Source organism: Adiantum capillus-veneris, chromosome 24 (genome assembly GCF_014529385.1).
Source record: "Adiantum capillus-veneris isolate H3 chromosome 24, ASM1452938v2, whole genome shotgun sequence".
NCBI classification, from domain to species: Eukaryota; Viridiplantae; Streptophyta; class Polypodiopsida; order Polypodiales; family Pteridaceae; genus Adiantum; species Adiantum capillus-veneris.
This window is the reverse complement of record NC_140954.1, coordinates 2,706,412-2,838,911: the sequence shown is the minus strand read 5'-3', so window position 1 is coordinate 2,838,911 and position 132,500 is coordinate 2,706,412. Positions and strand designations below refer to the sequence as shown.

At 43.1% G+C, this 132,500-nt stretch overlaps 1 protein-coding gene, 1 long non-coding RNA gene and 2 pseudogenes across 6 annotated transcripts in view; 3 read left to right on the top strand and 1 right to left on the bottom strand.

The window, feature by feature from the left end:
• Nucleotides 1–26,689: 26,689 nt before the first annotated feature.
• On the bottom strand, nucleotides 26,690–29,432 carry LOC147425841 (uncharacterized; annotated as a pseudogene). Its single transcript, XR_015186314.1, has 3 exons — nucleotides 29,423–29,432; nucleotides 27,165–28,811; nucleotides 26,690–26,946 (listed from the first exon to the last, which is right to left on the bottom strand). The product of XR_015186314.1 is annotated as an uncharacterized LOC147425841 (transcript).
• Nucleotides 29,433–34,835: 5,403 nt separating this feature from the next.
• On the top strand, nucleotides 34,836–36,857 carry LOC147425840 (uncharacterized; annotated as a pseudogene).
• Nucleotides 36,858–42,319: 5,462 nt separating this feature from the next.
• Nucleotides 42,320–108,665, top strand: LOC147425839 (Transducin/WD40 repeat-like superfamily protein). 4 transcript variants are annotated; one of them, XM_086497987.1, is made up of 12 exons: nucleotides 42,320–42,540; nucleotides 42,634–42,746; nucleotides 58,327–58,356; nucleotides 58,444–58,586; nucleotides 58,669–58,851; nucleotides 58,923–58,986; nucleotides 59,082–59,186; nucleotides 105,854–106,007; nucleotides 106,100–106,189; nucleotides 107,829–107,957; nucleotides 108,030–108,227; nucleotides 108,321–108,665. In XM_086497987.1, exons 1-12 carry the CDS (start codon nucleotides 42,459–42,461, stop codon nucleotides 108,452–108,454), a joined length of 1,425 nt encoding a protein of 474 aa, XP_086354113.1. In that variant the 5' UTR covers nucleotides 42,320–42,458; the 3' UTR covers nucleotides 108,455–108,665. The 4 variants fall into 4 exon arrangements, with proteins under 4 accessions (XP_086354113.1, XP_086354111.1, XP_086354112.1 ...); XM_086497985.1 differs by having other exon boundaries at nucleotides 108,303–108,665; XM_086497986.1 differs by having other exon boundaries at nucleotides 58,324–58,356.
• Nucleotides 108,666–131,652: 22,987 nt separating this feature from the next.
• The window catches only part of LOC147425838 (uncharacterized), a 1,070-nt gene continuing 222 nt past the window's right edge, over nucleotides 131,653–132,500 (top strand). The window contains exons 1-3 of the long non-coding RNA XR_015186097.1: nucleotides 131,653–131,785; nucleotides 131,935–132,117; nucleotides 132,231–132,500. The exon at nucleotides 132,231–132,500 is cut by the window's right edge and continues 222 nt beyond it. This is a non-coding gene — a long non-coding RNA (uncharacterized LOC147425838). The remainder of the gene's footprint in view (nucleotides 131,786–131,934; nucleotides 132,118–132,230) is intronic.

The window sequence follows — 132,500 nt, the reverse complement described above, 5'->3', positions numbered from 1 at the left end:
GGCGGGGGGCTTAGCCATGATTTGGTTGCTACAACTAAGAGCATATTCTTCTTTATTTGTGGCACGTATAACACATCACAGAGTTGCTTCTTTTCACCTGTAGGTGCTAAAAAAGTGATGGTTCCATACTTGGATGGACACTTACCATTATTCTCAACATTTATAATGATGGGTTTATATAGAGGCTTCTAGAAATACCAATATTTCTTACTGATCATGTGTTCAGATGCTCCACAACCTAAAATTCAACAAATATCAACAATTGGAGTTTGAACTAATGAGCAACACTCTTCCATGGAAATGAATGTTCAAGATATGCTTCAACATTTTTGGGACTAATTCTTTGTCTTTCTAAGAAGCTTTCAAGATGTTTTTCTTCTCATCCACTTTCATCTTTCTACAATCTTTATTTGCATGGCCTTTCTTGTCGTGGTAGAAATATCTACTAGTGAATTTATTCTTTGTTGTCTTCTTCTGTTCTTCTCAGAACCATCTAAAGAAAACACCCCCTTTCCTTGTTGTCTTCTTCTCAGAACCATCTAAAGAAAACACCCCCTTTCCTTTTGCATTGGCTATGAATGCAACATCACCCCCACCCTTTCCTAGTGTTGAGTCTACATTCCTCAAGCAGCATTGCACTTAGTTCTTCACACAATAACAAGAGGCGTTGGTGAACGTGGGTGTTGTGTTGTAACAATGCCATCATTCTTGGCCAGAAGTATATAAATGAAGCACCGTGCTAAATCCTTGGGAGAGATGGCCACACCAACATCAACCAGTTGATATGGGAGGTCTTGTATCCGCTTGATAAAGGCCTCCACTCTTCAGCATCAAATTGATTTTTCACATTTCGAGTTCAGGTGGGTTACGAGCTTCATATTGGCAAGCCAATATGCAACAAGCTTCATTTGCTTTGGTGGTGTGTGGAATTAAAGTAAGGACGGAATCACTTACACACTTGACAATGGCACAAAGAGCATCCACATTTCTTCTCTTCCGCACTCGTAGAAGGGTTGCATCATAATGAATTCTTTTACTTGAAAATTTTGGATCACTTCTTGGGATGGGCACAAAGTCTGCACTAGTTGGCCCCAACAGTGTATCTTATTAACAATTCATGGGAATTCATAATCGCAAAGATTTTGGATTTCCATGAGATATAGTTGTGCAATCAAGTTTGCCTTTTGTGAAGGCTATGGACGAATACGTAGTGGTGTAGTACTAGTAGGAACAACATTTGAACAAGACATGATTGCTTAACATTCAAAGTAAAAATGCAACCAATATCATGTATTCTTGCACAATCTGAACTATGAGCACGTTCGCTTTGATACCATTGTAGGATTAAATAACAACAAAGTAGGATCTTGTTATAGCAAAAGGAGAGAAATACTGCAAACTAAAAAATGGAGAGAATGAAAAAATTTCATTACCAACTTGATGCAATGTAATGGCATTGTCCACCCATGCACTATCATCATCTATTTACTGGCCACTACACTCACCATCATGACATGTTCTAGGGCATAGTCCCAAGCATGTAGTGTTGCCTCAGTGAGTATAGATTGGGAAGCTGTCATAAAATTTAATATCTAACCAACCCAAAAAAAAAAAATCATATTAAATTTATCATTTAATGTGGGAGAATAAACGTGAACAAGGGTTAGAATATAGACATGTGCTTATGGATCTGTCTCAACATGGGGCCAAAGTTAAAGGGGTCCAAATGAGAGATGGTTTGTCAAAAGAGAAATGTTAACTAATGGAGCTTGAAACACCTTAGGGTTAGCTTCATTAAAGACCTCCGAAGATTAGTGTTAAAAGTCTTTTTAACTTAGGCAAGCTAGGGTTGTGATTGAGGTGGGAACTCGGCCTAAACTTGAAGTGCTTGCCATGCTTGTTGACTAAGGGGCTTGAGGTGCTTGTCATGCTTGATGACTAAGGTGCTTGAGGTGCTTGTCCTGATTGAGGTGCTAGGGTTGAGCTTGAAATGGGAATCTTCTCCAAGAATGAGGGCCCGGGCTTAAGGTGTTCCAAAATTCAACAAGGATCCCTACAAGGAGGAGGAAACCCCTACAAGTAGGGGCAAGAGAGAGAACACACACACCCTCACACAAGGTAAGCCTAGTCCAAGGACACATGTCAAGTTCCTCTCCATGTTGCCCTCATAAGGTGCCTAAAGCCTATTGGTTGGTCTCTAAAGGGGTCCAATGAGATTTTAGTTTCTTAATTAATTTTTACAACCATTATTCAAGCCCTCTCTCTCAAAGGGGTAAGAAGGACACTTGTCCTAATGCTAGCATGGTTGCTTGAAATGACTAAATCATGTGATTGGCTAGGCTTGTAGGGGTCCAATCAAATTCTAGCTTGAGCTACAAGGAGGGGTCGACCAAGTTAAGCTAGGGGTTTGATTGGGGGGTATACTCTCTCTCGCATACACTCACATGCTCATTCTTGCTTGGCAAAGTGCAAGAGCTCCATCTCCTTATCCAAGCTTGTTGAGAAGTTGAGAGCCTACACCAACACTCTTGGCTATAGAATGCAAATCAGACCAAGAGCCATGCTCCAATGCTTAAGCTTGACATCTTCTTCATCATTATTATGCTATGCTATGCAAGAAGAGTGATGATAAGTGAGGAACTATCTCTTTCTCGTATGCTACTTCTTCTTCCTCTTCCCTACCCTCATTCCCCGCTAGCTCTCTCCACCTTCGAAGGTGTTTGAGGCGTTGGGATTGAGGCCGGGGATGGTTAATGCTTTTACAAAGTTTATGTTATGCTCGTGAAGCATGAAGCTTTTCATCTTCATTGCATCACCTAGGTCACAATGAACACAAAGATTGTATTGTACCAAGTATCTCTTTATGGGAGAATCTATAATACAAAAGCCTATTGGAGGGAGACCGGCACCACATAAATCCGGTCCTCAACTATTGTCATGTTCTCTAACTCTCTCTCTCTCTCTCTCTCTCTCTCTCTCTCTCTCTCTCTCTCTCTCTCTCTCGCTCTCGCAAAAGTATTGTTCATGCGAAGTTGATTAAGTATAATGATTATGTTGCTACCGCTAATTAAGTTCACCCTCTATGTTCTCAAAGTAGTCTCATAAACATGCTCACTATAATTTTTTAATTCCGCTATTCTCAATGTTCATAGGCTATTTCCATTACATTGGTATCAGAGCTATTGGTTTCTCTTTTCTTGCTTAAGAAGAGAGGTCCTTAAGTTGTCCATGAAAGGTTGGACTTGTTCATTGCAATAGGGTCAGTGGGACACGGTCTATTATCTTGGTTGAAAAGGACTTGGTTTGAGGTACACCATTGGGAACTATAGTCTTAATAATGGAGTCTCTTGGGGCTTGCCTTTGGCTTAACCATTATTGAGCTACTAGCAAGCTCAACAGGAACCATAATCAATCGAGCAATGTTAGGCCCTCTCCACTAGTCTTTGCAACCAACGGTGTCTAAACCACGAGTGTGAATGCTTGAGAACCAATTTTTAAAAGTTAAGAAGAGTAGCAAGTAAGGTTTTTGAGGGTACCAAAGCACAAAGTAATTTATACATAAGTTTAATTAGCATGGCTGACAATAACAAAGAGTGTAGAATGAATATTGACAAATTTGATTTTGCACATGAAGGTGCTAATGATGATATTGTCAAAGTCAACAATGCGGAAGCATAGAGACTAAGGGGACTAAGCACGGGGAGGGAGAGAGAGAGAGAGAGAGAGAGAGAGAGAGAGAGAGAGAGAGAGAGAGAGAGAGAGAGAGTCTCCTGAATCAATCAACCTTGGTGATGAATAATTGAATGTGTATACAATGGAGGCAAGAGGTTGCTTATATAGCAAACCTAGTAAATTGCCGTACCCAAGACTTTGACAAATAAGTAAAATAAATACCTAAAGGCCAAACTAAATAATGGGATCACATTGGCAGTTCACTTGAGAGCCTAAACTTTAACACCCTCTCTACAACTCATAGTGGACATCAATAGTGAAACCAATCCAAGAAGAAGCTACCATGGACACCCCGATAGAAGGCCTTGGACTACTAGATACACCTCGGTGTTGTTCTCCTCAATTTCGTACCTGAAAGTAATGCCATCTTGAGCATTGGTTGCCTTTGTAGAATCTTTGAACTATAGACCACCAATAATCTCCATTCGTGAACTGTGAACACATCACGTCCAAAATATAAAACTCCAAGATAATGAACTATTGGAACACATCATGTCCATGGCCCGACCAACAACAATGAATTGGCTAGCCCATCTATAGTGTTTTAGACATCTGATTGGTTCCCTATCATATGCATGTTCATTGAAATCCTACCTACGGGTCCAAACACCAATAACTTGAACTCCTACTACACAAGGGTCCAAATCAATCATAGGGAGCATGTGCTTGCCCCTCTCTACCACTCACAAGCCTCTCTCTGGCTGAAGCTAGTGGTGACACCGATCTCTATGTGACTAGAAGAGGCAGGAGTCTGTGCCAGTGTAGTCATCACCACACCAACAGCCTCCTTGTTGTCCTTCCCTGAGTCACTATCACTGCTTTCCTCCGGTTGCTTGCTTTTACCTTTGTCCTTTGTAGAGTCTTTGTCTTTGCCTTTGGATTTGCAATCCTTGGCCAAATGACCTCGCTTTCCACATTTGTAACAACGGTACTTTTTCCTCTTTCTAGAATCCGAAGCAACAAGTGCTTCACCATGTGCTTCCACTGTCTCAAAAATATGAAATTTTCCTTGAGTTACCAACACGAATTCCTCCTCGATGAGAAAAGAGCTGCGATCATCAAATTCCAGCTTTTCCTTCGTGACTTGTAGCCGTAGTGTCCTAGCCACTGTTTCCTACTCTTGAGGCAACTTCGTGAGAACTAAAGTAGCTAATTGGGTACTCGTCAGTGCACTCTTCATAGATCATAGTTGATCATGAATAAAATTTAGTCTTCATAAGAAATGATTGCATGGAACTTCCTCGGGGAAAGTGGATGGCCAACAATTGTCCAGGAAGGGTGATTGCTCGCACCATCGTAAATCCCAATTAAACATACCTACCAGCTTCGACCGCATTTAGTTGGCACTCTTCAAGGTTTGAATAGCTGGAGAAAGGTCCTTTGTAAGAGATTTCGTAATGGCTGACATTGCCTTTGCATTAGCCGCATCCCAATTGACACACGATTTAAGATATTCGTCATCTTGAAGGCGGGTGTACCTATTGTGGGAATCCCGTGTGGGACGAGGCTCTCAGCTGTCGACAACATCCCATAAACCTTTTTGTGAGAACCAGAGTCGCATAATCAAATTCCAATGAGCGTAGTTATTCTCGTTCAATTTGTTGTTGGCGCTTGAGCAAGGCGTGGCCATGGTGAAGTTGCAAGATCTGGAACTCCGGGAACCTTCTTGCACTCCAAAGTGTGGCCTCATGAACCAAGCCGCAAGATCTCCAATTTCCTCGCCTCTGCCAAGCCGCTCCACACCCTTTGCTATCCCTCTCTAGAACTCAAAACCGCTCAAAAATCCTACCAATTGGCCACTCAAACCCTAGCACTGTGCACTCCTCCAAGCCGCGTGATAAGTCTCTCCACCAAACTCCTCTGAAGGCTCACCCTAGAATCCCCTTGGAGACTCCAATTCTCCCCAAGAGATGTTGACTTTGTGCCAACCAAGTTCAAGAAAACCGGCATTTCAAAACGCTCTGTGTAGCTAGGAAGACCGCCAAACTTTGCCGGGCAGCGTTTCAAAACGCAAATTGAGAGGGGACTCGGCATCGGCAGGGTTTCAATATGCTAGGGAGAGGAGGAGCGGAACTGGTTGTCCCATGCAGCATTTTCAAAACATGCAGAGGAGAGGAGGCACTTTTGGGCACCGCGTTTTAAAATGTTGTTGGCAGGTGCAGTGGAAACGGGAAGAAGTGTCAGTGTTTTGAAAACGCACAGTGTGTTCTGGGCTGCGTTTTAAAACGCTACAGAAGAGATGGGAAGAGCAAGGTGGCCAGAAATCAATGGGTTCCTCTCTTCACGGGGCTTCTCCTCGATCAAGGGCTTCAAGCTCGATGCTCTGATACCATGTCAAAGTCGACGATGTGGAAGCATAGAGACCAAGGAGAGAGAGAGAGAGAGAGAGAGAGAGAGAGAGAGAGAGAGAGAGAGAGAGAGAGAGAGAGAGTCTCCTGAACCAATCAACCTTGGCAATGAATAATTGAATGTGTATACAATGGAGGCAAGGGGTTGCTTGTATAGCAAGCCTAGTAAATTGCCCTACCCAAGACTTTGACAAATAAGTAAAATAAATACCTAAACGCCAAACTCAATAATGGGATCACATTGGCCAGTTCACTTGAGATGCCTAAACTTTAACAGATGCCCCCATGTTTCTCAATTATCTTGTTACTAGGTTGCAACAAGCTCTGGGAAACCCTACTTTGCAAGCTGCAAACCATTTATCTCTTTTTATTGGCACACACATCCACACACACGCACACACACAAGAAGAAGAGAGTTATAACATCGTAGGAAACTATCCTAAAAGACGTTAAAGATTAGGTTAGATGTAGACTTACGTTAAATTAGATTTAGGTTTATTCAAGTTAAATTAGATAAGATTTAGGTTTATTTTTAGTTAGATTTATGTTTATTTACGCTAGATTTAGATTTACGTTATATTAGATTAGATTTAGGTCTCCATAGACTGCGATGCCTGCATGAAGCGGGTGAAGAAAGCCCTCAATGGAATATAGGGTATTGCTGCCTTCACTCATGGTGGGCTCCGTCGATCCAAAAGTACTGGTGAAATGTCTTCAGAAGATAGGGAAGAAGGTGGATCTTCTGGGCGGCAAGAGTCACTACATCCCCGACAATGACCATCTAGACAACCTCTAGTCATTCAACAACAACTTCAAAGTTAGTAACAAGAGCAAGAACGGTCCAAAGGGCCAATTGCTGTCATCAGATGTGGATGGAGATGAGGCAGCGTCACCACCGGAAGTTAACTCTCACATCTTTAGTGATGAGAATGCCAACTCTTGCCGAGTTATGTGAAAAATTATCTATTAAATCAGTTTTAAGGTTCTTATAATCCCTGTTAGTTTAGTTCTTTGTTTTTAATATAACATAATTTACGTTAGATTTAGATTTATGTTATATTAGATTAGACTTAGGTTTATTTAGGTTTACCCACACACACACACACAAGAAGAAGAGAGTTTTAACGTCATAGGAAACTATCCCAAAAGACGTTAAAGATTAGGTTAGATGTAGACTTACGTTAAATTAGATTTAGGTTTATTTTTAGTTAGATTTACGTTTATTTAGATTTACGCTTATTTACGTTAGATCGAGTCCACGCAAGAATTACTTACGGTTTAGGGTTTAGAGTTAGACGAACAGTGAAAAGATCTATTGTGAAAAGATGTTAAGATGCTGTGAAGTGCTACATCTAGAGAAGAGGCAAAGGGGTATTGTCCACTACATGCAGTATCATGTAGACGTGGATCTGTAGATTTCTTGTACCCACAAATATAGGTATTGACCAATAAAGACGAGATTATAACCCGGTGGTTCTGATCTCTGTGCACCTCTAGACCGAGGTGTGCGGGGATTGGACATGACTAGAGAGAGAGAGAGAGAGAGAGATAAGACGAAGAATGCCAATAGAATATTAAATTTGTTGTCCAGGTTATAAGATTTTTATCCTCATTATGAGTAGTGACGAGGATGTGGGACCGTCCAACCGAAACACCTATCTCTCAACGAGGGTCTTATGTCCTTGTAATCAATGCAAGCATGCTATGCGACGGACAAGACGTGTTTCTTTGCAGCACGTTCGCAAATTTGGCGAGTTCAATCCATCTATTATAGATTGAGTTGTTGCCAATTATAACTCGTCGGACTCTGACGCTGGCCAACAAGCAGCAATCTTGCAACCCAATAGACGTGTTCGCAGGTGCTTTGGTCAAGCAGCATATGTGAGGCCACAAGATGTAGCCTCTGACAGCTCGGGGGATAATCATGCAGAGCACATTCCCAACGAGGCAATGTTTGAGCCCGAGATTGATGAAATGATCGAGACGATCATGGATTCAGAAAGGCTTATCTATGATGATATGAAAAGTGAAGCCGATACGCCATCGTATAATGGAGCACGTGTGTCTAGATTGAAAGCACTCCTGGTTCTTCTCAACATGCAGGCAAAGTTTGGATGGAGTGACACTAGCGTCACAGCGCTTTTCAGGTGATCTATTACAATTAGTTTACTTTAATAAAACTCTAAATGTATAATGATCGGATAGATTTTTACACGACTGTATCGTATTTTTATGTTGTGTAGATTTCTTAAAGAGCACATACTACCAGCTGACAATGTGATGCCAGATTCCCGAGATGAAGCAAGAAAGATTTTGCGAAACTTGGGGATGGATTACAATTCTATCCACGCTTGTCCTAATGACTGCATTCTTTTCAAAGGGGAATACATAGACATGGAGAAGTGTCCGAAATGTGATTCCGAAAGATATCGAGTAGATCTCCACGGGACAAAAATTCCACAAAAGGTTTTGCGACATTTTCCTCTGCTTCCTCGCATCAAGCATTTCTTCGAATGTAAGTCCATGGCCGCCCTAGCATCATGGCATGAGGAGAATAAATCTTCGGATGGTGTGCTACGAATTCCTGCAGATTGCGCAGCCTAGAAACATATAGATGGAACATGGTCGGATTTTGCCAGGGAAGCTCGAAATTTGCGCTTAGGCCTGGCTATGGATGGCGTAAATCCATTTGGTCAAAGATCAACATCTTACAGTGTATGGCCCGTTGTCATCGTCAACTACAACATTCCCCCGTGGTTGACTACGAAGAAGGGGCACCTATGGCTAAGCTTGATTGTGCCAGGGCGATATAAAGTGGAGAATATGGATGTGTATCTTCGTCCACTATTGGAAGAGCTACAACAATTGTGGATTGGCATAGAGGTGGTGGATATGAGCCGACACACAGGACGACGGAATGCTTTGATCAAAGGCATTCTAATGTGGACCATGCATGACTATCCCGGGCTAACAGAATGCTCAGGTGATCTATTGACACTCCTCACTCAGACACTGTAAATCTTGTTTTTTCCCATAGTTGATCTATTATCATGTGTATACATGCAGGGCTTCAAACAAGCGGATACAGAGAATGTGTCACATGTGGACCTAGACTGAATGCACGTAGGGCGCCCTCACTGAAGAAGCAAATCTACGAAGGTCATCAAGCGTATCTTCCAGAGAATCATGTGTTGCGCGACGGCTTTTTGGGAAGAGAGCCACCAAGGATGTCTGCACAAGCATGGTTAGAGCAGAAGGAGATGTGCGATGACGGATTGCCTCCAGGGATGAAGAGACTATCTCTATGGTACGAGTTACCATACTGGCCCCGACTCATGATCAATCACTTGCTCGATCCAATGCACATATTCAAGAATGTGGGTAATCTACTATGGGACCATCTGACCGGCAAGAAAGATACTTTGGGAGCCAGAGTTGACCTTAGAAATGTGGATCGTATGGAGCAATATTGGCCGCAAACAGCGTCTGATGGATCGATAAAACTCCCTAAAGCACCATGGATTTTCACAGGATCCCAAGAACGCAAAGTAAAAGAGACCATTCGATCTTTGCGGACCCCCACTGGCGTAATGCACTCGCTCCGAAGGTGTTTTACTAAAGAAGGAAAGCTTACCGGTTTGAAGTCACATGATTGGCATAAAATGCGTCAGGTACGTTCATAGTGGACTTTAATATCATTGCATAAAATGTGGACTTTAATATCATTGTTGCACATACTTTACAGTTTATTTTACCGGTTGCCATTGAGGGATGTTTGTCTCTCGACATCCGTAACACAATCTACAAACTTGCAAAGTTGGTGCAATGGATCACACAAAAGGAGATCAACGTAAACTCCATACCATTCGCCAAACTAAATGCTGCGGAGCTTGTGTGCATGTTTGAGAAACATTTTCCTACTACCATGCTAACCATTCAGGTGCATCTTCTTGTTCACATAGTTGATGAGGTGAAAATAGCTGGCACAGTTCATTCCAGATGGATGTTCTTCTTAGAACGTTTCATGAAAACGCTTAAGGGATATGTGCGTCAAAAGGCACGTCCGGAGGGTAGCATGGCAGAAGGTTGGTTGGTATCAGAGTCCCTAGTGTACATTGGAGAGTGGCTAGACGGATTTGATAAAGCCCGGGACACGCTATGGCGAACCATAGATGATGAGCGCATATCTGGGATTGTCATGTGCAATCTCAGTGTTGAGAAGAAGATGACGGAAGATCTAGAGGCTAAAATCAACCGATTTTGCATGCTTCACAATCCAGTGATGCAAAAGTGGATTTCACAATATGAGGATGCAAAGCAAGAGCGACAAAGGGCACGAATCGAGTGGAGACGGGGAAGACGACCACCGATGCACTATCCGACGGGTCTGGAGAGCCTACCAACATTCATGAGCTTAAGATGGTTGCACAACCAATTGAAAAGCGCACAACAATGCGGTGACGAAGTGACTGAGGAAGAGTGGGAGTACTCTCGGGGTTGCGCGACCAAGGTAAGTTTGCAATGTACGACTAGCTAGTAACTTTATTTCTAAATGTTTGAACGGCCACTCATAATCTTTGTTCCTTGTAGTATAAGTCATACACAGCAGCATGGTGTAAAGGTCGACATTTGAGGGTGGAACGGATCGACAAAAAGCGTTTTACTCAAGATTGTGGAATCATGGCAAAATTTGAACAGTCTAGTCGACGACGTTCCTCTGATGCAGATCCTGTGGTGGCGGAACTCACTTACTTCGGCACGCTACAAGAGATTTTGAGGATCGATTACAGAGGATTTTTTGTCGACTTGTTCGACGTGCAATGGTTCAAGATAATCATGGAGGGTCGCAACGCTACTGTGCGTAGAGGAGAGTCTGGTTTTCTTGAGGTGGATTCTACTAAGAAATGGACTGACCTAAGAGACACTTTCGTACTACCCGAGCATTGTGAACAAGTAAGTATGTAAATAGTTAACATCCCCCTTTTACAAGTTATGTGCTTGAAAGCTCTCATGTAAGTTATGTGGCTCTGGCAGGTAATATTTCATCCTACAAAGTTTACATCAAACTGGTGGTACGTCATAGAGGTAGCCCCTCATAGTGCAAGGACGTATGAAGGCTACCATGTGCCAATCACAACGGCATCAATGGAGGAGATCAGAGAAGATGCTCAATCAGAAGCCGCTGCGGTGGTGCCAGACGAGCATCAAGATGCTACTACTCTATATGGGGTGCATGCAGAGGAGCTACAAAATGAAACAGAGGATATGTGTTTAAACGGAGAGCTCTATATAGATATAGGAAGTTATGCTGAGTTATGCGAGGATGAGAGAGAGATCTCTTAAAGCCACAAATATTGTATTTGAATAATTTTGCTCCGTGTTGTAAAAGCTCTGGCTCTCTAAGTACCTTCCATGGTGTATAACGCTCTTTTCTACTCGCGCTCACATCTTTTGATTGAAAATTCTGAGTTTTCGACTTGCCTCTTCTATCACTCAATTCATTGCGTCATTGTATTTATATGCGTCATTACGTCATTGTATTTAATGGTCTTTGCGTCATTGTCTACTCTATTCATTCAATATTAAGTTTAAATATTCGTGTGTTTAATGCAGGTATGGATGATGAGGAGTTTCTTTCTTCTTTGTCACTGTAGCAGAGACTGTGGTGCGTGGAGCGTCATCGCTCTGGCGCATCATCGCGCGTTCCTACTCCATCCGCATCTCCCTCTCTTTCGGAGCATTCGGCGCGCTCCGAAGCTTCGGCGTCGACGAGACGAGCTTCACACTCGTCTAGACACCGGCGCTCTAGTGGTGGTGGTGGCGGTTGTTGTGGGGATTCCGCCGCCGATGCCTCCACACCGCCTCGTGTTCGACGAGGCTCTTTACCCTCCCCTTCTTTGCCCGCCCCCACACCAACCACAGCATCGCCATCTACGCCAGGTTTTGCGCGGCTGACTGTTCCTAGCAGCTACACACCTCTACCTACTCCGCCAGGAGCCACCCCACTCGACACTCCTCGCTTCGGGGCCCAGACGCCGGTGGAGACACTTGACGTCCGTACCCCCATCAATACGCCGCTAGAGACCCCTGCCGGGACACCCATGTTCACGCGTCACCGGCCAGAGGGCTTGCCTTACTCCGTCGACTTCAGCGGCGGCATCATCATGGATGATGACGGCAAGAAGGTGATCTCGCGCATGCGTGGTCTTTGCTCTCAGCTGTTTAGACACTACATACTAAACAAATGGAGTGAAGTACCAAGTGATTTAAAAAACAGATTCATCAGCATACTTCATGATGAGTTTCCTGTTCCAACACGGGATCAGCGCTTCAATGAAGACCTGATGAAGATTCGAATGCGCGAATACTGCAAACACAAGCGTTCCGAAGTGCAAAAAGCAATCAAGCATGGGTGGAACAGGCCAGATTGGCTGGCCAAAGAAGATTGGAAGAATGCGAAGAAAGCAGCGCGCGAGAATCTCGACAAGTGGAAGCAACAAAAGGATGCAGCCAGAGCGCGAGTAGAGGTAGGGAGCTCGCACCACTTGGGGAGCGGTGGATGGGCATCATTTGAGGCCGATTTTGTAAGTGTTTTCGCATTGCTCTTTATGTTCGATAGTTTAGGGTTTATGAGTTTTTTAATTCTAACATAATGAAATCTTTGTATGTTTTGACAGTGGTCGATGACAGGACGTGATCCCACACCGTACGAGCGCGAGTACACAGGCAGGAAGGGCTTAAACGCCCTGATAGACATTCTCAGTTCTCGCGGCGGCATGGTTAGTATTAGGGTTTACTCTTTTCTATTTTTTGTATTGTTTTATAAATGTCGTTATATGTTTATACTTACTGAAAGCTGTCTTATTGTCTTTTTTTGCAGAATCCGACAGATACGCCGCTTGGATGCGATGAGATGTCTGACTAGACGACGTCAGTTTAGCCGTAGCTAGATAGCATTAGTTTAGGGTTTCTCATAGCTTATGTATCATGAGACGGATTTTATACGTCTTTTTGAACCATGTATATTATTACATTTGTCACCGCAGTTCATTTTGCCAATCAATTCTTTATGCCTATGATGTTGTACAATTGTCATTATTACATTTGCCAATCAATTCATTTTGCCTATGATGTGTACAATTGTCAATTTTACGCTTGTCAATTTTGCAAACAATGCGTCTTGTGGGTGACTATTTTGGGATTTTGGGTCTATTATCTACCCTTGCACTTTTTTTAAAAAGTGAATCAAGTACAATATGGTTGATGGGTGGCAGGGCATTCAATGGGTGGCAGGGCATTCAATGCCCTGTCACCAAAAAATATTTCTCTCGGGCGTCGCTATAACCGTCGCTATTTATGGCTCTGGAGCGTCGCTATAGACTTCTGTGTAAACGTCGCTATAACCGTCACTATGACCGTCGCTATGAGCGTCTCTATATAGCGACGCATATAGCAACGCCTATAGCGTCGCATATAGCGATGCTCTCGTAGCGACGCTATTAGCGACGGTTTTAGCGACGCCGGGGGGTCTAAAAACCCAGTGTATTTCCGTCGCTAACAGCGTCACAAGAGCACACAACCTCTTGTAGTGCAAGTCAATTGCCATAAGAATAACCATGATCTTCATCTTCCATACTGTAATGTTGGATCCATCCAACTTCTTTGATGGGTGAAAGATCGACATCCTATTGCCAAGAAAATATAAACACACCAAAAAAACTCAAAATTTTGTGAAGTAGAAGCAAAATAATAAAGTAGATCTAACATTTGTGCATGATAAAGCACAAAAAAACAATGCAAGGAGGTGGAAATGGCCAAAATTGATCAAAAGTCTAGGTAATCACTAAGAGAGCAAGGGTATTCATCCAGTGTCAACAACCATGTCCAAAAGGGTTGGTAGCACAAGCTAAGGCCGATGGTAGAGAAACCCTAGAAATTGAGAGTGATGAGTAGGGAGATCAAATATCCAGCTAAAAGAAATAAACTCAAAGACTTTGAGAAGACATTGGTGGCACGAGAAGAGCCACAAATTGAGGAAACATAGAGAAGCCAAGTGAAGACTTGGAGTCGATAAGGGGTCACAATGATACAATTGTAAGGCAAATAGAAGCAACAAAGTGGAGGAAGTGAAGCACTACACAAGCAGGTAAAAAGGATTGCATTGCTCTATGAAATGCTACAATCATAGGAGGCATTCCAATGAGCAAGCAAGGTTTTTTGAGCAATCCCATAATCGAGCAAGACGAGCCAATCATCATAACCTTACTAGCTCAATTAATATTTTGTAACACTCAAGGAAATATAGGAGTTTAGTGAGAAATCACCTTAAAAAGAGTTATAACTTATTGTGCATAGAGAGGGTCAATGGCCAACCAAGATTTTTTGAGCAAATAAAAAATAGAGCAATCTCACCATGAAAGAGAACTCCTCCACATGTGTTACTCGGTTCCCTTGTGTGTCTCTAGTCGCAGGGATATTGGCTAGGTACTCACATTTCACACCCCATCAAAAGATTTGGCATTTTGAGATGCAACAGCAATTCAATTAGGAGGGGTTTGATTCATGCCTCCACATGCTACAAAGTGATTGAAGGGGTTGATATGGGAGTGATCTAAACCATGATCCTATCAAACAAAGGAGCTAGCCCCATTTGGTGTGACAAGCAAGATAGTCCCTAATCCATGGTCCATGAGGCCTCATCTCAACCCTAGATCCTCAACTCAATCTCCCTCCATAAGAGGAAGCAATGAGAGGGGGTCTTATGAGGGGGTGCTCACATAGTTAGGTTAGCACTTATTGTTAGGATTTCTTTTGTGGTAAAGCCCAAAATACCCATCCAAAAATAGAGAGCATATTTTGCTAGAGTTTCTCTCATCTTTGTCTATTCAATTGCTTCTATTTTCAAATACCACTTCCACAAAGTAATTTCATGTTCTATGGTTTCCATGCACTAGATATAATGATTAACGCTCGCAATATCTATAGGAAATTGCATTCAAGACTGAAGTTTTTGAGATAAATAATAAAAAATAAGAGTTGCATCTTGCTCAACCCGTACGGGGAGTTGAATAAGAAATACAAGTCATGTGCTCTAAGTGTGGTGTGGTCACACCATATTTATAAATCCATGTTTTTTCTCTAGTAAAAGGCTTATTCAATACAACATTATCTTTATTTTTCAATAAAAAATTATGCAATATATTACAAACAAAATTATAGTAATTTTGAAGCTTTAAAACTTTGATAGTAGTAGTGACACTCAACTCTTTGTGGCAATTATGGGCCCACAAGTACTAATCCTCTCACTAAGACCTTGTTTTTACTGCCTTCTCAACGTTGAGCTCTCCAAACCCTTGGTGGGGCCATGCTTTCATAGTTCGTATTTGTAAAATGAAAATCAAATAGGCCTTTATTGTTTTGTTCCACGTGAGATTTTTGATCTCCTTGAGCTCATCTTAGGACACTTGTGTTATCTTTTAGCAGAAGTGTGGCCCCAACCAAACTCCCATCTGACAATGTTTTCCTGGGCTCTAACCTCCCCCAAATTGGAGCAATCACATGATCTTTCTCCACATCCATGCTTTGATTGGTGTAGTCTCTGTACATGGTTTTCAAACCATTGTGTTGTAAAATTTCAGCTAGCACTTTACTTTTGCATTACTTCAGAGCCTATGTGGTGCGCCTAATGTGCTATATAAAAATATGAAGAATTTATTTTTTGTCCTATTGTATTGTTTTAATTAGTATAAGAAAGTGATTTGTTTTGTATTGATACATACACAGCATCATGATCCACCCGATATACAGGATAATTATTTGTTTTGAGTGTTGTTTGTGTTCTTTTAGTCCATATGTGATTAAGCAAACTTACATATGTAGTTGTTCGTAGTTTATTTACAATCTGAAACTTATTCTTGTTCATTATTTGTTGTAAGCCTAGTCGTTGATGAGATGGTCTAATCACCGAGAATAAGTAATTACGCATCATGAGAGAATGTAGTAAAATTGTCTCAAGAATATCAAGAGATGGCTGTATATTTGTATTTCTAAATCGATAAATTGTTATTATTTGTAAGTGTCTTACTTCATTAGCTCTAAATGTTGCTTTGATAATGTCATAAAAAACATATGTGTATATAGTTTTTGAAATGAGTGTGATAGATGAATCATATAATATAATTGTTGTATTGTGCAAAGTTAGAGTTGAGATCAAGTTGAATTTTCTGGTCCAAAATGGTAAAGTAAGATTCATTGTGTTGACTTCTTGAAGATAAATTATATCACCTGATTATAGTAGAGGATGTCATTGTATATCATTATAATATTTAAAGAATGATTTAGTGTTTAACGTTGTTATCATGAAACCATCTTTGTTTGGGGAGTTCAATTTTGGAATTATTGTATTCCATTTCGCTTTTGTAGAAAGTCTATGGGTTTCATTTTTTACGTCCTTGTCTAAAACAAAGTTTCTTTTTTGCAAAGGATCCAGTAAATATAAGTATTCCAGTGTTCGTAAACGCAACAAAGCTGTGTAGGTTAATCCATGTTTGTTACATTTCTTAGGAGAAAATGTCATCCTCTACAATGAGAGTCCTTGGGAACGGTGCACCGTTCGAGCAGAAGCTTGTTGAACTAGAACTTGTGTTTTGTATGTTCGTTTATTGGTGTTTGATCCTAACTAAAATTCTTTTGTTGTTGGAAATATGCATGTACATGTACAATCCATGGTAGAATTATAGAGGAATTTATACTTTGTACGTGTCTCTTGTCCTATTTTTCTATTTAAAATTTGAATCCACATAATTTTTTTTGCGTTGTACATTGTAATAGTTTTAAAATATACATCTGCCTCATTTAGGAGACCATCAAAAATATCATAATTTCTTGCACATAATTCAACTAGCATTGATGGTTTTATTTTTAGTAGTCCTGCACTCTTATTTGCGTTGGTTCAAATTGCAGGATTATTTATAGGAGGCATGTCTACTATGACAAGAGTAAAGGTTGGCCTTATGTCAATTGAAGATCATCATTATTATATTTTTGAGTTTCGTGTTGTGTATAAAATAAGTGAGGTACATGAATCTCATGCTCAAATTTTTTTAAGCACAATATGTTCAAAATTTTGATATCAGTTTCTTGTTTGTTGATTACTTCTGGTTCGATTCAATATTTCTATGAAGGTCATGTCATTTTTCCACATAACTTTTGTTAGTTCATATTTCATAAAGTAATTTTTCTAGATATTTGGTGTAAGTGGATTAGTGTCTAAGAATATCCATTTATCTCTTACAGGACGAAGTTGATATAAATCATCAAAACAAAAGATATGCAGTCCTCCAAATGGTAGATGGTAAATATGTTTGATTGTTTGGAGACGTTTATTTATGTACGAAAACATTCGTGCTCATATTAATGAAATTTCATCAATGATAACAGCTTTCAGTTCGCTATATAATTTAGTCAGATTGTCTAGGTATAAGTCTGGAATCTGTGTGAGAGTTTTTTTATTTATTGGTATACGCAGAGCCAAATGAGCTATAGTTTCATCAATATTATATGCTGCTTTACCCATGTATGCTAGTCTAAGGAACTTTGGCTTCATCAATTCACAATTACTATTGGAATTATAAAACCTAACAAGTTTTTTACCGATTACTCTTAAGAGAGTTGTTTTACCTGTTCTAGCTCCACCTGTTATAAAAGAAAATATTTAGCTTTGAGACTCATAATGTCATTTGTATTGTATATCATCAAAAAAGTGTTGTTGTTGTGCATTAAGATTTTGTATTTGCATATGGTGTTGAGATATTTCAAGAGTTGAACCAAGAATTGTTAGTATTTGGTGTTTCTCTTTTTTTTATATTTTATATCCTATTTTTCCAATTTGAGTGTTGATATCAACAGTTTCTATAATCGTTGTATTCGTAATTTTGATGTAGGGTATTGTCATCATTATCAAAGCCTAAATGATTCTCTTTATTGGGACATGCTTAAAGGAAGACATACCCCAGTGACGAGCATCAAGCCAAGAATAAGGTCCTTAAGCTCTTCATGTGCTAGACGTTCAATCTTTTCTTTAAATATTGGTCATTATTATATTCAGCAGCAATGTCTGCTAATGTGCAATCTTCTAAATGTGGTGTTCGCTGACAGTACTTGTCTATGATTGATCATTTTATTATACTTGTAGATTCGTCTCGTAAGCCTTCTAGTTCTCGTGGATGTTTCAAAACGAAAGCACATTCATCTTTTGGTGTTGTATTTATGAATTGGAATGTACATGTTGCATGGAAGAGAGGTAATGATAGTATTATGTAAATTGCTTGTTGTATTGGTTTTGCTGCGTATTCAGTAATGCTGATCCAAGTTGTTTGAATCGTGCACATGTAAGTGGATCTTCTCTTATATAGTCTTGTAAACTTGGTTGTTGCTTTTGGAGTGGTTTGTCTTTTGAGAGAGTTTGTAGTGCTTTTTGTAATGGCTTCCAATTACGTTCTCCACTTGTAAATGTAACAAAAAAAGTAGGTGGTCCAAGTTGGCGGATCATTGCGAAAACATTTTTCCGTAATTGTTCATAGTAATCTAGAGAAATTCGTAATTGCTGAAGGTCTCTATAGCCAATATTTGAATGCAGTTTATTCTAAAGGTTTATTTTTTTGGACATCTTTGACACATAGTGTTCGATTGTTTATTGTAGCTTTTTTAAGTCTTATCCATGCTGATGAGTGAATATGATGAATCATTTTTTTTTTTGCCTTAAAAAATATGTTTGTTATATGGTTAGCAAATCGCTGATCTTTGTTCGTGATTTCCCACTAGCAAATATCTTGGTGTGTATATTGATAGGGTCCAAGTGGTTTGTAGCATCTTTTTGCAAAAAAAAGGGAAGGAAAATTCAGTTCTTTGTAGTCTTTATCAACAAATATACCTAATGGTTTTTTGTTTTGGCAAGGTGCAATAGTTAAAACATTTGAAGAAGCATCAAAAAAGTCATTTGAATCTAAAAAACTGTGTATTAAAGTATCTGTATGTGGCTCGATTGCTTCTTCATGCAATTCACCATTTTCGATATTGTGATTTTCAAAGTTTGTATTATTCAATGAAGTAAAATCATGTATATTGTTATTAGATTTTGAAGGTCGGCGACTAAGGAGATGCTAAATAAATTCTTCATGAATTTGTACTTCATATTCTTTATATAGTCATAGTATAAATCAAATCAAGTAAAGCTTCAATTACATGTCGTGGTTGAATCTGGTAATAATATATGCAGCTAGTACATAGTTGGTCTTCTGATGCATCATTTTGGTTCAAAATAAACAAAGTTTCATGCTCAACCATTTGTATTTTGTATATATGATTTGAAATTATCTCATTACAAAGGCACAATTGTTTACAACAAACACAAGGATTTATGGGTATGTCTTGTGTAGCTTCATGAAATTATGTCATAGTGTACTGAATTTTGCTCTTGAAATCGTCGGATATTGTATCTTTTGCTGATTCTTCTTCTACAAGGCTGTTATTATTTTTTTAAAGTAGGAAATTCAGAAGTTTTCTTACTTTATTGAGGTTATTTATTGGTATATTGATTTGGTGCAAAAAATTAGTACAAATTTCTTTTTTTGATGCTAGTCTTCGTTCTTCGTAACAATTAAGCAATTTCATATTTGTATACGAGTTCCATTTTAGTGGCCTAGTATGTTCCATATTTTCAAAACTTTTAGGAGATTTTCTTTTCAATAACCTTGTAAGTTTAGTAGTAATTGCATTCAGTGTTCCAGTAAAGTCTTGATTTTGTTCTAAAAATATATTAGATATTTCTTGCTTCTTCAACTGCATATTGTTTCCAAAAATTTCCAATAACTTTTTCTCAAAAATTTTGTTCCTTTTTCTATATTTTTTCCTGTTTTGAAGGGTAAATTTATTCTCTTGGTTATACTTTTTTCTAAATACAAAATTGTTTTTTTGTACACACTACTTTCTTGTTCTGACATTTGATGTACTGAGCTGCTTTTCTCTTATTTGCTCTCTTGTTTATTAGAATAAGAGGTTCATAATGTCCTTCTTTTCCATATTTGTCATGAAAAAGTAGATTCACTATTTTATTATTTCTCATGAAGGTTGTATTAAATAATATTGTATGATAATATGAGCCCCACACATTGATCTTCAATTTGAGAGCTTGTGCAATCCAATATAGTATAACTGCATCTCCCCATAAACCACCTAGAGATGATGGTAATGTCATTCGTTGAATATATTCTTCTATAGTCTCAATACCATGAGTTCCTTGTAGAAAGGATGGTGCTAAGTGGATTTGCATAGTCTCGATAGCTACAGGATCATTCTCATAAGGACTTTCAACTAGTTCAGTGACGCTTCTGTGTCTTAGCTCTTTACTCGTAACAATCAAACGTTCTTGTGTATTTTGATTGTTAAGTAGGAATGCAATAGAATTGAACATATAATCACCAACATTAAAATTAAAATCTTTGACTGTTTGCAAATCACAAAAGCATGATAAAGTGTAGTAGTTTCTTGTATTAGTACATTTTCGTAGTTAGTAGTAGAAGTAGGTTGGTGTGAAACTAAGCGCTCAAAATGTCCAGTATATGCAAGTCAATCATCATATAGTATATGTAAAGTTTCATTAGACTCAGACGAGTATGTAATATGTGTTTTCTTTGAGGTCTTGGACCACAGTGTCACACTCTTATTAAATACGCAAGAAAACCAAAATATGCAAAGGTGGTCTCCCCATAAACCTCTGGTCGATGCTGGCAGTTGCATTTTTTCAAAATATTCATTTAAAGAGTAGGCATTGTGCAAAATCAACAGGATATCAAGAGGCAAAAAAAAATTTAAACATTTTAGGTCTTCATTATCATAATTATGTAAAGAGGATATAAAGCTATTAATGATAGTTTTTTGTAGTATAGCAGAGGAGATTGTGTTCTGCAATAATTAACTAAGAGTATTGAACAAGCAGTCACCAAGTACATATATATAATCTTTCAAACATTCTAATCCTGCTTCAAAATATGTACAATTCTTATACAATTAGCTGTCAACCATTTGTCTTGTAAATTTTTGATAGTTTTATTCTTGGTTTTTACAAGGAAGTAGATATTGTCTATGTGTAAAATGCTCGTGTTTTATACAAAATGACCAAGTTCATATACAAGTATGCATTCTTTTTGCTTTTGTTAGAACGCACAATGCTCAAAACTGTTCGCATCAAGTCTCTGTAAAAGCAAAAAAAAACCTTATTTTGCAATAAAAGTAGTGGATGTGCATGTAGTCATTTCCAGTGAGTATGTTACAAACTCCTGAAGAAGGAAACATAAAAACGTGAGAGGTTTTAAAGGAAAAGTACTTTTTTGTTAAAAATATAACAGTGACAATATATACCTATGATGATTCAACAATTTTAGTATTTTTGAAAGATCCTTCTTCGTAATCTACAACAGCATTTGCATTATTTATCTTGAAATGGCCTTGAATACGTGCAATAATCACTTTTTTGTAGAACTCTTTTGTATTGTTTTGAAAATATGTGTCGGTTGACTCGTTCATATCAAGGAGTTTCATGACCCAATCATTTATTACACAACATTCATACAAATCCTATCACTCTGAATTGTCCCAGTCAAGTATGGGATGGGCTTCACTTGAGTATAATTGGAGCATTGCATACAATATAATTCAATTGTGTTGATGCTAGGCATAGAGCAAGAACTGTCTTGGACTCTGCAGCTACAACATTCACATCTAATATAAAAGGGACGGGTTGGAGGTGCAAAAATCAAACAACCATTCACCTGTACAAATAATAATGCTTCAAGCTTCACATGTATATGTATATATAGAGAAGTGTGCATATATATATACATGCATACATACATAATATATATATATATATATATATATATATATATATATATATATATATGTATGTGTATATATATATATAGTTATTACTATACAAAAAAATCAAAAAATAATATACGTACAATTATTATTTTTTTGCATAGCACATTTTGCGTTGTTGATTATAAAAAGTGTAAGCGGGCCATATTATTTTGTTAAGCACGGTATTGAACATAGTATCTGTGTACTAAAAGTTTTTCTTTTTTCTTGTAAATATACATAATAATTAAGTATAACCGATTTTCAAATAACTTATGTCTTGTATATATTTCTATAAAGAACATATTATACCACTCGTATGTTGAAAGAGTAGTTTTAAAACATAATTTGGAGTTTTTTATATATTTTTAAAAATAAGGTATACGTTTATACTTATTACAATTATAAGTACTATTAGTATAATATTTTAGTTGGATGTTAACTGTGTATCAATCCATGCATGATAATAGAATATAATTATTTCTTTTTTGAATAGTTATTTCATTGCTATATATAGTAGAACCAAGTATGTAGGACAATTAAATATGACTAATTATTGAAGAAATTAATCTTTTTTGGATATTCTTGCAAAAAAAAAAGATATATATTCTAAAATGTATAATGTTTTATTGCTACGGATTAGTCTAGAGTTTAATTCTCATATCTCCTGGATTGTTTCTGTGACGTTAAAAACTTGTTTACTTCTTCTTTTTTCTCCTTCTTCTGCCTCTCTCTCTCTCTCTCTCTCTCTCTCTCTCTCTCTCTCTCTCTCTATTGTGGTCACATTTTGAAGGCATCTAACATTATGCAAACTATACCACTATTACTCAATAAAAAGTAGAGTAATGTAAATAAAAGAATTTGAAAGTTTCACTTCAAACTGTTTATATATATATTTATTTATTTATTTATTTATATATATATGAGAGAGTAACTATACTCGACGTATATATTGTAAAGATTTAATATCATTTAGTATATGGAAAAAATATTTTTTATTATCAGTCTATTATACTTGATAAAGAACTTTCAACAAATCATAGTTTTCTTGGTTTGTGCATAGTTCACCTGCGCATACTTTCATTTTTCTTTTGCTTCTTGAAACTTTTTGTACAACTGCTCTTATTTTTCTACTCTCAATACTGTAGAAGTATCTTCGTAGTCTTTGTTTTCTAATTGCAAAAACGATCTTTAAATTCACCAAGACCTCTATTTATTTCATTAAGAAAAGGTTTTGAAGAAAGAAATTTGTTGCAATGTTCAAAATAAGGCCATGTAGCTTTCAAACTAGTAGCACTTGCTTCTTGCAATATTGCTAATAACTCCGGTAGATCAGTGCGAGTAGGATCAAAGAAATTTTCAAGCTCTTGGTCGACGAAAGCCAAACATCTTGTAACAATTGTAGCCACCACACGCCGACGCTCGTCTTTATCTAAACCCCTCTTTTCTCTTGAAATTTCCATGATCTACATTAAAATAATGACAAATACATTCAGCATTAAAGAAGAGATTGAATATTAGTAATAAGCAATCATAAACAAAGAAACTGATACAAGATCATGACATGTCCTAGCATATTGATTTGCAAGTTTTCGCCCTTATTAATGTTATCTTTTTTTTAATCCTAATTAAATATAATAAACTGTAGATAGTTTAATGGAAGCTGTTAATAGGTATATTTTTATACAAGTAATCCATTGAAAAATATTTTTGTACTTTTAAATAATTGTATGCATATTTCTATATTTTCAAATCAATATAAATAAGTAGTAATCCAAAATATCAAACTATGTAAAACCCGTTCCATTTTTAAAAAAAACTAATCTACCAAAAAAAGTTAAAAATGCAATTAATTATTAGAAAACAAAATTACTTCCAAATACAATAGTTTATACTGCGATACATGACTAACCAATTACTTACAATCAACTAATATGAGAGAAAGAACTATTTTGTGTTTTATTACTCGTCTATAGCTTATCAGTATCAAAGTTTAATCAATAAGGAACTTGTTTTTCATATTCTAGAGCTTATGTCTCTTGAGCATAAACCAAATATATCATAAACTGTTGCAAGACAAAATGATTATACCATTTTAATTAGGCTAATCAGCATAGAAGTCTAATCAATGAAAAACTTGGTTCTTATATGTATGAATATGAAATTTCTTAGAGCAGTTTATTCTTAAAAAGCATGCAACGTAAATGATTGTAGCAATCTTTCAAGCAAGATAAACATATCCTACACAGAAATATAAGCATACATTCAAGTGAAGCAGAACATATTTTCTGCTCATGGAAAAAACACAACTATCCATTAAATTATTAGAGCACAAAATGACTCTTAAACATGACAGTCCAAACCATATTCTCGATCATGATCGATAAACATGAAAGTTTGATCAATTAAAACAATTTTCTGAGCAAAATAAGTAAAGTCTACATAAAGACATGAGCATATATTCAAGCGAGATAGAAATATATTTTCTACCCAAACAAAAAAACATGACTATGAATTATATTGAGTCAATCATTGAATTATTTAAAAAAAATCCTTCAATTTCCAACAGACAAAATAACTCTTAAATATGACAGTTCATACTGCATTACTTGATTGCGACCAATGAGCATAAAAATTTGAAAAAAAAAAACCTCTTATACACAATTATAAAACTTCATGAACTATTTTTTCTAAATTTACAATATAAATCTTCTTGTTAAATAAATTTTCAAATGAGCATAAAAGATACTAAACAAAAATGTCCTCATTATTATAGAAACTTAATTGACATATACAAATCAATACCATAAATTCTATTATTATTTTCAATATGTATAGCATAAAGAAAAGATTCTTTTAAATTTGTATTTCCAAAATTACAATTAATTGATAAGATTGAATACAATACGATATCTACTTTGAAAAAGCACTACCAAGTCTTCAAGAGAAGACACTAGTGTGCATTCACGGAAGAAATTTTGTATTTTCTTTTGTACTACTTTGTCTTTGAAAGACATAAGAGTGTACTTATATGAAGTTTTCTTTTTTAACACAGCCAAGTCTTTAAGAGAAGAGGATGGTGTGTATTTAAACACAAAATTATTTTCTATTTTTCCTGCACAAATACATCCTGAGAGGACAGCAAAGTGCATGTCAAAAAAAAAACTAGAACTAAGCATGTTTAAATCAAAGCTTACTTCATATATGATTTGGAGTTTCATTTTTTTTTAGTATATCTATTTCCTATAATTCAATTTCTATACTATCTCTTTTTTATTTGTGTAGCTATATTCTCAGAATATCATATCAAAACAAATTTGCAAGGATTTTTTTTTTGAAATTAAACATACTATAAAGCAAAATCTAATACTTTCTGAAACAAACATGTACACTAGTTTCACACAATTTGTATAAATATTCTCTTTCTATCTCTCTCTGATCCCAACTCCACATGATTATCGATTAGGCTTTCTACATTGTTATCTCTAGCACACGTCTTGTTTGACGGACTCTGGTTGGTATATACACCAACTATAACACCCTTTCAGAAGGTTGAAAAATTTTGGTTGATCCTTGGCCTGAATATCCTCTTTTAGAATCAGTTGGTTATTAAACATGCTCGCCATGGCTATGATAACATATATTCACACCATTTTCACTAGATACAATTCCCTCGTGCAAACTTAAAACTATCTAGATCAACTCTCTTCCCAAATGTGCTGACCAAGTACCCTCTGAACATCTGGTTGGGATTTTTTTAAAGGAGATGTGTGAAAGATGAGAAAGGGAGAAGGTTGTCTTGATGAGTTTTGTAATGTGGGCTATGAGGCCGTGTGGGCCATCATGGGGGATGTTCTCGTATCATTTTTTGATATCTCCTGAATAAAGGGAGTTAGCTTGATGAGGGAGATTGAGAACACAATCATAAATAGAGTCGACTATCCACCAATCTTGGATGCGTAGGTTATGGCAAAGGAGGGCTTTAAGGTTGAGTTTTTTTGCTCTTTGTTTTAAAAAAGGTGAGCAAGACTTCAGAAAACAAGCCATTAATAGGGAAATTTTTGAATAACAGCAAGTAGCTCCACATGTAAGCCATCTAAATGAGTTTTTTTGGGTTTTGTAAGAGGCCATAATGAAGGGGAGTGAAGGATGAAGCGAGGTGAAGAGGGGAGAAAAGCCATTTTGGATAAGTGATAGAGTGGAAGAGACATCCATATTCCAAGGTTCAAAATCCAGGCTTTTAAGTCGTTTATTAGCCTCCGAGATGATAAGTTGTTTACAAATGATGACCGGGTTATTGGTTGCCTTATCAAGGTAGGTAATAAAGAACTGGTCTTTGAGGGATGCAAGTTCGACTGAAACCTCCAGGTGAGGATTGTGTTGCCTCTTAGTAGGTAAAAAATTGGAGCAAAAGCCATAGAGTGCTTGAAGAATGAAGTCCCTAGAGAGGTTAGGAGGGATGCGAATGCATCCGAGGGAAGCGAGGTGATCCATCAAGTTGGATAATTCCAAGAAAGCTTCAAGAAAATTTGGTGGTTTTGTGGGGATATGTCCTAAACCATGCGAGAGAATTTTATGCAGTGCGTGACTAGTAAAGTGAGATAAGTCGGAAGTTAGGATATGGCCGTATTGTTTGTTGATGCCAAAGGGGTAGTTCTTGCAAAGACAAGTCTTATTAAACGTATTGACCGAAGTAAAGATTGATCTCCCATTGCACAATTCTAATTTGAGAGGGGGGGTGAATACCCATGAAAATGAATTTCTTCCCAAGTAGGGGTGATTTCAATATTTAGGCCATAGAAGAACATGCGGGCGCAGGAAGCAATTCAAATTTGGAATATCCAAAAGAGGATTGGCAAAAAAGAGGGGAACAAAGATGCATAAGGGGGGGGGGGGGGGGGGGGGGGGGGGGTTGGGCTAGAATTAGCCTTCCATGCGCAGCACGAACAACCTGGGGCAACCAAAAAAGGCCAAAAAAGCTTATGAGATCAGAAAGGGCTGGCAAAGAACAAATTAGCATAAGGTCAGAAGACCATCAACAGAGAAAAGGGGGGAACTTTTGGATCTGTAGAAAAGAGGCCTGCGCATAAATAAAACAAGGCCTGCGTATAAATAAAACGAGGCCTACGCAACATACAAAAAAAGGCTTGCGCTGAACTAAAAACTCACAGAGGAAGAAAGAGTATTGTGCTCCAAAACTGGACAGAGGAAGGCGGGTAACACTCAATCATAGAGTAGGGCCTTTCCAGAGGATGCGCAGCTGGGATTAAAAGCTGGCCGTGAGTGGCCAGGAGGAGCAGGGGGTTGAGAAGAGAAGGCCGGGAAGGAAGGGGAGGGTTGGGGGGATAAGATGCTGGCAGAGGATTCCGCAGAAGAAGGAGGGTTCCATCTGGGTTGAGAGGAGGAAGAGGGAGTTCTTTGCGGGGTGAGGGTATAGCGGCCTCTTCCTCTGTTGTGACGGGCTGGTTCCAAGCGAGGTTTCTTCCCTGCGTGGGTTTCCGCTTCTCTAGGAGGAGTAATTGCTTGGTGGATAAATTTGTCTACTTCCAATGAGCGACCAACAGTAGGGGCCTGTTGGTTGAAGAGTACAACAAATTTGATAGCCTCCTTGAGCTTTTGCCTGTAAAAAAGGTGGACAAGCATGGATTTAATGGCTTCTTGGTTTTCTTTTTCAATCCAGCTGAGGAAATCTATAGTGGAGAGTTTTAGGCTCAGGCTAGGGAAGAAAACCGGGAAGTGGTTCATGATCATCCATAGTGCACGGTCAAACCATAAGACATTACCGTCTTTACATTGCTCGTCTTGGCTCACATAGTCACAACCACATTTGAGAAAAGGACGGTGAATGTTCCAAACTTGAGTGGTGTAGTTTGTGTCCCTGCCTATGGTGGAGATTACTCCCTTGACACCCACGATGCAACCAAAAGATTCTTTGCAGCGGTTAGTGTCAAAGCATGACATTGTGAAAGGTGTAGCAATAAGAGAGTTCTCAATGCGATTGGAAGAATTAGAATCTAGTATTTGCTGTAATCCAATCTTCAAAGCTTGCTTATCCTTGCCATTGAGTAAAGTTAGGAGCAAACCTTCAAAGAGTGGGGCCATGAGAGTGAAGTTACCAAGGGCCCACGATTTGCGGTGAGCATCACCCGACAGAAGTTCCAAGAAGCGGCCCGGGATGTAAGGGTCAGTGTAGGTTTACATTGGTTTCTTTGCGACCGAGAATGGAGGGGAGGATTTTATGGTGAAGCTTTGGTTAGCAAGCTGTTGCTCTTCTTCATCAAGATCAATGGGGATGAGAGAGCTAGAGGATTCCATCTGAGGCGACAGAGATCTCATCAAAACCATTGAGAAGGTGTCTTTTCCTTTGGTGGGCTAATGGGTCGTTGCGAAGTTCTCTTCCATGGCTCTTCATAAACCTTCTCATAAGGTTTGAGGAGTGTTCCATCCACTCCTTTTGTTCTCTGTCATCTTCCTCCATGATGATTTTTAGGCTGGCAGCCAATTCTCCGAGCCGTAGGATGGCACTTCCGGGGTTCTCCCGGGCTAGTGAGTAGAGCCTAAACCATGCAGGTAGGTCCAAGAGATTGAGGAAGAGAAGCTCCGTATGGCTGTCCGAAGTTGAGGCATAGCGATCCAATTCTGTTAGGGTGTTGTGGAAGAGGGGATCCTTTATGCATAAGAACAGGCCTTGGATGATGGGGGAAGGTGGAGGCGTAAGTTCGCCATAGCCCAAGGCGCAGAGAGCCGCATCCCAGTTATCCGTAACCTGCACAGGAGAGAGGGGTGAAGGGTAAGTAGAGGTTAATCTGGACAAGTCTTAAGGAGTGAGGAAGAGCAGGGGGCGGCAAAAGACCCATGCCAATGGAGAGAAGTGAGCGAGTAGGGGGGCGCCATGAAAGGGGCGGGACAGAGAAAGGGGCAAGGGGCGGATCTGCAGAAATCCGCGAGCCTGGCTAGGCTTATTTGATTTTCATGCAAGGTAAGTAGGGTATTTTTTGGGGGATCAAAAGTAATGTGACCTTTTCTTCGAGCATCTCTGAGAAAAGCATTTTTTTAATATTAAGAGGGGTCCCTCAGTTATAGCACTAGGACAACAATAATAAATCTAAATTCCTAAAAAAGGAAAGAGAGACCTGGTAGCCACCAACAAAATTACTTACAGGTCATAGTGAGCACTCAAAAAAGCTTTATGAGGGCTTCTAGACCACTAGAGAGAGAGTAGGTGGTAAAAATAACTTTTTGTCTAACTTCTTAACAAACATAAATCAGAACAGAAGTCAATTTGCAAAAACCCATAGTAAATTCATCTCATCCAAAGAGAGCCAAGTTTTAGCTCTTGCAACAAACAAGGTTACACGGAGGTTAAGAAGTGTTGGTGTAGCAGTTTCCAGTATGCATAAAAAGTAGAGAGAGGAGTGTCCTGTTACCTGCCACCATCACCCACAAAAAAACAGTCAAGTTAGTCCATAAGGTGGAAGGCAGGTGTCATAGGATGCTCCTACTTGTTATTGATGTCGCCCTAGCTCTTATATAGAAGGAAACAAAAGAACATATACACACACACATCACACCTGGTTAGAGGGATCCATGGGTCTCCTTGTTTGGAAGTGAGCAGCCTTTGTGTAAAGGTGGTGAATAAAAAAGGTTTGTAGAGTAAGACCTTTATATAGATTCTCTTCAACTTGGGTCTCTCCAAAGAGGTTAGGTTTATTTTGAGTCGTGTAAGGGGGGAGAGAGGGGGGTACTCATTACAAGGTAGGGGGGTTTTGAGTGGTGGGTCAGGTATGCAAGTGGTATCTTAAATTTGAAGGGGTGGGAATCTCTTTAGTCCCAAGAAAATCTCACGTTCAGCCTTTGTGCTTTAAAGTGGGGAGATTGAGTTGGGATAGAGGAGTACCAAAACCAAGTAAAAATTTAGGGGGTGTTTTCCATAAGTGGGTATATGGGGAGAGAGAGAAAAGGGGAGGGACCCTCCTCCACCCACACTAGGAATTTAATTTCCTTTAGTTCTGAGTTAAAGAGAGAGAGAGAGAGAGAGAGAGAGAGAGAGAAAGAGAGAGAGAGATTACGCTTCCTTAGAATACAATTTTTTGCTTGTTGCTTTACTGTAATTTCTCTCTCTCTCTCTCTTGCTATCACTTAGAGCATGACTAGTTTCAACACAAAAAGAGCATGAATACACTTCAAAATTTACACTCCCAAATTCTACCTAGTGGATCCAACAAAAAAAGAAATTCCGTGCTTGTAGCATACTTTCAAAAAACATCCTCGCACGACAAATCTCGATTGGCCAAAGCCCCTATGGGCCATACTAGCCTAGTAATTTTGGATTGTATAATAGTCAAAGAGGCTATGAAACCGGCCCATCGGGCAATAGACTTTGACTTTCACCCGAAACTTCACTTTAGACTTTAGGACACACAAAAAATTTGCAAATAAAATTGTGACTGGAATTCAACACTTCAAGACATTTCACGACTTGGTAGCTAGAGCGCTACGAAGCACACAGTGACACCTTGTAGGCCCCAACGATTGGCGCCCCTTTTGGTATTTCTTTATTCTTATTATAAAACCTGTAAACTTCTACAAAATGTCCCTCTTTTATCGCGCTGAAATTTCTCTACTCTAACCCGATTTCGGCAGCATAACCACAGTAGAAGTCTCCACAGACAAAATCCCAAGTAAACATTGACTTTCCACGCACTTTAGAGCTCTTTGCAAAACCTAGCGAGAAATTGCAACTAGCTGAATTCTCTATTTTGCGCTCTGATCCACGGGCTGATCACTTTTATGGATAGCCCTATAGCTCTCCCACATGTGGGGTCACTTGCCCCTTGAATTAGACGAGATTTCTCACGAGAAATCTCTCTAATTTGTTTTTTACAAGTACCCAATGCTTTCACGAGGCTCCCCTAGCAAATAGACGATCCGAACACTTTCACCTAGCCCTCACTAAAGCGGAGCGAGCATGCCTACCTGTGTCTCAGGTGCTCCCGCACATAATGGGACAGTTCCCATGTAAATCACACAAGTTTTCACGAGAGAAAACTCTCCGTTTTTGCATTCCTTTGTGATGGGATTATGCGTACCTGAAGGGCATTAGCAATTAGCTAATCCGATTCCTGTACAGAAGGCTCCTGCCTTGGCAAACACACATAAAACCCCCCAAAACTATACATGGTCATGGGGAAACCCAACTAGTGGGGCATTACCATATGTGCAAAGGAGAGAGAGAGAGAGAGAGAGAGAGAGAGAGAGAGAGAGAGAGATGCATGAGAGAAAATCGTCGCGCTATATAGAGCAAGGGAGAAGGCAAGCTTTCCATTAAAGCTGTGAGCACCTGCACCCACTACTCACACACACTGTAGCACAATTATCCAGTCAAATCAGCCCTTTCTCTTGAAATGGGCACCCCCTCTTACTGATGCTTTTGGAAGATGCATTTGGAGCGGCCATGTGTCTAGTTTGCCTCTTTTGAGTTAATTCCCTAATACCCACTGACTTATAAGTGTAGCGAGAGGCCTAAATGACTTTGAATTGAGCCTATACACCCTTTTACTGCTTGGATTCCAGCGCCAATTTGCCCAACCAGCTCATGGTGACCTGCCCTTCCCGACTGCAAGTGAAACTCTTGATACCCACTGACTTATAAGTGTAGCGAGAGGCCCAAATGACTTTGAATTGAGCCTATACACCCTTTTACTGCTTGGATTCCAGCGCCAATTGGCCCAACCAACTCATGGTGACCTGCCCTTCTCGACTGCAAGTGAAACTCTTGATCGTCGGCCGTTTCACACTGGGCATACAATGTCCGGCCATTTGCAACTTCAAAAAGAGAGTCCCAAAAATTTAACAAAAATCATAAAAAAGAATCCAACAACTCAAGTTAGCAATTGCCACGTCTTTGTGACAGGCTACATCCAATGAGTATTGAAAGGGAGACAATTTTTCTATAGTGAATTCATGCACTTGAAATCATGATGTCATCTCTCCATACCAGCATGTTGTATCGCCCTACATAGCTAGCTATTGAGGGGACTCGAGCACTAGACAAACATAATTAGCTCTAGGAAGGTACCATGAGTGAGTATTAATTGCACTCCGAGTGTGGCCAGGTACTTGTCAGATACAGTTGAGAAATGGGAAAGATCGGGTCTTTATATTAGGATATACGTGAAAATAATAAGTTTGGTAAGCTTCTTCGACTCCTCGGGAAAAAGCCGCCGGCTTGCACAAATTGTAGGCTAGTCAATTGTGTTATGCACTCTTAAGAGAAGGTCTTAGGTCTTCAATCTTCAATCCACAAATACCTTCCAGTTTTGATAGTAGATTGCATCCAAAATTTGGTCATTTGGAACCATCGGCAACATTGGAACCTTGTTATCAAGTGACGCATGTACTCCTCGCTATATGTAGACTTCTATACATGCTCCATAGAAATAGCATTAAGGAACTCGAAAAACGTTTAACAATGGCAATGGAAGACGTTTCTTGGAGGCAATGACAGAACGTTTGGCATCAAGAAAGTCAAAATATATAGCTCATTATATCCTAAGCTCGCTTAAACCAATGTGGAGCTAATCGCCAACCACATGAGAGCAGCACCCTCGTATGTGCGACAATCATGCAATGCATATACAAAGGTGGATGCAAAATGCACCTGGCTTTTAGAACCGTGTGACATCTTTGAAAAGTCTAGAAAGGCACTTGGAAAAGACAAGAAAATAGTTCAAAAGATGACATCAAAAGAGCCTAAAATCTCTAAGAAATCTGAATTGTCTCAAGAAAAGTGCACTCTCAACGTGACCGTGATGCTTAGAGCAGGATTCTCTGGGTCTGTGCAGCCTGCTAAAATGATATGGTGCAGCTTCCTAGTCTCAAAGTTTTAACAAAACGAGCTAAACAGTTGAAGAACGCCTCTAAGAGAGAGAAGGTTTCCAACTGAGGACAAAAAACAACATTACAAAGAACTTAGATTTAGTGATGTAGGAAATAGCAAACACCCAGAGCACTAAAGGCATCAAAATGAGCTTTTTGTCAAAGAAGAAGCTCCCTCCATGAGTCTATGTGCCCTCGCGAGCTTTGTCCCAATTTCACTACTGCTCTCATGGAAACTCAGCCTCCATAAAGTGGTGAAAGATCGCATAAAGCCAAATCGATTTAAGTTTGGAGAACTCAATTTAGTTAAGCAAGATAGAAGATAAGATCTTCACATTAGAGTAAATGCAAGAACATTAAGCTTGGCAAGCTTTCTCAACTCCTTGGAGAGAAGACTCCAGTCTCGATGAATTGCTGCCTACTCAATTTCTGCATGCGTTCTAAGATACGGTCTCAAGTTTTCAAGCTTCACTTCATAAATAGCTGCCAGTCTTCATAGTATATGGAATCTAGCTTTTGGTCATTTGGAAACATCAGCAACACTCAAACCATCGCATCAAGTAACTCCTACACTCCTTGCTATCAGTCAGCTTTCATAATGCTCCAAAGAAACAACATTACATCTTCACATGTTTCCTCCTTTATGTCATTCACACCATGAGAACTCTATACGACATCCTCCTTCTTCGACAACATCATCAAAATACTTAGATTTAGGACTAAATTGTGCTTCTGATGCGAGATGGACAAAGGGCTGGAAACTGGCTTCAAAAAATGCAAATCCAGCACACGAAATGAAGCATATCTATCGTATGAATCAGGACTGGAAATGCACATCTCAATACGACACATGATGGATATCAATCAGGGTATGGGCAACCTTAGCTCCAGACAGTTTGAGAGCATCTCGCCGTACTCCAGATTGTTTCCTTGTTTGATAGTGATTCAGCAGGTGATAAGAGGGGAGGGGGTGAGAAAACATGCGCTCTTTAAACATTGAGAATTGGCAGTTTTGCGGGTGCCTTGGGTAGTTGAGGGCCAGCTTGAGCCAAGTGGTTCCCTGCCCTTCACGTGTTAGCTTTGCATACCTGCTTTGGTGTGTAACAAGAGCCAAAGGACATCGAAACCTAATGGGCAAAGACTAGAGGGAAAAGCCTACAGGTTTTAAATGTGAGGTTATCTTTTGGCATTGCGTCAACAGCAGTGCTAAGCTTGGCAACAGTACTGTGTTAGTCTGTACATACATAGACCAAACACATAAATAAGTACCAGGACAAGAAGATGCATTGATTCAACATCCAAGTAATGGACATTTTGAGATATAGGTCTCTTTGGTATGGTTTTTGGAAACTGCAATGCATGGATGCATGTTGCAAAATACAGGCTTTCTACTTATTTATTGAATGAAGCCTTAATTAACATGAGAGGATGCGGCTTAAGTACATGCACTCTAGGCCTCTCTTGGACTTCTTGTAGGGCTTCTTGCAGGGTGTCTACAGATTCGATGAGCTACGTGAACGTGGAAACCAGGTTCATGATGAGATTGTTTTTCTAAGGCTGTGGAAATGATAAGAGGTTCTTGGCAACACTTTGGTTGACATGCATGCTATCTGTGGAGTCCTTCTAAGAGCACGACAAGTTCTTGATGAGTGTATGCAAGTTCTTTGGAATTCTTGATTGCAGGAGATGCCCAACATTGCCTGATATGTTTTCAAGGAATGCGGACAAGGTTTTCTCTCTAGATGTGGCCTCTTGGACTATACATATAGGAGGATATGTGCATCAAGGACTCTCCATAATTGAGATTGTGGTGCATTTTTGAACGCACAAAAACGATTTGATGAGCATCTTGTCCGATATGTCGTCAGGACTGTCTGGACCGTTTTTAGGGGGATGCTCTCTACAAGTGTGATCAACTATGGTTGCATGTTAAAGGGGCACGTATTATTATGCAAACCATTGATGAGGGCAAAAAGATTTCTATTGATGTTGGTTTTAGTCAGGGGATGTGGAAAGAATACATGGTTCTTTGCAATGCTTTGATCTTGACCTGTACGCTATAATTTGTGGTGTACTTCTGAAATCACAAAAAGTTCTTGGAGAGAGCTGTCGAGGATCATGGATTTGCTCTCTTGGAATACGTGATCACAGGATATGCCCGTGAGGAAGCTCTGGGGTCTTTTCAAGGAAAGTGGAACTAGGTTTTTTCTCCAAATGTTGCCTCTTAGCACTTAAAGGAGGATATGTTTAGCAAGAGTTGGTCGATACTCAGATTGTGGTGTACTGTAGAATACACAAAGATTCATTGACAAGCTTCTTGTCTGGGATGTCACCTCTTGGCCAACACGCTTTGGGCTATTCTTAGAGGATGGAGAGGGAGGGCTTCTTTACAGATGCGATCAGTTATGCCTCTTGGAGGCATGTTTCATTATGCAAAGCATTGACATGGTCAAAGATGAGACTTTTTATCAATAAGGAGCCGTGGAAAAGAGACAATTCTTTGCAATGGTTTGGTCTCATGAAGCAAGTCGACTCATTATCGGCTCTCTCGTGTGCTAAAGAATGGGTATGCTCAGATGCAAGTTTAGTTATCATGACCAGAAGAATTAGCACAGCTGCCTTAGATCCCTACGACTAATTGGACGTTCAAATGATCAGGCAGTCAATATGTCTCAAAGGTGCGAGCACAATTGTCCAGCGGAACGCCTTGCTCCTTGCAAGCACTCAGCCACGCTACTTCAACAAAGCTTTTCATCTGTGATCACAGCGAGGCCAACTAGACTACCATGGCAAGAAACTTCAATTGCAGATTCACTCTTCAGCCGCCATGCAGGGAGTCTTGGCCTACAATGGAAAGCAGGCGGTGATTTGTGACATCGCTGGCCAAGAGGAATTTCATGCTTTCCACTATTATTTTGTCAAGGGCAGCCAGACCAACCTCTTCTGCAAAGTCATAAGCGATGCATGTCACAACTCCAACATGGAGCATGATGTGAGATACTGGTTAGGATTCATTTCTTCCCACAAGACCTTGGCCTCACAAAGGAAGCCTAAAGTTCTTACCGCCCTCAACTACCATGGTTCAAAATTCATAAAGATGTTTCATGAACAACCTTGCAAGCCCATAGACATGCCTACTTGACATCCATAAGGATGGAGATAGCAACATGTGCTTTCAAGTGGTAGCACCGCAAGTGGTTAGTTTGAAGCAGATCAAGCATGCAGTGGGGGTTGCTTTGGAAGATGTCCTGGCAAATCATCCACTAGTCCCTTCCTTGTACAAAAAGGTTCAGAATTCAATCGGATTAGACAAAACCAAGAGTGGACTATGGAGCTTCCGTGAGCGCAAAACTGAGAAGAAAAGGGTCGTAACCATCGAGGAGCTCATAGAGACCGTGCTATCAGGTGATGATGGCAACAAAGCTGCAAGGATTAGTGCTGTGAAGTTCATAATGGTGTGCATGCACGACATGCAAGAGTCCCTCTACTTTGATGTGGACTACAAGAGTGACCCGATTTTGGTCAACGGTACAACTTTGGACATACAATGGTTTGTGCAAGAGTTGGTAGGTATCTTTATACAGGTTTTTAGAGACTACGATTGGTCGTGGACTACAAGAAAGCATGAGCAACAGCAAATCCAGAGACAACAAGATTACTACAAAGTAAGTATGATCCGCATTGTGCCCATGATTGAGAAGATGTGCTCCTAATCAAGTGGGCTACATGCTAACAGCATTGCACAAGATTGGGGTGTTGCTACCGTTTGGTGACAATTGGAATGGTGCTTAATCAAGAACACAGCCAAAATAAGTCATAGTGACTGCTTTACTACAAAATGAGTCCCCTGGAATAGACTGGGGATCTGACGGATACAATATTTACTAGGGAAGGAGAATGGCATGCAAACATCAAGTGTGCACATTGCTACCATCATGTATGACTTTCATTCTTCTCTCAGTTGAGACCAATGTTGCCAGTTAATATCAAAGCATGTGTCTATAATGGAAGCCACATGGTACTCTCGTGAGGGTAAGAAAGGTAGGGGTGAGGCTAGGAATGAGTCTAGAGAGAGTCTCGAGATGACATGACTAGCCAGATATCACCCGGTGGTGGATATAGGTCACCAGAGCTAGACATGGAGCTAGACAGGATCATACCTTTACCATGCAATAAAAGATCATCAAAATGCAGTGACTAGTGCTCCAGGCTATGTGGAAATAAGGATGCAACGAAATTGAGTATTTGAAACAAAGCCCTATAACAGAGTGGTGATAAGGCAAAGGCTCTTAAATTTCTTCGGCTGGACCCAAGCTTACTGCTTGGCTCTCTTTTGTCATCTTTAAGAGAAGATTTGAAAGACATGGGCAAACCAAGCTCAAAACGAAATGGAAGAGGGCATGCTAGATGTGCCCAGAGCAGATACGGGCTCTACTGCAAATGGTCGAGTCTTCGCTGGGCAAGTTGAGATTGTCCAGCGCATTCACAAGACCAAAGATTATTATCAGATTTAGGAACTCAAGGAATGCACTGCAGAAGAAATTCGAAAGGCCTATAGAAAGACCTCTCTGAAGGTCCACCCGGATAAGAACAATGTGCCAGTGTTGAGAAGGCTTTCAAAAATGTTTCGAAGCTTCTGCTTGTTTAACAGATGAGAATTCATGGGCCATTCCCCCCATACTAATGCACGATAGAATTTGAAATACTGAACCAACGCTCCCCATATATACTAACCTCACCCTTGTGAGTTTCCCTATCTCACTCAAGTCTGGGAAGCATCCCAAACACAACTACATCTATATCATAGTAGCGGACCAAGGCAACAATTATGAGGATCTCAAACCCAATGTACACTCTCTAGCCACGCATTGTATTACTTTAAACAATTTCCTAAACCCTACAATGATATTTCGGAATGTACTTGACAATAAAACTGGAAAAAGCATTTCTACATGCTTACTTGAAACAACAGACACAATTCACACAATCAAGCTAATAAGGAAGATTTACTACAAAATTCATGCACGCAACCCCTAATTTTGAGTCCAACCATCAATGAAAACAATAATCGAGACATTGCAGAGATCATCAATGAAAACAATAATCGAGACATTGCAGAGATGGTCTATGTTACCAACTAACAAGTACCTTTTTAGAAAGGAGAGAGAGCGGATTACACCTTGAGAAAGAACAAACACCTCAATTAACCGAACCTGCAAAGATGTGGAAAAGGCATATGTGAAACATATGCCACTACAAACATCGACTGCTTTTCTGGATGAAAAGCAATCCCAGAAACCCAAACCGTAGAAATACTTGCGATTCCGTGATAGGCTGATTGTGTGACTTGCTAGATATTGACAAGCGTTAAATACGCAGAGAAAACAATATTGTTTATGTGTCGAAGCTGTAAATAACGTGGATGATAAAAGACAAAATAACGTGGATGAAGAGAGAGAGAGAGAGAGAGAGAGAGAGAGAGAGATCTTCAAAATTGCACGATCGCTACCTCCCTCTCGCAACCTTGCTATCACCTGCAACACAGAAAAAGTACACACACACACACACAACCAAATTTCCACGCCCAAAATGACACCCAATCCACCGAACAAAAATAAAAATCCCCCTCCACCCAAAAAACACACCTTTCCTAGGCCACTCCCCATTGACCTAATCTCCCATGACCATGTTAGCAAATTTCCTCCCTATAGACTCTGCCTTAGGGCAGTGCCAACAAAACAAAAGTCACATGAGGTGTGACGCCCCAGCTTCTGGGCGCGTCGGGGAGGGGCCCCGGCGGGGATTCTTACCCGCATGCAGCCGAGGGAACTTCTGTCTTCAAGGGACCCGTCGGGGATTCTTACTCGCACGCGGTCGAGGGGACTGTCTTCAAGGGGCCCGGCGGGGATTCTTACCCGCACGCAGTCGAGGGACCAAGGTGTTGCTTCAAGGGGTCCTGGCACGGACGGCACCGGCTCAGGGGGGCCCGGCTCGGACGGGGCCGGCTCGGGCGTGGTTGCGTTCCATGGGTCGACGGCCGTTTGTGTTTTCGCGGGTCTTCGCGGGTCTCGCGTCTCGGGTCCCTAGCCCCACGTAGCCTCAGGCTCCGCCGCACCGCCGACGGGTCATAGCGTGCCCCGGGGAACCTTGCGTGGAGTCCCCACGGTGCGCGAGTGCGTGGAGTGAGGCTAACGTGCCTAGGTGGGGGGTCCCCTCCCGTGGCCGGTCTTCGGGAGGCTCATACCCCTTATATACACCCCCGTTTGAAGAGAGTTCGACGACCGCGTCGAACGTGGGAAAAGAGTGCTCGGCTATGCATGAGGCCGTGGGGACAAAGGGGTGCATATAAGTGCAAGTGATCAAAAACGGTTCCCAAAATGCAAGTAAGTAGGCATGCTTTGTTTTTGTCATTTTTGAAAATGAGTGTGTGAGTATTTTTGGGGTTTTGGCAGAAGGCTGAAAAGATATGCTTTGAACACCCAAGTAGAATTCCCCGTACTTGAGCGTTCCCCGAATAGGTAACCCGATGTGCGCGGAGCCACCTGCTGCGTTGGTCCGCGCGGAGGCTTCTTGAAAGCCGAATCTGAAAGAGCGTTCCGTCGCAATGCAGCACTTGCGAGTTGGTCCCTGTTTGGACGTCGTTTGGATCTTTAGCTCAGCATGGGCCACAAAACGTGGCCGGGGCGCGACGAACACCGTTGGCTTGGTTCGTCGCGTTTTTGGTCTTTCTCTGTTTTTGTCATAAAGAGCCCTGTCTGGCTCGCATCTGCCTTTTCTTCATGTGAAGAACCCTGTCTGGCTCACATCTTTGCTTTTTGTCATGTGGAGGTGCCCGGCTCGGATCGGGGCCGGCGCGGGTCACGGGTGACGGCCCGTTGTTGGGACGCGTCACGAAGAGCCCTGTCTGGCTCGCATCGTTCCTTTTCTTCATGGAGGTGCCCGGCTCGGATCGGGGCCGGCGCGGGTCACAAGTGACGGCCCGCGTGTTCAGGACGCGTCACGGGGCGGAGGGCGTGTGGTTGCTTTCTGGAGCTCTCTTCACCAGGATTTTGACGACCCGGGCCATTGCGGTTGGAGTCGTCGTGAGTATCGTGCGCGTCGGGCACGTTAGTCTTCGACGACTCCAACCACAATGGCCCGGGTCGTCAAAATCCTGGTGAAGAGAGCTCCAGAAAGCAACCACACGCCCTCCGCCCCGTGACGCGTCCTGAACACGCGGGCCGTCACTTGTGACCCGCGCCGGCCCCGATCCGAGCCGGGCACCTCCATGAAGAAAAGGAACGATGCGAGCCAGACAGGGCTCTTCGTGACGCGTCCCAACAACGGGCCGTCACCCGTGACCCGCGCCGGCCCCGATCCGAGCCGGGCACCTCCACATGACAAAAAGCAAAGATGTGAGCCAGACAGGGCTCTTCACATGAAGAAAAGGCAGATGCGAGCCAGACAGGGCTCTTTATGACAAAAACAGAGAAAGACCAAAAACGCGACGAACCAAGCCAACGGTGTTCGTCGCGCCCCGGCCACGTTTTGTGGCCCATGCTGAGCTAAAGATCCAAACGACGTCCAAACAGGGACCAACTCGCAAGTGCTGCATTGCGACGGAACGCTCTTTCAGATTCGGCTTTCAAGAAGCCTCCGCGCGGACCAACGCAGCAGGTGGCTCCGCGCACATCGGGTTACCTATTCGGGGAACGCTCAAGTACGGGGAATTCTACTTGGGTGTTCAAAGCATATCTTTTCAGCCTTCTGCCAAAACCCCAAAAATACTCACACACTCATTTTCAAAAATGACAAAAACAAAGCATGCCTACTTACTTGCATTTTGGGAACTGTTTTTGATCACTTGCACTTATATGCACCCCTTTGTCCCCACGGCCTCATGCATAGCCGAGCACTCTTTTCCCACGTTCGACGCGGTCGTCAAACTCTCTTCAAACGGGGGTGTATATAAGGGGTATGAGCCTCCCGAAGACCGGCCACGGGAGGGGACCCCCCACCTAGGCACGTTAGCCTCACTCCACGCACTCGCGCACCGTGGGGACTCCACGCAAGGTTCCCCGGGGCACGCTATGACCCGTCGGCGGTGCGGCGGAGCCTGAGGCTACGTGGGGCTAGGGACCCGAGACGCGAGACCCGCGAAGACCCGCGACCTCTGGCGCGAGCTCTTCAAACTACTAGGAACCCAACTCCGCTTCTCCTCCGCCTACCACCCAGAAACCGATGGCCAAACAGAAAGAGTCAACCAAAGCATTGAAGACTACATCCGCAACTACGTCAAAGCAGATCAAAAGGACTGGTCCGAATACATGGACATCATGGAATTCCACTACAACAACTCCATTCATAGCAGCACTGGCTACACCCCCTTCGAGCTCTCCACAGGTAAAGAAGTCATCACCCCTCTTGCACTGGCAACCGGCGACGTGCATGCCCAGGATCTGGAATGTGAAGAGTTTTTGCAGCAATGGCAAACACGCATGCAAAGCGCAAAGAAGAGCCTCGAGCAAAGCAAGGTACGCATAGCCAAATATGCCAACCAAAAGAGAAGACCGGCCGAGCTGTTCCAAGAAGGTGACTTGGTACTGGTAAGCTCCCAAAATATCAACCTACCTCAAGGCCTCTCCCCGAAGTTCAACCACCGATTCTACGGGCCATACAAGGTGCTCAAAAGCTACAACGACGTCACCTACAAGCTGGAGCTACCCCCACAAATCAACATCCACAACGCTTTCCATGTAAGTCTCCTCAAAAGGTTTGCACCGGATAGCACCTATGGTCGGAATGTCCCCGAATATGTAAAGGATGGCCCGCCCAATGAGCCGGAGGCCATCCTAAAGTCGCGCTTTGGGCGCCGGGGACAACTATTCTATGTCAAGTGGCGCAACCGACCCATGACGGAATGCACTTGGGTACCTGAAGAAATCATGCTCCGTCTCGGACGACCCCTAGTGCTCCGATTCTACAACATGCCCATTGAAGAGGAGGACATCGATCAACATGATACCACATAGAATAGTCCTCAACCCCCTTGTAAATAGCAACACCCTAGGTAGCTAGACATTGTGGGAACAACAACAAACTCTCATCTTTGTAAATATCCACCCCTCAACCTCGGCAACAACTTTTGTATCGGCACGCCTCAAAACCCCGGCTTGACGTGGGCGTCAAGCTCTCTCAACCCGGGGGAGTATATAAGGGAAGTATGTGCCACTTCCCCCAACTTTCCAGCCCCGTTTTCAAGTGATTACTTGCGTCCCTTGTATTCGGCACTTTCTTATGAAATTGATCATGCGTTCGTGTCCCTCATTCTCGTGTCCCTTTTGCGTTCAGTTTTCAAATTGAGTTCTTGTACGTGCGTTTGCTTGCCTGCAGGTCCCGTTTGCATCGCAGGTGAGCCGGCGCGGCCCCGTTTCCGCGACGCCCCGAACGAGGGCGTCACATGAGGCCATCGAATAGGCTTTGTTGGGAGTCCTTTACAAATGGATGCCTTTCTCCTTCTCCTCTAGGCGCCTGCCAAAGAATAGACTAATCAAATCCTCCGTAAAATCCTGCGCGAGTTAAACCCTGTGCTATCGCTACCATCTCATGCCTCGTACAGACGCAGTCGCACCCCTCGGGTGCCCCCCTCTTCGAGCACTCTCTTTTGACAGTCTGGGTCTCATCAAAGGTGGGCTTCTTACCATTTGTACATTTCCTGCAGATAGTGGGCACATTCATGTACATCCGCGTGCACAAATACATCCTCTTCTGTTGTATGCAGTAATTGAGAACTCGACGGAAACGGGACATCCCCAAGTTGTAGCCCGGTGGGGTGAGCCAAGCTCCCAAAGAAGTATTGTGTCTGTTTCTCTTTCATCCGATGAGGATTGTGAGGTGAGTCCTATGCCCTTGCTTTCAGCTTATTTTGAGTCCTGGAATCACTTCAATTAAGTAAACTCTTATGTCTAATGCGTTCTCTGACATGTACCTACTCACAAATGTGCCTCCTATGCTCATGAAGAAAATAATGCATTTTTGGGCTACCGTTGTCGCAAGTAGACCAATTGCAGCCTCTGTAGAAATTGACGGCATTGAAAACGAGCTTTTGCAAATTGTAGGTCTGTTTGGAAAGTAGTGTGTGGGTTGATGGAATCTCTATGCATTGCAACCCCGTTCCCATTCTTCTTTGTGGCATGGTTAGAGACACTTTTGTTGTTGTCTTATCTTTGGAGTCAAGTTTATTGTTGTGAAAAGCAACTGCGTATGAGGCTGAAGGACTGTCATGGGCATTATTTCATTTTTGTTCACAAAACTGCTCAAATTCCCAATGGTGATACTCGATGAGCATCTACACATCTTTGCATAGCTTTCATTGTGAACCTTCAGACAGTGGTGAAATGAGGTGCACACGGTTTGTTGCATTTTGAGGGTTTGCTGATATGATTCAAGAAAGAATTGGTAAGGATGTCACGGTGACAGTCTGGCCACTTGATCTCTGGTGGGTTAAGTGTGAGTTGCCAGGCGTTAGACAGCCAACGGATTATGTGAAAAGATTTCTCGACTCTTTCTAGTAAAGTGACCATTGACTTGGCTAAATTGCTAGTTTATGGGGAATCGAAGTACATGACTTGTCATAGGCTGAATTTTAAGCATTATGGTTGACAGGATGTGAAGAGGGTTCCCTTTTTGGCTTTCTAAAAGAAGCCTTCAGAGGAGAGTTGCGTTAGGCATACTTCAATGTTTTTAGTGATGATTGAGACTTACCTAAAGTGTTATTTTGGTTTTAAAATACTAAATGGATCTTTTTATTTCACCTTTTATTTCACATCATGCCATGTCTTGACTTTTCTTGCATTCTATTGTTTCAGAATGCTAAAGTGAAGCTTCACCTTGCGCACGCGCGCGCGCGCACACACACACACACACACACATATATGTATATATTAATGAGTTCTTTAAATTTCACCTTTCATTTCATAGCCTCACATGGCTTGACTTTTCTTGCATTTTATAGCTTAGTTTCAGTCAGTGTTCGGGAAAGTCTCTTTTATTAAGTTGGCGACAATGTTGGGGAAAGCCTTTTCTCCTAAGCGGCCAAGTCTTCTGCATTAAAAGATGCAAACTGGAACTACTAGTAGAAATTTTCAAAATGGCAGGATTTTGAACTATTTTCTCGTATATTTTATCGATTTTTTCCCCTTTACCATTGCTTGTAATTGGCTAATCTCGATTTTCAGCCGGCTCAAGGCTAAGCTAAGGCACACCTTTCCCAAACACTGTCACCGAGTTTCCTCCTCTCAAAGAAGAAAACCGAAAATACTAGCAATTTTTTTGAAATTTGCAGGATTTTTGAACTATTTTCTTATATATCTCACTAATTTTTCTTCCCTTTACCATGGTTTGCAACTGGTCTTGATTTTTCAACCGGCTCAAGGCTAAGCTAAGGCAATCCTTTCCCAAACACTTGATTCCAGTTAAATTCAACCTAATGATTTTATCACTTTGGAAAGCCATCGTGACCATTTCACTTGTTTTAAACAATGATTGGCTTGTACTCTTTGTTTCACATGAAGCCAAAATGGCAAGTATAAAAACACGCCAGAGCCACATATCAAAATACAAATGTAGGTGAAAAAACCCTTAAAGATCTTCAAAGATTAAACCGATGAAGGGTAAAACCGAAGGATCAGTTTGGGATAATAAATACATGTAAATGGGTAAAGGGAAAAGCCGAGAGACAGACCCACAGAAGAGACTTTGAAGAACTGTGGAAGACTAAGAACGGCAACAAACTGGGCAGAACGTGAGCACTGTAATCTGTTGGCCTACTACTAAGGCGGTGATGGACAACTAATTCGGCAAATTCAACTTGCAATCGGGATCAAGAAACTAGAAATTTCTCTTACAAATAATAGAGAATGAAGATAAGGATTAGAAGAGAGAGAGAGAGAGAGAGAGAGAGAGAGAGAGAGAGAGAGAGAGAGAGAGAGAGAGAGAGAGAGAGTTGCAGTTCCAACCCTATGCTGCATTGGCTCCTCAATAGAATATGACAATACAAGACTCTTGGGATATGGCTCCCTGTTTATGGGAGAGCATACAGAGTGTGCAAAAAGACTCCTACAATTGGCTTTTCAACCCTTTGAAAGAGATGTATGTGCATGTGTGTTTAAACATAGCAGGTGTGCCATTTGGATAAACTTTCCTCTTCTATCTGAACTTGGAATAGGCAACTGTGAACATGTGGCCTCCTGCCCGGTTGGTAGTGTGCGTGTGTGTGTGTGGAGTCGCCTTGGTTGAAAATGGCAAGGTATGGCTGAAAACTGGTCACCTAAGCTGAGAGTTCTAGTGTGTGGTCGCTTGGTGCACATGCATTGCATGTGGCCACTTGTCATGCATGAACTGTCGTAGTGTCCACTGCCTTGCATGAGCCACCACTTGCCATGCATTAACTCCACTTGCCTTGCATGAGCGGCCACCTGCCATGCATGAACTTCAGTTGCCTTGCATAGAGTAGTCACTTGCCATGCATGAGCTCCAGTTGCCTTGCATGTGTCAGCACCTCCCATGCATGCATGAAGTGTCGAAGTGTCCACTTGCCTTGCATGAGCCACCACCTGCCATGCATTAATTCCACTTGCCTTGCATGAGCGGCCACCTACCATGCATGAACTTCAGTTGCCTTACATAGAGTAGTCACTTGCCATGCATGAGCTCCAGTTGCCTTGCATGTGTCAGCACCTCCCATGCATGCATAGTGAAACCCGAAACGGAAACAGTAGAAATGTTTACTGTCAAGCATCTCCCAGTGTGGAAAATGAGTCACTTCAGAGGTCTTGACCAAGCACCTATGACCTCCTAGTACTCCAAGAAGAAACTCAGAGTCAAACCATCCTCCCTTGGGCAACCACCCCTCGGGAGTTCCTTGAGGGCCTCCTGTAGCTCTTCAATCTGGAGCAAGCGCTCAAACCCCTGCCTTTTCCGTTTAAATTGACCCTTTAAAAAAATAAGGTTTGAAACGAAGTTTCTTCCGATCGAAAACGGTGAGGAAACTGCGTTTCCGTTTCGGGCCCCAGAAACACCGTTTCTTGCTACTATGCATGCATGAGCTCTAATAGCCTTGCATGTGTCACCAAGTGTCCACATCCCCTACATGCTTTGCTAGATAGAGGGTCGCTGAGCCTCGTGCCATGCATGAAGCACCACTACGTTCCTCTGTTTCTTATTGAGCACTTCAAGCTCCTCTCCCCTAGGCTCCTAGCAAGCACCCCCATCTCTTGAAGCTCCACCAGCTTCAGATACTCATTTAGAAGCTGACAACATTAATACCGAGTTATGACCAGTTGATATTGTGCCAATTCTTTCTATCTTTTGTGGTGCGTATGCCCTATCATCTATTTCGTATTTGTGCTAATTTTTCCGATTTAATGCTTCTTTTAGTGCTAGGGTTCATTATGACTGAGTTTGCCCTTGATCTCCGGAGTCTTGACAAAAACTAAGTACATTGAACTTTGTGTTGATGTATGCTCGTGTGTGCGCGTGTGGTGTGTTGTGTTTTGAATCTTATGTTAGTACATAGTTCTACATCCACTATTGGGCATTGACGACGTTAGTGGGGATGTCGTGGTATTTAGTCAATACTATGCATAATGGAGTTGATGGTTATATTGTCTTGTGGGTGACTACCATGGGTCTATACCTTGCACTTTTATTTAAGGGTGTATCTGAGCTTATCCTGGATGCATCTAGGTATATATTTAGAAGCTCCTCAGGCTGCCCCTAGAAAAATTCAGCCAACACGATAGTGTACATAAACAATTTCAGCCGATCAACCCTATCTATGGCTGTTGGGCAATTCGGTGACAAGTGCCATTGGAAATATGCATAGAGATCCACTATTGTCTGGTCATGTTTGGAATTTGCGTGTCACAACCACCCTCCTAGTGAGGAGGGATGAGGCTATGTGGAAAGAAGTATTTTGAGTATTGTGAATACTTTTCGAAAGTTGATCCAAAATCTAAGGCTTGTTGATTCCATACCTCCTTGTCGCAAGAGGGGGAGAAGGAGCACACATGATTTAGAGTCTTGTGTGGTGCAAGCACCCGTTTTAGGTGATGAGGTTGTGAGGATCCCTAATGTGTAGAGGTCCATAATTCTTGATGTAAAATCAAAGGGCAACTCCGTCCCACTTGTATCGGTTTCGGCCATTTCTAAATTAATGAAATCTAGTTTGTTTGTTTACTCGATCTTCTTAGATAGATGACAAGAAAATGTCAAATTTTTCCAATCTCGAGAAGGAACGACAAGACTTTTTGCAAGCTCAAGCTGATTGTTTCTCTGAAGGCTTACTAGGAGAGTTGCCTCCTCAGCGTCCTGAAGATCACACCTTTGACTTGATTCCCTGTAGTACACCACCAAACCTACAGAGTCAGCAGAGCCCAAAATGAGGAAATTATGAACCAAGGGAAAGAGCTTTTGTGGAAGGGTCTCATTCAACCTAGTACATCACCTTACTGTTTGCCAATGTGCGTGCGCGCATACACACACACACATACAAGAAGAAGAAGAGAATTTTAACGTCGTAGGAAGCTATCCCAAGAGACCTGAGAGAGAGAGAGAGAGAGAGAGAGAGAGAGAGAGAGAGAGAGAGAGAGAGAGAGAGAAATGAAATGAAAATGAAATGTAATATCAATGTCTTCAAAAGGCCAAAATGACCTATGAGACCAAAAGGTTAATGTGGTGAATCTAATACCAAGTCTGGGTACAAAAAGTACAAAGAACTGAAAAGAAAATAGTGGGTAGGGGTGGGGTGAAAGTTGATACAAAGGGAATAGTGTCACGTGACACATCCAACCCTATGTGTCCGTGGACAAGCTACAACATGACCAGGGTTCAATTCAGTCAAGTCAGTTTAGAGTAGGAAGTGATATGGCACTTTTGTGAGTCTGTTCGCGGACCGTGCATGCCCAGGCACTTAGAATAGATGCATATCCTCTGGTTGCACACATCATGATCATCAGCATTACCATCAAAATCCATCAGGGGAATTTTTCCAGTGCATTAAACCTATTTTGAATTTTCCCTATTTTTGACATTTTTCACTTATTTATTAAGTGACTTTTGTTGGAAACTAGGTAGGGCAATTTTGCTAATGAAATATATAAGCAAACCAGAGTTAGCACTTTTTGGCAGAAGGGCAACAGGAGCACACGCTTAACAGGCAACTTCTCAGCAGAACCCCCAAGAGGCCTAACGTTTTTGCATCATAGCAGAAGGCTGGCGTTTTTGGACCAGATCAGCCAGTGTTTTTGCATTGGCAACAACTTGGCGACAGCAAGAAGCAGAAGACTCCTAGGTTTAGCAGATTTGCACAGCAACAGCAGACCAGCCCTAGCGTTAGCAGATTTCCACCGCAAGTCAGATTTTCAGCCCTAGCGTTTTTGCATCTGTCAGGCATTTCAGCGTTTTGCATATCTACCGCGACGGAACCAACACAAGTACCAGCGTTTTCAGTTTTTAGAACTTGGACATCGCAGAACAAGTCTCGAACCTCACAGCTCTCACCTTCCCGCAACAGTTCCTCGCCGCACGGTGGGATCCATCGAAGTTTACAGATTCAGCCTTGAAATCGCAGATTTCAGCATCTGCATTTTCAGCGCGTCGTCGTCGTCTTCATCGTCGTCGACATCGTCGGCAAGTCGAAAGCATTGTAGAGTTTGTGCAATCATAAGTAGACCGCTCTCGCCATAGAGAGTGGGGCCTTCGGAGGAGGGTTTGACAACATTCTGGTGTCGTATTCTTCTCTCTCTATCTCTCAGTCTCATGCACCTTCATTCACAGTGTTCATCACTGTGTTTGTGATCACTTGCACTCTCTCATTAAAGCACGGAAGGCTCTCCCTTCCCTAAGAACAAGGAACCTTGTCCACAGTTCGGAGCACTCATCTTGAGCAAAGTTTAACATTCATTTCTGCTGCACCTCACATTGGTATCAGAGCTTTGGCAGTGTTCTGTATCACTCAAGGAAAGAACCACAAGAACCAAAGAATTTTTTTTGCTTGTTGCGGTCGCACGTAACCCAAGATTCCTTGGGCGTGTCGATTCCTAATCGTGTTTTTGAAGAGTGAAAGGAATCCCAAGAAAGAAGGGCTTGTCCAGCCTCCCCTGTGCCTCTTTTCACTCGTTGAGAGCGGACCGTGCACTTAGTGGCCGGCCAATCGACGTGAGGTGGGAAAAAGCAACCTTGGTGCGAGCGCAAGGCCACCAAGGGGTGCGCCCGCGGAAAAGAGCAAAACTCGGGTGAAGAGAAGATCCTTCTCTAACACAGATTGCAAGCGAAAGAAGAAGCTCAAGAACTCAAGAACTCAAGAACCTCGAGACCCTCAAGACCCTCAAGAACCCCAAGAACCAGGACCCCCAAGAACCCAAGTTTCTTGTGAACTTAAGAACCCAAGACCACAAGAACCCACAAGAACCCAAGACTTCAGTGGATGGTCATCACTCGAAGCGGAATGGATACTTCGCTTGGAGGTGACGAGCATGAGAGAGACGAAGAAGAATTTTCCACATCAGGAGGTTTTTCTGACCCTCCCCCTTCCCCATCTACGACAAGGATTGCACTAACTCCTATGGAGGAGTTTCTGCATTTGTTTATGGACAGGAAGTTAGAACACGAAGAAAGAAGGGCAGCCATAGATCGTGACTACGAAGAAAGAAAAGCAGAAATTGAGCGTAAATACGAAGACAGAATGGCAGCCATAGCGCATGAGCGCGAAGAAAGAGAAGCCAAATTTGATCGCGAGAGCAGAAATGGATCGCGAGAACAATGCAAGAAAAGCAATGAACGACCGACACATGAAAGAGACGTTGCGACTCTTTTTTGATCGCGAGAACAAAGAAAGAAAAGCAGAAATGGATCGCTAGAACAAAGCAAGAAAAGCAATGAACGACCGACACATGAAGGAGATGTTGCGACTCTTTTTTTTTAAAGTGCAGACGCACTTTGCACAGAATCAGGAAAAGGAGACTCTCTCAGTCTCTTCTTCTCCAAAGCAGGATACACAGGATTTGCATGATGATTTGAATGACAAGCGTGATGATTTGCATGATGATCAAGATGTGATTTCTCACGAGCATGATGATTTGCATGAAGATGATGTGATTGTTCACCAGGATGATGTGTTAGTTGATACTTTCTCTAGTGAAGCTAACCTCATTGCAGATTCGATCAATCACGAAGAACCGATCTTGGCTCTCGAGTCGAGGTCCAAAGAACCTACACAGGAAGATTCGACCTCTCAGGAAGAACCGATCTTGGCTCTCGAGCCTAGGTCCAAAGAACCCTCACAGGAAGTACTATGTGTTCGCATGATTAGTCAGCACGCATTGTAGGAATGTTTCATTCGTGATCGTTTCCTGTATTTTAGTCAGCGTCTTTATGTGATCCCTTTTCCTAGGCATGACATATTGTACGTTGAGCACGTTTCACTCATGAATGAGCACGGATGTATGCGGATTATTCATGAAAAGTTGCAAAGTATGCATTCAAGCAAGTCATATTCCATGTCTCTTCCTTGGCACGACTCAGTTGTAGAAAGAGCACAAGAAAGTATGAGCACCAAGCATGGGCATTTCCATTGTGAATTGCCACAGTTGATTGATTTAGTTCAGAAAGACAAGATTTGATCTCAGTGTTTGCGTGTGTGTGGTGAACGGTTTGGCACTCCGTCTATTTGTTCATCTACGGCGCATGCACTGTATTAGATTTTTTCCAATCACTTTACATGGAATAGGTATGTTCATGCTTTTGTGTTGGAAGTGGTTTCAAAAATTTTCAACCATGAAGATTCTTGAAGAAGGAAGAAGCATGAGTCTGGACGAAGTTGAAGCATTGAAGGAGCCACAGAAGACTCTGTCGCTTTCGGCGCGGCCCAAAGAAGCAAGCTTTGCAGACCTTTATGAAGTTCAAGTATCGCACGACCCAGACATCAGAGTGGGCTGGCAAAAAGTCCTTTCGAGGATTCCGGATGTTGTTGGCGATCTCCCTCGACGCCATACAGTTTGGTATCAGTACCTCACTTTGAAAAGGAGGGGATGTCACGTGACACATTCTATGTGTCCGTGGACAAGCTACAGCATGACCAGGGTTTAGTTCAGTCAAGTCAGTCTAGAATAGGAAGTGATTTGGCACTTTTGTGAGTCTGTTCGTAGACCGTGCATGCCCAGACACTTAGAGTAGATGCATATCCTCTGGTTGCACATAGCATGATCATCAACATTACCATCAGAATCCATCAGGGAAAATTTCCAGTGCATTAAACCTATTTTTCCTATTTTCGACATTTTTCACTTATTTATTAAGTGACTTTTGTTGGAAACTAGGTAGGGCAATTTTGCTAATGAAATATATAAGCAAACCAGAGTTAGCACTTTCTGGCAGAAGAGGCAACAGGAGCACACGCTCAACATGCAACTTCTCAGCAGAACCCCAAAGAGGCCTAGCGTTTTTGCATCACAGCAGAAGGCTGGCGTTTTTGGACCAGATCAGCCAGCTTTTTTGCATTGGCAACAACAAGAAGCAGAAGACTTCTAGCGTTAGCAGATTTGCACAGCAACAGCAGATCAGCCCTAGCGTTAGCAGATTTCCACCGCAAGTCAGATTTTCAGCCCTAGTGTTTTTGCATCTGCCAGGCATTTCAGCGTTTTGCAGGTCTACCGCGACGGAACCAACACACTGCATTTTCAGCGCGTCATCGTCGTCCTCATCGTCGTCGACATCGTCGGAAAGTCCAAAGCATTGTAGAGTTTGTGCAATCATAAGTAGACCGCTCTCGCCATAGAGAGTGGGGCCTTCGGAGGAGGGGTTGACAACATTCTGGTGTCGTATTCTTCTCTCTCTATCTCTCAATCTCATGCACCTTCATTCAGAGTGTTTTGTGATCACTTGCACTCTCATTAAAGTGCAGAAGGCTCTCCCTTCCCTATGAACAAGGAACCTTGAGCACAATTGGGAGCACTCATCTTGAGCAAAATTCAACATTCATTCCGCTGCACCTTACAAATAGGAAATACAAAGGGTGAGCTGATACAATGCAATGGAGCTCTCTGACAGTTGAGGCATCATATACATATACATCAGTATCCGAGACGGCTCCTATGTCGCGTCAATATGGTATGGATCCTCTGTCGCAATTTGCGTCGATATCGAGAGGGCCCTCATCTATGGGCGACGGGACCGCCCCAATTCTATCGCCCGATCAAGCAGTATGCCTCTAGTGTTGTTATGGTGTGGAGGTTGCTCTAACTCCTCTGTCTGTGATTGAAAGAAATCTGTAATCTTCTGCTGTCGCTGGATCTCTCTCATTGTGCCCCTCTTCAAGAGGTCCTCTCTGTGTTTGCGAATCTCCAATGAGTATAATCCGAGGCATCTGTGATCCTTGTATCTCATGACTGTAGAAAGTGGCCCAAAACCCTCTCTGAATAGACCGTGAAAGCGGCCTTGTATCTCATAGTATAGTGGGCAGTGACATATGTAATGTAGCTCTGTCTCTGGCTCTATTTGGCACACCTGACAAATCCTCGACTCAGCGGGTACTCCTCTAACTGTATCTGTCTCTAGCTGATGTGAGGATGTGCGTATCCTACCAATAGCACATCGTATCCCGTGGGATAGATGAGTATCCATGTATCTTGGTCTGATCACAAAATCATCCTCCGTGAGTTGGAGAAGATGCACTCTATAGAAAGTCATCTTCGTGCCTAGCTCATGTGTAGGTTGTATCAATGTCCTCTTCGTATCCAACTGAATCAAGTCCTGTCTGATGAGCTTGGTAATCTCTGCCCTAATGAGGGAGATGGAGGTTGCATCCAGAGAGTACTGAAATGGGGGTAGCCGGTCCATACTAAAGCCATGTAACTGAAACCAAGATGCCATCTTTGCATACCAACATGATCTATCTCCGTGCAATGCCAGCTGTCGCGAAGACTCTAGTGCTAATCGAGCATATCTGTCTCTAGGGAGAGCCCAAGTGCTATGCATAAATGAAACTGATCGAGTGAGTGCCTCCACTACCAATGGAGGAGCAGCGAGCTCCGCCCTAACAATGTCATGTGGTACTGAGAGAGTCGGAGATAGGGGAGAACCCTGCTTTACCCCAATGGTGGAGTGAACCATGTTGGACATGCCCTGAGTAGTGCGTACCTGTCCTACCACTGTCCTGTATAAAGCTAAGATCCCCTAGATCAGCTCTGTGGGCACCCTTATGTCTTGCAATCTGCGTATGAGTCTGGCTCGTGGCACTGTATCAAAGGCTTTGCGGAAATCCACAAAGCTACAATATATCCTCCTGCCATGGTGTCTACCCTCCTCAAAAATGGCTCTGAGTGTCAAAATCTGGTCAAGGAGAAACCTCTCCTGAACCCTACCCGTCCTGTTGTCCGTATGTCCTCTCGCTCTGCTGATCCACTCGACTCATGCTCAAGAATTGATGCATATAGCCTAGCCAGAGTGTGACCAACCATGATGGTTCGGTAATCCCAGGGAAGCATAGGATCTCCCGACTTGAAGATAGGCACAATAGTGGACATACTCCAAGTCTCAGGGAAGCCCTCATACATGGCTCTATTAAACATCATAGCAAGAGGCTCTGCAAGCATATCTCTCGCATGGATAAAGTGCTCTTCTACCAGACCATCATAATCCTGTGCTCTTCCTTTCTTCATCTTGTCAATGGCTTTCCTTACCCTCTCAACAGTAAAGAAAGTACATGTTTCTGGGCATGCCTCTGGAGGGTCAGGCAAAGGTGGCTGCCGTGATGCTGTATAGAGAGATGTAGCATATTCCCCCCATGTCTTTGTGGAAGTGATGACTGGCGGTGGAGAGTGCTCATTGAAAAGCCTCCATGCCTCACTAGAGTCCTGACTCATAAACAACTGATATAGGTCACGCTCTAAATGATATAGGTAAGCCCTCTTCTTTCGTCGCACTAGGCGGCGGAAGATAATCCGTGATTGCCTATGTGTAGTAGTACCCATGAGCACCTCTCTTTGTAATCTGATCCTCATCTCTCTACACTCCTTATCATACCAACTGTTCTGAGGCATGCTCCCAGATCATCTACGTGTAGGCTAGCTGTGGGTATATGCCTCTGATACTGCATCATGTAGCGTCTCTGTCAGAATCTAGTGGTCGTCGTGGCTCCTGAGTGCATAGCTGCCTGTATATCTCATCCGTGTACACGTGATCCGTCTCCCTCGTGAAGGTATACCGAGTATGTGTGGAGGCCTCTCCCAATGGAGCTGTGTTGAACTGGAACGATAGAGTGAAAGACAAGATAGCATGATCGATTGCTACCCCAACCGGCCTAGTTCCCACCACGAAATCCTTAAAGGAAGGAATGAGTCCTTGCGGAGCCATTACATAATCCACTGTACTAGCGCCATGCCGATGTGGAAAGCATGTAAAACCACCAGCTGCAGGGAATCTCTCATATCAATCAAGTATCTGCCATACTCAGCGTACTCCTCATCCTGTGATAATCTAGACAGGTCCATTTCTGTAATATCAAGCTCCCGCATCACTTCCTCTGAGGTATCATAGAATACTGTCTGGTGATGGGCAGTCCTAGCATTGAAATCCCCCAAGATAATAATGTCGCCACCTCTGGAAAATTCTCATATATCATCATCTAACATAGAGAGGGGGACTGTCCTCTAGGTGATGCATATACTGACGTACTAGGAGGAAAATAACAAATAGCGATGTAGAGATATCTGCCTGTCTTTGCCTTCAGTCTCACCCACATGTATGTAGCATGCTCATCCCTCCGAGCTATATGTATCAGAGACTGTAGCTCCTCCCTAAGAAGACTGCCACTCCTCATGAACCTCGTCCTCTGCGCTCTGATCGAGTCTCCTGTCTGCAAGTTGTCTCCCATATGCATCCGCTCACATGGGGCATGGACTGCCCTGGGGCCTGATGCGTCTTAGAGTAGAAAATGATGTCTCTCCCTGTGAAACTATCCTCAAAGGCCCTTACATCAAGGCGCAAAGATCCATTACAATTCCATGTAGCCACTCTGAGTGTCGTCCTACAGGTCTCGCACCGTCATGCGGGGCGCTTCTCCAAAATAACCATTCGTCCATCCCTATAGAAGGCCACTTTCCCCTTCTCTCGAGGTGTCATTATCTCGGGCATAACTTCTTTCATATGAGCAAGCTGTGTGAGTGTGAGGTCATCTGCAAGGAATATGCCCGTTTTCTTTAGTGTAGGACGCTTCTTCAAGAAGTCCTTTGTCTCCATGGATGGGAAGCGCATAATTAGAGCTTTTTCTTTTGAAGTCTCCCCATTTCCTTGTGTCTTCTTCCCTACCCTCCATGCCTTTGTATGAGTAGCCTCACTACCCATTATGCGGAGAAGTTCTTTGACTTCCCCTTCCACATCATCTCGGTCTTTCAGACTGGTTATTCGCATGTGCAAAGCTCTAGTTTTCCTTCGCTGCTCTTCTTCTAAAGTCTTGCTGATGATTGTAGGAGTGGGGATAGACGTGGTTTCTTTCCCTTTCCCTTTCTTAGCAACTTCTATCCATTTCTCGGCCTCATTCACCTTCTTCTGTGTCTTCGTGATTACATCCACCCACGAAGACGTCTTTGCCCCATTCTGTTTCTCTTCCTCTTTGATCATTCGTAACTGTTCCTTGATGACCTTGATTTCCTCTATCACCGAGGGCTGGAATTCACCTTCCTCTAGTCCATTGCTAGCTCTATCAGCAAGCTCTCCCTTGAGGGCTGAGACCTCTTCTTTGAGTGCTCGTGAATCTGCCTTAAGTGCTTGTATCACTACGTGCAGGTCCTCTATCTCCTCCTTCCATTGCGTGCCTTCGTTGAGGAACATTTGAAGAAGGTTGGCCTTCTCCTTCCACCATCCTTCCATCTGTGCTTTCCATTTCTTCATCTCCCTTTCCACTTGTGTTATCCGCTTGTTTGTAAGCATGAAGGTCCCCTTCTTACGGGACTTGCAAACTGGTGAAGCGCTCATGACCTCCATCGTATCGGCCCCTATTGCACATGCCCTCGGTTCTGCTCATGTTTAGTAACACTGCTGAGTACTGATGGGGTTCTACTGCTCCAACCCTCACTGGCTAAATGCGATGGCGACCTGCTGTGCACACTGTCCAGGTCTGCTGCAAATATACTCAAGCAATCCTGTCAATAATCCCGAGGGTAAGCTCCTGTTACTTGCTCCTGTAAGTAGTAGCAATAACACGCCCCTGCTGAGGGAAAACTCGCGGCCTATGTAACCGTGATAGCATGCGGCCCCTGTAGGGTTTGCTCATGGCGATGAGAAACCCCTTCAGGGTGCTGAATCACAACCCTCGCAAGGGCGCCAAATGCACTGGCCCGCAGGCGCACTAGCTCCTGCTGAGCGTATTCCAGCCTGCTGAGGTCTTCAAAACGGTAAACCCCCTGTGTGTACCTGATTGCTGCCCCTTTCCATACTCATGAAGAGACCTTGAACCACAGCCCAATGGGGGCCCAATGAATGCAGAAGACAGCCTGTGTTGCCCCTCGGTTCTGCTGCAGACAGTATGTCACGAGGCCCCCTTTGTGGGATAGCACGCGGCCTGCACAGCTCCCAGCTGAGCGTGAAAGCACCCACGCAAGCTTGGCTTTTGACTGAGGGGAAGGCTACCAAGGCCCTGTACGCTACTCATGTTCTGTTGAGAGAGGAACTTACTCACGATGCAGAGGGCCGCCATCCCTTCGCGCTGCAGAGAGCTGCCATTACTTCGCACTCCTTCCAACCAGTAATCACTTCGCGCTGCAAGGGGGGGGGGGGGGATGCCATCACTTTACGAGCAGAGGGCCGCCTTCACTTTGCGTTGCAGAGAAACAAGCCACACACACACACACAGAGAGAGAGAGAGAGAGAGAGAGAGAGAGAGAGAGAGAGAGAGAGAGAGAGAGAGAGAGAGAGAGAGAGAGAGAGAGAGAGAGAGAGAGCCAATATCGGTGGCTCATTGCGTGTCTGTTAGCCTGAGACTCTCAAATGCTACAAGTCGGCCCTCTTGATAGAGAACTCCCACCCATGGCATAATTGCTGGCATCTGTTTCCACCACGAAGGTTTTGTTTGAATGCGTTATCTCTAGTAACATTGATTGAGCTCATCGGTCCACTACGCTTCTTTGTTTTTATTATTTAAGTCCCTTTAGCAAATGTGTAAAGGGTTCAACAATCTTGGCTTAGTCTTGAATAATTTGCTGAACACTTTGGTGAAACGTAGAAAAGATTTCACTTGCCGCGTGGTTCGTAAAATAGGCCATTGTAGGGCCACTTGTACCTTTCTGGGATTAATTCAGATGCCATTTTTCAGATGACATGACCGAGATACAACAGCTCTATGCGAAAAAATTCGCACTTGAATTGCTTTGCATACAACTTCTCCTGGCGTTAAATTCGTAAGATGAGGTGAAGGTGTTAGAGATGCTTCTCGCGTGTTCGACTGTAAATAAGTATGTCGTCGAGGAACAGGACAACTCATTTTCCCAGATACGGATGAAAGAGGTCATTCATCATTTGTTGGAAAGTTGCGGGATAAAACCCTTTTGCAAGATAGGCTTGTAGCTGCCTAGCAATCTCATTTCTTTCCTTGGGGTAAACTTATAAGGTTACTTAGAGATGCGATGGCTACTGGGCAAAAGCTCTATCTTGTAATGAAGGTCGGGCCCATGAGAGGATGGAAGCCCATTGGGTAAATCTGATTGAAACATGTCATCAAACTCTTTCAAAATGGAATCCACATATCTTTGTACGATAGCATCATGATCAGACAAAAGGCACATCACGCTTAAATGAAAACACATAAACATTTGAACTTATTGAGACTACAATTCTATTTATAGGACACACGTCAGAAGTGGCCATATTCACACTTCGCCGGACATAGCTCAGGCGTCCATCGTTATGTCTGGGGACGTAACAACAAGAGTATTACCTTTCAAAACAGCGTTACTACTATGCAAGAGCTTATGTGACAATTGTTGTAAGTTAATGAAAGGTAATCTAGTTTTCAAGCCTGAAAAGACCTACAGATCAAAACCAAAAAAATATATCTATCCCTAGAGATCAAGAGAGTCAAGTCAATGTCACATGAAACATTTGTGAAGTTTCAGCCATTTCAGGGTTCTGAGGTACTGAAACGTTTCGTTTCAGGGCATAGGAATCAGAAACAGGTTTTGTGTTTATTGAACATATTTGGGGATTATATGTATGTGTATGTGTGCGCTCAAAAATAGGTTTATATAAGAGTTGCATTAAAAAGCATTAACATTGTTGATACCATTGCCTCTTACTTGAGTGTCCTTAATTATTTGTCATGTTTTTTTTGGTTTTAGTCACCTCTTGGTGGTTGTTAAGTTTTACAGACCACTTCTGAAAGCAGCAATGTATGATGTCTTAATCGTTTTTACCTGCTTAGCAGGTACTTGCAGTGGCACGACGGAATTTGAATGTAAGCGGAAATGTATCTCCTTTATTAATCCATTATTTGTGCTCGAGAAAGGATGCCTGTGTCCTTATAAATCTTTTGCATTGGTAGGTGGAAATTCTCAATCCGTCTAGTGGAGCTTTGTGCAGTGAAGTGAATGTGAGAAGCCTTAATGGCAACCCCCCCAAAAACTCAGAAGGGATGGAGAGTGCAGCTCTGATTGGTGTTCATCTGTTCCGAAAGGAAGCCTCAGGGTACATACTACATTGATAGAATGTGATGGTCCTTCACTGCATTGTTGCAATCATAACTTGTGAAACTAATTTTCCGAGACAGGTTGAGGTCAGTATTGACATGTACAGATTCAGGAATTGCAAGTCTACAGCGGTGCAGTATCCAAGCTGTAGATTCTGAAGGTTCTAATGATGATTCTTCAGCTGTATCATGGGCAGTTTGCAAAATGGGAAGCATTTCATGCATGAAGGTGGACGGGAGTGAAAAATATGCAGCCTTTGGAGGGTATGTATATGCTGACTGGCATACCGTTCTCCTTAGCTCGTGAATTCTCAACCTGTTTCTTTGCTCTCAAGAGATGGAGCTGAGGTCACCTTGTACGATATTCAAAGTCAAAGCAGTATTTGGGAAGCGAAACCAGTAAGCTTCTTTTTATCAATTCTGGAAAAATAGCAAGCACTTATGTTCTTGTGTGTGGTCTCTCATGGCAATGCTCTTTTTTAAAAGTATTGCAGCCTCGGCGGGACAATAATGGTTTGATGTCACGCCCATATGTCACAGCCTCCACATTCCTCGGGAATGATTATCGAAAATTGGTCATTGGAACAGGCCACCATCAGGTTATTGCTGTCAATCAACAATCTAGCGGAGTTTTGTTTCACTTTTTCGTTGCTTTTCTTCTGTTATTTGTGGGGATCCTTAGTATCCTGCAACACTAGTTTGCTACCAAAACAGGACGCTTGAATGTCCTATTTACTAGGTTTCGCTATGTGCATCTCAAAAATATCTAAACTAACCCTTTTGAACTTTTCTTTAAAATAAATGGAGGTTTTCTTAATAATTGGTTCATTTTACCATGATAAAGAATTGGACTTATAAAGAATACCCTCACAAAAATGAATGATATCTTTTCAAAGAATAGGTACCATAAGCTTACAAAAGAATAATGAGACGAGGGAAAAAATGTGGAATATTTATTCTATTTCCACACACATGTTCGTATAAATTTTACTTATTAGAGAATATATTGTATGGAATGATGCGACGTGGGTCTGATACATGTTACTAAGTAAAACATGTTCTTTATGTAATTTCAAGCTGCATATATGTATACAGATCTTCAGGACTGATTGATACTAGGCTGCTATAGTAGTACTCTAGAGTGCTTCAAGAAGGTGTCTTGCTGGCTGAGACAAAGCTGCACGCAATTCAGCCTGGATACCGCAAGAAAAAACCTAGGGGGTCAAACGCCTGGCTGTTTGGCGAAGTCCAAAATGCATATGGAGGTACTCTGGATTTGGCTTTGAGTGCTGAGATTTGGCTGACTTTTGAGAAAAAACGCAGGTACTTGATTGGCCTCATGGCTGTGTCTTCGTAGTAGAGTTGCTCCAAACAGGGTTGCCTAAGGCTGCCCAATGTGGTTCTGCAAGAGGGAGAAGACCCTGGGCTGCTATGACTGTGAGAGAGACACCCAATGATGGCTATGACCTTGCTCCAAATGGCTAGGAATCTAGTAGGAAGGACGCCTATAGATCGAAGTTCTCGAATAGATGAACTATTAAGTGTGGTCTAGAGTTTCATAAATTCCTAATCCTAAAAAACTCTTATAAAACTGTGCCAAGTCACCGTTAGTTAACTTTTCAGAAAGGTACCTACAAAATGCACGGAGTTAACACATGCATATTGTAACAGGCTTGGACACTCCAAGCTTGAAATTAATAGCAACACACGAAGGACTACTGGCAAAAATGTATCTCAAAACCTCTGGCAATAAGTAACCAAAGTGTCTTCCTTCGTCATCCTCAGATGATTCCAAGTGGTGATGGCGTCTGCTTCATACTTCGTTAACCATGCCGAAGTGAAGATTCTTTTGAACTTTACCCACAACTTAGCTCTTTCTTGTGTAAGAGCAGGGTTGACACCATGTTGTGCATTACCTTTAAGAAAAGACGCCGCCTTTCGTACCTTAGAGGCTTTCGAGAATCGACCCCGTTGTATGAATGCAAGGGCTTGGTGGGTATCCTTGAAGCACGAAAAAGTGTCAAACCCCATGGTCTGACCCCATCCTTGAACTCCTGGGTCTTCTTTTACTTTTTCTCTTGGTAAACATACTAGGTTGGTAGCATCAGGTGGTTCGGCTTCTTTCCATAGATAGTCCGGAAGCGCGGGAATCATTATCTGAACCGTCAGCAGAGGACAAAGTGTCCTCCTTGGAATTTCTAGAATGCTTGCGGTGCTTCCTAGACTTCATCTTGGATCTGCTTTTCTTGTTTTGCTTGGTCTTTCTCTGTTCGTGTCGTTTCTTTTCCTCCTCATTGGAATATGAGGAAGAAAAACTCGATACTGTTTGAAGACGACGACGAAGACGGAGAACTAATGTCATCCTCGAAGAGAACATGCTTCTTGGATTTACTAGCCTCCTCGAAGTTGATTTCCGACCTCCATAGCAGGTATCCCTTTGAATTGCTCTTCTTTCAAGAATGCTTTGTGCTCTTCATCAACTGATTGACTTTCTACTCAAGAGCATTGTCAAACTCTTCTTGTAAGTACATTTTGTGATTTCCTGCACTCGGCTTTGCTTTCTTTTTCATAGCCGACTTGAGAGGTGAGTAGACAGCGTCTCACCATTGTGAGTGAATCTCGTTAGGCGGGTGATTCTTCATATACTTTATGTATTTCGGGTCCTTGAAGTACTTGATCATGTGTTTGGTACATGTGTCAACCTGCAGCGACGTCGTATTTCATCTTGTCGAGATCTTCCGTCGGAAAAGGCCATGGTCCTCTCGATTCCACAAGTTTTTAAACAGGTTCACACTTTTTTAATAAGTGGCTGGCTGCTGGCTTAGTAGAAGAAGCAACATAAAAAGAGGGCGCCCCCAGTTTGGCTAAAAATAGCAGAGCTTTGACGATCTCTCTTCTCTAGAATTTGCCGCCAGCTCTTCCTCTCTCCTCTCTATTTTTGTCGCCTCCCCCATTTGCTATTGTTGGGAGAAAAAGCACCAGCCCTCTCTACTATTCGTGCCACCCCTTGGACCCATAAAAGCAACATGGGCGCCTCCACTCTCAAAAAAGATTGCCAGCGCTAAGAAGAGGAGACCCTGCCACGACGGATCTGCAAGTGCAGGGCGGTAGGCTCTTGAGGTATTCAGTCGTGCGTCGGGAGCATTGATCAACCGGCGGAAGACAGTGGCGTTCTGGGTTTGCGCGATTGTTTGCTTGGAGAGGGCTCTAGGTGGATTCCTTCAGGGACACCGGCACGCTACTTGCTGTTAGGTTGGTTTGATCTGTCTCCAGAGCAGCAGATTGCTCCCATCCTCCTCTCCATCAGGAGGAAACTGCTCCATTGGAGCTCAACACGGCTTTTGTCACAAACTGTGACGTGTCAAAGCCCTGAAGAATGGAGCCAACTTGCAGATCCTGGCCGAGGGGCCTAAACCCTAAGAAGAACAAGTAACAGAATTAGAAGTCCTACCAACTTATGAGGACCCTGTTCGATGGGGCCCCAGTGACATAAAGGAATTAAAATAAAGTAGGACCCACACACACACACACCAAGACTTGCGCAAAAATTGATGACATGGCAGCTGTACTGACGCTCCGGATTTTCCGCTGACTGATGACGTGGCAAACTGTACGGATTTTCGCGTTGTGTGTTGACTGCTGACATGGAAGCTGTACGGATTTCTGTGATTTATGCTGGCAGCTTTTGGGCATTGCCTTTGGACCAGATGCTTTTGAGTTTGAAGGCTTTTTGCTTTTGGGCCTAGGGCCTTTAAATATGAGGCCATGGGCGCATGCTTCCTGGAGAAGGTGCAGAGTCTGGAGTACCGGCTTGTATTGTGCTGATGCAATATAAAGAAATACCGAAAGGGGCGCCAAGGTTTGGGACCAATACTCTCTTGGGTGGAATACCGCCACTCCGTGTCCCGTGTCGTCTCTCTCTCTCAGTTCAGTTGTTATTGAAGTGCTAAAAGTCTGTTTAGTCTGTTCTTTTCTATTGGCACGTGGTGCCTGTCGTGTGACAGCTTCGCTTGTTGGTAGGGTTGTGGTGGCCAACTAGGTGTTGTTGGCTACTATGTGGTACATCTGGTCTTGTTGGATTTGCTCGAGCTCTTGCATCAACCAGCTAAAGAGGTCGATCATAAACTTCTTGTGGTCAGGGTAAGACACATAGTCGGCTTGGCCCAAGGTCTCGTGGTGGCAGGTCATCACTTTACCTTGCTCTCAGGGAGGGTTGGGGATCATCGACCCAACATAGGAGAGTAGAGTCCTCCTTGGGAAGCTTGGGGTTAGAGGACTTCTTCGAGGAGAGGAGCCGTGGAAGGAGTTATTGCTTCATCGGATTCGGGCCAGGGTCGCACAGACGGGAGGCCCATGGAGCCCTTTCACCCAATGGATTTTCACAAAGATGCGCAAAGTAGTCTTGAGCAGGAGATGGGAGGATCGCTTCCCTGCGAGCCTGCTTTGGTCTTCGGAGTAGCTGCGGGGTGGCCTTGAGCAGCACCAACCCACTTGCATTGGAAGCGTTTGAGGCAACCACTTGTCTGGAACCCTATGGTTAGCACACAACGAGGCCACATGGTTGGTAGCAGACCTCATGTCTCTTGGGTCCCATGGCAGAGGGTCCAACCCGCACTTTTGGGGATTGGCTGCAGTTTACAATACTTTTAGAGGAGGTTCAAGACACTCAGTTGCGAGACATGAGAGGGGTGTAGAGCATGTGTCAAGATATTGTAGAGGCTATACCTGCAGAGTGGCACACCGGTAGCTCCTTGCTAGATGGGGGCTTACACACGACTGGAGGTCCTCGTCTTAGCTAGGGCTTGCTCAAACACAGGGTCTTATATGTTCTTCGAGGCTCAACCGCCTCGAGAGAGTCGCAATCGAGGCCCGACCCGACAGATTTTGAGTCAGAACACTGGTGGCTCTAGGCTTGGGAAAGCCGTTCTTTAGTGGGAGTACAGTGGAACCGGGGGGAGTGGTCTTGGCGGGATCTCTTTACTCCAGCTGATCACTTGGGGACCCCTTTCTTCTAGTACATAGCTCCGCTTGGTCGTCACATATACTGACACCATGGAGAGAGGCTTGTCCTCCTGCTGCAACGTCTCATTGGCAGGGGGAGGGTCTCACGTTCTAGTTCTTGGCAGGATTCTGGGAGCGCTTATGGGATAGTAGACAACCGAGGTATTGGAGAGAGGGAAATGGGACACACCTAGAAACGCTCACAAATGCCGCTCTATAGCCCAAGGTATCCAAAACACCCCATCTTCTTAGAAACACCTTTAGAAAACACACTTTTTCACTAGCATACACTCAGTTGCACACAATCCAACACACCACACATTTATAGAGATGAACACTCCACACTCATTCTACACTACAGTTATCCTTTGGACTATTGCCGCACACAACACCTCTCTCTCTCTCTGTCTCTCTCTCTCTGTGTGTCACGAGGACGTGGCAACTGTTAACTGTCACGAGGACGTGGCAACTGCTAACCTTAGTTGTTGGTTTCTTTCCAATGATTTTTGTTTTATTTTTGAGACCCCCTATTTGAAGTTGCAAATGGTAGGACATTGTATGGCCAATGTGAATGGTATTTTCACCCGCAGATGGGAAATTGTTCGGCACTCAAATTCGTATAGTAAGAGGATGTCTAGGCTCAGTGCAAGATCATGTAGGTCCCCCCGTCGCACTTAGCAAGTTGGTGGATACTAGGAAGTGAACTCAATAAAGGCATAAAGTCAAGGTGGGATCACCAACAGAAAGTATCTCGACAGTTGGGCCACATTGCACTTTTGGATGCGGTCCTAATAAGGATAGATGGTCAAATGACCAGTGTGAGCCCAACGGAAGCATCTCCTAAAAATTAAGGAACTGCTATTTTGGGCCGTGAAATGTGTTCGCGTCATTACCTTGGGTATGACGAGGGGAACACTTTACAACTCTGCCGCGAAGTCAACTGGGCAACCAATCAGGAGATTTTTAGGCGGCAACCCCGAAACGGGCAAAAGTTTGTAATCGCGCCAAGTGGCGGAATTCTGTGCACTTTCCTTCTCCATCAAGAAGTGCCGCTGAATTTTATGCTGGGAGAGGGCTCATTTACTTCCTGTCACACAGGTTAAGAGCTATGGAGTGCTTTCTTTCCCTCTCATGTACAGTGTGGTGCTAGGAGTGATGCCCTGCACGCTACACACTGCTCTCTCTCTCTTTCTCCCCTACGTGCAGTTATGTGATGCCCCACAAGAGGGCTCCTCATTTGACTGATGTACAGCTGTGTGGTTTCATGCTTTTGTGTTGAGGCAAGAGCCTCCTTGAGCGGGAACAGGGGTAGCTAGTTGCTACTCCAAAGCAGGCACCGGTGAGGGTCATAACCTCACTGTACAGGTGCGAATTCAGCGCTGTGTATGCGCTGTAAATTGACTGTTTTTCAGCCATACGGACGCCAGAACCATTAGGAATAATGCCCCATTGGCAGAGGACAGTTAGGGGACTGTTTGGGACTGAAAACAGGGCAAAAACCATTAAATACAGCGTGCTGAATTTACTGTTTTGGGCAGGAATCAGAGGGTTTATGCCAGTGGAAATGAGTTCCAGTAGGGGAATTGGTTTCGTGCAAGTTTTGGGGCTGTTATGCTACCGAAATTTGGCCAAAACAAGTGGTATCTAGCGGGATACAGGTAAAGGATTCCAAGGACTCTACTTTGTAATTTACCCTCTCAAAGTATAAAGAAATACCGAAAGGGGCACCAATTTTGGGGCCTACAGGTTGTCGGCGTCTGCTCGGAGCATTCTAGCTTCCGAGCCGTGCGTGTGCTTAAGTGTTAATTCCCGTCGCAAGTTTCCTTTGCACGTTCTCTTTGTGTGTGTCTAAAGTAAAGAATTTCGGGTGAAAGCCAAAGCCTACCGCCCCACAGGCCGGTTTCAAGGTTCCGTTGCCGGGACATCAATCATTTTTTCCTCAAGAAGTGAGCCTCGGTTGTTTTGGGTAAAGACATAGAGTACAAGAACGCGGGATTACACTATGGCCGACAAAGGGAAGGGCATTATGGAAGAGGGTTCCTCTTCAAAGGACAGACAGGAAACTGCTAGGTGTTTGAGATTGGCGAGAGCTCACGACCACGTCAGTCTGTACCTCTTGTTGATGTGAATGTCCCTCTAGTAGTACAGGGCTTTATGATTGAGCACTAGAGGATGAGGCGTTCAGGACTCAGTTAGTTGCCGCGGTGAATGTCTTTTCGCAACTGGTGCAGAATCCAAGGTTTATGGAGTTCTTGCAAGCGCCACCAGTGCAACAACAAAATAGGCAACCTACACCGCATACAGAGCTTGTTGAGGCTTAAGCCCAGGTACTTCATACGACTCAGCAGGACAGGGAACACTTGCATGTTGTGGAGTCTGGGGCTCCAAAACAGGTTCCTCCCGTGCTTGAACAGGTGGCTAGAACGCATGTTCCATAGGTTATGCCAGTTCAGTCCGTCACCTTTCAGAGCCTGCATGCTGTCTTGAATGGACAGGGAACTGGTTACCAGGCAATGCACCCAGTTTTTCCACCACCCACGGTACATCCTGGGTATTTCTGGGGTGGATCAGTGTTCCAAAGTATGGCTGGTTATGCGCCTGGAAGTCAGTCGTACATGCTAGGAACAGTGTTTGGGGGTATGCAAGACATGATGCCAAACCCCATGTATAGTAGTATCAACATCCAACAAGGTTTTCAGTGCAACCAGGGCCAGTTTGGGGTGCCACAGGGTCATTTTGGCATGGCTGGTTTTTCTAGACAGTAGCCTGATATTACACCTCTGACGCAAAATGTTAATGGCCAAGATGTGCCGATCATGCCTACTACAGTGCCCATGTTGCAGACCATTTCTTATGACAACTTGGGGGCACTGTAGAAGCCGAAAGCTTACAAAGAAGGTGGGCAGCTGTAAAGTTCAGTACTTTCAGTGGCTTCGAGGATAAAGCAAAGGCTCTCACTTTCCTCCAGCAATTTGATACAGCTTATGCAGGAGGGAATTTTACAGAGGCCTCTAAGGTCAGGAAAGCTACCACTTTCTCAAAGGACAATGCGCTTACATGGTGGACGACATTGTTAATGCAAGGACAGGCACTCGCCACTTGGGTTTACTTCAAGAAAATGTTTGCATCTGCTTGGCTGTCAAATGAATTTGAAGCCGATGTCATGATAGATTGGCACCACCTTACTTCGGCTACATGCAAGAACTTGCTGGAGTACAATCGGAGGTTTTGTAAAGCGTTACTCTCAGTGACCTCCTACAGATTTGTGCCATTGACAGATCAGATATAGAAGTATTATTGTGGGTTGCCTAAAGGGCTTCGTGATTACTGTACCAAGAACAAAGTGGCTACCCTCACTCAACTTATGGAAGTTGCTAACACTGGTCTTGCCTTGTTGAAAGGAGAGGACAGTGGGTTTCCGAGCAATGAGAAAGGTGGGTAGCAAAAGAAAAATTCAGCGAAGAAGCCCTTTGTGAAAACGGCTCCTGAAGCGTCACAGGGTCAGAAAAGGCCACCAATGATAAGGATTCAGCCGTGACTTCTGGAGCGCAGGCAAAGAAACAGAAAAGGAAGCCTTCTGTGCGCAAGTCGCTCGAGGAAAAGAAAGTCCTAATGGCTGAAAATAAATGCTTTATATGCGAGCAGCCTGGTCACTTTGCTACCAATTGTCCACAAAGGAAAAGACCAGCTGACTTAGATGATAAAGAAGACCAGAAAGGCAAGAAGCCTAAACCCACGGCAGGTTTGGTGCCAGACATGGTGGGTGATAGGCCCAGTACAGATGCCAGTGAGTTATGTAGGGCATGGGGTAAAGTTAGGGATCAGACGACACTCATCTTCTTTGATCCAGGTGCCAAAGCAAACTTTATCTCACCAGAGCTAGCTATGAAGCTGGGCATCAGAGTTGAAGAGATGGGGTACACAGCAGAGGCAGGGTTGGCATGTCCTGGCTACTCAGAGTGTGTTACTCCCATTATTGGAAAGCTGCGTCTGCATATTCAGTCATATGTGGACACAGAAGAGTTTTATATCATCCCATTGGAAGGGTGCGATGCGCTACTTGAAATTCCGTGGATGTTCAGAGTACATGGCGTGCTGGATGTCTTCGGCAAGACGATGACCCTTCAGCATAGGGACAAAACTCATGTTTTGGATGTAAAGCTCAAAGGGGAATCTGTCCCTATTGTATTTGCTTCTGCTATCACTTCTGTAATAAAGAATCATCTTTCTGTGTACTTGATTTTTGCACGTGATGTCTCAGATAATGATCAATCAAATTTATCTGTGTTAGATAAAGAAAGGTCAACATTTTTGCAAAAGTTTAGTGACTGTTTTTCTGATTCATTGCCGTCACAATGGCAGCCAGAGAGACCTGAGGACCATCGGATAGATTTGGTGCCAAGGTGTAGCCCACCAAATAGACCTCCCTACAAGGTTAGCGCGGTGCAGCAGAAAGTGATTATGGGCTAGGTTGAGCAATTATTAGAGAAGGGGCTGATTCAGCCTATTTCTTCACCCTTTTTCTCCCCAGTGCTCCTAGTGCAGAAGAAGGATGGCTCATGGCGCATGTGTTTTGATTACCGTGCGTTGAACTAGAATACCGTCAAGAATAGGTTTCCTATTCCTCGAATTGATGATATTCTCGATCGTTTAGAGGGTGCTGCAATTTTCAGCAGGATAGACCTTAAGAGTTGGTACGATAGACCTTAAGAGTGGGTACCATCAGATTCGTATAAGGCCGTAGGATGTGCACAAGACTGCGTTTAGAACGACATTTGGTCTTTATGAGTTTCTAGTGATGCCGTTTGGTCTAACAAATGCTCCTGCCACGTTCAACAGAATGATGGACCGGATTTTCCGCTCGCATCAACAGTTTGTTGGGACGTTCTTCGATGACATGATACTCTATTCGAAGAATGAAGAAGAGCATAAGCGTCACTTGACCATTGTGTTCGAAGAGTTACGCAGTCTCACTGGTTACTTGTCAATCCTAAGAAAAGTGAATTTTTCCTGGAAGAGATCCACTTTCTTGGCCACATAGTCTCAAAGGATGGTGTCAGAATGGATCTTGCAAAGGTCGAAGCTATTAAGACATGGCCAGACTTGAAGACTGAGCACGATGTCAAAAGCTTCTTGGGATTGTGTTCCTACTATAGAAGGTTTATCAGGAATTTTGCAGAGATAGCATCACCTCTTCACGCTTTGCAAAAGAAAGAGGTCACTTTCAGATGGATCCAAAGAGAGATTTCAACTTTTAGTCTCTTAAAGGAAAAGTTGACTTCAGATCTAGTAATTGTTTTGCCAGATCTCAAGAAGTCATTTGTGGTCTAGTGTGACACGTGTGGTAGTAGCATCGGAGCGGTGCTAATGCAAGATGGACGGATAGTAGCTTATGAAAGCCGAATTTTGCAAGGGCCAGAGAGGACTATGCAAGTCTATGAGAAAGAGCTCTTGGCCGTCATTCATGCGCTTTCTAGCTGAAGCACTACCTCTTAGGTGCTGATTTGTTGTCCAAACAGACCATCAGACCTTGCAATACTTCTTGACACAGTCAAAGTTATCTGAAAAGCATATGCGATGGGCAAACATTCTTTCTATGTTCCACTTCCAGATTATGCATGTGGAAGGAAAGAAGAATGTTGTGGCTGATGCGTTATCAAGGAAGCCACAAATTTCAGCTGTGTCAATTCCTTATCATCATGAGTTAGATGACATGAAGGAACAATATGCTATTGATGAAGATTTTGCAAGGATCTTTGAACAGTTGCAAGAGGGGCAACATCATGAGCACTACCTCCTCAGAGAGAGTTTTATGATGATGCATGGCAGACTTTGTGTCACTAGGCCATTGTGACATAAGGTCATGGAAGAGAGTCATGTCCCACCGTATGCAGGGCATCGTGGTATTGATGCGACAATTAAAGCGGTAGAGACATTCTTCTATTGGCCTACCTTGAGGAGAGATGTGGATGCCTTTGTGCGAGCATGCATAATTTGCGGAAAGGTCATGTTTGATAGGCAAAAGGTGCCAGGGTTGTTACAACCATTGTCGATTCCGGATAAGCCATGGGAAAGCATTGCTATGGACTTTATCTTTGATCTTCCAAGAACGCCAACAGGCAATGATAGTATATGGACCATTATCTGCAGGTTCAGCAAGCAGGCCCGTTTTATCCTTGTCAGGAAGAAGATAAAATCTGATTAGATGGCACGCTTGTTCATGAACAATGTGTTTTAAGTACCATGGTATGCCACAATCGATTGTCAGCGATCGTGATCCTCGCATGACCAGTTTGTTCTGGAGAGGACTGTTTGAGAACATGGGCACTACGCTCAAGTTCTCGTCTTCGTTTCATCCACAAACTGATGGACAGTCAGAAGAGGCTAATTCTACTATCTTAGATTTGCTGAAATACTGTGTGTCAAATAATAAGGGTGTAACAGACTTGAACACTCCAAGTCAAGAATCAACCGCGACAGCACCAAATATCCACTTCAAAACAAGTCACAGATCACAATAGATTTACATTGGCCCGGCGGAGTTCCGTGCCTAGAGATATTGGCCCCAAAGACTGGCGCCCCTTTCGGTATTTCTTTTTATATTAATCAAATCAAAGTACAAGAGTCGCTAGGGTTTCACTCTCAGACTCTGTGTCCAGATGCTCTGAGAAGTGAGGCCCTCACCACTAATTTAAAGGTTACAAGGGATGCCCAAAAGCAGAGCCCCAAAAGCTTGAAAGCAAAAGCAAATTCTCTCTCTCTCTCTCAATGAGAGTTAAAATAAAGCAATTCAACTCTTTTTCTCATCCAAAATCCTTGCGTAGCAGAAAGCTAGGATTTGCGTCGCTCATTTAATTTTTTTTAAAAAATTTCATAAATCGCCTCTGCGATTTTCGAAAATTAGGGTTTTGGCAGAAATTAGGGTTTGCAGGAATTTTAGGGTTTCTGGCAAAAATTAGGGTTTCTGCTGTTCGCCACGTCATCACTTTGTGACATACCCCCCTCTTGAAAGCATTGTAATCGATCGCGATTACGCCTGCAAAACCGACAAAAGCCATAAACCGTCTTAGCAGACACTGACTGTTAGAACCTACGTACTAGGAACACACATCTAGCACATGTACAAAATCGACAGTCACATCACAGGACATCACAGGACATCACATGACATTCAACATTCATTCGGATCTTAGACCATGATTTATCGGCAATGTAGCTAGCAATCACATCTAGGTCCAATCGGGACCTCATCGATGTTCGATTGACTAACCCCTATTGCAACCATGTCTATTCGAGATCAACCAGACCAAATGCTACTGTCATTTCGTTTATCAGTTCCTGCACTCAAAAGAAGTCAAGAACAAATCAGTATCATTTTAAGGAATTCCATTTTATAAAGTCATCCAGCAGAATACTGTCAGCTCTCAGTATCCTTGAAGCTCAAAGAGACATCAGTGACTTTAGTATCAAAATCAAGGCATCAGTTGACAAAGGAGCGGAGTAACTCCCCTCTTGTGCATCCCGCTGCACCAGATCTTCGGCCAAGTTGAATTTCTGGGTTCCGTTTGGAGTAGACTACGCTAAACCAAAAGCATCGAGGTAAAGTTTCACAAGCCGAGGAGTATCTGCTAGGTCCTCCTCCTCCATCCACTTCGCATCAAATGCAGGAAAGTTCTTGAACTTAACCAACAACCGGTTGCCTTCGGACTTTACCTTTAGTCTTCGTATCCTTATGTGCCAAAATTTGTTGAGGAACAAGAATCTCCTCGTTGTCTTCCACTTCGGGTTGCTCATCAGGCTCGCCATCATCACACACATCACCCTTAACAGGTTTCAAGGGACTCACATGCAATGCATTGTGATCCTCCAAGTATCTGGCAGTTTCAATCGGAAGGAGACATCATTTATCTTTTCAGTGATCTCGAAAGGTCCTTAGTATCGCATACTAAGCTTTGGAAAAAGCCTCTCCTTTCCCTTTTTCTTTCTTAGGCGTGCCTTCTCAGAAGTAAGAGCACCCAATCATCCTCCTTCAGTTTCAAGTCGCGACGATGGCGATCTGCTGCCTTTTTTTGTCTTTTTCTCACGAACCTTGGCAAAAGCCGAATCCAAATCTCGCGAATATTCATCCGCTTCAAATATCTAATCTTTTGTGCTCAAGAAGGATGGAACCTTCGCAGCACTTTCAACAATCTCAAATGGCGTCTTCCCCGTCGAAGAGTGTATCTTGTTATTGTAGGCAAATTCCACCAAAGGTAAGTTCTTTTCCCATGGAGTCTTCTGATCCGAGATACAAGACTTCAATAAATCTAAAACCACTGAATTGGCAATCTCGGATTGCCCGTCAGTCTGCGGGTGGAACGATGACGAGAACTGCAACCGCATGCGAATGTCTCCCAAATTGCCTTCCAAAACAAACTCGTAAATTTGGGGTCTGTCGGAGACAATCGTCTCAGACGTGCCATGTAATCGGAAAATCATCATGATCATTTTGTGTTCTCAGGAGATCAAAAATGAAATCCATTTCAATATTTTCCGAGGGGCGGGTGGGTATGGGTAAAGGCTGTAACAATTCTTGTGCCTTATGCCTGTCAAACTTGACCTTCTGGCATACTGCGCACAAACTCTTCCACATCCTTTTTGAGTCTCGGCCAAAAGAAGTATCTCTCTACCCCTTCATGGTGGTAGCAATGTCGCGGTGACCCGTAAAAGGTGGCCAGTGGCATTCAATCATAACCTTTTCCTGCAACGGCTGTGTAACGCACAACATAGTCTTTCTCATCAAGTAGCCTTCCCGAAGGGAGTATCCAGCTACTGTCTCCCCATCTCGTATCTGTGTGAAAATATGTGTAAATTCTGTATCTGTGGCATACTGATCGACCATATCCTCGAAGCTCCTATAATGTATCGCGGAAATAGCCAGAACCAACGACTTCGAGACAAAGCATCTGCCACCACATTCTTCTGTCCCTGCACATGGACGATCTAGAAGTGAAACTGTGACAAGAAGTTCGCCCACCGCATCTGCTTTTTCTGTGACAAGAAGTAGCGCAAACTCTGATGGTCTTTAAAGACAATAAAATCCGCTCCGAGTAGGTAATGCCGCCACTGAGTAAGAGCATGGATAACCACCAAAAGCTCTTTCTCATAAATTTGTGTTGTCATCTCTGGCCTAGAGAACAATCGGCTCTCGTAAGCAATGACATGGCCTTCTTGCATCAAGACCACACCCAGACTACGACCATAAGCATCACAAAATACTTCAAATGACTTCTCCAAGTCCGGTAAAGTCAAATCTGGTCCTGTAGTCAATTTCTCTTTCAATGTCTGAAAGGAAGTCACCTCTGTGGATCCCCACGAGAAAGGGACTCCTTTCTGTATCAAGATATGCAAAGGGGAAGCAACCTCTGCAAACTTTCGAATGAACCGTCTGTAGTACGAACACAGTCCCAAGAAGCTTTCAACTTCATGCACATTCTTCAAATCGCGGCAATCACAGATAGTTCTATCTTGGCCGGATCCATTTGCACTCCTTTGCTGAGACAAAGTGTCCCAAAAAAAATGTATCTCTGAGGCATATGATCTTTGTGGTCTGCTTCATTCTTGGAGAAAACAATGATATCATCAAAGAAAGTGCCAACAAATAGCGTGTACTCTTGAAAAATCCTGTCCATCATCCGGCTAAATGTCGCAGGAGCATGGGTTAAGCCAAAAGGCATCACCAAAAACTCAAATAACCCAAAAGTCGTCCAAAAGGCTATCTTGTAGACGTCTCTCGACGCGATTCGGATCTGATGATATCCACTCTTCAAGTCAATCCTGCTAAAGCACGAGGATCCCTGTAACTTGTCGAGTATATCATCGATCCTATGAATCGGAAATCTGTTCTTGATTGTGATTTTGTTGAGAGCGCTATAATCGATACACATTCTCCAAGATCTGTCTTTCTTCAAATCCAACAACAGTGGAGAGCAATACGGTGAAGTACTATGCTGGACAAGACCCTTTTCCAAGAGGTCTTTCATTGGGTTCATAATCTTTATATTCTGTACTTGGCTCACACAGTAAGGTGGCCGGTTCGTTGGCGTGCTTCCAGGTATCAGATCAATGGTTTGATCTTCAGGCCCTTTGAAAAGCAATCGGGATGAGTGTGGAGAAAAATCTTGGCTTTCTTTTGATCAGGTCAAAACATATTCAACCTTTATCCATCGTTCAGTTCTTGCCCAAAAGAATGAGTAAGAAACTGAAGTTCATCAAGTACAATCTCTAAGCCCTTCATTTATCAAAGTCGCTTTCTCGGCCCGGTAGTCAACCACGGCATAGTTCAACATCCCATCCGGGTGCCAGTCGAACTAACTCTACCTGTGGCGTCAGTCTGTCGGGCGTAATTCCAAATCGAGCCGCCAATTCCAAGTGAAAAGAAGTTGGCCTTGGCTCCTTCAAAAGAGCTTCCCGATCCTTCACTTTGCCCCAAAAGCGGCAAAGTTTGTACTTTCATTCATTAGATTCAGTGCAGGTCCCACGCCATGTGGTACCAGTTCTGCTTTTCTATCTGCCTTTTCTGCCACGTTCCTCAGCTGCTCTCGAACTCTCAGGCCTGTCGTCGTCTTTATCATTCTGTTCTTTTTGTGCCTTTTTAGGGCACTTCGCGGAGATATGTCCATGTTCCTTGCATCCAAAGCACTTCCCCTCTCTGATGAAGCGAGCTCTCTCCTCAGGAGTAAGCTTGGGTCGTGCATCCTTTTTCTCTGGGTTGGTCTTTTTCTTTCTACTTTCATTCCCAGAAGTTTGTTCGGCTCGTTGTGTCATGGCCTCATCTGTGGGGTAGGTCAGACTGCCAGAGTGAATGGCAAAGCCCCGCTTCGCATGACTCATCAACTCCTGAATAGAAACTGACTTCTGTTCCAAGCAGTGATCTCGGATCTCTGCAGGTAGTAAACCGCTCAATCTGTTCTCTGAACGAGATCTTCTTGAATGAAGAGGCGGGTAGAAAAGAGCTCCAGAATCTTTCACAGTAAGCATTGATTGTATCTTTCTTGGTCATCCGAAGATGGTGTCTGTAACAAACTTGGACACTCCAAGTCAAGAATCAACCGCGACAGCACCAAATAACCACTTCAAAACAATTCACAGATCACAATAGATTTGCACTGACCCGGCGGAGTTCCGTGCCTAGAGATATTGGCCCCAACGACTGGCGCCCCTTTCGGTATTTCTTTTTGTATTAATCAATCATCAAAGTACAAGAGAGCGGTTAGGGTTTCACTCTCAGACTCTGCGTCCAGATGCTCTGAGAAGTGAGGCCCTCACCACTAATTTAAAGGTTACAAGGGATGCCCAAAAGCAGAGCCCCAAAAGCTTTTAAAATCAAAAGCATCAGTTCACCCACCGCATCTGCTTTTCCGAAAGCTGCTTCTGTGACAAGAAGTAGCGCAAACTCTGATGGTCTGTAAAGACAGTAAAATCCGCTCCGAGTAGGTAATGCCGCCACTGAGTAAGAGCATGGATAACCGCCAAAAGCTCTTTCCCATAGATCTGTGCTGTCATCTGCGGCCTAGAGAACAAACGGCTCTCGTAAGCTATGACATGGCCTTCTTGCATCAAGACCGCACCCAGACTACGACCACAAGCATCACAAAATACTTCAAATGACTCCTGCAAGTCCGGCAAAGTCAAATCTGGTCCTGTAGTGAATTTCTCTTGCAATGTCTGAAAGGCAGTCACCTCTGTGGGTCCCCACGAAAAAGGTACTCCTTTCTGTGTCAAGATATGCAAAGGGGAAGCAACCTCTGCAAACTTTCGTATGAATTGCCTGTAGTACGAACACAGTCCCAAGAAGCTTCTAACTTCATGGACATTCCTCAAATTGGGCCAATCACGGATAGTCTCTATCTTGGCCGGGTCCATTCGCACTCCTGCTGCTGACACAATGTGTCCCAAAAAGTGTATCTCTAGTAGGAGAAATTCACTTTTCTTTGCATTAATCACTAACGTGTGATCTCGTAATGCCTGAAAGACTTGAAGCAGATGATCTCTGTGTTCTGCCTCATTCTTGGAGAAAACAATGATGTCGTCAAAGAAAGTGCCAACAAATAGCTTGTCTCTCGAAAAATCCTGTCCATCATCCGGTTAAATGTCGCAGGAGCATTGGTTAAGCCAAAAGGCATCACCAAAAACTCAAATAACCCAAAAGTCGTCCGAAAAGCTGTCTTGTAGACATCTCCTGGTGCTATCCTGATCTGATGATATCCACTCTTCAAGTCAATCCTGCTAAAGCATGAGGATCCCTGTAACCTGTCGAGTATATCATCGATCCTAGGAATCGGAAATCTGTTCTTGATGGTGATTTCGTTGAGAGTGCTATAATCGATGCACATTCTCCAAGATCCATCTTTCTTCAAAACCAACAACACTGGAGAGCAATACGGTGAAGTACTAGGCTGGACAAGACCCTTTTCCAAGAGGTCTTTCACTGAGTTCATAATCTTTTCATTCTGTACTCGGCTCACACGATAAGGTGGCCGATTCGGTGGCGTGCTTCCAGATATCAGATCAATGGTATGATCTTCAGGCCCTCTCAAAAGCAATCGGCATGAGCGTGGAGAAAAAAAATCTTGGCGTTCTTTTCTTCAGGTCAAAACATATTCAACCTTTATCCATCGTTCAGTTCTCCCAAAAGAATGAGTAATAAAACTGAAGTTCATCAAGTACAATCTCTAAACCCTTCATTTATCAAAGTCGCTTTCTCGGCCCGGTAGTCAACCACGGCGTAGTTCTTGTGGTACCAAGGGATCCCGAGTAGAACGTCACTCACGTGCCCTGAACACCCCTGTCATTGCAAACGAAGTTTGCCAATGCTCGGTGTAATGGCAACATCCCATCCGGGTGCCAGTCGAACTACCTTCGCCTGTGGCGTCAGTCTGTCGGGCGTAGTTCCAAATCGAGCCGCCAATTCCAAGTGAAAAGAAGTTGGCCTTGGCTCCTTCAAAAGAGCTTCCTGATCCTTCGCTTTGCCCCGAAAGCGGCAAAGTTTGTACTTTCATTCATTAGATTCGGTGCAGGTCCCACGCCATGTGGTACCAATTCTGCTTTTCTATCTGCCTTTTCTGCCACATTCCTCAGCTGCTCTCGAACTCTCAGACCTGTCGTCGTCTTTATCATTCTGTTCTTTCTGTGCCTTATCAGGGCACTTTGCTGAAATATGTCCATGTTCCCCGCATCCAAAGCACTTCCCCTCTCTGATGAAGCGAGCTGTCTCCTCAGGAGTAAGCTTGGGTCGTGCATCCTTTTTTTTTCTCTGGGTTGCTCTTTTTCATTCTACTTTCATTCCCAGAAGTCTGTTCGGCTCGTTGTGTCATGGCCTCATCTGTGGGGTAGGTCAGACTTCCAGAGTGAATTGCAAAGCCCCGCTTCGCATGACTCATCAACTCCTGAATAGAAGCTGACTTCTGTTCCAAGCAGTGGTCTCGGATCTCTGTAGGTAGACCCAAGGTAAACCGCTCAATCTGTTCTCTGAATGAGATCTTCTTGAATGAAGAGGCGGGTAGAAAAGAGCTCCAAAATCTTTCACAATAAGAATTCACTGTATCGCTCTTGGTCATCCGGAGATGGTTCCAAGCAGCTCGTATATCTCGCTCAAACTCTTGAGTCAACCAAGAAGAAATAAAAAGCCTCTTGAATTTCAGCCATGTAACTGGCACAATCTTGCTTAATAGAAGCGTGGACCACCAAGTACGGGCATTCCCCTTAAAGTAAGAGGCAGCTCTCCGAATCTTGGAGTGCTCTGAATAGCGTCCTCCCGCGAAAGCGATGTCAAACTGCTGTATAAAAGACAAAGCCTTCGAAGCATCTGAGTATCCTGAAAAAGTATCAAACATGATCGAGTGGCCACCTTCCTTAAACTCTCGGACTTTCTTGCTTTTATCTTCGAGAAAGTCATACTGGTTGGCTTTGTAAAAATTCTTCTTGTTCGCATAAAACTTTCCGTCATCGGAATCTGAGCTTTCTGTAGACGAGTCCTCAGTAGAACTGTCAGTCTCTGGGCGAGATGTAGCCTTCTTTGCCTTTTTCTTGCCCGTTCCAAAGCTTTGTGTCTTGCTTCGCTTTTTGCTTTTTTCTGTCTTCTTCGCTCTAATCCGAGGAGCTAGAAGAACTGTCAGAAGAAGAAGAAGAAGAACTGGGTACTCCTTCAAATCGAACACGCTTCTTCCGTTTCCTTGCTTTGTCGAATGTCGACTGACGACCCAAATATCCCGGGAAGTCAGTACCTTTGTTCTGCTTTTTGCCGTGCTTTTTGCCTTTCTTTTGCACGTCGAAAAGCTGAGCAATCGGTGCATCAACCACGTTCTCCAGTTCCTTCTCCGTATATTTCTTGGAGGCAGAAGGTTTCTTGAGAGCGGGTTTCGGGAGTGGTGTTGTGGTTCTCTGCCACTCCATCTGTACCTCTTTCAAAGAGGTCTGGTTCATATATTTTACCATCTTCGGGTCCTTGGCAAAATTGAGCATCATCTTTGTTGCATCGCCAATCAATTGACGACGCTCCATCTCTGTTTGCTCCGCCTGAGTAGGCCGAGGCGGGCCATACTCTCTGTCTGAATCTTCGTTGTGATCCCAGCCCGCATCTCCAGATGCAGAGGGAGTCGACTGATCATTGCTTGAAGCCATAGGTGCCGCGGAAAAAAATTCGGGGATCGGATTTCCCGTAGAAGAGAAATCGGCCGTGCTCTGATACCACTGTAACAAACTTGGACACTCCAAGTCAAGAATCAACCGCGACAGCACCAAATAACCACTTCAAAACAATTCACAGATCACAATAGATTTGCACTGGCCCGACGGAGTTCCGTGCCTAGAGATATTGGCCCCAAAGACTGGCGCCCCTTTCGGTATTTCTTTTTGTATTAATCAATCATCAAAGTACAAGAGAGCGGTTAGGGTTTCACTCTCAGACTCTGCGTCCAGATGCTCTGAGAAGTGAGGCCCTCACCACTAATTTAAAGGTTACAAGGGATGCCCAAAAGCAGAGCCCCAAAAGCTTTTAAAATCAAAAGCATCAGTTCTCTCTCTCTCTCTTAGAGAGTCTTTTCTCTTTTTTTTTTTTTTAAAAAAGCAAAAGCAAAATTTGCGTCGCTCATCATTTTCCAAATTTTTTTTTTTTTAATAATACGCCTCCGCGATTTCCGGAATTTAGGGTTTTTGGCAAAAATTAGGGTTTGCAGGAATTTTAGGGTTTCTGGCAGAAATTAGGGTTTCTGCTGTCCGCCACGTCATCACTTTGTGACAGTGTCAAGCAGCTCGTATATCTCATTCATATTCTTGCGTCAACCAAGAAGAAATAAAAAGCTTCTTAAATTTCAGCCATTTAACTGGCGCAGTCTTGTTTAAAAGAAGCGTGGACCACCAAGTACGAGCATTCCCCTTAGAGTAAGAGGCAGCTCTCCGAATCTTGGAGTGCTCTGAATAGCGTCCTCCCGCGAAAGCGATGTCAAACTGATGTATAAAAGACAAAGCCTTCAAAGCATCTGAGTATCCTGAAAAAGTATCAAACTTGAATGAGTGGCCACCTTCCTTAAACTCTTGGACTTTCTTGCTTTTATCTTCGAGAAAGTCATACTGGTTGGCTTTGTAAAAATTCTTCTTGTTCGCATAGAAGTTTCCATCATCAGAATTTGAGCTGTTTGTAGACGAGTCCTCAGTAGAACTGTCAGTGTCTGGGTGAGATTTAGTCTTCTTTGCCTTTTTCTTGCCCTTTCCGAAGGTTTGTTTCCTGCTTCGCTTTTTACCTTTTTTGTCTTCTTCGCTCGAATCTGAAGAGCTAGAAGAACTGTAAGAAGAAGAAGAAGAAGAGAAGAAGAAGAACTGGGTACTCCTTCAAATCGAACAGGCTTCTTTTGTTTCTTTGCCTTGTCGAATGTCGACTGACGACCCAAATATCCCGGGAAGTCAGTGCCTTTCTTCTGCTTTTTGCCGTGCTTTTTGGCTTTCTTGTGCGCGTCAAAAAGTTGAGCAATCCGTGCATCAACCACCTCTTGTAATTCCTTCTTTGTATACTGTTTGTGATTGGAAGGTTTCTTGAGAGCGGGTTTCAGGGGTGGTGTAGTGGTTTTTTGCCACAGTGCATGCACTTCCTGAAAAGAAGTCTCGCTCATATATTTTGCTAATTTCGGATCCTTCGCAAAATTGAGCATCATCTTTGTTGCATCGCCGATCAATTGACGATGCTTCATCTCTCTTTGCTCCGCGTGAGTAGGTTGAGGCGGGTCATACTCTTTGTCTGAATCTTCGTTGTGATCCTTACCCGCATCTCCAGATGCAGAGGGAGTCGACTGATCCTTGCGTGAAGCCATAGGTGCCGCGGAAAAAAATTTGGTGATCGGATTTCTCGTAGAAGAGAAATCGGCCGTGCTCTGATACCACTGTAACAGACTTGGACACTCCAAGTCAAGAATCAACCGCGACAACACGAAATATCCACTTCAAAACAAGTCACAGATCACAATAGATTTACAGTGGCCCGGCGGAGTTCCGTGCCTAGAGATATTGGCCCCAAAGACTGGCGCCCCTTTCGGTATTTCTTTTTATATTAATCAGATCAAAGTACAAGAGAGTGGCTAGGGTTTCACTCTCAGACTGTGCGTCCAGATGCTCTGAGAAGTGAGGCCCTCACCACTAATTTAAAGGTTACAAGGGATGCCCAAAAGCAGAGCCCCAAAAGCTTGAAAGCAAAAGCAAATTCTCTCTCTCTCTCTCTCAATGAGAGTTAAAATAAAGCAATTCAACTCTCTCTCTCATCCAAAATCCTTGCGTAGCAAAAAGCTAGGATTTGCGTCGCTCATTTATTTTTATTTTTTTAATTTTATCAATCGCCTCCGCGATTTCCAAAAATTAGGGTTTGCAGGAATTTTAGGGTTTCGGGCAGAAATTAGGGTTTTTGCTGTCTGCCACATCATCACTTTGTGACAAAAGACAAGTGGGAACAATATTTGCCTATGTTTGAGTATGCGTACAATAATACGATGCATTTGTCAACTGGCAAAGCACCTTTCGAGATTGTAGAAGGTGGCAAAAAAATTCCTCCCATTTTGCATACAAAGGACAAGATCTTTGAGGCAGATCGATATGTTGAGAACATGGATGAAATGTATAAGAAAATTAAAGTTGTCGTGGAGAAGACAGGTTGCAAGACCCTATTTGGTGAAGCTCAAGAACTATCTGCCTATGGATGCAAAGTGGATGGAAGAGCATGAACTGTCAGAGTCACCAACTGTATTGCAGCTTTACCTTGAAGCCTTTGGGTTACAACCTATTTATGCCCCAACCCAACGTGTGCAAAGGAGGGGTAATGATAGAGCTAGCACATCAAATGTAGATATAAATTCAGTGCAATATATGGAAATGACAAAAGTATGAAGGTCTCATTAAGTGATTTATATCTATGTGTTACGACCTTTCTTGCGGATACATGCGATAATAAAAGAGTGCTAACAACACAAGATCATTAGTGGCATGTATTTATAATATGCAATCGAGGACATTTGCAATCTTAAGAGGAGGGTATGTCACAAGGACGTGGCAACTGTTAACTATGTCACGTGGACATGGCAGTTGCTAACCTTAGTTGTTGGTTTCTTCCCAATGATTCTTGTTTTATTTTTGAAACCCTCTTTTTGAAGTTGCAAATGGTCGGACATTGTATGGCCAATGTGAATGGTAGTTTCACCCGCAGACGGGAAGTTGGTCGGCACTGGAATTCGTATAGTAAGAGGATGTCTAGGTTTAGTGCAAGATCATGTAGGTCCCCCCGTCGCACTTAGCAAGTTGGTGGATACTAGGAAGTGAACTCAAAAAGGCATAAAGTCAAGGTGGGATCACCAACAGAAAGTATCCGACAGTTGGGCCACATTGCACTTTTGGATGCGGTCCCAATGAGGATAGATGGTCAGATGACCAGTGGGAGCCCGACGGAAGCATCTCCAAAAAATTAGGGAACTGCTATTTTGGGCCGTGAAATGTTTTCGCGTCATTACCTTCGGTATGACCAGGGGAACACTTTACAACTCTGCCACGAAGTCAATTGGGCAACCAGTCGCGAGATTTTTAGGCGGCAACCCCGAAACGGGCAAAAGCTTGTAATTGCGTCAAGTGGTGGAATTTTGTGCACTTTCCTTCTCCATCAAGAAGTGGCGCTGAATTTTATGTTGGGAGAGGCTCCATTTGCTTCCTGTCACATGTTAAGAGCTATGGAGTGCTTTCTTTTCCTCTTATATACAGTGTGGTGCTAGGAGTGATGCCCTGCACGCTACACACTCCTCTCTCTCTCCCCCCTACGTGCAATTATGTGATGCCCCACAAGAGGGCTCCTCATTTGACTGATGTACAACTGTGTGGTTTCATGCTTTTGTGCTGAGGCAAGAACCTTCTTGAGCAGGAACAGGAGTAGTTAGTTGCTACTCCAAAGCAGGCACCGGTGAGGGTCATAATTTCACTGTACAGGTGCGAATTCAGCAATGTGTATGCGCTGTAAATTGACTGTTTTTCAGCCATACGGACGCCAGAACCATTGGGAATAGTGCCCCACTGATAGAGGATAGTTAGGGGACTGTTTGGGGCTGAAAACAGGGCAAAAACTAGTAAATACAGCGTGCTGAATTTACTGTTTTTGGGCAGGAATAAGAGGGTTTATGCCAGTGGAAGTGATTCCAGCAGGGGAATTGGTTTCGCGCAAGTTTTGGGGTTGTTATGCTGCCGAAATTTGGCCAAAACAAGTGGTATCTAGCGGGATACAGGTAAAGGATTCCGAGGACTCTACTTTGTAATTTACCCTCTCAAAGTATAAAGAAATACCGAAAGGGGTGCCAATTTTGGGGCCTACAGGTTGTCGGCGTCTGCTCGGAGCATTCTAGTTTCCGAGCCGTGCTTGAGTGTTAATTCCTGTCGCAGGTTTCCTTTGCACGTTCTCTGTGTGTGTGTCTAAAGTAAAGAATTTCGGGTGAAAGCCAAAGCCTACCGCCCCACGGGCCGGTTTCAAGGTTCCGTTGCCGGGACATCAATCACTTCTTCCTCAAGAAGTGAGCCTCGGTTGTTTTGGGTAAAGACACAATGTACAGGAACGCGGGATTACACTATGGTCGACAAAGGGAAGGGCATTATGGAAGTGGGTTCCTCTTCGAAGGACAGACATGAAATTACTATGGTGTTCGGGCGAGAGCTCACGACCACGTCAGTCTGTACCTCCTGTTGATGTGAATGTCCCTCTAGTAGTACAGGGCTTTGTGACTGGGCAACTAGAGGATGATGCGTTCAGGACTCAGTTAGTTGCCGCTGTCGCAAAGTGATGACGTGGCTACTGACAGCAAAAACCCTAATTTCTATTAGAAACCCTAAAATTCTTGCAAACCCTAATTTTTGCCAAAAACCCTAATTTTTGGAAATCGCAAAGGTGGGAGAAAACAAAAAGATTTATAATTTTTTTTTGAGTGACGCAAATCTTTGCTTTTTGCTACGCTTTGAGAGAGAGAAATACACGGTTTAGGGCTCACTCTGCAGAGCATTTGGACGCAGAGTCTGAGAGTGAAACCCTAACCGCTCTTGTACTTTGACATTGATTAATACATAAAGAAATACCGAAAGGGGCGCCAGTCTTTGGGGCCAGTATCTCTAGGCACGGAACTCCGTCGGGCCAGTGTAAATCTATTGTGATCTGTGAATTGTTTTGAAGTGGTTATTTGGTGCTGTCGCGATCGATTCTTGACTTGGAGTGTCCAAGTTTGTTATAGTGGTATTAGAGCACGGACGATTTCTCTTCTACGGGAAATCCGATCCCCAATTTTTTTCCCGCGGCACCTATGGCTTCACGTAGGATCAGTCGACTCGCTCTGCATTTGGAGATGCGGGCAGGGATCACAACGAAGATTCCGGCAGAGAGTATGGCCCGCCTCGGCCTACTCAGGCGGAGCAAAGAGAGATGAAGCGTCGTCAATTGATCGGCGATGCAACAAAGGTGATGCTTAGTTTTACGAAGGATCTGAAATTGGCAAAATATATGAGCGAGACTTCTTTTCAAGAAGTGCATACGCAGTGGCAGAAAACCACTACACCACCCCTGAAACCCGCTCTCAAGAAACCTTCTGATCACAAACAATATACAGAGAAGAAATTACAAGAGGTGGTTGATTCACAGATTGCTCAGCTTTTTGACGCGCAAAAGAAAGCCAAAAAGCACGGCAAAAAGCAGAAGAAAAGCACCGACTTCCCGGGATATTTGGGTCGTCAGTCGACTTTTGACAAGGCAAAGAAGCATGTTCGATTTGAAGGAGTACCTAGTTCTTCTTCTTCTTCTGACAGTTCTTCTAGCTCTTCAGAGAAGACAGAAAAGGTAAAAAGCGAAGCAAGAAACAAAGCTTTGGAAAGGGCAAGAAAAAGGCAAAAAAAAGGCTAAATCTCGCCCAGAGACTGAGAGTTCTACTGAGGACTCGTCTACAGACAGCTCAGATTCTGATGATGGAAACTTTTATGCGAACACGAAGAATTTTTACAAAGCCAACCAGTATGACTTTCTCGAAGATAAAAGAAAGAAAGTCAGAGAGTTTAAGGAAGGTGGCCACTCGATCAAGTTTGACACTTTTTCAGGATACTTAGATGCTTCGAAGGCTCTGTCTTTTATACAGCAGTTTGACATCGCTTTCGCGGGAGAACGCTATTCAGAGCACTCCAAGATTCGGAGAGCTGCGTCTTACTTTAAGGGGAATGCTCGTACTTGGTGGTTCACGGTTCTTTTAAACAAGACTGCGCCAGTTAAATGGCTGAAATTTAAGAAGCTTTTTATTTCTTCTTGGTTGACGCAAGAATAGGAACGAGATGTACGAGCTGCTTGGAACCATCTTCGGATGACCAAGAAAGATACAATCAATGCTTACTGTGAAAGATTTTGGAGCTCTTTTCTACCCGCCTCTTCATTCAAAAAGATCTCGTTCAGAGAACAAATTGAGCGGTTTACCTTGGGTCTACCTACAGAGATCCGAGATCACTGCTTGGAACAGAAGTCAACTTCTATTCAGCAGTTGATGAGTCATGCGAAGCGGGGCTTTGCCATTCACTTTGGCAGTCTGACCTACCCCATAGATGAGGCCATGACACAACCAGCCGAATAGACTTCTGGGAATGAAAGTAGAAAGAAAAAGAGCAGCCCAGAGAAAAAGGATGCACGACGCAAGCTTACTCCCGAGGAGAGAGCCTGCTTCATCAGAGAGGGGAAGTGCTTTGGATGCGGGGAACATGGACATATCTCCGCGAAGTGCCCTAAAAAGGCACAGAAAGAACATAATGATAAAGACGACAGGCCTGAGAGTTCGAGAGCAGTTGAGGAATGTGGCAGAAAAGGCAGATAGAAAAGCAGAACTGGTACCACATCGTGTGGGACTTGCACCGAATCTAATGAATGAAAGTACAAACTTTGCCATTTTTGGGGCAAAGTGAAGGATCAACAAGCTCTTTTGTGGAGCCAAGGCCAACTTCTTTTCACTTGGAATTGGCGGCTCGATTTGGAATTACGTCCGATAGACTGAAGCCACAGGCGGAGGTAGTTTGACTGGCACCCGGATGGGATGTTGCCAATACACCGAGCATTGGCAAACTTCGTTTGCAATGACAGGGGTGTTCAGGGCACGCGAGTGACGTTCTACTCAGGATCCCTTGGTACCACAAGAACTACGCCGTGGTTGACTACCGGGCCGAGAAAGCGACTTTGATAAATGAAGGGCTCAGAGATTGTACTTAATGAACTTCAGTTTCTTACTCATTCTTTTGGGAGAGAATTGAATGATGGATAAAGGTTGAATATGTTTTGACCCGATCAAAAGAACGCCAAGATTTTTCTCCACACTCATGCCGATTGCTTTTTAGAGGGCCTAAAGATCAGACCATTGACATTATACCTGGAAGCACGTCACCGAACCGGCCACCTTACCGTGTGAGCCGAGTACAGACTGAAAAGATTATGAACCAAGTGAAAGACCTCTTGGAAAAGGGTCTTGTCCAGCATAGTACTTCACCGTACTGCTCTCCACTGTTGCTGGATTTGAAGAAAGAAGGATTTGTGAGAATGTGCATCGATTATAGAGCTCTCAACAAAATCACCATCAAGAACAGATTTCCGATTCCTAGGATCGATGATATACTCGACAGGTTACAGGGATCTTGGTGCTTTAGCAAGATTGTTTTGAAGAGTGGATATCATCAGATCCGAATCGCGACGGGAGACGTCTACAAGACAGCCTTCCGGACTACTTTTTGGATTTTTTGAGTTTTTGGTGATGCCTTTTGGCTTAGCCAATGCTCCTGCGACATTTAACCGGATGATGGACGAGATTTTTCGAGAGTACAGGCTATTTGTTGGCACTTTCTTTGATGATACCATTGTTTTGTCCAAGAGTGAAGAAGAACACAGAGATCACATGCTTCAGAGATACTTTTTTTTTTGGGGACACTTTGTCTCAGCAACAGGAGTGCAAATGGATCCGGCCAAGATAGACACTATCCGTGATTGGCCCGATTTGAAGAATTTGCATGAAGTTGAAAGCTTCTTGGGACTGTGTTCGTACTACAGACGGTTCATTCAAAAGTTTGTAGAGGTTGCCTCCCCTTTGCATATTCTTGATACAGAAAGGAGTCCCTTTCTCGTGGGGATTCCATAGACGTGACTGCCTTTCAAACATTGAAAGAGAAATTGACTACAGGACCAGATTTGACTTTGCCGGACTTGTAGAAGTCATTTGAAGTATTTTGTGATGCTTGTGGTTGTAGTCTGGGTGCGGTCTTAACGCAAGAAGGCCATGTCATTTCATTGCTTACGAGAGTCGATTGTTCTCTAAGTCGGAAATGACAGCACAGATTTATGAGAAAGATACTGATTTTGTAGATTTATTTTCACACGGATACGGGATGGGGAGACAGTATTGGAACTCCCTTCGGGAAGGCTACTTGATGAGAAAAACCATGTTGTGCGTTACACAGCCGTTGAGGGAAAAGGTTATGACTGAATGCCACTGTCCACCTTTTACGGGTCACCGCGGCATTGCTACCACCATGAAGGGGATAGAGAGATACTTCTTTTGGCCGAGACTCAAAAAGGATGTGGAAGAGTTTGTGCGCAGTTGTTTAGTATGCCAGAAGGTCAAGTTTGACAGGCATAAGGCACAAGGATTGTTACAGCCTTTACCCATACCCACCCACCCTTGGGAAAGTATTGCAATGGATTTCATTTTTGATCTCCAGAGAACACAGAATGATCACGATGATTTTTCGATTACATGGCACGTCTGAGACGATTGTCTCCGACAGAGACCCCAGATTTATGAGTTTGTTTTGGACGGCAATTTGGGAGAACATTGGCACGCAGTTGCAGCTCTCGCCATCGTTCCGCTTGCAGACTGACAGGCAATGTGAGATTGCCAATTCAGTGGTTTTAGATTTATTGAAGTCTTGTATCTCGGATCAGAAGACTCAATGGGAAAAGAACTTACCTTTGGTGGAATTTGCCTACAATAACAAGATACACTCTTCGACGGGGAAGACGCCATTTGAGATTGTTGAAAGTGTTGCGAAGGTTCCATCCTTCCTGAGCACAAAAGATTAGATATTTGAAGCGGATGAATATTCGCGAGATTTGGATACGGCTTTTGCCAAGGTTCGCGAGACTTTGCAGAAGTCTCAAGAACGACAGAAAAAGGCAGCGGCTCGCCATCGTCACGACTTGAAATTGAAGAAGGACCTTTCGAGATCACTGAAAAGATAAATGATGTCTCCTTCCGATTGAAACTGCCAGATACTTGGAGGATCACAATGCATTGCATGTGAGTCCCTTGAAACCTGTTAAGGGTGATGTGCCTCATGATGGGGAGCCTGATGAGCAACCCGAAGTGGAAGACAACGAGGAGATTCTTGTTCCTGAACAAATTTTGGCACATAAGGTACGAAGACTAAAGGTAAAGTCCGAAGGCGGTTCCTGGTTAAGTTCAAGAACTTTCCTGCATTTGATGCAAAGTGGATGGAGGAGGAGGACCTAGCAGATACTCCTCGGATTGTGAAACTTTACCTCGATGCTTTGGTTTAGCATAGTCTACTCCAAACGGAACCCGGAAATTCAGAGATCTGGTGCAGTCAGATGCACAAGAGGGGAGTTACTCTGCTCCTTTGTCAATAGATGCCTTGATTTTGATACTAAAGTCACTGATGTCTCTTTGAGCTTCAGGGACATTGAGAGCTGACAGTATTCTGCTGAATGACTTTATGAAATGGAATTCCTAATTATGATACTGATTTGTTCTTGACTTCTTTTGAGTGCCGGAATTGATAGACAAAATGATTGCAGCATTTTGGTCTGATTGATCTCGAATAGACATGGTTGCAATAGGGGTTAGTCAATCGGACATCGATGAGGTCCCGATTGGACCTAGATGTGATTGCTAGCTACATTGCCGATAAATCATGGTCTAAGATCCGAATGAATGTTGAATGTCATGTGATGTCCTGTGATGTCATGTGATGTGACTGTCGATTTGGTACATGTGCTAGATGTGTGTTCCTAGTAAGTAGGTACTAAGAGTCAGTGTCTGCTAAGACGGTTTATGAATTTTGTCGGTTTTGCAGGCGTAATCGCGGTCGATTACAATGCTTTCAAGAGGGAGGTATGTCACAAAGTGATGATGTGGCTACCGACAGCAGAAACCCTAATTTCTGCCAGAAACCCTAAAATTCCTGCAAACCCTAATTTCTGCCAAAACCCTAATTTCTGGAAATCGCGGGGGTGGAAAAAAATAAAATTTAATTTTTTTTCGAGTGACGCAAATCTTTGCTTTTTGCTACGCTTTGAGAGAGAGAGAACATGCTTTATTTTATTTTGTTGCTCTCATTGAGAGAGAGAGAGAAACTGCTTTTTAACTAAAAGCTTTTGGGGCTCTGCTTTTCGGCATCCCTTGTAATCTTTGTATACACGGTTTAGGGCTCACTCTACAGAGCATCTGGACGCAGAGTCTGAGAGTGAAACTCTAACCGCTCTTGTACTTTGACATTGATTAATACATAAAGAAATACCGAAAGGGGCGCCACTCTTTGGGGCCAATATCTCTAGGCACGGAACTCCGTCGAGCCAGTGTAAATCTATTGTGATCTGTGAATTGTTTTGAAGTGGTTATTTGGTGTTGTCGTGATTGATTCTTGACTTGGAGTGTCGAAGTCTGTTACAGCCGCCGTGAATGTCTTTTCGCAACTGGTGCAGACTCCAAGGTTTATGGAGTTCTTGCAAGTGCCACCAGTGCAACAGCAAAATAGGCAACCTACACCGCGTACAGAGGTTGTTGAGGCTTCAAGCCCAGGTACTTCATGCGACTCGGTAGGACAAGGAACACTCGCATGTTGCGGAGTCACGGGCTCCAAAACAGGTTTGAAGAGGGCTAGAACGCCTATTCCACAGGTTATGCCAGTTCAGCCCACCACCTTTCAGAGCCCGCATGCTGTCTTGAATGGACAGGGAACTGGTTACCAGGCAATGCACCCAGTTTTCCCACCACCCACGGTACATCTTGGGTATTTCGGGGGTGGATCAATGTTCCAAAGTATGGCTGGTTATGCGCCTGGAAGTCAGCCGTACATGCCAGGAACAGTGTTTGGGGGTATACCAGCCGTCACGCCAAACCCCATGTATGGTAGTATCGGTATGCAACAAGGTTTTCAGTGCAACCAGGGTTAGTTTGGGGTGCCACAGGGTCATTTCGGCATGGCTGGTTTTTCTGGATAGCAGCCAAATATCACACCTCTGACACAAAATGTTAATGGCCAACATGTGCCGATCATGCCTACTATAGTGCCCATGTTGCAGACCATTCCTTATGACAACTTGGGGGACACTGTAGAGGCCGAAAGCTTACAAAGAAGGTGGTGTAGTTGTAAAGTTTAGTACTTTCAGTGGCTTCGAGGATAAAGCAAAGGCTCTCACTTTCCTCCAGCAGTTTGATACAGCTTATGCAGAAGGGAATTTTACATAGGCCTCTAAGGTCAGGAAAGCTGCCACTTTCTTAAAGGACAATGCGCTTACATGGTGGACGACATTGTTAATGCAAGGACATGCACCCGTCACTTTTCTCATCCGATAGTGGACAACGGGATTGTTCTTATGGTACCAAGGAATTCCCAGGAGGACATCACAACCTTCCAAGGGCATTATGTAGAAGTCCTCGTGCCCCAAATGCCCCTAACAATGCAACCGAAGTTTGCCAATGACAGATGTAATGGCTACGTCCGTGCCGGGTGCCGCTAGAACTGCCTCTACTAGTGGTCCCATCCGATCAGGTGTAATCTCGAGCCGCGCCGACAATTCAAGTGAAATAAAGCTGGCCTTGGCTCCTCCATCAAAGAATATTAGGGCTTCTTGATCTTTCACTTTGCCCCAAGCTCGGCAAAGTTCTGTACTCTCATCAATCGTGCTTGGGTCAGTACCCATGCAATCTGGAATCAGTCTTGCTTTCATCTTGCCTTTCCATCCATGTTTTGTTACGTGACACATCCAACCCTATGTGTCCGTGGACAAGCTACAGCATGACCAGAGTTCAGTTCAGTCAAGTCAGTCTAGAATAGGAAGTGATCTGGCACTTTTGTGAGTCTGTTTGCAGACCGTGTATGTCCAGGCACTTAGATTAGATGCATATCCTCTGGTTGCACACAACATGATCATCAGATTTCCATCAGAACCCATCAGGAGCATTTTTACAGTGCATAGACCTATTTTCCCTATTTTTGACATTTTTCACTTATTATTTTTAAGTGACTTTTGTTGGAAAGTAGGTAGGGCAATTTTGCTAGTTTGTATAAATAAAAACCTAGCGCTAGCACTTTCTGGCAAAAGAGGCAGCAGAAGCACCGCTCAACAGGCAACTTCTCAGCAAGACCCCCCCATCAGCAAGGCTAGCGTTTTTGCATCTGCAAGGACCTAGCGTTTTCTTCTACAGGCCGCCTGGCGATTGTTGCACAATAGATCAGCCCCGGCAGCAACAAGACCCATCAAGAAGCCTAGCGTTTTGCATTTGCAGGACAACCGGCAGCAGCAGGACCAAATTCAGCCCTAGCGTTTTTGTATTAGCATAGCGTTTTGCAGTTTCACCGCGACGGAACATCAAGAAACCCCAGCGTTTTCAGTTTTCAGCCTTTAGACATTGCAGAACAATCCCCGAACCTCGCAGATCTCACCTTCCCGGAGCAGATCCTCGCCGCACGGTCAGATCTCGCGAAGTTTGTAGTTTCATCCCGGAAAAAGCAGATTTCAGCATCTGCGTTTTCAGCGCGTCGTCGTCGCATTGTTGTCATCGACATCGTCACCGACATAGAGTCAGAATTCAATGGATAAAGATTTGCAGATTTCAGCCCTTAGCGTTTTCAGTTTTCAGCCCGTCTCGTCTCGTCCTCATCGTCGGCAAGTCCAAGCATTGTAGAGATTTGTGCAATCATAAGTAGACCGCTCTCGCCATAGAGAGTGGGGCCCTTGGAGGAGGGTTTTACAACGTGTAGCAGGCTATAGTGTCACTGCTACAGGACACAGTTACAGTTAGTACAGTTGGTCTGTTTTGTTCACACTGGACGGACACTGTGGGCAGTGACACGTGGCAGGGATACGGATGGTGGCCTAGTGGACATGTGGCAGGTCACACTTAGCTGGCTGACATTTATGAGCCGTTGGTGGCTCTTTATGATTGTATCTATGAGTAGTAGCCGTTGGGTCATTATCAGGATCTTTCATGGATGGTTTGGTCATCGTCTGGGTAGCGAGTCTTACACAGAGCACCTCGGCACTCACCCTGCACATCTGAGCCTCGACACCACCATTTGTACTTGTGAGTCCTGGGCTGGAGCTGAGTGTGCTGCCACGCCAGAGTTTGTACATGGTTCTTTGAGATAGTCGAGTCCACATGTTCTGGTCCACTGTTGTGTCAACTGTTGTTCTGTTGTTATCCATTGTTTCTGTGTTTCATTCTGTTTGAGTGAGTTTCCATTTGTTTGAGTGAGATTGCCACGCACATTGCACTGAGGGGTACCCACACTGTAGAGAGCACGACACATTATCCGCGCTACATGTGCTCTCATTTTGGCGATCACGGTGGGACCTCAACTGAAGTCTCACTCTGTTGAGTAGCTGGTTTTCTTCGCTTCGCCTGTGCAGCTTGTTGGTCTGGTCCAGTTTCACCCTTGACAGCTTAATCTAGTTGGTCTAGTCTCTCGCCTTGCTGGTCTGGTCCTCTCTCGCCTTGGTCCACCCAGTCCTCGTCCTGGTCTAGTCCTCGTCGTCCTTGGTCTAGTCCTTCCTCGTCCTGGTCCAGGCCAGGTGGTCTAGTCACTCGCCCTGGTCTAGTAGAGTCTAGACCAATGTTCAGCCAAGTGAAGGTCGTCTTGCCCAAGTGAAGGTCTTCTTGCCCAAAGCTTGGTGGGGTTGGCGGTTACTGCATGACACATACAAGGAGGTCATTGGAGCGTCAAAGTGCACTACTGAGTCCTCTGAAGTACTACCACAGACGGCGTCAACCCTTGGTGCCCAGTAGAAGCATATTAACCCCATCACCCATACCTACTCATACGGCTACCTCCATTCTTTCGACCAGTTCTACATCCTCCAGGTCACCTTCTCCGGTAAGGCTCTCCCCCATTTTGTTACAGCAAGCTAGTGAGCATCAGACTCAGGAGCGAGAGGCCATGGAGGAGCTCACAAGTGTTTTGGCAAAGGTGAACATCAAGTTCCCTACCTCTAAGGGTCTCTCCACAGAGGATGCAGACGACCATGCTCGGAGGTTTGTCTCTCTTTGCAGAGGTCGTGGCCTCAACAGAGAAGACACATACCTGGTGCTCTTCCCGTCCACCTTGGATGGTCTTGCAGATAAATGGTACAATCAGTTTATTGAAAACCACTTTACTACTTGGACCATGTTAAGACAGCAGTTCTGTGAAGCTTTCCGACCGGGGGATTATCAAGAGAAGATTCTAGATGAGTTGGCCAACTTGTTGCTCCAGCCCAAGGAGACATTTGCAGAGCTCATGACCAAAACAAAGTCCCTGGTCGTCAAGCTGCCTCAGCAACCAGGGGAATTCATGGTGAAGAAGGCCAACCTGTTGCTCCAGCCCAAGGAGACATTTGCAGAGCTCATGACCAAAACAAAGTCCCTGGTCGCCAAGCTGCCTCAGCAACCAGGGGAATTCATGGTGAAGAAGTGGGTAGAGAAGGCTCTGCTTAAGACTTCTCAACAAAAGCTCAGAGAAAGCCTCCGTCCTGAAGCCAGTCTGGAAGACTTTGTTGCTACTGCTACTAGAATAGAGGGAGCAAGAATGCAGTTCACTGACTCTCCTCAGTTAGATACTGCCCTTGTACTCGTGGACAGTCCATCAGACCCCTTGACTTCTTTACGAAGGGAACTGGAAGCCCTAAAGTTACAGCGGGCCCTTCAAGAAGAGAGATCCTTCTCTCTCAGATAGGAGAAGCCTCCACATCAAGAGGCTTATGATCAACTTAAAAGAGAGTTAGAAGAGCTCAGTTCTCAGCAGGAGACTAAGGCTATGGTATGGTGTAGTTCATGCCGCTCTCCAGGACACCCTCCACAGGACTGTCCCCTTCGCTCTTATTGCCACCTCTGCGAAAAATCGGGTCATGAAGATAAGGATTGCTACTATATAAAGGGATTGCACAAAATACAGCAAAGTCTTGGTCCTACTCTCCAACAGGGGTTAGCACCAACATCCAACATGGTTTCCCACTACGGCCATCCCAACTACATACCACCTTTGCTCAATACCCCTGCTGTCCAAGGTATCTCAAGTACTTTCCCGACTCAAAGTTTTTATAATGCTAATGCCACCTCAACCTCTCAGAGCTTCTACACTTCAGCCTCCAACTCCATGTAGCAACCACCTCGTCCCCCGTTTCGTCCTTCCAATCAGCCCATACTCTGCTACAGATGCGAAGAATATGGGCATTATCAGAGCAAGTGTCCTTTACCTGAGGGGTCCCCTCCTTGTCGTCATTGCCCTGATTCGAAGGATCACTACAGTAAGGATTGTCCCACGCAAAGGGCATCCACGTCTTCAGGCTCGACTCAGAACCAGCAAGAATTCACCTTCTCGAAGATAAACTTGATTACTGTGAACACCGTGCCTCAACCATCACCTACTACTCATGTGGTTAAGCCACTACAAGTGTCCTTACTCGGGCACAAAGAGCAACTCTTGGTCTCAGTCTGCCCACAGGTCCACCTCGCCAGTCCCCACTTCCTCAATCTGGTCTACCTGACCCAGAGGACTAGCCTTCAAAATTGCTCAGAGCAAACCAACTTCCCTGTTATCTGACATTGATGGAGCCTTCTTGGAAGGAGTGGCTGACTTGAAACAGATTAAGGTCCCGAAGGGAGCCCAGTTCGAAGGCGCCAAGCCCACAGCAGAAGCCATTTTGAAGAATACTTTTCAGCAGGTGTCACTATACGACATGCTAAGGCTCGACGCAACACTCAGAAGTGACACCCTGTTAGTCATTCAGTCTCTATACCCGGGGGTTGGGCCTAGTGGCGGGCACCTCCCTGTACAGCCCTCAGAGTCTTATTTGATTTTCTATCCAACTGCTCCCCTCACCGATTATAAAAGTCCTCGTCTCACTGTATCTATTCTTGGGCACCAGCTATCCGGCGTCATCGTTGATGGTGGATCTGGAATCAATTTGATGCCCGAATTCACTATGATGGCCTTAGGTCTACAGCCTACACGACCTGCTCCTTTCACTGTTACATTGGCCGATCAGAGAACAGTCTACCCAGTGGGCATAGTCGACAAGGTGCCTCTGAAGGTACAAGATTTCACTTTTAACTTGGATTTTGTGGTAGTTAATCTTCCCTAGGTAGAGGGAGGTTATCCCTTGCTGATTGGTAGGCCATGGTTGCGACATACGAAAGCACTTCACGATTGGGGAAACGACGCCATGTGGATACATACTCCTGGCTCTCCAATGCAACAAATTCGTCTTGAAGGAGGTATGGATCTGGTCGTTCAGCATAGCTCTTTGTCAGTAGAGTCCAACCCTGACTTGGAGCAGCCGGTCCCTCCTGATGGGTCCGATGAAGACTTACTGCAGTGGTTAGAAGCTACCTCTTCGATGCCATGCTATGTAGTCTCTCTTCAACCTTTGCCAACAGATTCACCCTCTCCCCCTGATCCTACACCTGAAGCTACACTTGAAGCCAGTAATCCCAGTCAACCAAGTGCGCCAGAACCAAGCGGACCGGTCTCTGGTGAGCATCCTTCAGAGGGTCAATTGATGGAAACCGTCGGCCTGGGTGAGCCTATAACCCACCATAGACGGGAAAAAAGTCTCCCTTGCAAGAGTTGGCCAACACCCCAGCTCCTTCCTTAGCCTCCACTCCATCTGACTCTCCACCCATGCCGGAGCACTCTGAGGTATCTGAGGATTTACCATTCGCAGAGCTTCCATCAGGATGGTTGCAGGAAGAGTATGCTGATTTCAACATTGATCAGACGCTAGCTCATAATGTCCAGAAGCTCACAGAGGCGGCACGGTCTTCTCCCCCTGATGCAGCCTCGCCCTGACAACCATCAGCCCATCTTGTTAGCCGCTTGGTTATGGGATCACCCCGCTCTACTCGACTAGGTAATCTCTTTCATGCGCTCTTTCAAGGATGTGTTTGCCTGGTCTTACCACGATTTGGAAGGAATCCCAGCAGAGCTAGGAGTCCACACAATTCCTCTGGTTGAGGGGGCTAAGCCGGTCAGAGGACGGGCTTACAAACTGAATCCCAAGTATGCAGAAGCAGTCAAAATCGAGTTGGAAAAAATGCAAGAAGCAGGTATTATTGTACCAATAGAGTACTCAGAATGGTTGTCCCCTATGGTTATTGCCCCAAAGAAGCAGTCCAACAAAATTCGAGTTTGCATCGACTACCGAGCTCTGAATAAGGTCACAATCTCGGATGGATTTCCGAACCCTTTCACTGAGAGAGTCCTCGAAGATGTCGCCGGCCATGTACTGTATAGTTTTATGGACGGGTTCAGCGGCTACAATCAGTTAAAAATACATCTTGACGACCAAGTCAAAACAGCTTTTGTGACTCCCTGGGGTATTTTCATCTACACTAGAATGTCTTTTGGGCTTAAAAATGCACCGCCTTCTTTCGATCGCATAGTATATCTCATCTTTTGTCCTCTGCTTACTGATCACCTTCGCATATTCATGGACGACTTTTCTACCTTCTCGGGTGCTCAATGTTCGACACCAGTAGAAAATCTAAAGGAGCATCTTGCTCAGCTCTCTGCAGTCTTCCTCAGGTGCAGAGAGGCACGTTTGAAGCCAAATCCGAACAAGTGTCATTTTTTGGTCACCGAGGGCACACTGTTGGGCCATGTGGTGTCTGCTCAAGGTTTAGCACGTGACCCAGAGAAGATAGTGGCCATCTTGAAGTTACCTCCTCCCATAAATCCCAAAGGTGTTCAGAGCTTTGTGGGCCACATCGGCTATCATGGCAGGTTTATACGTATGTATGCACAGGTGGCTCAACCATTGACCCGGCTCACCAGTGCTGCTGTTCCCTTCCAGTGGTCAACACTCGAGGCTGAAGCATTTGCATACCTCAAAAAACGCCTCACTGAAGCGCCTATTCTAGTTGCCCTGGATTGGGCCCTACCTTTTCATGTGCATACAGATGCCAGTCTGCTGGCTGTGGGTGCTGTGCTGACTCAGCCTAGCAAAGAGTTGAACTTGGATCGCTCTTTACATTATGCAAGTCGCCTGCTCACCAAAGCAGAGCGCAACTATAGCACCACAGAGAGGGAAGGTTTGGCTATAGTGTATGCTCTACAAAAATTTCGTCACTATTTGCTAGGGATCCACTTCACAATTATTACTGATCACCATGCCTTGCGCTATCTGCTTAATAAGCCATAGGTCGCAGGTCGAGTATGGCGATGGCTCCTCCTATTCCAAGAGTTTGATTTTGAAGTGGTACTCCGTCCTGGTAAGCATCATGTAATGGCTGACCACCTCTCTCGCATTCACACAGGTGAAGAAGCTACCGGGATTGCGGATGACTTTCCAGATAGCAGTCTTTTTAAAATAGATACAACACCGGAATGGTACGGCGAGGTCTTACATTTTCTATCTACTGAGTTGGTCTGGTCTGTTCACATTGGACGGACACTCTGGGCAGTGACACGTGGCAGGGATACAGATGGTGGCCTAGTGGACATGTGGCCAGGTCACACTTAGCTGGCTGACATTTCTGAGCCGTTGGTGGCTCTTTATGATTGTATCTATGAGTAGTAGCTGTTGGGTCATTATCAAGATCTTTCATGGATGGTCTGGTCATCGTCTGGGTAGGCTGTCTTACACAGAGTACCTCGGCACTCACCCTGCACATCTGAGCCTCGACACCCCCATTTGTACCAATGAGTCCTGGGCTGGAGCTGAGTGTGCTGCCACGCCAGAGTCTGTACATGGTTCTTTGAGATAGTCGAGTCCACATGTTCTGGTCCACTGTTGTGTCTCTGTTGTTCTGTTGTTATCCATTGTTTCTGTGTTTCATTCTGTTTGAGTGAGTTTCCATTTGTTTGAGTGAGATTGCCACGCACATTGCACTGAGGGGTACCCACACTGTAGAGAGCACGACACATTATCCGCGCTACACAACGTCTCTGGTGTCGTATTCTCTTCTCTATCTCTCAGTCTCATGCACTTCCATTCACAGTGTCCATTCACTTTGTTTGTGTCTATTGCATTATCTCATTAAGAACGGAAGGCTCTTCCTTCCATAAGAAAAAGGAGCCTTGAGCACAGTTCGGAGCACTCATCTTGAGCAAAGTTCAACATTCACTTCTGTTGCACCTTACATGTTCTTTTGAACTCTCTGGCTTTTGTTCATCTTGTTCTTTTTGTGCCTTTTTAGGGCACTTCGCGGAGATGTGTCCTTGTTCCCCGCATCCAAAACACTTCCCCTCTTTAATGTAGTTGGCTCTCTCTCGAGGAGTGACCCGGGGTCGTGCATCCTTATCTTTCTGATTTTGGGGACTCGTCTTCTTTCTACTTTCATTTTTAGAAGTCTCTTCTGTTTTTTGCGTCCTGAACTCATCTGTGGGGTAAATCAAACTGCCTGATTGTATGGCAAACCCTTGTTTCGCATGACTCATCAGTTCTAGAATCTGACTTTTGCTCTAAGCAGTGATCTCGGATCTCCGTAGGAAGTCCCAAGGTAAACCGCTCAATCTGTTCTTTAAACGAGATCTTCTTAAATGAAGAAGCGGGTAGAAAAGAGCTCCAAAATCTCTCGCAATATGCGTCCAAGGTATCCTTTTTTGTCATCCGGAGATGGTTCCAAGCAGTTTGTATGTCGCGCTCGTACTTCCGAGTCAACCAAGAAGAAATAAAAAGCCTTTTAAATTTCAGCCATTTAACTGGGGCTTTCTTGTTCAGAAGAAGAGTGGACCACCTTGTTCGAGCATTTCCCTTGAAGTAAGAGGTAGATAGCCCTCGGAATCTTGGAGTGCTCTAAGTAATGTCCTCCAGAGAAGGCTATATCAAACTGCTGTATGAAGGCGAAAGCCCTCGAAGCATCTTGGAATCTAGAAAAAGTGTCAAATTTAATTGACTGTCCACCTTCTTTAAATTCTCGAACTTTCTTGCTTTTATCCTCCAGAAAGTCATACTGGTTGGCTTTATAAAAATTCTTCTTCTTTGCATAAAATCTGTGATCATCGGAGTTCGAACAATCTGAAGACGAGCCCTCTATAGAACTATCAGAAACTGGGCAAAACTTAGGCTTCTTTGCCTTTTTCTTGCCCTTTCCGAAGCTTTGCTTTTTGCTTCGCTTTTCCCCTTTCTTGTCTTCTTCGCTCAAGTCAGAAAAGCTAGAAGAACAGAAGAAGAAGAAGAAGAACTAGATACTCCTTCAAATCTGACACGCTTTTTCTGTTTTCTTGTTGAGGCAAAAGCAGATTGACGACCCAAATATCCCACGAAGTCAATTCCTTTCTTCTTCTTTTTGGCGTGCTTTTTGGCTTTGTTGGTTGCGTCAAAAAGCTGGGTAATCCGTGTATCAACCATCTCTTCTAATTCTTGCTTTGTAAACATCCTCGGAGTAGGAGGTTTCTTGAGTGTTGGTTTGAGGGGTGGTTCTGTGGCCTTCTGCCACCCCATTGAGAGTGCACTTCGTCGAAGGATGTCTGCGTAAAATTTTTTGCAAATTTGGGATCCTTTGCAATGTCGATCATCATCTTTGTCGCATCGTCAACCAATTGTCGACGCTTCATCTCTTCAATTTCCGCCTGAGTAGGCCGAGGCAGGCCACACTCCTCGTGAGAATCTTCTTCGTGATCTCTTCCCGCATTCTCAGATGTAGGGGAAGTCGACTGATCTCTGTTTGAATCGATAAGTGTCGCAAGAAAAGGATCGAATTTCCCAATAGAAGAGAAATCGGCTGCGCTTTGATACCACTGTAACAAAGTTGGACACTTGAAGTCAAGATTCTACCGCGACACAACAGAGATTCACTTCAAAACAGTCCACAGTTCACAATTGATTCGACACGCCCCGATGGAGTTTCGTGTCCAGAGATATTGGCCCCAAAGACTGACGCCCCTTTCGGTATTTCTTTTTGTATTAATCTGAGTTCAAAGTACAAGGGAGTGGGAGGGTTCTCACTCTCAGACTCTGCGTCCAGATGCTCTATAGAGTGGGAGCCCTGCCCCAAGGTGGAAAGGTACGGAGTGTATGGTACGTAAGGTACGTACTTCTGTACGGATCGGCCTTTAAGGTACGGGACCAATACGTAACATTCGTAACAACAAAAGAATAGTGGCTTCAGTCTTTTTCAGCCTATACATACTAGTAACTACATAGAGTCTAGACATAGATACTGCTCAAACATCCATTAGATACTGCTTCAAATATTATCCGTACTTAACTCTTAGAGTACATCACTTAGTTTAATTTCAATAGCACTAAACATAAATCACGATTGCGAACAATTAAAACTTGAAACTTCAACATACCAGATTCCAGAATCAAAATACTTAAAACATCAAGAGTCAAGACTGAGGACTGATCAGTGATTATCTAATATCAATCGTCATACATAGATGGATACATCATAGAGAGTGACCAGTCTAGACTCTACGATCAAAAAGACAGAGAAATGGGAACACACTACATAATAAAATAGACTATAGTCCATTGCCCAATGGCAAAATGCATTTACTGTCAAAAGTCATGAGTCAAAATCCATCAAAACCACCCTAAATCACTGCTCAAAAGTCATCATCAGATGCAAATGATGATGATGCTAAATCGGGCATGCCTCCATCTATCAAGACATTGCCCTCATCATCATACTTTGGCTCTGCAACGGTAACCACTGGAGGATCAGGCTGAAGTAGCTCCACATCCCCATCATCTGCCGCAACCTGCTTTGAACTCTGAGTCTCAATGAGACGCACGGCATCATTCGCATGCTTGCGATGAGTGCGAACAGGGAGCTTCCCCTTGCGAATGCGCTCCCGCCGGGTAGTAGGAGGATCTTGAGTACCAGGCTGTAGTGGAATAGTAAATGCTCAGGCACGAGACCTGGTGACACGTCGATCCACACTCTCGAGCTCTTTATGGAGCTCTCGAAGGATGTCCTGCTCATCTTTGATCTGGGTGTTAATCTCCTCTATACTAGGATCTGCCACCATCTTCAAGGTCGTAGGATCCACCTATTTTTTGATAAAAAGGAGCAAGTTAGATAACTTGAGTCTGGACCCAAGACTGACAAACGTCATGAGTCACCACAAAGTTAGCATTAGAAACCACTAATTTTTGACATACCTGCTTTGGGGTCCCCAAAGCATGAAAACTCCGCACAAGCCTCATGTTGGCTCTGCAATGAACTAGCTTCTCCAGCTGACTAGTGCTCAAGTGATTGCGGATCTTGGTGTGAATCAATGAATAAGCGCTCCAATTACGCTTGCATGCATCTGTTGAGTAATCCTGCATAATTTATAGTGCAAATGCAAGGGTAAATCCATCATCCATGCCAGTAGGCTACTAGGAGTCTAGGACCATGGTACTAGGTGAAGATCCCTTACCTGAGAGAGAATCCGAAGAGCGAGACGAGCAAGGTTAGGCAGTCCTGTCTTGCCATGAGTCTGCCACCATGTGAGAGGAACCTTTGTAATCTCCTTTCTCAATGCAACCGCTCTTGAGAAGGATGGCCCAAGGTTATTCATGAAGCTACAGAACTCGGCATCAATAAGAAGCTGGTCCTCCTCATCAAACATAGTGCCCACATAATCTGAATGTAGCTTGGACAAGCCAGTGTCCGTGTACAATTCAGGCTTCTTGTAGAGAGGATGGAGCAATGCTGCCATCCCATGAATAGGACGACACATAAACGTCCACTGTGTCTCTACAATGCCTAAAATGTCAGCTCGGCTGCAATGATGATTGTGCAAGCAACAAGAGAATTCAGTATTAAGTGATGCGATTCGTAGATGAAGAGGATTAAAATTTAAATAATGCAAGAGTATACTTGAAAAAGCAAAAAACAAGTCTCAAAAAGATAAGTACGCTCACCGTTCCTCATATAACTTCGTGCATTTGGTGATGTGGTCCTTCATCTGCTGAAAAAGATGAAAGACCAGCCCCAAGGTAGAGCCCTCCATATCCGTGAGACGTAGAAGAACATATACAGGCTGGAGAGCCACTGTGAGACTCTGCACCTCTGCCCAAAAAGACTCATCAAGTACCTTTCTCTGTAAATACTTTGTACGCTCGTCCTGGGAATTGTGCATATTTCTCCACTTTGGATCAACTACTATCTGAAGTAGTGGATCCCTAAGCTTGAAGAGCCGCTGCAAGACTAGATACATATAGGCAAATCTGGTCTTCGAAGGTCTCACCATGTCCAATGTGCTACGACTCCTGAAGGTGGCAAGCGCCTGATGCTTCTTTCGAAAGAATGTGGTGATCTTTGTTGCATCTGCAACAGTGGGCTGCATCCAAGACAAATGGCCAATGTCCTCCTCAACAAATCAAGACAGTGTGATGCACATGGAGTCCACACAATACGCTTGAACTCTCTCTCGACCATCTCTCCCATAGCCTTGCAATTGCTAGTATTATCCGTCACAACCTGTACAACATTATCTTTTCCAACATCAAGAATTGCTTGGCGTATATGCTTGAATATGAACTCCCCTGTAATCTTTTCTCCAGCCTTTCCAGCATCCACTGCACGCAAGAAGTACCCAAGCAAGAGGACACAAGGATGTTGATTATGTGACGCCTACGGATGTCACTGCCACCTTGCTTTCACTGGGACCAATGCCTTGTCTATCAAGGCTTTTTGCTCAACTAGCATAGTGGTCCGCATCTTCGTATAATCCAAACCACTCCACCCTTCTGTCGGACCAACCTGTGAAATGGCTCGCACCATCCTCTTCCACTGATCTGTCCTCAATACATTGAATGAAATGTTGCATTCAATGAGAGTACGAGCTATTTCATCTCTGCAACCCTCTGTCGTTCCTTTACCCAAGATTGGGCTGAGATGCGAGAAGGTATGGTGGTTTGTCTTGGACCTGTTGGGGGGCGTCCCTCACCTGTAGCAGTAGGCAATACATCCTCCGCATCCCCAGATACACGTGCTCTCTTCCTAGAGCTTGAGGGTTGTCCTGAACCAGAACCACCAGCATCCACTCCTTCGTCGGCACCTGTATCAGACAACTCCCCCACTAAAGCATCATGTAATACATCCTGTGTACTTTGACTCCCTCTCACAGAAGATCCTGAAGAAGCCCCTCCTGGATAATGCTCTGCAATCAATTCGTCTCTCAATTGCTGGGATATATTTGGGCAAGGACCACAATTGTTGGTGCATTCTCTACCTGTCAGATGCCTGATGACGCGGGTGATCGTGCTTGTGCGTATCAATCCACAATACTTGCACTGCCATTGACGCGTGCCTGTCTCTTTCTGCAAAGGAGTGTTGACAATTTGGACAATGTTTGTGTGGAGTGACCAGTTAGCGTTGCTCTGGCGCGGCATGATGAAGCCTGTGCAATGTACATAAAACATAAACTCATGAGATTCAAAAAGTCGCATCGCTCGAGGACGGAAAGACTCGTGAGCATTGAGAACTTGGTAGAACGGAGAGTCTCGCGAGAAGAACGCAGAGTCACGCGAGAGAACATGAGAGAGGGAAGAGGAATACCTTGGAGAGAGTGGGCACAAACTCTGGAGTGTGCAGAAGCTGAGAGCTCTGTACCCTGATAACTTTTAAACGCACTGCATAGGTCTCTGCAAAACGCACGCAAGGCTGAGAGCTTTTTAATAATGCTGATTTTTTATGCTTGAGAACCCTAAGGTAAGTGCCCCCCTTATCTACAAACTCTCAGCGCTGTCCGACCTATTTTCGCCGAGTTTGGGCCCGAAAAATCGATTTTTTAAAAAGGGGGAAAATTTGCCGTACAGTATGGATTCGTACGTACGTACGGATGCAACCTTGCCCTGCCCACTATTTATAAGTTTTTAAGGGATGCTAAAAGCAGAGCCCCAAAAGTTGCCAAAATCAAAAGCTCTTGACTTACAATGGTTGTGATCTTTCGATACAAGAGGTTATCTTGAAACATCAAGATTTTTGTAAGTCTTTTGGTTTCAAACGCCACAGCTAAATTACCTTTTTTATATACCGCTTGGAAGTTCCACAAGAACTCTATAAAAGCCTAGATTTATAGCTGCTTCTTGTAACACCTCTTTGACCGAGGTTTCCAAATGGCATAGTTATTGTTTCAAAGCCATTTTACCTAGCGTAAATGAATTGTGGAAAAATCTACTAAAGGAAGGAAACGTACCTACAGATTCAAGTTGGATTTTAAATGATTCAGTAGGTGTGATTCTTGTTATAAAGTTTTTGAACTCTTCAAGAAGCCTCAAGGAGAAATCTTCTTTTCTATGTCTCCAAACTTTTGACTTTACAACGCTATATACGAAGCTAAATTTGGAGGACCTTAAATTCAGAGTCAAGTCTCTTTTTTCAAAAGTTTTTGCGTACAAGCTTGCGAAGGATAGGTACAAGGCATTGCTAGTAGAAAAGTCAACTTTGAACTTTGACTTCTTATGGTTAAAAAGTAAGAATGTAGATGTAGACAAAGGAAGAAAGAGATTCACCAGGACTGTAGATGATGTTGACATCATATCTTGGTTAGATTTTCTTTTGGAAAAGTTATATATAACCGTTGGTGACTCTCTTTTCAAGCAAACAATTGGTATCCCTATGGGCACCAATTGTGTTGTTTTTCTTGCTAATTTCTATCTTTTTACTAATGAGTTTTTTTTTATGGAGCGTCTTGTCCTTGCTAACACTTTCCTAATATTTTTGTAGAGGTTATGCAATGTAAGACGCTTTGCAGATGATCTTTTTGTTCTGGACGTTCCTTCTTTTCAAGATTTTATGTACTTTATTTCGAGTTCTATAGGTGGAGGAATTTATCCTAAGGAGTTTTGTGAACTTAACTGTACCAGAAATAGTGCCTTTTTAGACCTTGCTTTTTCAGACTCTCTTGGGATTAGAAGTAGATATCTATGATAAGCGCCTTGAACCAGAATATGTCAATCTTAATATCATCGGTATGCCTCACATTTCTTCGAACATTTCTCTTTTAGCTAAGTACGGTGTCATTTGCTCTCAATTATTTAGATTTTCTCGTCTTTGTTCTAGTAAATCTGCTTTTGTTGTTCAATCGTGCCATCTTATTTCTTTATTGCTTGAGAAAGGATACTCGTTCAAAAGAATCATGAAAAATGTTCTTTCTTTTTTGCATCGTAGTAAGTTTATTTTTAATGTTTCTTCCTTTGGAATGTTCAAGATGATCAATAGTAAATCCAATAAAAGTGGGGAGCTTAAAAGCACACTTATTGTTTGATTTAGTATCACACGTGATCTCTAGCGCTTCTAGTATTTTTACTCTAGCTTGACAAATGCTAGCCTTTATCATGTCTGAGTATGCCCATCACCTCTGGAGGGTGATAGAAACTTAGCTCGTTGGTTTTAGTTGTTGTGTGAAGTTTGATTTTTAGGGTCAAGTTTTTAAGATGTCTTATTCTTTTTTGTTTAAAGCTGAGTACTTGTTTTAAGTTTTAGCCAAGTAAGTTGCGTCAACTTATTTTGCACATGACTTTTCTAAAAACATTTTTAAGTTAATAATATTTTGTTTTATCTAGTTTTGTTTCGTAGCAAATAAAGTGATTTAGTTTTTTTTTCTTTTCTTCTTTTTCTTGTGTCCCTTGCTTTCATAGTTTTATGAGTGCTTTATTCCCTCTTATAATTCGTGAGTTCAGACTGTTCTGAACTTATGAAGGTATATTTTTATTGAAGATTTCATTTGCACTATCTGGGAGAATACAAAGTGTAGGCTGCGTGAAGAAGGTCACACGAATTATTGGTGCCAGCAGGTATCAGAGAATTTGACGTGCATCATAAAATGAGAATAGTGCTTGGCAACATGAAGATATGTTGGAGAGACTTGAAAGAAGACATTCCCCCACTTGCAATTTAGTCCTAGCCAATCTAATGGATCTAGCAGAGAAGCAGGTTCTATGCACAAGGTCGCAAAGGTACCAATAGGAGATCTTGAGGCTTTGCTAGTCTAAGGATACAAGTTGTCTCTGAGTCAGAGTATGTGGCACATTGAGCCCAAGTGCGTATAAACACACTTAAAACCCCTCTTTTCTTCAGCCATCGGCTAGCAGAAGTGCTCTTTCCAAGAGCTAGTGGTAGCAAAAGCGGATTATCTTTCATGCAAGCAGCATCATTCACCCCTGTCAGCAACTCAGTTTGTGCAGGTAGCTTTCAAGTTCACAGTTCTTAGGCTTGTCTCGAAGGGGGTAGCAAATCAAAGGCTCCTTTAAGAACATGTCTTTTCCATCTTCCTCGAAGATTTCATCCACCATACATCAGCATTTTCAGTTTATCAGATGCCATAGTTCCCTTGTCTAGGTGTTGTAATTCAGATAAGGGAGCTTATGGCATATGCTCCAATTCTTCATCTCCTTTACATCTCGCTTGGTTTCCCTTTTTCTCAGCTGGTTTGTCTATTATTTCAGCGTCACCTCTTCTGCACAGTGGCTGTTGTGGGCATTGTTGGATCTATGTAAAGAAGCCCTGTTTTTGCTTACAGAAAAGAGAGTCCTGAATGTGATAATCTTGCACAGGTCAGACTCTATGATATAGGTGCAAGAAGACGGCCAATGATGGCGTTTGATTTTCTTGAGTCACCTATCAAGGCTGTTGAAGCAGATACCGATGGGAACACTGTTTTTGTCGGGACAGGGAATGGTGATCTAGCTTCTTTTGACATGCGATCAGGTTTATGTTGTTGAATTATTGTTGCATGGCATAACTAGAATTTTCATAGTGAAAATTTACAATGTTTGAAGAGTGGCTGTTTTTATTTTCAGGAAAATTGCTTGGAAGTTTCAAAGGGAGGGTTTCAGGCAGTATCCGCTCGATTGCAGTGCACCCAATTTTACCTGTAATTGCAGCTTGTGGTAAGAGCTAATTTTGACATCACATGTAACTTCAGATGTGAAAGTTGAGGCTGCCATTAAACTATTTTAGGTTTATTGTTGGTGATACATGCTTAGGCCTCAAGTAGGGATGTTTTTAGTTAGAAAGCTTGTCTTGATATGTCATCGCTTTCCATTTAATTTGATTTAGGTTTATTGTTGGTGATACATGCTTTGGCCTCAAGTAGGGATGTTTATAGTTAGAAAGCTTGTCTTGATATGTCATCGCTTTCCATTTAAAATAATTTTGGTTTATTGTTGGTGATACATGCTTTGGTCTCAAATAGGGATGTTGATAGTTAGAAAGCTTTTCTTGGGATGTCATTGATTGTTTGATTCCTGCTCGTACAATCTTATGTGGTACTGACGGCTCACCTTGTGCATGTGAGAGCATGATCTGTGCCCAAGATGACACTGGTGAGCCAACCAGATCGGGGCTTGTACAACGGAGTGCACGGGACTGAAGTTTTAATTATCATGTTCTTTGCAATGCTATTGAAAATGTGTATGGTGGCATTGTCTCTTGAACATGGAGAGTAACACATAGACTCTAAATAACAGGTGGTCCCTGCAAGTGTGCGTCATGACACATTTTTAGAGCATGGTGAGCAGAGCTTGTTGACAATGGTTCTTTGTAGGTATACCTACCATCGATATATACTACCCCAAATACACATCTGATCCTGCAACTTGTGCGGGGTGTGCACTAAGATCTGTTTAAGAAGTATGAGCGCCCTCTATTGGGCCTTAGCCCATGGCGGTCCAGGGCCACTAACTCGATTGTACATGAGCACTCTAGTTTCATTCTTTTAATCAGTTGGAGTTTCTGGTGTTGCTAAGTTTGTCTGCAGATTTTGGGGTGCATCGTCTTCACTGTCTGTAGCAGAATCTGGGCACACAAACACTGGAGGAAGCCCTAAAAGACAAACAATTACTGCAATCCTATCACCCATATTCCTCAAGTCTGTTTCCTGTGTCCAGCTAATGGAAAAGGTCATACCAAAATAGAAGTCCGCAGGTCCTATACAAGGATGTAATTGGCCTGTTCTGACGTAGCAAAACTGAACACTAAAACACTTTCTAAATTGAAGAGACATTCACGGTTTTAAATAACTTGGCTGCATTTTTCCAAATTTCTCAATATGTGGACATACATACTAACATGCCCAAGGGAAACTGGGAGGCATGACACCTCATATGCACGTATACTTCGCAGCCAGTGAACGTCTGCCTGCTATGTTCTTTTTCGTCTGTATGTGGGTATCAATAGGAAGGCGAACAGTGCGAAAGAAAGTTTGCATGCATGTGTGCGCATTTGCCTGTGTGTGTGGATCACATGGGCTTGATGTAGTCAAAGTATGCCACCATTTTGTTTCGAGAACCACGAGCATGAATATTTAAATTATGCTCAAACTTCCAGTTATCTTTGGCCATACATCATGAGCAAAATACAGGACTACTGTTTCCCTGGAATGACCCATATTTCCAAGGACGATGTGGTGGTCATATACTCTCGATGCCTATGGGAGTAGCGTTTTGTTTCTTTGCTTCTTGTTTTTAGGGGAAGTTTGGGTTTTTTGGAATTCCTTAATCACGTCTGAGTAATTGGTTAATTTGCCAGGTCTGGATCGTTTTCTGCGAGTGTTTCACAAGAACACAAGGCAGCTGCTTACTCGGATTTTTCTCAAACAACCACTGGTGGCCACAGTTTTTGATACAAAATATCCCGCGGCCCTTGAAAGGCCATCAGGTATGGCGGCAGTTAATTTGTGAGATGTGTGTCATAAAAGAATGAGTTTCCCATTATCTTTTCTGGTTGCAGGGAAGGCCATTCTTGGGGTGGACCCTGAGAAGGATGGACAAAGATCTCTGGTGCAAATGGAAGGCACAGAGGAGGAGGAGGAGGAGGACGAGCCGTTTGAAAATGGTGCAGAGGATTTGCTTCTAACATTAGGGAAGGCTCATAAAAGGAAGAAGTCCAAGAAGAGACGGTCAGCGGATGCGTCCAAGCGTAAAAAAGGTTGGACAATTTCTATCTTTTGACATACCGTGTTAAGTAAAATATAAGATTTGATCTATTCAAATAGGTTGGTAGTTTTTTTTGTACACATAGGTAATCCTTCTACCTTGGATTCTGTCTTTGAGGGAGTGCATGAACGGAATCAAAAGGGTTTAATGAAGGAATGTGATGAACCGGAGCCAGTGACTAAATTGAGGAGAACAAGAAAGCTGAAAAGGAAAGTGTAACTGCATAAGTATACCATCAAAGCTTTCTTTTAGATGATAGCGAGGTGGGCAGAGTGCTCTTATTGATGGGCAAATTTTGGAGAGTTGGATCGTTTCATTGGCCAAGTTTTGTAGTAATGTGTGTGTGTGTGTGTGTGCGCGCCCGCGCACAATGTAAGTTCTCCACGGAAACAAAGTCGTGAGACAAATATGATAGAGCCTGTTTTGTGCTGTTCCTTCTTATTTTCATTTTTTAATTTACAATAATTTCTTGTCATTGGGGACGGGGTCGGGTGGGGTGGGGTGGGGTTCATAATGATGCTTTCCAAGCTTGAACTCTGCCACAAAATTTCGCAGCAGTGAGTGCGATTCGTTTGTGAACACACCACCTTTCGGGATGGCGGGGATAGGAAGGCATATAATCGGCAAAGCTGGGAACATAGAAGTCCCATAGATCAGACCCCAGAGGACAATAAAAAAGTCTCTCTCTTCAATTGGGTTGCGCTTCACATAGTTTGTTTGTGGGAACCACCTCACTGTTAATATCTCAATAGTTGGCTAAAGATATTGACAATTGAGTTGTCCTATGGTCTGTTTTCACACATGCTCTCTCTCTCTCTCTCTCTCTCTCTCTCTCTCTCACACACACACACACACACACACACACACCCCACTCTCTCTCTCTCTCTCTCTCTCTCTCTCTCACACACACACACACACACACACACACACACCACACACGAGTACATTTAACTAACATTTCTTTCTATTTCCTAACAACTATGTTCTGTCTTTTAAATCAAACCTTAGGTTTACTCACATATTACTTGGCTTTATGAAAACACCCCCATATTGTTCTCATTTTTTTCTATGGGTAACCACCCATGCTATAATTGGGGTTGGTAACATCCGGACAACTAGCTTTATAGGATTGGTTATGGTGCCTATTTTTCTCTTAGGCTATCCTTGGATAAACTCACTGTGGGATGGTACCCCTAAGGAGGATGTCTAATAAAGCTTAATACGTGGGCATTAAAATGGTCTCGTTTAACGAGGCCAACCTCACGCTCTACCTCTTTGCCTCACTCATTCTCTCCTCCCTGCCATGTTAATGGTGCGTAGGCAACTTTGTATATCATAACCGAGTTTCATCAGAGGCGATTGCATTTGATTCCCTAATAAAAGTGGCATCCTACCAATTCAAGCTTGGAATGATGGAGTTTACTACTCGTTACACGCCATGATTATTTGTGATCAACCTTCTATTTAAATAGGTGAGGGCACATTTTGCCTCTCACTTAGCTTTGTGTGTGTCGATTTTTGTAAGGAATTGAAAGATAGGATTGTGTGCATTACTATTTGTTGTGGTGGTATGGAGCTCACAGTGCAGTCCACGCAGGTCGGTAACCAACTCAAAATCACTCTTTATAGTATGGTAATCTCTCTTTGAAATGGTGGTTCTAAGGTGTTGTAAGCACCTCTGCTCGTATACATTTATGAAACATCTGTTATAATAGCATGGCTTGGTAAGGCCCATTGTGTGTGGCTAACATAAATTTTCGACAATGAGTGGCACAAATGGCTATCTTTTAACACTTGGAATGGTTGAATGTTAAGGCTGATTTAACAAGCACTTATGTTGATTCCTTGCCTTAAAAGGCGTTGAGTTGAAGGAAAAAGTATGTAGGGTTGTTTTGTTCATAACCTGCTTTTTAACATTGCTATGTACTTTGGTCCGAGCCATACATAATTGAAACTTACCATGGCTTGTTACGTAGCCTTGTGTAAAAGAAACGTACTGCATATTCTTTGTTTGATTAGGTAACTTTCTTATCCTAATGGAGGAACCACACATGGTGGGAAAGTGTTTCATAACTCGCGATTGAGATGACCTGCATATACTTTAGAAGGGAACTCTTCATATGGCTTGAACTCTGACAATACTGTACACAGCTTTGATATTGGGTATTTTAGTAGGACCTCCTATTTTTTGATATTAAAAAAAGCACTAGTGATGCATTTTTTGTCTAATTTTCGAACTCTGTATCTGACACGAGGATAACTTTGCATACTGCTGTGTGGTATAAGGGTTTTTTTCTTGTGTCATTTTGGGATTATTGTATGTACCAAAAAACTCGCTTATTGTCTTATATAGCATAATATCTGGAATATACGTTGACAATATTGGGTACTTTTTAAGACAAGCTGTAAATAGGTTTTTTTGCACTAACTCTGGCTCATTTCTAACATAAAAAGATATGTTGTGTTGAGCTAGTTTTTGTCTTCTGGAAGGATTGACACCTCGTTCAATAGGTTGATACAATATACTTGATGAAAAGATTGGTATATTTTTTAAAAAAAAACTTGGGATATACAAGCTTGAGACAAATGATTCAGTTAGCCCAAGGGGGCTTATATATATTTTTGAGGTAGATAAACGTGGCCGAGTTGGGCGAGTGGAAGTTTGGGTTTATAAGATGCATTTAAAAGATCTTTTTTGGGTACTTCATAGCTTCATAATACTTAAAAGAAACTAAAGGAATTAGTGCATGACAAATATGGCAAAATTTGATATTAAATAATGAGTTGTTTGGATTGGAAAGGTTGGTGACCTTTTGGTAATATGTTTTGTTTAAGGTACAACTAAAACATATGACCCAAACTTATAAATAAAAACTTTCTTACAAACTAATCTAAAACACCCAGAAAAACTCTCAACATTGGTTTTGAGTTAAAAATTGTAAGTTGGACATGGACAACAGTTGATATAGTCCATTGACACTTGTTAAACACACCCAAGGCTAACATATGTGTTGTCTTGTTTGGATGGATGCAGGTGAGGACTCTATCCTTCCTTGGAATTTTTTTTTGCTTAAAGCAAATGTCTAGACGTCCATGATTATACTTGCTCATATTGCTTGGGAAGTACTTCTAATATTAGTTTATACTTTAATGAGGCTTCATTCTCATAAGCTTTGCTCCATCATCCCCTTTGCAAGACATGTTCATGTTGAGAGGGAGTCACCCTCCTCCCTCTAGCTTCAGTAGGCCTCATCGTTGTCCATTCTCTCCCATTGTCACAAATTATAACCCCACTAGGTAGTAGAGAACGATGTATAAGTAGCTCCGCTCATGTACCTCTAGTCTAATCCACGTAAAGCGAGTCTTTGGTCTCATGCCAAGATCTATGTCCTCCCTTGTAGCTATTGTTTGTATAACATTGTCAACCCTTCTCATCCAAAAGAGATGTTCTATTGCATGCATTTTTGATATAGGGACCCCCACACAAGCCCTTTACTCTTGATAGGTCTCATTCAAGGCTCTCATTTGTTTTAGTGAGAAGTATGAGTTCCTACCCTCCACCACCTCCTCCTAGAGCCGCATTGGGGGTACATCAATAGGGATTTGTTGCAACTCCATACCCCCATGTATGTCTACTTGTGGGGCCTGAGTCCCTAGTGAACAGTTTTACCATTACTAATGACTCGACCTTTATGACACAAGGTTATCTTACCCTCTTTGCGAGCTTGAAGCATTGGTAGCATGCATGACCATCTATGCTCTAATTGCATCCGTGTAAGGTTGTCATCAATGAAGAAAGGCTTGTAGATTAAAGTGCATAATATTACCATCTTCCACATGAAAGCAACCGTCTCTATCTCACTTCAAAATTATAGGATAAGAAGCCTCTTCTTAGTTGCATCTTTGCTAGCTCTCGATGCCTTCATGGGCTTATTGAAGGAGTACGAGCGCAAGTGCGACGCGAGAGAGAGTGCGTGAAGAAGAGCACGACGATATGGTGAACTCGCTCTACTGTAATGTGTAGAGCATAGTGAGTTCTTATTAGGTTTTTACAAAAGAATATGTGTACATACCTGGCGACCCGCCCACTTACGTGGGCGACCACATTGGGCTTTATACCCCAACAACCTCCCACTTAAAGTCCAATGTGGTACTTTAAGAGTGAGAGAAGCTACTATACAAGCTAATATACAAGAGATGTAGAGAAGTGATGTACTACCCTACACCTAACTGCTTGCGAAAATGCGCAAAGCTCTCTGAGGGAAGTCCTTTTGTAAGTAGATCAACAGGATTTTCTGTGGTGTGAACTTTGACAAGCTGAAGTTACTTATCCTCGAGCATTTCCCTGATGAAATGATACTTTACATCCATATGCTTTGTCTTTGAGTGATAAACTGGATTGCTAGCCAATTGTATAGCACTTTGACTATCACATATAACAGAGGCATCTCTTCTTTGATTCCCAAATCTGTTACTAGTCGATGAAGCCAAATTGATTCTTTGAATGCCTCTGATGCTACAACATATTCAGCCTCTGTAGTAGACTGAGTAACACAATCTTGTAATCTAGAACACCATGATACTGCTCCACCAGCCAATGTAAAGACATACCCTGACGTAGACCTTCGGTTGCCTAAGTCACCTACATAATCTGAGTCTGTAAAACCCTTTACACTTAGCTCCTAACTCCCATAGCATATACGCATACTCTTTGTAGCTTTCAGGTATCTCAATATTCCTTTCACTGCCTCCCAATGTTTCTTGCCTGGGTTTGACATGTATCGACTTACTACTCCCACTGCAAATGCAATGTCTGGGCGAGTAGCAATCATTGCATACATCAAACTACCCACTGCAGACGCATATGGAATCTTATCCATTTCAGCCTGTTCTTCCTCAGACACAGGACAATCTTGTTTGCTAAGTTTCACATATGGTGGCAATGGAACACTCAGTGCCTTTCCCTTCTCCATATTGAAACGTTGCAAAACCTTGTCAATATACTCTGTTTGAGATAACCAAATCAACTTCTTTGATCTATCTCTCTCAATGCGCATACCATATATATGACTTGCCTCACCCATGTCTTTCATGTCAAACGATTTTGCCATCTTTGACTTCAAAGCTGAAATTTCTTCCAAGTGCTTGCCAGCAATCAACATGTCATCCACATACAAAATAAGGATCAGCCAACTACCATCCTTAGCTTTCTTTGCATATAGACAGTGATCGAACTCACTACGTTTGTAGCCTTGAGAAAGCATAAACTTGTGGAATTTATGGTACCATGCCCTCGGTGATTGTTTTAAGCCATAAAGACTCTTTAACAACTGGCATACCCAATCTTCCTTGCCTTTCTCAACAAACCCTTCTGGCTGCTGCATGTAAATTTCCACATCTAAATCACCATGCAAGAACGCTGTCTTGACATCCATTTGGTGCAACACCAAATCTAATATGGCAACCAATGCAAGAAAGCATCTCAATGTAGTCATCTTGACCACCGGAGAGAAGACTTCATCAAAGTCAATGCCTTGTTCTTGCTTAAAGCCCTTGGCAACAAGCCTTGCTTTGTACTTTGGCTGACTATCATGAGCGGTGATCTTATACCTGTAAACCCATTTACAGGGTAGAGCCTTTTTGCCCCATGGTAATTTAACTAGCTTCCATGTCTAGTTTTTATGCAGAGCTGTCATCTCTGACTGCATGGCCAATTGCCAATTCCCGGAGTCCTTCATTTGCACTGCTTCCTTGTAACATGAAGCCTCATTGCAATCAGTCAACATGACATAGTTGATAGATGGAACAAACCTATCAGGAGGTCGCATGACACGTCCAGATCTACGCACAATAGGTGGCTCAGGCTCAGCCACAACCTGTGGTTCCACTCTATCTTGCCCTTGCTCCTCTTGAGCCCTGACATTTTGTCTTGCACGTGCAGGTCCATCTTCTTGGAAGACAACTCTTCTAATCTCCTCAACCCTCTTTGGTTTAGAATGATATTTGGATTCATTAAAGTGAACATCATTGCTGCGGACAACCTTTCTGGATTCGGGATTCCAAAGTCTGTACCCCATCTCACCAGAATTACCATAGCCTAGAAAGATGCACTTTCTACTCTTTGGCTCAAGTTTGTTCCTAAATTCCTTTGGAACGTGAGTATATGCCTCACAGCCAAAGACTCTGAGATGCTTGTATGAGGGCATTTTTCCTGATCATACCATCTCTGGCACTGAATCCTTCTGCAAAACCTTGCTAGGAGATCTATTTACAAGATGAACAACTGTTGATACAGCTTCAGCCCAAAACCCATTTGGCAGCTGTGCATTAGGCAACATACTTCTGACCTTCTCTTGTATGGTCCTATTCATCCTCTCAGCAACACCATTTTGAAGAGGATTGTAAGGAGCAGTAAGTTCACGTTTTATACCTTTTGACTCACAAAAGTCCTGAAAGGCCTTTGAAACATACTCTCCACCATTGTCAGTGCGTAAGCATTTAAGCTTCTTGCCACTCTGATTCTCCACAAGTGTCACAAACGTTTTGAAAACACTAAACGCTTCATCCTTGTGCTTGAGAAAGTAAACCCATACTTTCCTCGAGTAATCATCTATAAATGTCATAAAGTAAGAAGCTCCCCCTAGAGATAGGTTAGGCATAGGTCCACACAAATCACTATGAGCAAGTGCCAACTGTGTATCTCTTCTACTGCTTCTATGCTTATGTGGCTACTGTGTTTGCTTACCATACAAACAATGTTCACAGAATTCAAAATCATTAAATGAAAAGCCAGGCAAATAACCAGAACGAGACAAGATTTCCATTCCCTTCTTGGACATATGTCCTAACCGGCTATGCCACAAAGAAACGTTCGGCTGCTCGGTTACATTGATTACATTTTTAGAGACATTTGATACATAAATCATGTAAAGTCCTCCAGACTTTACTCCATGTGCTACTGTCATAGAACCTTCGATATCTTCCACATGTTCTGTCCAAAAGTGGTGACGTAGCCAGCATCATCAAGTAAACCTGTGCTGATCAAGCTCTTTGTAATTGCGGGAACATGTCTCACATTCTTCAGCGTCAAAGAAGAGCCATTTTGAAACTTCAATTGAACATCTCCAACACCTAAGATCTCACATGTTTGCCCATTGCCTAGCCGAACATGATCTTTAGTGGTCACATAAGAAGTAAACCACTCCTTGTTTGGAGACACATGAAGTGATGCCCCTGAGTCTATTATCCAGTCACTCAGTGCATTTCCATCAGATGCTGTAAGAAGAGCTGAGTCCATTGTATTCTTCAAGAAGTAGATGTCTCTTGACACTAGACTGTCATCTTCTGCAACAGTGTTTGTCACATTTATTTCTTGAATCTTCACTGAGGACTTGTTCTTCTCACCATGGTCTTCAGCTTTCTCATTGCCTTTTTCTGCTTTTCATTCTTTGCAGTCTCTTTTCATGTGACCCTTCTTGCCACAATGGTAGCATTCTATGTCACTCTTGCCTTTAGCACTGCGGGACTTGCTACGAGACTGATTCCTCTTTCCACCTTTGTACTTTTCTTTGGTCCTTCCCCTGACAACTAAGGCTGTTCCTTTGCCTTTGTCCATTGTCTTCCTATTGGTTTCTTCAGTAAGCAGACTTCCTTCTACACCTGCTATGTTCAAACCATCTGGAGGTGCAGAATTACTCAAAGCTGTGCGAAAAGTGTCCCAACTTTCCGGCAATGTGATCAACAGGAACATAGCTCTAACAGGTTCATCAAACTTGACACCTTGAGCTGACAACTGACTATAGATTGTGTTGAATTCATTCAGATGATTGGACATAGGTGTCCCTTCTTTCATCTTCAAGTCAACAAACTTCTTAAGCCAATATACCTGTGAAGCTGCACTCTGCTTCTCATAAAGATCACTCAGCTTTAACCATGCTTGATAAGCCGACATCTCGTCTGCTACATTGAAGTAAACGCTTTCTGCCAAAGTCAGCATAATGGTAGAAAGTGCCAATTTATCCATTTCGCTCCATTCATCTTCGTCCATATCTTCTGGTTTTATCCCCTTGAGCTTTATAGGTTTTATCTGCTTCTTTTGTACCAACACGTGCCAAATCTGCTTCTTCCACAATGGGAAATTGGTTCCATCCAGCTTCTTGATATTGTAAAGAGCAGTGTCCTGTGATCCAGCCATAGCTACGCTTCACAGTAGTTTACTTTTCTGGGAAAAATTCGGCAAAGTTTCCCCTGTAAACTGACCTCTGAACCAATATCAACCTATCAAATGAACCAAAAAAGCTTCAGATTCTGCAGAAATTTTGACAGAGTCTCCTTTGTAAAATGACTCTGGTTTACTAAAAACAAACCAAAAAACAGCTCAAAAACACTGTCTCTCTGACACTGTAAGCTGTGGGTAAATCTGTCCTGCACCTGTACTGTCTCTCACTGTCCTGTCACTGTCCTATAAGCATAGACTGCGACAATGCCTCAACGGCAGTAAAGCAAAGATGCAATCCCAACTGTCTAACTCACAGTCAATACATCCTAGCTGCCTATCTAAGGGTGCTCGAGGGATCGCTCCAAGACCTGTATCACCGAAAGGATCTCAACATTCGAGAATCCCCCAGCTCAATAAAACCTCACTCGACCCTCAACAAAGGCTGCAGTAAATCTGACAGTACATAGACTTCCCACAAAGTCATACATCCACAAATTTCCCACTATATGCTGTAACCGCTGCGGCGGTTGTTTGCTGCGTGACTCATAGCCAGCAAACCCTCAACAAACATACATCATCTCTGACAATACATCCCATGTGGAAGTACCTGCAATGTCAGGATGAAATCTGGAATATCAAGCAGCAAACACAAGCTACCTGATGAACTAGTGGATGCCGCCTACAGTCTGTGTGTAGATGCGCCCGTGTCGTATGTGACACGCCTCCAAGAACTGTGAGCCGTCCTTCGATGTGTAGACAGCCACAAATCAACACTCTGGGAGTGTCGATATCCTCAGCACCTGCAGTCGTAGGCTGAAAACCCCAAATTTGCAAAGTCAGATCTGCACCCGCCGAGACCACGTAGTCGAAAATGGCCTGTGCAGACCTTTGTCGAAGCCGAACGATGGCCAAGATGACCTCATAATGAAATTCTGAGCACACCAAGCCCTTTGGGCTTTCCCACAGGATTTGGGGCCGTTTCTTCGCCTGTCGAATTTCACTCCAATCTGAGCTGGTGACTCTAGCCTCCTGCAGTGCTGCCCCGAGCCTCGATCTGAGCTCTGATACCAGTTGAAGGAGTATGAGCGGAAGTGCGATGCGAGAGAGAGTGCGTGAAGAAGAGCACGACGATATGGTGAACTCGCTCTACTGTAATGTGTAGAGCATAGTGAGTTCTTATTAGGTTTTTACAAAAGAATATGTGTACATACCTGGCGGCCCGCCCACTTACTTGGGCGACCACATTGGGCTTTATACCCCAACACTTATCGCCAAGCTTCTTACATAGGGTCTTTTAGTCTACTTTGAGAGAGATGTTGATCTTCTCCAAGATGTCGCGATGTAAATGTTGAGGCAACAATCTTGCCTCGTCTTCTCTTCCTCCAAAGTGGTGTGCATAGCTTACAACTCCTCCTTTTTGTGATTCTTCATGTACCTTTCTGTGGAGTTTTTGTTCACACTTCCATTCTCTTGTATACTTGCGGTGATCATCTTGGTGAGTTCTTCCTTGATGATGCGTGTTTGACCAAATCATAGCTCCTCGTGTGTGTGTGTGTGTGTGTGTGTGTAGCTGTATTTACTTAAATAATAAGACATAATTGAACTTTAACATTCAAAAGACAACTTGCTTTAGAGAAAAGACAATGATAAGTACAAAAACAACTCAGTCTTAGAATACAGAGGAGCTTAGCGTACACACTTACACCAACAACCTATGGATGCCATCTACCCAAATTGGGTTTAGTGGCGAGATTCGAGAGGTCTCACATGTATTCTACCATCCCTCTCATTGGGAGTACCATAGCAGACTATATTCTCAAATCTAGGGAGACAACATTTGATCACATCACACATTATTCCCCCCATGTCTATTGGCACTGATCATAGACATCACTATCCCTTGATTGCATACCCCCACCACACACACCACATACATGCAGCCCATACATAATCATGTACTTCTTGCACAATGAATTTGGTATCTACACTTAGCATGTCTATGATCGATCTTCACTCTCGACCCTTAGCAACAACTTGACATACTCACTACCCAACTTTTTCACGTTGCACACATCAACCCTAAATAGCTTCTGTAATGGAAATGGCCTATGAATATTGAGAATAGCAGAATTTAAAAAATTATAGTGAGCATTGTATGAGACTACTTTGAGAACATAGAGGGTGAACTTAATTAGCGGTAGCAACATAACCATTATACTTAATTAACTTCGCATGAAGAATACTTTTGCAAGAGAGAGAATTAGAGAACATGACAACAATTGAGGACCGGATTTATGTGGAGCCGGTCCCCCCTCCAGTAGGCTTTCGTATTATAGATTCTCCCATAAAGAGATACTTGGTACAATAGAATCTTTGTGTTCATGGTGACCTAGGTGATGCAATGAAGATGGAAAGCTTCATACATCATGAGCATAACATAAACTTTGTAAAAGCATTAACCATCCTCGACCTCAGTCCCAAGGCCTCAAACACCTTCGAAGGTGGAGAGAGCTAGCGGGGAACGAGGGTAGGGAAGAGGAAGAAGAACTAACATACGAGAAAGAGATAGTTCCTCACTTATCATCACTCTTCTTGCATAGCATAGCATAATAGCATAATAATGATGATGAAGAAGATGGCAAGCTTAAGCATTAGAATGTGGCTCTTGGTTGGATTTGCATTCCATAGCCAAGAGTGTTGGTGTAGGCTCTCAACTTCTCAACAAGCTTGGATAAGGAGATGGAGCTCTTGCACTTTGCCAAGCAAGAATAAGCATGTGAGTGTGTGTGAGAGAGAGTATACCCCCCAAGCACACCCCTAGCTTCACTTGGTCGGTCCCTCCTTGTAGCACAAGCTAGAATTTGATTGGACCCCTACAAGCCTAGCCAATCACATGATTTAGTCATTTCAAGCAACCATGCTAGCATTAGGACAAGTGTCCTTCTTACCCCTTTGAGAGAGAAGGCTTGAATAATGCTTTAGAGGTCAACCAATAGGTTTTAGGCACTTTATGAGGGCAACATGGAGAGGAACTTGACATGTGTCCTTGTTGCCTCCTTGGACTAGGCTTGCCTTGTGTGAGGGTGTGTGTGTTCTCTCTCTTGTCCCTACTTTTAGGGCTCGCTCTCTCCTTGTAGGGATCCTTGTTAACTTTTGAAACACCTTACGCTCCTTAGCTTGGAGAAGTTTCCCACCTCAAGCTCAACCCTATCAAGCTTGGAGAAGGTTCCCACCTCAAGCTCAGTCCTAGCACCTCAAGCACGACAAGCACCTCAAGCACCTTAGTCAATCAACAACCACGACAACCACCTCAAGCACCCGAGTCAGCAAGTGCGACAAGCACCTCAAGCTTGGGCCGGGTTTCCACCTCAAGCACAACCCTAGCTTGCATAAGGTGAAAGGACTTTTAAAACTAGCCTTTGCAGGTCTTTAATGAAGCTAACCCTAAGGTCTTTTAAGTTCCATTAGTTAGCATTGCTCTTTGACAGACCATCTCTCATTTGGACCCCTTGAACTTTGGCCCTGTATTGAGATAAATCCATAAGCACATATGTATATTCTAACCCTAGTTTTCATTTATTCTTCCATATTAAATGATTAGTTTAATATGAGAAAATAATTTGGGTTGGTTAGATATTAAATTTTATGACATTACCTCTCTCTTGAAATCATAGTCGTCCTCGACTATGAGGTAGAAGAGATAAAGCCTTAGTCATTAGTCGATATTTCTTAGCGGGTAGAGGATCCCTTTTTACCCTACGACTTCATTCCAAGATGGATGCCTAATCCATTTGGTGCTTGGGAGACGTGGCTGCCGCAAGCATGTCTACTCTTGAGTCCATTTCATTTTGCCAAAGTAGAGTGAAAAATTATACTTGGTGTTTGAGAGACGTCGTCATCACACACATGATTCTAAGCATGCATACTACTTAAATTTGTGCACAAGAAAAAGAGAATTAGTGTTATAAGACAAAAACATTGATCATTTAAAAGAAACATGTAAATTTGGTTACTCTAATGTAGCATTGTAAGCATTGACAAGGTTCATACTATTCTTAAGCTATGTTCCTTGCATCCATCTAGCATCTTCAAAAGGAAATTTTTTGAACTTAATAAGATACCATCGGATAATCTTAACATGTTGTAGTACCTTGTCCTCATGGTGAAGGATAGATTTGGGTTGTAGCATCTCTTCTTGGTCTTTGATTTTTGAAGGGGTCTTCAATAATTGGTTCGCTTGGTGGCTCTCCTTTATAGGGCTTAAGTAGGCTCACATGAAAGCATTGTGTACGAGCCAATGGTTGGGCAACTTGAGTTAGTAAGCCATGTCATTGATTGTCTTCAAGATTTGAAAAGGACCATAGTATCTTTTTGCTAGTTTAGTATAATGCTTTTGATGGCCCGTAGGATTTTTGTTCGTCGTTTGCCTTAATCGAGCCTTTGGAAACTTGAGTAAGACCCAATCATTTTCTTTAAATGTTAAGGACGTTCTGTGCTTATCAGCAGCAACCTTTTGCCTTTGTTGAGAGATGGATATAGCCTCCTTAATCTTTTGGAAAGATTCTTGTAGGTCACATCGATACTCATCAATAGCGAAGATCTTCCCATGTACTTTAAGTAGAAAGGGACTTTTAGGTCTTCCCTCTATGATCTCAAAAAGTGCCTTTCATGTAGTAGTATGGACACTATTGTTGTACGCATGCTCAGAGGTAAGTACTTCTCTGATTGTGAGCGTTGATCTACTTCTGTGTAACATAATTCTTTAGTAGATCTAGGATCGTAAGATTGGCTATCTCACTTTGGCCATCCGTTTGTGGGTGATAGGTCAAAGAGAAATTGAATCTTGTACCTAGATTTTCAAAGAGACCTTTTAAAAAATTACTGGTCATTGTAGGATCTCTATCTAGCACGATGGATGTTGGTAATCCATGGTGTTTGAAAATTTGTGATATGAAGAGAGTTTCCATTTGGTGTGCTTTAATAGCCTTTTTGGCAGGAATAGTGTGCTTGCTTGCTAAACCTGTCGACTATAGTCCATATTCCCGTATTCCCATGGATAGACTTGGGTAATTCAAAGATAAAATCCATGGATGTACTCTCCCATGGTGAATTAGGGATTGGTAATGGCTGGAGTAATCCAGGTTGCTTCTCTCTATCATACTTGGTCTTTTGGCATACCACACATTTTGAAACATACTCTTGTATGTCCACTTTCATGGTAGGCCAATAGAAGTATATCTCTACTCCTTGAAGAGTAGGTTGAATGCCTCCCACATAGGGAGGAGCATCGGATTCATACACAACTTTCTCACGAAGGAAGTGGATAACACATAGCCTATTGCCATGGAGAAGATAACCATCCTGCAAGATGAATGGTTCTTCTTTCTTCCCCAATGCAAGGGCTGACATTATGTATTTAAAGTCAGGGTCAATAGCATACTCATCTATCATAGAAGATAGACCATTGTGAGTTGCTATAGACACTGCATTGATTCTTGTTCGTCGTTGTGAAAGTGCATCTGCCACTTGATTGTACTTACCAGCAATGTGAGCAATATGAAAATAAAATTGCGAAAGAATATTTTCCCACCTCATTTGTCTTTCAAAAAGCTTGGTTTTCGTCATGAAGTACTTGAGACTTTGGTGGTATGTTTGAAAAATAAATGGAGTCCCCAATAAATGGTGCTTCCATGTGTCTAGGGCATGTAGAATAGCTAAAAGCTCTTTTTCGTATATGCCCAAGATCTGTTCATCAGCATTGAGCCTTCGGGTCTTATATGCTATGACGTGCCCTTCTTGAAGCAAGACTTCTCCAAGGCAATCACCACAAGCATCACATTGGACCTCAAATGGCTTTTAGAGATCTAGAAGCATAAGCACTGGTTGGGAGCTAAGCTTCTCTTTGAGCTTATCAAAAGCATTTTCCTCTTTAGCTGTCTATGAGTATTTAATGTTTTTCTTTGTTAAGTCATGTAATGGTCCTACTATTTGAGAGAATTTTTCTATGAAGCGTCTATAGTATGCACACATACCAATAAAGATTCTTAGCTCATGTAGATTCCTTGGATTAGGCCATGCTTTTATTACCTCCAACTTTGATGGATCCATACGGATACCATCTTGAGAGATAATATGTTGAATCTCTTGAAGGAAAAATTCACTCGTCTTTTGATTGGTAAAAAGATTGTTCTCCCTCAAATCTTGAAAAATTATTGGAGCTGTTGCTTGTGTTCCTCCAAGGACTTGGAGTAGATGATGATATCATCAAAGAACACTCTAGTGAATTTGCGGCAGGGTCTAAATATTTTCTCCATTAAACGATTGAACGTGGCTAGTGCATTAGTCAAGCCAAAAGTCATAACTAGATATTCATAGAACAAACATTGTACGTAATGCGGTCTTTACGATATCTTCATTCACTATCCTTATTTGATGATAGCCACTTTTAAGGTCAATCATATTGAAGTAGGTAGAGCCTTGTAGCTTATCAAACAGACCTTTGACCTGTGGTACGAGAAATCTGTTTTTGATAGTGATATGGTTTAACACTCGATAGTCCACACACATGCGGTATGTACCATCTTTCTTTTCACTAAAAGGTCTGGAGAACAAAAGAGAGAGGAGTCCTCACCATCCCTTTGTCTATCAATTCTTGTACTTGCCTCATGATCTCCTCTTGTTGAGCTTGAGAAACTCGATAAGGAGGCTTATTAGGCGGTGAGCTTCTTGGTAGGAGCTCAATTCGATGGTCATTATCCCTTTGTTTTGGAGGTAATTTCATAGAGATATCATCGATAAACACATCTTTGAATCCATTAAGAAAATTAGACAAGTCTAATTCTTCTTGATTCCTAACACTTTGCTTTGTTAAAACATTAGCATCATTTAGAGACTCTTTGACAAAAATCATGTATGTAGAAACTGAGCTTTTCATTGGATTATCAAAAGCACGTGAATTTACAAGTGGTATAGTACGAACAGACTCATTAGCATCTATATACATGTTGTTTTCCCTATAGGTGAAGTAGATTCTCCTTTCATGGAACTTCATGTTGACAGGCATACGGTTGAACCATGGCGCCCCTAGGATAACATCCTCATGTTGGAGAGGAGAGATGAAAAAGTCTTCTTTGTCGATGTAGCTTTGTACATGAAGCTTCAACTTCCCAATCAAGGGAGTACCGGAGGCTTGGTGTTCCTTGAGAGCTCCATCGTCGGCAGCTACAGTATCTCCCATCTCAAAAGCTTGAATGCCCAACTTAGGCCAACTTCGTTGATATGAAGTTGTGAGTAGAGCCAGGGTCAAACAGGATGAAGGAATCATGCTCCCATACCTTTTCCCAAGCATAGGAGAGAGGTGATCCTTTGCAATGAGCATCCTCTTTTGGAGCTTTGATCGTAGAAGCTCTAGGAGTCTCATTGCGTGCATTTCTTTTAGGGCAAGAACGATAGCCATGTCCTTGGTCCTCACACTTGAAGCATTTGCGGTCCTTACAAAAAGCTTCTAGCTCTTCCTGAGAGAGTTTATTTTTACCTTTGTAAAATCCCTTCTCCTTGGAATGGTTGTTGTTGTTGTTGTTGGAGTTTCCTTGGGAAGAGTTTTAGGCATTTTTTCCTCCCTTTGCATCATTTTTGTCTTTGCTTTCCATGGGCTTTGCATTTCTTTTAGCCCCATGTTGAAAATTGATGCACGAAGCAACCATAATGTGGTAGATTACTTCGGTGATAGAACCAAGCCGTTGAGAGTTGACATACTTGGTCATTTCTTTAGGCAATCCCGCACAAAATTGTTTCTTTTTCTCGACGAAGTCTATCTTTTGAAAGTCGGTAGCCTTGAGATATAAATCCCAAAGCTTGTCTACATATTTGTGTGGATAGACTCGTTGGAGAGCAGCTTCAAACTCCACCACTCAATAAGCACTTTGTCCTTTGCATCGCTTGCAAGAAATTGCTTCATGATGGAAAATTGTAGAGTTTTCCATGTCTTTGGGGCTTAGCCATTGCCATGAAGGCTAGCCCAACATTGACGAGAAGATTTTTGGAAGTGCGTATCTACATGGCGTAGCTTGGAGGACTTCGTGAACCCCTTGTCTCCAAAGGCCGTGTCGAATTGTTGGATGAAGGCCAATACTTTGTCGGTAGCACCAAAGGTGCCATCATAGGTGAGAAAATAGATACTCTTTCCTCCCTCTTTGAATTTCTTGAGCTTTTGAGACCTTCACCATGCAGGGTAAGATTTGTGATGTCCTCTCCTCTTGTATTGTCTAGGAGAATAGTTGTCGCTTTCATCAAAAGAGGAGGAAGGTGAAGAAGAAGAAGAAGAGGGTGACCTCTTTCTTGCCTTTTTCTTCCTTTGTTTCCTCTCTTCCTTTTGGAGTGACAAGGAGAAGGACTATGGGTTGACCGTTTCTCTTGGGAGGAGTTGGTGATCTGTTAGACCGCCAGATTCATGGAGAAACATATTCAGAGGACCTTAGTGATTTGCTTCTTTCTCATTCTTTGTATTCCTCCTCTCTTATGGGAGAGATTCTTCTTCTGGGAGTCTCGTCAAGAGGCCTCCTAAGCTCTCTCTCCTCTTGGAGAGAAAGGGAAATCCCATAAGCACAAAGTTGTTGAGTAACTTCAGCTTGCAAAGTAGGGTTTCCCAGAGCTTGTTGCAACCTAGTAACAAGATAATTGAGAAACATGGGGGCATCTGTTAAAGTTTAGGCATCTCAAGTGAACTGGCCAATGTGATCCCATTATTGAGTTTGGCGTTTAGGTATTTATTTTACTTATTTGTCAAAGTCTTGGGTAGGGCAATTTACTAGGCTTGCTATACAAGCAACCCCTTGCCTCCATTGTATACACATTCAATTATTCATTGCCAAGGTTGATTGGTTCAGGAGACTCTCTCTCTCTCTCTCTCTCTCTCTCTCTCTCTCTCTCTCTCTCTCTCTCTCTCTCTCTCTCTCTCTCTCTCTCCCCTTGGTCTCTATGCTTCCACATCGTCGACTTTGACATGGTATCAAAGCATCGAGCTTGAAGCCCTTGATCGAGGAGAAGCCCCGTGAAGAGAGGAACCCATTGATTTCTGGCCACCTTGCTCTTCCCATCTCTTCTGTAGCGTTTTAAAACGCAGCCCAGAACACACTGTGCGTTTTCAAAACACTGACACTTCTTCCCGTTTCCACTGCACCTGCCAACAACATTTTAAAACGCGGTGCCCAAAAGTGCCTCCTCTCCTCTGCATGTTTTGAAAATGCTGCATGGGACAACCAGTTCCGCTCCTCCTCTCCCTAGCATATTGAAACCCTGCCGATGCCGAGTCCCCTCTCAATTTGCGTTTTGAAACGCTGCCCGGCAAAGTTTGGCGGTCTTCCTAGCTACACAGAGCGTTTTGAAATGCCGGTTTTCTTGAACTTGGTTGGCACAAAGTCAACATCTCTTGGGGAGAATTGGAGTCTCCAAGGGGATTCTAGGGTGAGCCTTCAGAGGAGTTTGGTGGAGAGACTTATCACGCGGCTTGGAGGAGTGCACAGTGCTAGGGTTTGAGTGGCCAATTGGTAGGAGTTTTGAGCGGTTTTGAGTTCTAGAGAGGGATAGCAAAGGGTGTGGAGCGGCTTGGCAGAGGCGAGGAAATTGGAGATCTTGCGGCTTGGTTCATGAGGCCACACTTTGGAGTGCAAGAAGGTTCCCGGAGTTCCAGATCTTGCAACTTCACCATGGCCACGCCTTGCTCAAGCGCCAACAACAAATTGAACGAGAATAACTACGCTCATTGGAATTTGATTATGCGACTCTGGTTCTCACAAAAAGGTTTATGGGATGTTGTCGACAGCTGAGAGCCTCGTCCCACACGGGATTCCCACAATAGGTACACCCGCCTTCAAGATGACGAATATCTTAAATCGTGTGTCAATTGGGATGCGGCTAATGCAAAGGCAATGTCAGCCATTACGAAATCTCTTACAAAGGACCTTTCTCCAGCTATTCAAACCTTGAAGAGTGCCAACTAAATGCGGTTGAAGCTGGTAGGTATGTTTAATTGGGATTTACGATGATGCGAGCAATCACCCTTCCTGGACAATTGTTGGCCATCCACTTTCCCCGAGGAAGTTCCATGCAATCATTTCTTATGAAGACTAAATTTTATTCATGATCAACTATGATCTATGAAGAGTGCACTGACGAGTACCCAATTAGCTACTTTAGTTCTCACGAAGTTGCCTCAAGAGTAGGAAACAGTGGCTAGGACACTACGGCTACAAGTCACGAAGGAAAAGCTGGAATTTGATGATCGCAGCTCTTTTCTCATCGAGGAGGAATTCGTGTTGGTAACTCAAGGAAAATTTCATATTTTTGAGACAGTGGAAGCACATGGTGAAGCACTTGTTGCTTCGGATTCTAGAAAGAGGAAAAAGTACCGTTGTTACAAATGTGGAAAGCGAGGTCATTTGGCCAAGGATTGCAAATCCAAAGGCAAAGACAAAGACTCTACAAAGGACAAAGGTAAAAGCAAGCAACAGGAGGAAAGCAGTGATAGTGACTCAGGGAAGGACAACAAGGAGGCTGTTGGTGTGGTGATGACTACACTGGCACAGACTCCTGCCTCTTCTAGTCACATAGAGATCGGTGTCACCACTAGCTTCAGCCAGAGAGAGGCTTGTGAGTGGTAGAGAGGGGCAAGCACATGCTCCCTATGATTGATTTGCACCCTTGTGTAGTAGGAGTTCAAGTTATTGGTGTTTGGACCCGTAGGTAGGATTTCAATGAACATGCATATGATAGGGAACCAATCAGATGTCTAAAACACTATAGATGGGCTAGCCAATTCATTGTTGTTGGTCGGGCCATGGACATGATGTGTTCCAATAGTTCATTATCTTGGAGTTTTATATTTTGGACGTGATGTGTTCACAGTTCACGAATGGAGATTATTGGTGGTCTATAGTTCAAAGATTCTACAAAGGCAACCAATGCTCAAGATGGCATTACTTTCAGGTACGAAATTGAGGAGAACAACACCGAGGTGTATCTAGTAGTCCAAGGCCTTCTATCGGGGTGTCCATGGTAGCTTCTTCTTGGATTGGTTTCACTATTGATGTCCACTATGAGTTGTAGAGAGGGTGTTAAAGTTTAGGCTCTCAAGTGAACTGCCAATGTGATCCCATTATTTAGTTTGGCCTTTAGGTATTTATTTTACTTATTTGTCAAAGTCTTGGGTACGGCAATTTACTAGGTTTGCTATATAAGCAACCTCTTGCCTCCATTGTATACACATTCAGTTATTCATCACCAAGGTTGATTGGTTCAGGAGACTCTCTCTCTCTCTCTCTCTCTCTCTCTCTCTCTCTCTCTCTCTCTCTCTCTCTCCGTGCTTAGTCCCCTTAGTCTCTATGCTTCCGCATTGTTGACTTTGACAATATCATCATTAGCACCTTCATGTGCAAAATCAAATTTGTCAATATTCATTCTACACTCTTTGTTATTGTCAGCCATGCTAATTAAACTTATGTATAAATTACTTTGTGCTTTGGTACCCTCAAAAACCTTACTTGCTACTCTTCTTAACTTTTAAAAATTGGTTCTCAAGCATTCACACTCGTGGTTTAGACACCGTTGGTTGCAAAGACTAGTGGAGAGGGCCTAACATTGCTCGATTGATTATGGTTCCTGTTGAGCTTGCTAGTAGCTCAATAATGGTTAAGCCAAAGGCAAGCCCCAAGAGACTCCATTATTAAGACTATAGTTCCCAATGGTGTACCTCAAACCAAGTCCTTTTCAACCAAGATAATAGACCGTGTCCCACTGACCCTATTGCAATGAACAAGTCCAACCTTTCATGGACAACTTAAGGACCTCTCTTCTTAAGCAAGAAAAGAGAAACCAATAGCTCTGATACCAATGTAATGGAAATAGCCTATGAACATTGAGAATAGCGGAATTAAAAAATTATAGTGAGCATGTTTATGAGACTGCTTTGAGAACATAGAGGGTGAACTTAATTAGCGGTAGCAACATAATCATTATACTTAATCAACTTCGCATGAACAATACTTTTGCGAGAGAGAGAGAGAGAGAGAGAGAGAGAGAGAGAGAGAGAGAGAGAGAGAGAGAGAGAGAAAGAGAGAGAGAGAGAGTTAGAGAACATGACAATAGTTGAGGACCAGATTTATGTGGTGCCGGTCTCCCTCCAATAGGCTTTTGTATTATAGATTCTCCCATAAAGAGATACTTGGTACAATACAATCTTTGTGTTCATTGTGACCTAGGTGATGCAATGAAGATGAAAAGCTTCATGCTTCACGAGCATAACATAAACTTTGTAAAAGCATTAACCATCCCCGGCCTCAATCCCAACGCCTCAAACACCTTCGAAGGTGGAGAGAGCTAGCGGGGAATGAGGGTAGGGAAGAGGAAGAAGAAGTAGCATACGAGAAAGAGATAGTTCCTCACTTATCATCACTCTTCTTGCATAGCATAGCATAATAATGATGAAGAAGATGTCAAGCTTAAGCATTGGAGCATGGCTCTTGGTCTGATTTGCATTCTATAGCCAAGAGTGTTGGTGTAGGCTCTCAACTTCTCAACAAGCTTGGATAAGGAGATGGAGCTCTTGCACTTTGCCAAGCAAGAATGAGCATGTGAGTGTATGCGAGAGAGAGTATACCCCCCAATCAAACCCCTAGCTTAACTTGGTCGACCCCTCCTTGTAGCTCAAGCTAGAATTTGATTGGACCCCTACAAGCCTAGCCAATCACATGATTTAGTCATTTCAAGCAACCATGCTAGCATTAGGACAAGTGTCCTTCTTACCCCTTTGAGAGAGAGGGCTTGAATAATGGTTGTAAAAATTAATTAAGAAACTAAAATCTCATTGGACCCCTTTAGAGACCAACCAATAGGCTTTAGGCACCTTATGAGGGCAACATGGAGAGGAACTTGACATGTGTCCTTGGACTAGGCTTACCTTGTGTGAGGGTGTGTGTGTTCTCTCTCTTGCCCCTACTTGTAGGGATTTCCTCCTCCTTGTAGGGATCCTTGTTGAATTTTGGAACACCTTAAGCCCGGGCCCTCATTCTTGGAGAAGATTCCCATTTCAAGCTCAACCCTAGCACCTCAATCAGGACAAGCACCTCAAGCACCTTAGTCATCAAGCATGACAAGCACCTCAAGCCCCTTAGTCAACAAGCATGGCAAGCACTTCAAGTTTAGGCCGAGTTCCCACCTCAATCACAACCCTAGCTTGCCTAAGTTAAAAAGACTTTTAACACTAACCTTTGGAGGTCTTTAATGAAGCTAACCCTAAGGTGTTTCAAGCTCCATTAGTTAACATTTCTCTTTTGACAAACCATCTCTCATTTGGACCCCTTTAACTTTGGCCCCATGTTGAGACAGATCCATAAGCACATGTCTATATTCTAACCCTTGTTCACGTTTATTCTCCCACATTAATGATAAATTTAATATGATTTTTTTTTTTGGATTGGTTAGATATTAAATTTTATGACAGCTTCCCAATCTATACTCACTGAGGCAACACTACATGCTTGGGACTATGCCCTAGAACATGTCATGATGGTGAGTGTAGTGGCCAGTAAATAGATGATGATAGTGCATGGGTGGACAATGCCATTACATTGCATCAAGTTGGTAATGAAATTTTTTCATTCTCTCCATTTTTTAGTTTGCAGTATTTCTCTCCTTTTGCTATAACAAGATCCTACTTTGTTGTTATTTAATCCTACAATGGTATCAAAGCGAACGTGCTCATAGTTCAGATTGTGCAAGAATACATGATATTGGTTGCATTTTTACTTTGAATGTTAAGCAATCATGTCTTGTTCAAATGTTGTTCCTACTAGTACTACACCACTACGTATTCGTCCATAGCCTTCACAAAAGGCAAACTTGATTGCACAACTATATCTCATGGAAATCCAAAATCTTTGCGATTATGAATTCCCATGAATTGTTAATAAGATACACTGTTGGGGCCAACTAGTGCAGACTTTGTGCCCATCCCAAGAAGTGATCCAAAATTTTCAAGTAAAAGAATTCATTATGATGCAACCCTTCTACGAGTGCGGAAGAGAAGAAATGTGGATGCTCTTTGTGCCATTGTCAAGTGTGTAAGTGATTCCTTCCTTACTTTAATTCCACACACCACCAAAGCAAATGAAGCTTGTTGCATATTGGCTTGCCAATATGAAGCTCGTAACCCACCTGAACTCGAAATGTGAAAAATCAATTTGATGCTGAAGAGTGGAGGCCTTTATCAAGCGGATACAAGACCTCCCATATCAACTGGTTGATGTTGGTGTGGCCATCTCTCCCAAGGATTTAGCACGGTGCTTCATTTATATACTTCTGGCCAAGAATGATGGCATTGTTACAACACAACACCCACGTTCACCAACGCCTCTTGTTATTGTGTGAAGAACTAAGTGCAATGCTGCTTGAGGAATGTAGACTCAACACTAGGAAAGGGTGGGGGTGATGTTGCATTCATAGCCAATGCAAAAGGAAAGGGGGTGTTTTCTTTAGATGGTTCTGAGAAGAAGACAACAAGGAAAGGGGGTGTTTTCTTTAGATGGTTCTGAGAAGAAGAGAAGAAGACAACAAAGAATAAATTCACTAGTAGATATTTCTACCACGACAAGAAAGGCCATGCAAATAAAGATTGTAGAAAGATGAAAGTGGATGAGAAGAAAAACATCTTGAAAGCTTCTTAGAAAGACAAAGAATTAGTCCCAAAAATGTTGAAGCATATCTTGAACATTCATTTCCATGGAAGAGTGTTGCTCATTAGTTCAAACTCCAATTGTTGATATTTGTTGAATTTTAGGCTGTGGAGCATCTGAACACATGATCAGTAAGAAATATTGGTATTTCTAGAAGCCTCTATATAAACCCATCATTATAAATGTTGAGAATAATGGTAAGTGTCCATCCAAGTATGGAACCATCACTTTTTTAGCACCTACAGGTGAAAAGAAGCAACTCTGTGATGTGTTATACGTGCCACAAATAAAGAAGAATATGCTCTTAGTTGTAGCAACCAAATCATGGCTAAGCCCCCCGCCCCCAAGTTGTATATACGCCCATCACTTTAGGGAAAGACCTATCTTTGCATTGGAACACTTAGTAATACTATTTCATGTGTTGTGTGATTTTGAGTTTCTCCTTCATCTTCTCCATTTTTGCATGTAGTATTTCGAACAACTGATATTAGAGTCGGCTTCAACATCCAAGATAGCATCACCAACAAACCTCCAGGGTCACGGTCTCCATTTGAGGTGATTTTTGGGAGAGTTTGGAGGATGACACAACCTTCATTTTCACCACTGGTAGTATTGTACATCCAATTGTTTCATTTTGTGTAGCTGTTTCAACAGTGCAAAGTTGTGAAAAGTTATGCAAAATGTGCACTAGATAGTCTGTTGTGTGTTTTTCTATATAATACAGGTTGGCTTTGTGAAATTTTTCTTTGATGTAGGTACTTCTTGTTGCCAAACGATGATTTCTTGAGTGATCTCTACGACAAAATGGTTCAATTGTTTGCTGGAGATCGCAATGTGGATGTTGGTCGACACCCATCCCCGACGACCACTACAAGAGGTCACTTAAATTCCAGCGCCAAATTTACCGGCGTCAATGGCGGGCGTCGGTATATGCGTAGGTAAGTATGGAGGGAGATGAACATTTTAAAAATTTTCATTTTTAAATTTCCTACGACTGTTCCGATGTATTTTCCGACGCCTGTTCCGATGTATCTTTTGATGCCTGCACCAGCACCTCTATCGACAGACCCTGCAAAAAAACAAACCCACGGGTCTTTTCCTGTGCATTTATCTAGTTTTTGCGCATCTTCTCTTGCTCTCCTCCTCCTCACCTACTGCAGATATGGTGCCCAACAACTTGCCGGAGCTGAGAATTTTGCTTGTGGACTACTCCCTAGCATCAAGGTGAGATTCTTTTCAAGTTTGATTGTAGGTTTAGGGTTTAACATAGTGTGTGTGTGTGTGTGTATGTGTGTGTGTGTGCACGTGTTTTTGCAGGTTT

Coding starts and splice junctions, on each gene's coding strand:
- LOC147425839 (XM_086497984.1), top strand. CDS start 42,459: ATGCCTCGTACAGACGCAGTCGCACCCCTCGGGTGCCCCCCTCTTCGA. Junction 58,357..58,443: donor TGGCACGACGGAATTTGAAT/GTAAGCGGAAAT, acceptor TTGCATTGGTAG/GTGGAAATTCTCAATCCGTC. Junction 108,228..108,302: donor TGCGTCCAAGCGTAAAAAAG/GTTGGACAATTT, acceptor ATAGGTTGGTAG/TTTTTTTTGTACACATAGGT.